Raw genomic sequence first — 120275 nt, forward strand, 5'->3', positions numbered from 1 at the left:
GCCCCTGAAATCACGTACATGGTCAACTAGAAAGGTGATTTGTGAGGTGCAAGGCACCAGGTGTTACAGAACACAAGGAGGTGTGGCTGATGATGGGTCAGGGAAGAAGAAAATGGTAAAATACTACATGGAAGATGGAAATCTTCTTTGGACCACTACATGTTTCTTTTTTGCATGTGTCATTTTCCCACTAATAATTTTTTGTAATTAGTGTATAGTCTGATGAAAGGATGAGGATGAATTGTAGATTTTCTAGATGCATGCTGAAAGTCGGAGGTGGGAAATGGTAGCTGTTTTGTTCTTGAAGCAGACTTAGCAGGCTTCCTGTGGACGTTCCATTTTGGGCTTCCTGTTCAAGCAGGGGAGCAAGGTAAGAAGCTGGTAGACAGGAGCTAATAAGGACTTGGTGAATAATTCTAGGATGTACTTAAATAAAAAGCTTAATTGGTGATTACCTCAATGAATAATCTACCTGTCAAAACCATAGTCTAAAAACTACATAGTGGATCTTGGTTACTTTGGAAAATAGGGAGGGTGGAAAACTTTCCATTTGAACTTAATGTGAAAAGTGAAGGTTTTGGAAAAGTGAGTTGTCCTGTTCTGCTCTGGTAAAAGATTTATCTCAGCGTGATAACTGCTGTAATAGCTTCAGAACAGAAGGGTCAGCTCCATCCTAGAAGACTTGGATTAAAAAATTGATCTCTATTTTAATGACTTGTATTTGAGACCGAGTACAGAGAACAAAGTGTCAAGCCAAGACACTTAGATTTAACAGACATATAATGGGGAAAGAAACTAGAGTGTTGTTTCTGCAATAATTTTTTAAAGATTGCTGTGTTTAATTGGGGTTTGAATTTAACAACATGATTGCAGTCAGCTTGTTGAAATACCACTGGAAAAACCTTGAGTGGTTATAAGCACAAAAAATGGTCTTCTCAGGATGCAGGAAGACTTGCTTTGTACCATTGGCTAGAGATTTTCTTTCTTTTTCTGTCTTGTGATGCACACAGCATCTGTATTGGTTGAAAAATGAGTATACACACATTTTGCACTGTGCCATAGTTTTTATATCAAGATTACAGACGCTAATTTTTTTGGAAAAGGCTGGCTTTAGGCAGACTACAACAGCAAGCTTTGATTGCTGTGGAGGCATGGAACTACAGTCTGGCAAATGATTAAAGGTAACATTTACTAGATAGGTGTGCAGGCAAACAATAGCAGTCCTGTTAGCTCGGATAGTTGCTTATGCAAAAGGGAGTTTGCATTAATTAGCAGATAATGTGAGTGTTAAACATTCATAGCCAGAAATGTTCTAAATAACCCTTTATAGTATTATTTTTGGCAGCCTCCCCTCATTTTTTTCTCTAGCCATTTTATTTCAAGCCCTTCATTGCTATAAAAAATAGTGTTTCAACTGGCATTATCTGAAGCAGATACCTTAGGTCCATCAGATGTGGCTGGTGATTCAGACGTCTTCAGTCTGCACATCCATAGTAATACTTAAAAGCATAGTTGGAATTCAGCTGAAGGTTTCTTGCAGTGTTTAAAGATGTCCAGAAATAAAATGTTGTTTTTCCCTGATTCATTTGTAATTTCATACATGAAAATAGGGCTAAGGCAAACACCTCCATTAGTTAAACTACCACTAGAGCAATGGGATGAGATAATTCTTGATCAGTAAAGGATCTTAAGGTATAAAGGTTGTTTTACTAGAACACAGACTATACTAATTCCTTCAGATGTGAAAACAACAAAAAAAATGCTACTCATTGGATTTTTCTGCTTTATGGTCTTTGGTTCTTTATGTCATTGAATGGATGGTATTTTACTCCAGTGCCTTCAATATAAATAGGCATAAATTGAAGAACTCTTGGATTCAGATCCTGATAGGAAATTGTTGCATATTTTAAAAGGTAGATGGAATTATAGCTAAAATATTTTCAGTATCAGGCTGAGGACTTTTATACTGGCAATGGTGCAGGAGCAATGCAGAGAAAGCATGGGAACACAGGAAACAAAACTGGGTAAATATAGGTTATGTAAAGGGGAGGTACAGAAGGTAAACTGCCTGTATTACTGTGAAGTGAAAATGTGCTGCTGTCAATTCATGCAGTCTAGTATAAAACCAGCAGGTTTCAAAATAATCTGGAATACGATAGACACAATTTATCAACTGTCTTAGCCTGACAAATAGCAGGTCAGAATAACCCTTAACTGGAAAACCAGTTCAGAGTGCAGACAGAAAAGGTTTTGCAGGTGTGTGTAGAACAGTTCCTAATTTGGTACTGTTTGTGCTGGTTTAGCTGATGCCCATAAACTGACTTAGCATTCTTAGTTAATGCAGCAGTAAATTCTGCAGTAACTTCGCTCTCCAGTGCATTTAGAAGCAAGCACTCAGTCTTCTGCAGGGACAGTTCAAAGTTGTGTCTTTTTTCTCTCCTGCAGTGGTTGGTTTAATGTCAATCACCTGTGGGGCAAAGAGTTCAGTAGCTTCCAGATAAGCAGTAGTAAGGACTGTAACTATTTCTAGAGCAGCTGTCTGCCTCAGGTAGGTTAGAGGAGGTGACAGGCATAATCTTTACAGTGATACGTGCCAGAAGTGAAACGGTGAATTTGGTAGGACAGCTCCAGGTAAAATAATACTTCAAAATTTCTCTGGTAAACATCCTTGTTAGCCCAAAATAGCTTTTGTTTGTTTTGGTCTCTTTTTTTTGGTTGGTTATTTGGGGTTTTTTTGGTTTGTTTTGGTTTCTTTTTGCCTATGCCTTAGAAGTATTGCTGAGTCTTCAGTATCTTCTTAGAACAGTGAAGGTTTTTTGTTCGTGATGGGAGAAAGCTTTATCAGGAGACACTGTTGATCAGAATATGTTGGTTTTCAACAGCTTTTAATACTGATCTCTGGGGTTGTTCTTGTACTCGGGGAGAGTAGGTTTGTCTCTTTAAATGGCTGCTGATAAGATTGATTCCCCTTCAAGAGCTTCAAGCAGAAATCCTCAAGCTCTGTACATAAGAGTCCTAGGTTTGGCAAATTATCTAGGTAATTCTGGCTTTAGCCTAGACTTCATTTATCTTTGTATAAACTGCCTTGTCCCATCACAGACTTAACATGCAGAGTACAAACAGTTGCTTAGAAGATGAAGATAAAACATTACCTGTATGGGAGGAATGCTAGCTGTAGAGCTGGGCAGCTGGCATTGCTCCAGCTGCTTTGGCAGACTAGGTCTGTGGAGGCAGAATTTCAAAATGCCTTTACCTGTATCTGGGATGGGAATTTTGACTTGTTTGGTCTCAGATGTGATCTCACATTTCATCAGAGGGAATGCAAAAATCAAGGTGTTACCTTTGTTCTGAAGAGCTGCCTAATAGGTGATGTTCTTGTCTTAGCATTGGTAGACACTGACTATGGTAGTTTTGTCTATGCTGAGGAGAAGCCTGTTTCTAAATCAGCTGTTTTGGTTTTTTCTCCTCTGTCCAGGTAAGCTTCAGCACTTCTTACCTTACAGTCTTTGATGCAAGTCAAAAAAGAAACTGTTCAGTCATGAGTCCTGGGGTTTTTTGTTTGGTTGGGTTTGGTTCGGTTTTGTTTTGTGGGGTGTTGGGGTTTTTCAGGGAATGTTCTGGAACATAACTTCCTACTAAATGTGCAACTCTAATCCTCCTGAGATCTGAGGGAGGAACTGCAGTTTGTAACTTTACATACAGAACTTAAAGTGAGTCTGTAATCCCTTCTTCCTGACAAATTTGTGAAGGTAAATAGTGAAGATCTGTCATAGCTCTGGCAGAGATCACTGTGCATTGTGAAGCTGTTAATTCTTTGGGCAAGGATACTCTTGCTAAAACAAGGTTTGCAGATTACTTGCCATAGTATTAATCCTGCTGACAGTGAATGCTGAAAATTTAGTTAATTCACAGATATCTCATTAATTGAAGGATCTATTCAATATAACCATTTTTAAAATTCTTTTTCCTATCGCAAGGTTTGGAATGCTCTTTTTGGAGTAAGAAGTTCAGATCTCTTTATAAGGTACTAGATTTTTTGTGTGTATTCAGAAGAACATTGAGGAGGGGATCAGGAGTTCTCAGGTAACCGACTTACTGGAGAATAATACAATTTCTGGAACATGGCAGTGATACTTTTATAGAATGGATTGGTGCTGGCTGAAGAATTTAGTATTTGGGACTGGGTGGTGTTCAATCTGTGTCTGTGAAGAGTTAAAGTACTGCACCTCTCAAGCATATCTATCTGGTCTAAGCTCAGTAACAAGTTGCCAGAGCACAAGTGCAGATGATGAGTCCAACCAGCATAAGAGGTAGAACTTGTGTAAATTAATCGTGATTCCCCAGGTTCTATTGGCTGGCTCTACTAACTGTTCTTAATGCTTTTACAGTTTGAGTTGTATTTCATGAGGTTATCTGTTAAGCTCTTGTTTACAGCATCATTTATGTTTCCTGAGAATCCATTCTAAATCCATTGAAAGCAGCACTTCAAGGTATCACACAATCACAAACAATTGAAGTAGAGAGGAGGTAGGTAGATGGCTGCTACTTAACTTAGCTCTCTTTGTCCTCTCTTACTTCATATGTGCTGCACTTCACACTCAGAATTACTGTTTTGGTGCAAAGGATGTGAATTTTCATAGCCTTAACTATTTATTTATAAACTGAGAAGTAAAAAAGTTTTTTTTTGGACTAACTATAAATGATACGAGAAAACCCAAGGTTTGAGAAAATGGAAGTAATCCTAAATAATATTTTTGCATGTAATATTCTTTCCAATACTGATAAAACTTATGTAGAAAAGCATTCCAAATTTTCAGAATGAAAATATGAACAGATGAGTTTGTGAAAAAACACTGAGCAGTTACCTTGTAACTTTTGGATGTAAAACGTGACTTGACACAGCCTTTTTTTTTTCAGGTTTTTGTTTTTTTTTTAAACCTGACGTGGCATCTTACTGTCTTACACATGCATTATGCTGTGTTTTGAGAGTGGTGGGAGGGGAGAAAAAAAGGAAGATGAAAAGAGAAGTTGCCTTTTGCTATTTAACTGAAACCGCATCTCTGGTTCCCAGGGCAGGGGACCAGATACAGAACTAGGTTATAGTTGACCAATCAGCCCTCCTACCCTTGTTTTCCTTCCCACAGCCACCTTGCCATGTTTGTCTCCATCCTTTAGAGACCTGAACTCTTTTTTGCCACATTCACTTACCCTGCTAGACAAGGCTTCTCTTTGCTGTCTTCCCTGATCTGATGGGGAATGTCTTTCATGTAACTTAGCTGGGCAGTGCCTGGAGACTCTTTGAGTCTTCCAGTTTATGAGCCAGTATTTTATAGAATTGCTAGGGCAAGTAATGCTTCTTGAGGTGCAAAGCATGAAGAACGGGGGAAGGGGTAGCAAAACCTTTTACTCTATCAATGCAGTTGTTCTAACTGCCTGTAAAAATACTGAAAAATGGATTAAGAAACTTCTTTAAGTTTTTAGGTCACATGAGTACAGGTAAAACAAAGGTCATGTGTTAGGAATCTAGAGTGCAGATATGCAGAGACAAAGAGTGAAGGGGGAAAGCTCAATGTTGTAAGTCTCAGTGAGTTTTTTAAAGAGAAGTTCCCATGAACCATATGCTGACACATACATCATGAATAATACAGGGTGTGGACAGAGGAGAGGGCAGCCAGCTGTACCTTCTGAGCCAGCTGCAGCAAACTGATAAGCTTTTCTCGAAGAGTTCTGCTAGAAGGAAGTAGCAGTAATCATAGTTGGTGGTTACAAGATCGTGGGTCATTGCCGGGAAGCTGGACGGATCAGCATTTTTGGTAATGAGAGAACACAGCAAAAAAGGTCTTGAAAAACCTCAGTTGAAGCTACCACCAAGATGTTCAGTAAACAATGAGTGACTTTCTAGTCTTGCAGTGGCTTTCTTATGTCAGCATTAAGCTGTGCACTGCTAACTGTACAAGCAGGAGGTGGCAGAAGCAGCTTAGTTGTCCCCCTCTGTCCTCCAAGAAAACCTTGTCTCTGATCAGGTATGGAGGACTCCAAAGGGATTATTGTGGAAAAATCATTACTTGTCAACTTGCTAGGCATATTGAAGCACTTCACTAGACTGAATTGCCTAAAACATCTTTTTTTTAATAGTTCTAAGTATCTTTTTGGGGTGATTGAAATTCCTCAGGGCAGTTCCAGGCCTTTGAAACTGTATTTGTCAATATGATCACAGTTGATAAACAGTATTGAAAATACGCTGAGAGAATCGACGTAATAGAACCTTTATTGACAGATGAGTACTCAAGATAATCTTGCATCTTGAACCCTCGAAGTGCTTAATAACATCCTGGAGTCATGACAGCTTCTTTTGATGAAGAAACCCTTTTATCAGAAAGCCTTCTCTTTGGAAATGATTGTGTGCTGAATGCTGTTTATTTTGCTAGTATGTAAAAAGTGCCAAAAGCTTAGGTGGCTGTACACTCTTCAACTGACTAATTAAAACTTTAAATACCTTCAGGATATTGTGGGATTTCTGTGAAATGTTCTGTAGACATCAAAATATACACTATTTTATACAAAGATTTAATTGAAGTTATAGTGTATCTTTTGTCCTTTCATTAGATCTACACATGTTTAGACTAGCTGAAGATGTTTGCTCTTGCTGAAACAATCTCAGAGGAGATTGATTCCAGGTAGTGACCTCCTGTGGTTTTTAGAACCTCTCCACAGGCTCCTGTTGCCTTTGTGCTTATCTATAGTCCTAGTGGTGAGAAAAAGAAGAATTCTTCCATGGAACTTGTAACTGCTACACTTGTAGCAGTAGCCAAAGATGTAGGGACTAATTTGAGCACCAGATTATTTGGATCCACTGGGCTGAGAATTTTGCTGTAAACAAAATGTGTGTCAGTAGTATTTTAGTATGGCCACTCCCTGAAAGGTCTTTCTTTCACTAAGGACTGAGCTGAAGAGACAAGGTTCTTTTCAAATCCCTAAGGCTCTTTTTTATGTTTCTAGCCATAAAACTGTCTGCCTTCCCTTCTTCCGGTGTAAATATCAGAATATTAAAATTCTGACTAGTACCAAAACAAGAAATCTAGTCAGTATGAGAGAACACAAGGAAATGGAATGAAGGTGTGTCAGGGAAGTTCAGGCTGGACATTAGGAAAAGATTCTTCACTGAGAGGGTGGTCAGCCACTGGAACTGACTCCCAGGGAAGTGGTCGAAGCACCAAGCCTGACAGAGTTCAGAGGACATCTGGGTGTTACTCTTAGTCACATGGTTTCATTTTATTTACTGCTGCAAGGAGAAGGGAGTTGGACTTCTGGTGATCCTTATGGGTCCTTTCCAATTTGAGATATTCTCTGATCCTTCCAGTACTCTTTGTATACTGCAGTAGTCTTTTCCTTTTTGTTGCCATGAGAATCAAGCACTTAATGCTTTTTTTACAGATGGGTGTATGTACAAAGTAGTATTTTTAGTGCTCTTTATGTATGAAGTAATTTGGAAGAAAAATAGAGCCCATATTAAAGTATGCCTCTTTCATGAACGTGCATGAGTCAATTTCTGTAACTGTTACTCCTGAGACATTTGTACCAGTGCAACAAGTGACAGGGCATGTAGCATCCTGGACTGCATGAGGATGTAGCTCTGTTATGTAAAAGGGTTTTATTGGAATCATTCAGATTAGTGAGTGTTTTTTTCCTGTGTAGCCATGCTTTTGGCTTATGCTTTTGTCTAAGTGGGGCTTGAGTTGATTCAGTGAAAATTTCATAGGTTAAAAATTCTGAAATTCTAATAGGTGATGAAATAATCATTAATCTTTCAAGAGGGAAAAAAGTGTCTTTTGAGTACCCACAGTTTTCAGTAAAGTTACTTTGAATATTCCCTGGTGCTTGCAAATTAGAGTAATTTTGGTAGAAATGAAGGGACAGAGTTTGTCCTACTGCTGAAGCCAGGTACATTACCCACACTGAAGCTCTAAGAAACAGAGGTCCTGACCTGTCCCAGTGGTTTGTCTGGAGTCACTTGAGTTAGAAAAAGTGATGCAGCTCCCAGCTTTTTCAGCAACTCCAAATTTATTTACATTTACTCATCCAATTTATCAGCTACAAGCCTTTGTTGACATTCTCTTAATGCTCACCTGCACAGAAAACATTCATTAAAACAGTAGGCTGGATGTATGCTTGATACATTGTGTGATCTATTTGGTACGTCCTACTCTCAGCTGGTAAAGTGCCTCAGTGAAGCCTCTCAAGCTTGTGGCATAGGAGAAGCAGTTTGCTACCTCTGATGTCCATGTTTTGAGGGATTTCATTTTAGGCATTCAGGGGTGAGTTGTACATTGTACTGTGGTCACAATGACTGTCTAGTTTTAGACCTGTAAGAAAAGCTAAGCAGCCTGTTTCGTAATGTCTCCATATGCACCACTTGTTTCCTGTAAGTGTCAGAGAATCAGTATGTTTTAAGTAAATTTTAATGAGAGTTGAAGGGGAGCTTGGACAGTACCATACAATACATTGACTTTGCTGCTTATGAAGCAAAGGGTAAATGGCAATGATCAGTGTTACGTGATTTTATAAATAGATTAGGATTGTTTGAAAATTGTTTATAAAATGAAGAGAATAAAAGCTGTGGGAATTCCACCTTCTAAAGAACCTGACTTTAAAAATCTGGCTATGCTGGCTTTAAAGATCCTTGGGCTTTTTTCTGTCTGCACTGTGGAAGGTGATGATCTGACACCTAAATCCTTTGGTGTAAGTGCATCTCAAAGCAAGATGTTACGTAGAGATACAAATACAGGCTTTTGCCTCAGCATACCTGATGAAGTTGAAGGTTCTATTCAAGGCATCACCTGTCTTTCTGCTTATGAAATTTTGAATTCTTATTATGTATTTTTTGCTTTTCCCCTTCCATTACAGCATTTGCCTGGAGCAGTAGCTTCCCTTCTATATACTTATTTTTAATTACTTTTGATTGTTAGTGTTGAGTAATGTTATTTGCTAAGGAAATCCCCTTGCAATGGCCTACTGACTTTGCCGTAATTACGAAAAAACTTTAGGCCTGCTACTTAAGAGTGTCACTTTGTGTTTTGCTCATGATAACTTTGTACAGCATTCTCTTCTAGTTATTCTAGAATAGTATCCTCATCTGAAAGCAATCTTAATATATTTTCTCATTTTATTTTTAACCTTCTTTTGAATGGAGTCAAGATAAGTACAGAATAATGTCCTTTACAAATCTGTAGCTGTAGAGCTCCCTGCATAGTATTGTCTTTACTCCAGCCCAGAGAGTAACTATTTTGCACAGTGATTCTGTTCTGCAGATACAGTCAGGAAGCAGCGGTCAGGTGTTAATGCTGAGGAGCTGTGGGGCTTTCATATGGATATGCTGTGCTGTCTGAAGATGCTTACAGTCATACAAACATGTCTGCATTGATATTGCTGCATCTGTACAAAACTCCCCAAGGTAGATGATCCTTTAGTTGCTTTGCATCTTTGACAAATAGTCTGTGGTGGTGGTATCCACAGCAGCACATGGTTACCAAAAGAGAGAGCATGCATGAGATGGGCTGGTGTGAACACAAGTCCTGTTTGGCTTCAGAGGTGTTTACATGCAGCAGAAGAATGGTACAGGGTGGACAGGTGGGAGCAGTAATATCTTGAGGTATTGCATCCAAATCTGTGAGAACCTGTTTGTTTAAAACCTTTGCAAGAACTCATTGAACATGAATTTGAAAGAATAAACAGCAGCAGCCTGTTGTGATGATAGAGATTGCATAGCAATTGGAAACAAAGGACTTCTGGATTAACATGGCAAAATTTGGGCAGCTTCAGTGGAAATACTCTGAATTTATTCTAATATAGACAAAGGCATGGTTTTGTCTTCAGCTTTTTGTCTTAGTTGATAAAGAATATCTGCTTGCAGTATCATAAAGAATTGTAATAACCCTCTAAATTTGTGGTAATTCGGAAAGAGTGTTAATATGATACCCAGTAAAAGAAAGTACACAGTATATCTTGCTTTGTGTCTTAAGATTTGAAAAGATTAAACCACAGCCTTTAAAACTCTCATATCTTGAAACAGCAAAAATGTCATTTGTTTAAAAATACCCTCAAACAAACAAAAAACAAACCCTAAAACTGGGACATGAAAATGAGACATGATTTAACTTAATTATAAGCCTTGAACAAGGAAACAGCATGTTCTCAGAATACTTAATTACAGCATTGTTTTTAGGTTGAGTTTTTTTTGGTGTGTGTGTTGTTCCAGTCAGTCTTAAGCAGAAAGAATAAAAGGCAAAGAAAACATAGAAGCACAGGAAACATCTCGAAATGCAGTCTCCCTCTTACCGGGAAGCAATCATGTGACTTGCTGAAAAAGATTTATTAACAAAAAAAGACTTGCAGTTGTTCTTTGGTTGCTGTAAATCTGCTTCTTGAGATACTGATTTTGACTGAATTCTACAGCATGCAAAGCCTGTTGGGGTAACTCAGTCTAGGATGATAGCTTTTTTTGGCAATCTCACTAAAAGACAACTGGGAGTTGAACTGAAATGGGACCAGCGTTTTGGTTAGTCAGTATCTTGAATGTGGCTTACTTTGATTTAAAATTACACACATAGTAGCTGTTCTAACAACTAAGTTTCTGCACGGCCTTCTGCTGCCCAACAGTGTGGGTCCCAGCTATCCCTTTTGGAAGTTGGCAGCAGAATTTTTTTAAAAGAAAAAAGGATCATCTACTGTCTTTTTTTTTGAACCAGTATTTCTCAGAACTGCACACCCCCACCCTTGTGCTCTCACAGGTGAAAAAATCACCTGTGGTTGGATTGTGGACCTTTTTATGGTAGGTGAATGGAAGCACTGTCATTTTTATGTTGTATTGAAACGAAGGGTTGTCAGCTCAAAAGGATTTGTATCAAAAATATATAGGCATGTTGACCATGTTCAGTCATGCCTTAAAGACAAATTTAGGGTGGATTCTTACGGTATGCTGAAATAGGTGTGTGAAAGCCAGGAGCTAAAACAAAACTCTGGTGTCCCTGTTCTTGTCTTGCACAGCTTCAGCTGGGGGGGCTGGTGTGAAATATTCCCACTTCGTGGAGGTGAGCTAGAACCCTCTGCACCCCCTGATGCAGTGGGAACAGAGCATGAAACAGGGTGGGTATTACACCTGGAGAGTATCGCTAAGGCCTTCCTCTGAGCTATTTAAAAACTTGTTGCTTTAATTCCTGGGTTTGGGCTGTCAACGGAAGGGATTAAGCTAGCAAGGGCACACAGGAGAGCCAGTGTGATTTGGAAACCGTACTTGGGGTTCTTTCTTGGGAGCCGGCGCTTCTGTCCCTTTGCAGATGAACATACTGAATTTTTCTAAACAAAATCCACAGTACTTTGAGAGGTTCATGACGTTTGCTACGGTTTTATATGCCTCTGTAATTTTAAGGGAAAAAAGGAGGTGGAAGTCTGAGGCCATAAAACAGCCTCATGACTCGAGGGAGCCAATACTGAGAGAACCCACAGCGCTCTTGTCACAGCTTTTCCTCATCCCTTCCCGCTTCCCTGTCGTTTTCTAGAGCTCCGAGTACTTTTGCTGCATCCGAGAGATTCGTAACCGTATTACAGCTCCTCTAATCACTGTTCCGCCGCGCCTCTTGGAGGGAAAAAGCAAACCGAGCCGCCCCTCCGCCGCCTTGCCCGGGCAGTGCTGTTCGCCGGGAGCCGCAGCCGGGCGGGGAGCGCGGCCTGCACCCCTGGCGGGCCAGAGCCGCCCGCCGGCCCCGCGCAGCCGCGCTGCATCGCCCGCAGCAGCGCCGGCCTCCTGCCAAGCGCCGCCCCGGCTCGCCGCTCCCGCCGCCCGTCGCCATGGGCCCCGCGGCTCTGCTGCTGCTGCCCGCGCTGCTGTGGCCGCTGGCGCTGGCCGCGGGCGGCCCGGAGGTGCACAGCCTGCGGGGGGGATGGCAGCTCCGCAGCGGGAACGGCTCGGTGTCGCTCCGAGCGGAGGTGCCGGGCTGCGTTCACACGGCGCTGCTCCGCCGGGGCCTCATCCAGGTACGCTACTCCGAGAGCCGGGCCGGCGAGCAGCCCCGCCCGCCGTGGGCAGCCTGCCTCGGAGGGGACAGCGCTGAGCTGCCCGGCGCTGCAGGGCTGTTGGCATGGCTGGTGCAGCAGCCAGGCGCCGTTTGGTGGCTGCAGTGCACTCAGTCCCCAGTGAGGCCCAGGGTACAGATGGAAGCTTTGCGGTGTGAGGCTGTGGTTTTGACTGCTGACACCAGATGCCTGCAGTGCCCTCACAGCGTGTCAGTCACGCTTACCTGCCATAATGCCTCAAAATAATGAAAAGCTAAACCCACCTTCCTAGAGTTTGACTTGTTGATGCAAGAAGTCATCAGTTAGGGATTTCAGGCCATTAAAAAGCCCTTTTGAAACTTGCAGAGCGTATCAGAGCAGTGGAGATTATGTACACCCATACTGCCTAAGGGAAGTATATTCTGAAACACAAGAACAAAAGTTAAATTTAAAAGATTAGCTCCTCTCTTAACACTTTGAAGAAACTTTTCTACTTCTGTTTATGCTTGTCCTTTTTTAAAATTTATAAAAACACAGCAACCACTTTCTCGGACAGATTTTCAAAACTGCAGTTGGAGATTAGTAGCAAAGTATTCTGATACCAGCATAAGGTGCTTGTGACTCAGACCTGACAAGAAACGTGGCATAACTGGGTCATTGTTGAAATAAGAAACCTTTTAAAAAGGAAACAAGGAAAATGAAACGTATACCTGGAAAAAGGGAAAGCAGTAAAACACAGTGACGTTAACAAAGGTCATAAATACAGTTCCATGCTGGAAAATGTAAAGTACTGTTGTATGCTGTGCGTATATCTTATTATCATTCCTTTGTTGTGGGCCCAATGGTGCAGTTCTTGTGCATAATTTATTTTAAAAACACATTCTGGTTGCATGCATTTTGTATTTTCTGTTCCTCAGCTGTTATTCTTCAGCTCATTACACTCTGATTAAAGTTAAAAAGATAAAAGGAGAAAGTGACACCCCTTTGGGCAGGATAATTTTAGCATTTTCTGTGTTGGCATAGGCTGGGAATCCCAGCACTAATAATAGATTGCAAAGAGTGTCATTGCCAGATCCAAAGATTCAACATTGGAAAAAGAAATACACTATGAAGGGATAGAGCCACGATAAACTGTTCTTTCAGCATCTGTGTGCTAAATGATGTGATATTTTGGACACAGAGAATTAAGGTTTCAAAAGGGCTTTTCTAAAGTTTTCAAGTGTGCAGTGGGCAGGTAGACTGTTTGTGGAGGATGGATGAAGGGAATTGTGCCAGGCTCTCTGATGCAAAAGTGCTCAAGGTAAACAACGTCTGGAATGTTTGGTTCTGCTGGGAGGTGTTGCTGCAAGAAGTGTGAATAATCATCCAGGAGAAACTGTGAGCAATGCACTGACTCAGGCACACAGGACAGTGATGTAATGAAAGACTCACATTTAACTGCTCACACTAAGTATGCTTATGAAGTGAGAAGATGTGATTACTAATTTAGCTGCATTGCTGCAAACTCACTTGTAATGTAGCAGTATATTTGGAAGTGAGGATCGTGAACTCTCATGTGCCTGGGCAGAACCCCAAGCTGCACAGAGGCATGACAGCTTAGTCAGCCAGCTGGGCAGCAGTGTGTGCTTGGCTAATTAAATCGATGATGGCTGGCTGTGGTCACTTAGAACATGCTTACACGAATACAAGTAAGAACTTGCTCCAAACACGTGCTGGTACAGCTGGGTGGGAACCTGCTGTGGACTGGAAGCTGTTGCTGGGTTGGTGGTGATACTGTCGAGGTGCTGAGTTAACCAAAATAGTTCACTAGTGTGGTTGCTTGACCTCTGGACTGGACCCAGCTGGTGTCTGGCTAGTTCCAAGCTCGAATGAGATAACCTGTTTCTATATATAGATGTGTACAGGTAAGTCAAGGCCAGCTTAAACGTATTCTTACTCAGTTTAGCAAAGCTCAGCTTACAGAAAGAAGCATTCACACAAATTTGTGCCAGGATAACTAAATTGTTTTAAAATCACATTTTTGTTTAAAAGATGGAATGCAGACCATACTGAAACACAGAAGCAACCTCAGCAGATTTGAAATCTATCACAGATGGTGTTAAATGTACTCAGTCATTGTCACCACAGTTGTAGCATTGTGCAAAGCAGCAAACCTGGGTTGTTTGGAGGGAGTCAGTGACATCATTCCTTATTGCACTACGAGGCTTCGAGCTGTGAAGGGGGGCTCAGCTCTTTGTACTGAGGTTTCTTCACTGCAGTGAATGTGGCCAAAGGTTTTCAAGTGCAGCTGCCTAAAATCGTATTCCTATATTCTTATTTATACAAAAGCATGCACACTGCCTTACTTGTAGAGGCATAGAGCACTGGTTGCTCCGTTTTTTCAGAGTTCATTATCTCTGGAAATAAGCCCTTTTTGGTGTTGTGTCAAGAGTAGAATTAGGAGTTTTATTATAGATGCCTAAATACAAGTTTTGGTCTTAAGTATTTTTTTCATTTGCTCCTTTTGCTCTTTGCAATGGAATATTGAATCTTAAATCATCTTACAGAAGATATCACTGGACCCAGTAACCCAGCTTGTAATCAAAAGTGGAGATTGGTCTGAAAAGCTGTACCAGGAAATAGGAGAATAAAGCTAGTAGGAACAAAATAATTCTGGATAGCAGGACCCGTATGTTCAGGACCCTGGTGAAATCTACATACTGGTTTTCTGTGTGACTTGCAAAGTGCCAAATAGCACTTCAACTTTTGCTCTTGTATCTGAGGGATTTTCAGTGGGTTAGCACCCAAACCAGAAATTTAAAGCAAAATTTGGAAGGGCCTACTCCAGCGATGTAGCTTAGTGGGCATCTCACAAACGAGGGGAAGGAGGGCAGCTGGGGTAAGCTGAGGAAAATTAAGCCTTCAGAATGTGGCTTAGATTGCAGGAGTAGGCTGCAAGCAATTTATTTATCACTGTGTGGTTCATTTCAAATTTAGGTCGACACACAAACTGTTTTTGTACAGGGATGCTCTAGCTGATTCTGCGTCTGTAGCCTTACTTTAATCTGCTGTGCAGGCCATGCACTTGAATTGAAAAACATCTCTCTGACGCTGGGGGTTCATTACTCATCTCTCTGGATCCTCTTAGCGTTTGTTCTAGAGATATCTTTACTCTGGCTCATAAAATATGCATTGGAGGAACACATTTTTCTGAATGCACCAAATGCACGTGTCTCAAAAAAAGGGAAGGGGAAGATACTTGAGTTTCCTTGCTCTTGGGGAAGACACTTGAGTCTCCTACCAAAGTATTATTTTCTCTCATGTTCAATCAATGTAGTTCAAAATGCTGGATTAACTACGATAAAAGCTCCAGGGCCAGGAGATTGCATCAGAGTATGTGTTTGGCTTGATTGTTTTAATAACATTTCATTAAGACATTGTAGGTCTTACTGCTATTTACATGTAAAATTAAAAAAAAACACATGAGAAGTGCACACGAAGGGCAATAGTCACTTGAATAGAGTTAGTTCAAAGCTTGGTTTTGAATGCAGACGTTTTACAGACTTGCAGTGAATCTGTTGTTAACCCTACAGCTCTGGGAAAAAAGATTTGCCAAATTTTTTTCTAAAGATTTTGCTTTTGACCACTGTCCATGTAGCATTTTCTTTCAGGCACTGTTCTGGTAAGCAATATGTATCCACAGGTAACTTGCATATTAAGTCTGTGTGCTGGAAATAGGCATCCTCTACCATTTGTTGTCTAAGTTCTGCATGATGCCATTTCTTGCTGGCAGGTGACTCCTGTAAATTCTCAGTTCTGATGAATATGGCTGTTTAGCTGGATTTTCTTATATTCTAGCTGTTTGCACTCATACATAAGACTGTGTTGTCTTGTTAGTTGTCACTTAGATTAGTCTAGACTATTATGAGAGGTCTGCAGGGGGGCTGGGTAACATAGAGACTGGGTAACGCTGCATTTTCTGGCCTGTTAGACAAGGACATGCACTTGAAGCTAACAGTGATCTTGGTCATACTTGGATATTCAAATTTATTAGAAGAGAAAGGCGTTTATGTACCCCAACTGACAGTTCTGCGTTTCTGCAAAGTCATGTGTTTTATTGTAGCTTATTCTGCATTTGTATAAAATATACCGTTGTGTATTTTCTGACGCTTCATCACAATGTAGTTTTTTTAGAGCAAGCCAAGTAACAATTCCGTCGGGTATCCTGTGGTTCTATTCAGGTTAAATGGCATTCATTGATGGAATAGTTGATCATTACATTATTTTCCACTGAAATATAGATGCTCTGCTGAACTGTGAGAACAAATGTGGAAACATTCAAAAGCCTTAGTAAAACTTAGTATAAATATTAAAGGACACTTAAGTTTTTCTTTCAAAAGCTTGTGATGTTAAAAGAGAGAAAAGTTATAGTGGTCTGTTCAATACATCAGAGTATTCAAATAATATTAAGCAGTGGGTATTAATATCTTAACTCTTCAGTCATATTTGGCCTAATGTTCAGCTGTGACACATCTTGAACATTGGCAGTGACATTTAGTTTACTGCTTTCTGAGAGCAGCTACTGAAAATTTGTTACTTTAGGATGAACTTCCAAAATGCATGTTCCGAGAATATGATCCATTCATCACTACTGCTACTTCAGCCTGACTTCAAGCTGTGAAATACATGAAACTGGGCTTGCTGGAAATTGTATAAGTGTCCTGACTGTTACCACTTGTGATGTCAAGGGGCAGATGGGTATAGATAAGCATATATTGACTATTTAGCTTCCAGTCTGAAGTTGGGCACAGCAGAATCATGAAACTGTAAATCATGAAACATCATTTGTAAGGTTTTTTTTGATTATCTGTTACACCATCAGGATTTTCTTACAGTGTACATTATAAAATATCAGCAGAGTTAATTCATGAGAGAAGAGCATGCAAGGTGACTTCAAATTAGACCATAACAAAAGCAGGGTAAGGTAAAGTAATCTGGTTTTTGTTCTCATTATAACATTTCATTTTATTACATGCAGATCTTCCACCTGGGTACAGCTGACTCCATCTGGTGTCACTGAGGTGTTTGTGCCATATCCCTCAGAACTCCTGGATTGTAGGGGCCTGGAGGTGTCCCTTCCTTGTGCCAGGGTGTGCCTGGCACCACTCACTTGCTTACTTGGGCTTGGAGCCTCACTTCTCATGTGTTCATGTCTCATCCATTTCCTGCTTATCAGGAGAAGCTCTTAGCTTATATCACTGTAGCTCTTCAATCTCACCTTAAAATCATTGCAAGGAGAAGCTTCCATCTGGGCACTGGCAGTGCCTTCATTTTAGTGCTGCCAGTGCTTTTGAAGTCCTGCTGATGTCCTGTTTTCTGACCTGGAAATTGCTGCCTTTTGATGATCTGTAGCAGGGCTTTTCAGCTCATCGTAGCAGGTGATTTGCTGTGTGCTTACAGCGTTGAAGTTGGGAGCAGGGAACAAACAGGCAGGCAGCTTGAGTGCTTCAGATATTTTCCCCAAATTGCAGGGAGCAGGAAAATGCAAGGCTGTTATGTTTGGTGGGATCTAAAAATAGCTATAGTTGACTCCACCCCTGTATGAATTGCTTCCAGGAACACATTGAGCTGTTGTGCTATTGAATGTGAAGAACATTTAATAGATGAGCAGCTTATTTCCTACCAATTTCCAATTTCTGCCTATGCCTTTAAGTGCTTTAAATTTGTCTTTTTTTGCATCCACTTTTCTGAACTAAAGCTTTAAGTTTGATGTGAAATGATTTAATGTGGGATGAAATTCCATTTCAGAGAAATCCAAACCATTTGACTTACATGGATACATCTTCCAGCACTCAGAACAGTTGTATTTAATAATGAAAAAGTCAATAATCTCACAAGTGTATTGGAGAAGTAATTCTGCTTTCTTAGAGGAATTTGCTATGGTCATGCATTTCTCCTGAACCTTGAGAATTATCTTAAAAGCATTGCTTGAACATTTCCATGGATTATTTTACAACAATCAACATTTGTAATGGTTAGGACCACTGACTAGTTATTAGCATTTAACAGCTTTTCTGTGTGATACATGAGCTGTTTTACTGGTTATGTAGCAATGATATCAGTAACCTGTTAAGTTTTACATAAAGGTACACAGAACTGTGAGCTTTCCATCTACAAGAGTGGATGCCTGTGAGTCAGAAGGCCTAATTAGCACCTTCTATGACACATATTTTAGTAGTCAGTGCATTTCTTGAAGTTTGAAGGCTCTAGACTAGTAAAGAAAAAAGCTCCTTCAGGAAAAAGGATCTTTAGTACATCTTGAGATTTAAACATGCCACTCTGTAAATTCCTGAGAGAGCCCATCTGCCTCTTATAAAATATTCCTACATTTCTGCTGCTAGACAACCAGTTTTGTGTTTTCCAGAAGTCAGGACTTCGTTCATTAACATCTTGGTACCTGTGCTTTTGTGGGAGAAATGGTGCAGGTTTCTTTTGTGCATCTTTGCTGGGGCACTGATGGTGAGTGTTTGACCATTTACCAAATGGCTTTACAGTCTGCTGTTGATAGTGCATTTGCAACTTTCATCTCGCACCTTTTGTTAAAAATTTCACACATACAAGTGGCAATGTTTGAAACTTAACATGCACATTTTTCAAATCATAACCTGAAATAAAATAGTATGTAATGTTAAATATGAATATGTATCCATATGTAAATATACATGAGATGGTATATAATGTTAAAGCAAGACCATTGTTAAAAATGTGGGTTTTAAGTACATATTGTAGGGTTCCATGGTCTCTGACATTCGACACTTGTCTTCCATTATCTCAGTGCAATGATCTCAGTGGAGTTTCTTTTATGAGCCTAAATTTTGCATATTAATACACATTTCTTAGCCTTATTTTGCATCTTAATAAAAGTGTGAGATACATTCCCCAGAAGTAATGGTATGAATGTCTTAAAATTCAGTAATAGCTCTGGTAAGGTCATGATGATGTAACTTTTAGAGAATACATGGTACTGTCATTACAGAGGTTACAGTTTTACTGATGTGACAAGACTTTTCCTTTGACTCTTTCTGGGTATTAAGAAATTTGATGGATAAAGCATAGCATGTAGAGGCAAGGTGACACCTTTCCCTCTGTATGAGCCCAAGGAATGATGTTTGTATTGCTGTAGAACTCCAGAAGGGACTGTGCTGCTGAGGAGAGCCATTTAGATGTTATGATTTTCCTCTGCTATGTAAGTAGGTTTATGTTTATATTATAGAGCCTGACCCTATTAGTTGTAAAACAAATACGAGATATGAGACAATTATTTTCAGGAGACTTCAAATCCAAAATGCCATTATTATCTGTACTGACTCCTGTTTGAAATGGGGAGAAAAATTAAGTTTCAGCAAGTAGGAAAAAAAAAAAAAAGCTGGGCAGATTTTGTTCAGTGTGAGTTTGGATATTCAGGATGGGTAGTTAAGTGTGTTGGTACTGTTAGAACACTCCTCTCAAAGCAAACCTTAACGTAGCTACCCTCTCTCTGAGCCAGGGTTGAGTCATGCAGTCCAGAAGAGATTGGCCTTTGTTTCGAGGCAGCAGCTCAGCCGTGCAGCTGCTGCAGAGGCTTGAACGGGGCTGTCAGTCAGGGACCTGGGTACCTGCACTCTGACACGGGGTGGATGGGACACTGTGCCCTTCTGCACTCTGACACGGGGTGGATGGGACACTGTGCCCTTCTGCACTCTGACACGGGGTGGATGGTACACTGTGCCTTTCTGCATGCTGACATGGGATGGGACACTGCCTGCCTCCGCTCTGACATGGGATGGATGGGACACTGTGCCCTCTGCACTCTGACACGGGGTGGATGGGACACTGTGCCCTTCTGCACGCTGACATGGGGTGGATGGGACACTGAGCCTCTCTGCTGCCTTTGTACGAGGTGTGAGGCTGTGGGGTGTCAGGCCCTTTAACCTGGCTGAGGGACATTCTACCCACCATAAAGTAATAAATACAACATGAAGCCAGAAAGGCCGAGGATGTAGCTTAGACTAGCTGTGCCTTCTGTTCTTCCTAGGTAGGTGTAGTTAAAGGGAGAAGGGCACATTTGGTGTAAATGCAGTACTACTCTCAAAAGTAGTCATTTAGTTTTATACCAAAACCAAAATTGTATTGCTTCTCCTTCTTATCTTTCTCTGTCCCTCCACATAAAATAATATTATTTATCCTTACTGCAGCAAGACTAGCTGACAAGAAACAACTGGAGTATTTGCAACTACTTTCAACTAGAGATTTTTTCACTACTGTCCCTAGAGGCCTAAAATGCTGTTTCTTTGCCTCTTAAAATCCTTAGTCTTACTTTCTCCATAATTATGAGGATGATCATGTTTCTGTTCCTCTCATTAAGTCACAAGCTCTCTTGATTTTTTGGTTAATTTCCAGACCAGTAATTTCATCTATAAAAACAAATCCTACTACTTCTAGTTTGAGTGATTTTAGCAGACAGGGTTTTGACCTATATAAATTAATTCAAATATTACTAAAGCTTTGCTTTCATGTAATATTTCAAAGGTGAAAAGGAATATCAGGACTAACTAACTAAGGTGGATTTTCCATTTGCAGACTAACATAATAAGTGTTCATCTAATGGATTTTATATTATGATGCTTTTCATGTAGTAATAATAAATAAATATTGTCATGTTCTTTTTGTTGGTCTGTTACTAGGATCCATACTATAGATTTAATGATGTGATGTACAGATGGATCTCACTAGATAACTGGACTTACAGCAGGACATTCAAAACTCCTTTTGACATCAGGTATGCAGTAAAGATACGTCTAAAATAGTTCCATGTCATCTTTCATGCACAACTACGAGATAATCCATCAGCTCAAAATTGGCTAAATACTTTTTTATCTGATAAATTATGCAATAATGTGCAACTGCAAAGCTGTTGCTACAGAACACTTCAGTTGTTGCTTTTTCCTTTTTTAAAAAAATTGATTGTTAAATATTACTTATGAATTGTCAACTGAGGAAATACAAAACTTAATGCTAATTGAAAATTATCCCATCTAATATTTCATGGGTATGTGAACGTGCTGTGTGTTTGAACATGCTGACTTGATCTACTTCAACTGTCATCCTAATTTGACTATTTAAAGATACAGTGTAGCTACACTGAGTCAAATGTTTTTGCAGGTAGCTGAGGCAGCTGCTTGTTTAATGGTGTTACACATTTCTGTATTATCTGTCTCCTGTGTGTTCTTAACTCTAGGAATTCTGACAGTTTTTTCAGACATATGTTTTCTTCTGTAGGAAGTGGCAGAAAGTGAATTTGGTTTTTGAGGGAGTAGATACAGTAGCACAGATCCTGCTCAACAATGTCACTCTGGGGAGAACAGACAACATGTTCAACAGATATGTAAGTAGTCTGTTTATTTCTGAAGGTGCTTCTGTTTTTTCTTCAAAGCTCTTTTTTTTTTTTTGAGCACTTTCAGTGCATTCAAGTACCCACAGAAGTAGGTGCTTCGATGCAGAAGGTGTTGACCTGAGGGCTGCATGTGTAATCAGATAAATGTTAGAAAGAGAAGTGTACTTACCTTTTCGCTAGCAACAGGGGTCATATCTAGAGGTGAATGTGCCTTGTCCTAAATGAGAGGACCAATGCAAGAGGATCAATTCAGCTAATAATATGTCTTGCTTCTTGGGATCTGTCCCAGCTCCAAGAAAACATAAGCTTAAATCTGTTTTATTAGCTGTAAATCTGCTTACTAATTGGTATTAGAATGGTTTACATGTGAATACTGCAATGAAAATGCACGTGTTGTAAAGCCTTTGTAAGTGTTTTCATGCTTTTGTTTTTTAAAGAGGGTGGTTTATTTTTAATATTGCATTTTTGGTAACATTGTCTTTGGCCTTAGCTTATGTCAGCATGAGAGTATTCATTACAGAATGACCCTGAGAGTGGCAAAAGCATGAAAACTAATTTTTTAGCTTAAAAAATTATCCTGATATTAACATAAGGAGCAATGCTTGCTTTTATCTTAAAAGAATCAAAAAACCCAAAGAGTTAAAGGAAGAATAATAGTGGACTAACTAAATTACAGATGAAATCTGGTGTCTCCAGATCTCAGCATTTTCATGGCAGGTTTCATTGCAGAGGCACTGGAGTGAGATATAAGAGCTAGATTGTGCGACCTGTGTCTGTGTGACCTAGGACAAACCACTTAGTTTTCTTTGACTTAATTTTACCATCAGTGAAATAAGAAATTTCATGGAGCTTTTATGAAATTGTAATTATTTATTATTTGAGGAGTATCTAAGGTTTGTCAGTAGCAGCCTCTGTAAAGTTATTATTTTTTCCATATTTCTGCAGCTTCATTTTGTATCAGATTGTAACAATTCATGAAATGGCCTTCACTCTAAAACCAGAATGTACTGCATTAAATTGAATCCGGGGTTACTGTGACCCAGACTGCTGCCTTGTTCACCTGTTCCACATGGCAACAGTGTCTATAGGAAGGACTCTCTGAAGGCTCTGGATTGGGGAGTGCTATTTGCTTTATAATTTTCTGCTACAGACATAAGTGATGCTAGCTGGGCTGCTCCCAGATTAGAAAAAATTGCAAAGACTTGGCTTTTCACAAATGAGCACACTGAGGAATAAATGGGTATTGGCCATTGGAGCCATATTGTCTTGATAGCACAGGATAATTCTGAAATGGAACATTTCTCCTTTTATCCTGCCACACTAAAGGGGATTTTGTGACCTGGTGAGGAAGCACTGAAATGGTTAATTTTGTTCTGGTACAGAATATGTGTCAGTACATTTGGGGGATGAGAATGCAGCTCCTTTCATTTTGGGGAATGAAATACAGCTTTGCAGCATTCATAGACAAGGCAGCTCAGTGCCTTGTGGTAGATGAGCTGGCAGCACAATGTGAGCTGGAAGCACTCCTGTATGGAGCAGCTTTCTGAGTTGGAATAAGAAGTCTTCCCAAAGACGCAGGTGAGTTCTGGATGAGTAAGGAGAATAAAGGTTCTCTTGCTGTCCTTGTCTTTCAAGCACTTCTGTGTGCAAGAAGAGTGCTGCAGCCTGCAGTGAGGGCTTGATGTGAGGAAAGTGGTTTGCCCAAAAACCTCTCCTTGTATCTAGACCATTCCTGTGTATTTTCTTTTTTTCAGTTTATGAAGTAGCTTTTCCTTCCTTCAAAACCGGAGCACACTGAGACTGTATTTCAAAAACCTTTGAATAATAAATGTATGGTATTAAAATTCCAGTGGAATAGTGTTTATAAATCTCATGTGTTAACGTAAATTCTGTAGTGGTTTTGTTCTGTGTTTTGTCCTAGAGCTTTGATATTACCAGTGTGATCCAGGAGGTCAATTTTGTTGAAGTCCGTTTCTCGTCAGCCATTTCATACGCAGCAGAGCAGAGCAGATGTCACAAAGCACACAGCATCCCCCCAGCGTGCCCTCCACCTGTGCAGAAAGGAGAGTGCCATGTTAATTTCATCAGAAAGGTAGGGGCAGAATTGTCTGTCTCTGGCTTCAGGCTGGGAAAGAGGAATGCACCACAAGCTGTCCTTACTGTTGTATTCTGAAACCTGCAATGTCATTTTATAAGTAGGGCATATTTTTCATTGCAGCTTCCTTCTCCTGTACCTCCTAGAAACCTGTAATCTTGTATGTTGACAATACAAGAGGCGTAAGAAGGCCAGGCTTCATATCTAAGTGATAAGAATGTTTAAAAGGCTATTTTCATCAAAGAGTCAGCAAGGAGACTCGCTGTTTAGAGAGCAGGATAGCACTGGGAAATGTGTGATCATTACATTTTGATCCACTGGGTGGGTTTAGCAATGTATGCTGACAATGGAGTTCACTGTTGAAAATACCAGTGTGTATACCAAGGCTGTAAAAATCTCATCCAAGCAGCTTTGTGAGTGTTTGCTGTTGCTCATGTGCTGTGCTATTTATATGGGGCAGCTCTGGCATGTCCCAAGAAGTGTTATCTAACAGGGGACCTGTTCTCATCTTATTAATGTTGCAAACTGTGACTTAGGGAGTTTCACATATTCAGTGAAAACAACAATGTAATATAAATGAATGAAGCTCAGAAACTTTGATTTAAAGATATGGCTTCTTTGCTGTTGAAACTTAAGTCAAACTATCATTTGAGTAGCATCTCATGTAGTTCTGATAGCTTTGCAGCAGATAGGGGCAATGTCTAGATGATCTTATTTTCTAATTTCTCTTTTTTGGTGTTTTAGCACATTTGTCTTCAATGCCTTTCTTGTGAATTATTTTCAAACTTTGTAATAAAGACTTTCTAGAGTCTCCTCAGAAAATTACTAGCATTATACTAATTTAACTTTCCTTTAAAATTTGTTAATGTAAACATGGACTCCATGTTGTCCTGGAAAGCAATCCTTTAGGATTAAGATGCTGTCTTTATTTCTACTTGCTGCTACTTTTATCGTCTTTATATTTAGAAAGTTTATTAATTATTCTGAATCCACTGTGTTTCTTAGAAATCAGTGCAAGGAGAGGCTTGGAAGAAATAAGGCACTTACACAGCTGTAGTCTTATTTATAGAGCAAAAGCAGCCTGGAATGAGTTTATGCTTCACTGAACTATACCTTTACATTTGTAAGAAAATACACTAGTGCTTTTTCCTCCAATGAGTTGTTTGACTGTACTTGGAAGCTGCTCCAGAAATTTCCAGAAACATTTTGAGTTCCAAGTATATGGCACCACCAGCAGCTATGCCACATTTAAAAGCAAACAAACATACTAGGACATAGCTAAAGTAAGCTGGCTCCTTCCCATCTGAAAGTGATGGAGAGCTGTTTACACCTTTCAGGTGCAGTAATAAGTGCAGTAAACTTATCTGAGTAGGAGTTTGTGGCAGAACACAAACCTGTCACTGCTAATGTACTCCAGTGATACAGGCATATTGTTCTTATGACATGCTGTTTCTGATAGCAGTCTCTGCAGTATTTTTAGTGAAACCTGCCAATCTGTCAGTGATTCATTTGTTTATTTTTTATAAAGGGAAAATGACTTTCAATCGGACATGTTTTCTAAGAATATGCTATCCCTGGTTTTCCGTTTGAAAGAGCTGCAGTGTTTGCTTCCTGGAAGGCACTTTTGCAATTTGATAGACAGGGAGGCTGACTGGCAACGCAAGGGATAGGCCAGGCTTGTGCAATGTGGTTTGCCCAAATTAGTATGCCTCGGCTGTAAGTTATTAGTCTCTAAATTTAGAACTGTGTGTCACTGTACAAGACTTTGGGAGATCTATTGTATTTGCTTTGGGGGCTGGGGCTGTGTGAAACTTGGAGGGCAGCTGAATAGATGTTGTCAAGGGATTTGTTAAGTAGAGGTCTGACCAGGTTTGAAAACAGCTAAATGGAAATTAGTGTACGTACTTCTCTGCCTGACCAGCATTTTATAATTCTGACAGTTACTCTGATGTTAGTACCAGAACTAAGCTACTTCTCAACCATGTTTTTGTTCCCTTTGTTTTTGTATAAGAGAACCATAAAAAGGGGAGAAACAGTGAACATGACTGAACTACACAAACACACCAGACATACCCATTTCTTTGCTTGTATTACTCTGTGGTGTTAAAACTAAAAATAGGAGATAAACTATTTCATATATGATTTTTATTTGATACTCTTCTTCTAGAGTACTAACATTTCTAACTGTCAGTTCTCTGATTAGTTTGTCTTTTAGGTATACAATTAAATACTGACATTACAAACTAAGATAATTCATAGCTGCATTGAGAGTAATCTCCTGGATTGTTTTTTTGATCTTTACGGTTTGGGGTTTTGTTGGCATTTTTTTAAAAGGTATGCTAACTGTTGTTTTGCTCTTTCAGCAATGCAATTTCTCTGTACATGGATGTTTAATACAAAATTAATTTTTTTCTATAATACAGGTGGTAGCAGCAGAGTTCTGGAAGAGAAATGAGAAAAAAATACTATAGGCTCTTCTGGGTTTATGGAAACTGGAAAAATTCTTTCAGTGCATATTTTATTCCTAGATAGCAAATCTCTTTTATTTCTGGCACAGCATCAATGTCTGTGTGAAAATTAGGCAATTGTAACATAATCATTCTGTTTTCCAGGAGCAGTGTTCATTTAGTTGGGATTGGGGCCCTTCTTTTCCCACTCAAGGAATCTGGAAAGATGTTAGGATTGAGGCCTATAACCTTTATCACCTGATTTACTTTTCTTCAACTCCTTTCTTTGGTAAGTCTCTTTTGTTTCTTCTTTTGATTGTTGTTTCACCTTTGGAATACAAACCATTTTATTGTTAAGCCCAATTCTGTCAGTTTAGGAAATGTTTTGTGGGGTTTTTTATGACTCTGTGTAGTTCTTTCCACAGCACACCTTTTTTTTACATATTGAAACAATACTTCAGTACAAACAATAGCTATTAAAAGTGTTTGAAATCAGAATCTTTTTTTGCTTAAAATCCCTGAATAACTGCAGAAATAAATGTAATATAGTTGAGATTAGCACCTCTTCTCTGGTTTTGAAAAAATTCTTTTATATTGGCATGTGTTTTCACCTAGACTCCCCATAAATATGCCTCACTTTGGTCTCACTTTCATTTAAAACAAAGGCAAAGCTGCTACGGGAATTTGGTTTTGTGTTGGAAGGACAAATGCCCAGTGAGCAGAGTTTGAAGAGTGCTGAGTTTTCAGGACACAACATGAAGTCTGAGAGAGAAATGCAGTTGTGCTATGCAAGGATAATTGTTAAAGCTGCAATTGGAGAGGATAGCCTACTGCATTCCTGCAACCTAACTTACCAAACCGGTTTCCTCTCCTGCAGTGGTCTCTGATCTTCCTCTCCTTTGTCCTGAAGATCACTGCAGCTGAGCAAAAGTGGTTAATTTCCCCTTTTAACTTTCTGCAAACGGTGATATGCCCCATTGCAGACCACCCACATGCTTTTTTTCACTGCCTCTTGAGCCCAGTCTTCAGTGGAGTAAAGGCTAGCACGTGGGCTCTCTGCACTGGGGTGAATGTCGGCCCTTGGGAATAGATTTGTTTTGTATGAATAAAAGAGGAAGACATCACTCCATGGCTGCTTTTAAAGAGTCCTGAAATAGCTGAAGGTCTTAGCTAGAATTAACGTGACTGGAATTTCCATGGAAAGCCCCAGCATTGCCTGTGTACTTTCTAAAATTTAGTTACAGTAAAAATCTTTTCTGGTCCCTCCCACATTCCCACAACTCCACCTTCTGGTAGGTAAAATCTTGCTCTGTGGGTAAGTGGAGAGAGCAAACCTTTCATTCAGCAGAGTGGCTTGGAACCAGAGTAAGAGCTTATTAGTATTCAAACATACAACACAACCTGAATTTAAGCTGCATATGTACTTTTGTTGTTCATCCGATTTAGCCTTTTAACCACTGAGTCTGTAAAAGATTCATTGTTCTTGGTTTTTGTGCCCAGACCCCACAGTTCATGCAGTCAAAAATGGGCTGGAATTTCTATATGCCTTTGTAGGGGAGGGAAAATGCACTGTAATGTCTGATCCCCTAGGGTGGGTATTTTTTTAACCTTTTCCACATTTCAGAAAATTGGTCTTCACTGGGTAATGCTGGGTGTAATATAAACTTGGGAACTCAATCATTGCTCTTCATTCTATGAAAGATGGTGAAAAACACACCAGGACTGAAGGCAATTGTTTTTTTGGCGTGAGCTCTCTTTCTCTTGTGGAGGAAGGAGAGCTAAGAGTATATAGATGAAAAGAGAAAGTAAGTTATTAGTGGTTTGGGTATAGAAAATGTCTTAATTATGGTTTTCACTGTTTTCTGTTTTATTTGCTTTTGTTTATATGTTAATCCATAATATTTGAAGTATAGGATTAGCCAGTCTATGTAAGCAGCCAGGCAATACAATTGCTGAAGTTAGTGGAAAATTTGCACATAGATCTTGAATACCCTTGACCCTGGCTCTCCTTATTCAGTAAGTTCTGTAAAAGAGAGCACGCTCTGAGGTAACTTCAGAGGGATCTCAGAGAAGTCATTAACTTGTTTCCTCCACCACACATTGGTGGGAGAAGGGACATAAAGATATAGCTCGTCAAGTCTAGACACAGTGGGCCCAATTCATCCACAGCATAGCCCCATTCATTTTGTCCAGTGACTCTGGGATGAATTCAGCTCGTTTTCTGTTAATACTGTTTTTGTTTCATTGACAAAAGTGATTGTACTGGCTTGTGATTACAATCTTTCCCAAAGAGTGCCATGTTCATATGAGTGCTGACTAAAAGCAAATACAATGTCTATGGGAGTTGGTGGGAAAAAATTCCTTCCTAATGAAGTGACTGGTGTCAAGGTCTCTGACTTTTGTACAGAACTCTGAAAAAAAAAAGCCTGGGTGGCTTAAAAGAGTTAAGAAACATAAATCGTATTGCACTGGTCTCTTGCATTTGACACAGATGTCAAATGCACTAAATAAGCAGATTAACCATGTAGGTCTGGTTCAAACACAGCCCGAAAATTATTAAATTTAATCTTAGGTGTTTGAATTTTTTCTTTAATGAGAGATCACATTAACTAATGAGTATATAAACATAATTCTTAAATTCCCTTTTTTTTCTTCCCCTTCACTTAGAAAAGAGTGCTCAGCAGTGGCATCTTGAAGTTGAGTCTACTTTTGATGTAGTCAGCTCCAAGCCAGTTGCAGGTCTTGTGACTGTGAACATTCCCAAATTACAAACACAGCAAACATTCGTTGTGAAGCTTCAACCTGGAGAAGGCAGCATTGTGCTGCTTGTAAACATCAACAAGGTGAGGAGGTGTGTATGTAAAGCTAGTTCAGCTGCAAAACGTTTCCCCTGCTTTCCAATGTGACTTTCTGTCTCCATGCCAATTTTAGGCCTCCCTCCCATTCCTTACTGTGTTTCTGACTTTTAACAACAGTTCTGTACCCCTTTCAGGGTGGGAGGACAATTCTTTTCCTTTCAAAAATCTGATGTTTGTGGAGCTATATAGCTCAGTGCCAAAAAGATGAAAAAGCCTTAAAAAAAAAGTCACATAATCACTGTCCACTGTTAAATGAGCTATTTTGAATTATTTAGGTAGATAATCTTTGGTTACCCTTTGTCACTTCATTTCACTGGCAGCAGATATCTCACATGCTACTGTTTACTGGACTGATTTGGACTAGAATATACTACAGTATGTATGCTTCTCCCAGGAGAGACAGGAAACATTCCTGAAACCTCTCAGTCGATACTTTTTCAGGTGAATAAAAGCAAAAGAAAATTTTGTGGAATAACACTGCTTACATTTGTTTGTAGCCTTTTGGATAGGCAAATTTCAGGAGGAATTTTTGCCTGGTAAAGGTGCTTCAATGAGGAGTGAACTCAGTTAAAACTTAGGCCAGTGGGCAGAGTGGGAGCCCTGGCAGGTGCAGCAGGAGCCACATGTGATGGAGTTCTCCACAGGAGCTTCACTGCTGCAGGACACACATTTGTGGAGGGTGCTGTGCTGTGAGCAGGAACTTGGGGCTTCTGACAATACTGGCAGTTAATAGCGTTTGAGGGTCTGCCTTCAAGGCTTTCCGTATTTCACTGGCTCTGCTGATTTTCTCTATTGCTGTGTAAATCTGCGTATGTTTCCCCAGTTTGACTGCATTGTGTGTGTGTTCTTGAGTTCACTTGTCAGTTGTTTGAGTGGAGAGAAAGCAAGCAGGGTGTTTATGTTCTAGTATGCACACTTTGTGACTTGTGTACTTATGTGCTGTGTTTTATTTTGACACAGAAGCACAGAAACATACAATTTTTGTTACTGTTGTCTTATGACCTCCAAGTTACATGAGCAGTTACCAATACCCAGTTTCATTTAAAACAGCCATTAGTCTCTGCTTAGCCTTTTAATTGATTACATTAAGCAGGCACTGCAAAGTGAAACTTCAGAAATTATTTTTGCTTATTTAGTGTCCCATCCTCTATCTCAGAAGAGATTTGTTAGTATAGTGCAGCTGCAAGTTTGGGAGGAAGTACTTCCTTCAGAGCAGAGGCAGCAGTGTTTCATTATTCTTTGTGTACAAAAGGCTTTGCTGCATGAATTCACATCAGCTGATACTATGAGAAACCCTGAAATGTGTTCTCATGTATTGACGAGGCTAGCAGAGCTCTTACTCTGTACACAGACTTGTGTGGTGTGCATTAAATACTGAGACCTGACCAGATACTGATTTCTAGTTGAGAGCTTATTGCAGATTGTGTTGTAGTCAGTTGGTGCATATCGCAGAGATGTGTAGCAGTCTTCCTGCAGTTGCCACGCGAAGTGCTGTGTTGCCAACATGACAGCATTTTGCTTATCAGTTAGTGGTGAGCAGAGGGGTGACATCATTAGTGGCCAATGAGACACTGCAGTCGATCCAGGCAGCTGCGAACACTCCCTTGTTGTTGAGGCACACGCTGAGTCTGTGCTTCCGTTTGCATCCATGCAGCGCAGAGATCAGTGCTTCCTCACTAGCAGTTATGATAGTTCTGTATCAGGGAAGCTGAAAGATATATTCATGATACATGCATGGCTGTGTCCAAGTACAGCAACAGCAAAACATATTGTTGTGCTTCTCTCCGGCCTCAGTTTGTTTGAAAAGATTGAGGCACTCTTGGCGTGACTCTATTCAGTGCTGATCCCTCCATTGTTCGGTTGCATGCATTATTGCTTTCTTGCCACAATTTTGGTGTTGTGCACTCAACAGGCAAATGCTGGCAGCAGGATTGAGCAACAGAAGTAGGCTGCTAGAGTGAAGATAAATATTCTGGCATCTTAGAGATTGTATTTTATGTTTGTAAAAATTATGGAGTACTAATAATGTGATTAGGAAGCATAGAGAGAAAAAGCAGAAAACCACCAGAAGAATGAAAGAATTTGACTTAAAAGCTTGACATAAGTGAGGCAGTTGGTAGGGTCACGTATAACTAAAGTCACGGTTGAAAAGTGTCACTGCTGTATATTGAATGTTGCATGGGATAGTTAAAAGGATCATTGAGAGGAGGTGTGTGATATAGAGCTCAGTGAACGATGGCTGCTCCTGACACAGATATTTGGGGTTTGGAGGAATAGTGTGTCAGTGTACCTCAGCTGAGGAGCAGCAGCTAGATGTGTACATGTATGTCCAGGTGTGCTCATGGCCTGTTGTGACAGGACACAAAATGAAGTGGTAGCCTGGACTTCAGTGGAAGAAATCATACTTCTTTCTTTACATGATTTTCACCTGAGAGCTGCAGCTGGAGAGATCCCAGTTAATGTATCTCAGCTGACGCACAAAACCTCATTAGATTTGTGGTAATTCACTCAAAGGTATTTGAGCCCCCAGGTGCATTTCATACCTCTTTTTATACATGTCTCTGACTTTTTCCCTTGCATGCTCAAGAGTTCTGCAGTGGAGGCTTGGTGGCCAAATGGACATGGAAAGCAAACTGGATACAACATGACAACAACTTTTATCATGGAGGCAGGATGCCAGATTGAGAGATTTTCAAAGGTGAGAACTCCATCTTAATTACATCTGGCATTGCACTGTTACTATTAGGACATCTGCTCTGCAAAGCAGGTGTCTAGAGCTCTTAAATATTTTGCTGGATTGTAATATGCATGTGAAAATGCTAATGAGAAACAAGCTTTTTTTAATGTCACAATGTATGGCCACCTGTTTTCTGGTTGTCTTAGCTTGTATGGATGCCTTTACTTATATTCAGGCTGCAAGATGACTTACAGTTAACTGGAAACCTCAGAAGAGAAAAGGTGTTTACTTCTTAAGTTTTCTAGCTTGTGAAAAGAAAAAAGCACTTCTAAACTTGATGTACCATGCTCTTGGTTTTGTATCATGCACTGAAAACCCTTTTTAGGTTTATATAGATTATGCAAAGGTTAATTACTGAGATTTTTCTTGCTAATTCAGTTTGTAAAAAATTTGTAGGATAGGCACATTCCTAAAAACCTAACATACATTTATTTATTAGAATGTGGTAGATGTGCTTCAGGCTTAAGAAGTGGTGACATCTTAAATATGACCATAAAAGTAATATTTGGGGATTTTTGCATAAGGGTTCCTCTAACACACTGGCTGTTTAAGTATCAGTTTGGTTTTACTAAGAAGCCTGAAAGAGATAATTTCCAATTGTCCATTAAAAAGAAAACTCATTGAGATTAGACTGGGCTCCTTATGACATCAACATGTGGAAACAACTGCATAAATGTATGCATTTTTTAGATGTTTCTGGTGTGTATTGCTTCACTACAAACTAATCTGGTCACCAGGCATCTAAACTGATATTTGCTGCAACATTTGTTCATGTGAAAAAACCCTATGAAAAAGCAGTAGCTTCTGGTGTTCTAGTCTTTATAGGACTAGCCCTCTAATTTGATTATGAAGTAATAATAATAATTCTTTGCTATTATTAGTCTTCTAATTTTGAAACAATTAAAAAACCCACACCAACTAAACACAGCATATTGTGCTTGAAGAAACTGGTTGTAGGAAATATGGCTACAAAGCCTGTAAAAAGGAAAATTCTGTTGTTACTCTGTGAAAACTGCACAATGATAGGAAAGCTAATCAGTTCCATTTGCATGCTTGTGTCAGAATATTTTGTAGATTTTGTGGCATATGATCATAGGGACTTCATGAACAACAGAAGCCTCTTATTTTTTTTTCTGCTTAAGGGGAAAGAGGGGAAAAAAAACCACAAATGCACCACATAGTGGACAATGTAAATTAACGAGCATATGAAGCATTTAAAGCTTATAGTGTGAAGTCTGGTCATCCTTAATGTGTTTGGTGAATCTCTGTCTTGGATTTCGACAGACACATGCACACCATCACCCTCCACCCCGAGCTGTATGAGTGGAAAAAGGCTCTGTATGCAGTTTTTTCATGCTGTAGCTTAATTTTTTGTCATGTCAGCAGACTGCATAGCAACATTCATATAGCTTAATAAGAACTTTGAGTAGTTAAGGAGATACAATCAGGGATTAATGCTCCTGAAAGTTGTTTTGTTGTCAGTTCTGTTGTCTGTGTTGTACTTACTGTATTCAGGAGGAATAAATTTCCTGCTTCTGCCTTCCCCCCCCCCCCTGAAAAAAAATAGTGGTGAGACATTTCACAAGTGGTTTGTGTCCGTATGAGTAACTACTTAACTTTGGACAGGAGAAATCTGAAGGGTGAGAACTGTACATGTGAGAAAACACAGCTTGATCTTATGTCAGATTTGGCTACTCCTAGCTTGAACTACTTTCTGGATTCTGACGTGTTAGAGTAGTCTTCAAAACGTTAACTAATCCTTTGGGAATATTTCTGGGTGGCCTTCCAGTATGTACTTGCAGGAGTTCTACAGAGCTCTAGCCAGCTGTGATGGGAATCTCTTTGGCTGAGAGAAGTACTTACTCATTCCTGTTCAGAGTAACAGAAAACCAAAGCAGAATGAAAGCCTATATCCAGGATGGGATGTGGTTTGGTTTTGGTTTGGTTTTCCATTTCAGTGTTTTGTTTTAGAGTTTGTTTCTCAGGATAATGTGAGACAAAGTTGTATCTCAGAGTGAAATTGGTTTTCTTGACGGAGGGTCCTGTTTGCTATTGATAAGTTGCTTTTCTTCTTGCCATCCGTACATCAACATCAAGGAATTTATTACCTCTTTCATTGCCCCATGAGGCATTTGTTTGCCTTTCAGTTCTATTTCCCCATTTTTCTGTGTGCTTATTTCTCCAGCACTGTACTCAGAGTTTTTTGTTTTGTAAAGCTGTTTTGGTACTTTAAGATCTCGGCCTCTAGCTGTCTTTCCTTCCATCCCTTTGCACACTCTTATTCCCCCAAACATTTTAGCATGACTTCTAGAAGTCTTTCCTTCTGTCTTTGTGGTTTTCACACCACTTTCATGCTGCATGCTAATTTGTTAGGTCTCTGGGTTGCTCCGTGATCTTATTTCAGCTCTAGGCATCTTCATCCTTAATACTTTTCCTACCGCTATATATGGGAATGCTAAATGTGAACCACAGGTCACTTAACTGTGTACAAATCCTTTGTATGTGCCTTAAAAAGACAGGTATCTGTTTCATAATTATGCCCAGAGCCAACTGATTGGTCTGTGGTGGCTAGAGAGCCTCTTGTGCGTGCTCTGAGACTGGGAGAAATGTTCAGCACTCAGGCAGCAAGCTCTATCAGACAGCTTTCAAAGTGGCCAGGGTCTTGGTAGCCAGAAATGCCAGATGCTGGTTGTCTCCCATTGCCCTTTTATTGCCCACAGGGCAGAAGGAAGCTGAAGTAGGAGCAAGATGTGCTGTTACTGGATGGCCCCGGGGGAACAATGGAGTAGCATCAAACCTTGAAGACCTAGGAATGTGAGCTGAGGCTAAGGAGCTTTTCCTCTTGCTCCTGCTGTCTGGGTGGTCCTGGCTGAGTATTTCACCCTCTCAGATTGCCTTGGATTTGCCAGTTGCACGAGCTCCACTTGAGCATGAATAAAGCAATATCACATTACTTCTGTTAGTAATACAAATACTCCGTCACAAATGCACTCTGAGACAGTCCCAGCCTGCCTGATGACATCCATTCAATGACATCCAAATACTTCGGCAGCCCCAACTGCAAATCTCATTCCATTTTGTGCCATAAAAAAAGAGCCACAATGGAGACTGAGGAGTTTTTCTCCAAGTAATTGAATTCACTGTAGGAAGGTCAGAACTTTTTTGCTATTGTGGTACTCATACTGTAGTTTTTCTTTCATAGCCTTCAGGAGTTAGGGTAACTGTGACAGTTGTATGAAACATTGTTTATTTATTTTTTTTTAATTCAACTTCTCATGTTAAAATAAGTCTGCAAAATTCTGGGAATGGTCACTGCCATGATGCAGAGAGGTTTAAGCTGAGGTCAGTGGTCTGCAAGCTCCACTATTGCATCTAGTTTGTCACATGCATTGTATCTATGTGGGCATTTGGTTAATAATTGTCCAGTCTACTTAGAAGCACCAAAGAGGAAGCAAAAAGTGATTTGCTTTTTCTTCCCTACCGCTAGAAATAGTTTTCCGTCTATATGTGTGATTTTTGATAAGCTGAAAATTTAGAAAATGCAGTCCATAGTGGGATTAGTAATTTCCCTTTTGAACTCCAGCCATGTCTGGTGCGTGAAATAAAGAATTGCATTTTGTCTTAAAGACAAGTGTATCATTTGCACTTAACGAGGTTAATTTTAGCCTGATTTACTGACAGATACTTGCCTCAACTGAAGCTTGTGGCAGAGAGAACAGGCTGTACTCGACCAGCTGACCTTTTGAAAAGGTAAAGCAAATAGTCATCTGAGGGAGGAGTGGTTGCTATCTTAGGAGTAGTCTAGAAAAAATTAGGTTACTGCCCTCCTGACCCAAACCTGTTTTGGCTGAAATTTACTATTAGATTTCCTTCACTTCATTTAATTTTCCAGTTATCTCCCTAAGATAATGAGCAACAGGTACAAGAAAGAAAAAATGTTTTCTTTCTGGCTTAGACAAGTTGAACTGGAACAAGGATGCAGGAGAAAAAGTTTCACCATGGCAGGTGAGGAAGGCACCTGTACAAATAAGGGGTCAGTTCAAAGTGCTGTTGCAGTGAACTAACTGCTCCCTCATGGCTGGTTATGTCAGTGCAACCAGGATACCCCTCAGAGCAGCATCATTGCTTGTAGTAAAGCCCCAGAAAACATCTGGAACGATTTCCTGAATACTTGAATTCCACCTGCAACATGTAGAAGGAATATTTTCTTGTTTCAGGATCTGCGGTACACAATGCCATGTATTAGGCTAAAGGAGCAGCTGTAAAAGTTCAGCTTCTGCTTGAGATATGCTTTTGTCTGGAATGGTCTTTAATACTTTACACTGAGTTAGTGGTTATTTAGCTGAACTGGTGTCTCTGAAACATAATTGCTGACCATGCTGTTCCAACACAGCTGTGATCGTCAGAGGGCCCTTCACTTGCAAACTGGCATTTGTGTTTGCATGTGTATTTTTTCTCTTAAAGTGCTACACCTATTAAAAGGTATCATTTCACAGCAGTAAAAGGAAAAGCTTTTGCTTGTACTACAATAATCTGATACTGGGCATTCAGGGACAAGGTTTACAGCTGAGCTGCTGCAGTCTTCTGCGGGGAGAAAACTGCAGATTAAATGGTGTCTCTGATCTGGTGCAACCACTGTATTCTTCTTTCTGGTCTTCAGCTGGACTTTTGACTTAATTCTGCAACAACCAAACTGCATCTGTCTCTTCCTTACATACTTGTGTGCTCGTGCACAGTTGTTTGCTCATGCTTTCTCTTGCTCTCTCTGAATATTTCTCTTCCTCTCTCTTAATATGATAGCAACTTTAAAGAGTGAACAGGCTTATTGAAAGAGTTCTTTCTAGTCCTGTTACAGTGTGTTTTAAGCAAGCAGGAGTTTAGAGATGAGACCATGTCTTTTGACTCCTTGGCAAATTCTAAGCTGTTATTGTTCAGTTCAATCCCTTTTGTAATGGTTTTCTTTATTTATTTCATTTTTATTCATTTTTGTCAGCTTTAAATCTAAGTTTCATGTCTTCACAGGTTTATTTTCGGACAGTAGAACTTGTTCAGGAGCCTATTCCTGGCTCACCAGGTCTGAGTTTCTACTTCAGAATCAATGGCCGACCCATTTTTATTAAGGGCTCAAACTGGATTCCAGCGGATTCTTTCCAGGACAGAGTGACCTATGACACGTAAGCCACATTTGATGTTCTCTAAGGATAAAAGGTGATGTTTTCCTCCTCCTGAGTCTCTCTGCACCCTTTATCAAAGGTTGGCTTTAGTAGGTAAAAGTCCTTTCAAGGCAGGACGCTAATTGTTGTGGGTTGGAGGCTTCAGAACAAGGGCTTAATTAACACAAACAGATTTGAATGATGTTTGAGGCATGTAGATGCAATTACTGGTGGCAAGGTGGTTGACTGCAGTTCATAGGTTACTGGCCTTTCAGGTATTTTTAGGGACAATCCTCAGGCTGTTTGACCCAATTACCTGGACACGTCCATTGGTACTTGGAGGACCTGCACTTCATCCATGTCCTAACCCATGTCATGCAGGGTTACAGAAGTGCATAGTAGACTCTCTGCCCTTTTCCCAGTCTCATCTGGGCTACTTGGATTTCAATGGCACAGCACACCACAGATGCAGGTAGAATGGGGGCTGTTCTGTACTTGGACCAGGCTTTGCTCTGAGTAACTGGGGAGCCAGGACAACAGGGCTTGCTGCAGTGTGCATTCATATGCAATTTAGAGGCTGCCAGTACGATTTAAGGGAAAATGACTGGAGCCTGAAACCCTTAAAATGAGATTCCAAGTCTCAGTCTTTCTCCTCACCTGCTCACTCCCCCATTCTCACTATGCATTCTCTCTATTCGCTATTCTCTCTCTCATTCTTCTGAGTTGTGAAACTCAGGAAGAGAATATATGTTTCTGACACTGTTTGAAAGAGATTTCAATACAAGTGATTGTCATACAAAGCAAGTATTACCAGAGAAGAAAAGAAAAACATGATTAATAAAATATAGTATTTCTAAATCTGGTTCTGCCAATACTTCTGTAAAAGCACTTACATGTGTCACTCTATCTGTTTCATAAGTGTTAACAGGACCAAGCCAATTTTCTGCACAAAAAAATTGCTTTTTGGGAGCTCTGTTCAGACATGCAGGTTTAGAAACCCAAAGTATTTTGATACTTTCTGTTAGAGTTCTAAGTCTTAGATTGCCTGCTAATGATTAGGTTTGGGTTGTTTGGTTTTTTTTTGGTAGGGGCATTCATTTCTTTGTTTTTTGTATAACTTTAGAAACTCTTAAGTGATACAACTTCACAAAACTTGTATATCTCCTTTTTGTATTTGACAGACTAAGGCTACTCTTGAAGTCTGCAGCAGATGCTAACATGAATGCCCTTCGGGTTTGGGGAGGAGGAGTATATGAACGAGATGAATTTTACGATATTTGTGATGAAATAGGAATAATGGTAAAAATAATAAACACAGAACACTTATTTAAAAACTGACAAGAACTTGTAAATGGATGAAATAAGAGAATTAATACATAAGTTCTAACCATCTTCTTAAAGGACATGGTAGAGTATCAACGCTGAGAGGTCAGATCAACCTGATTTTTTCATTGGTTGGGGTTTTTAATTTATTTTTAATTTGAATAGTTTCCAATTACAGAGGCTGTGTGTTGAATCTGGAAGTGATATTTTAGAGACTTTATAGTAGAAGGTAGCCATGCCTTTCTCAGTAGTGGAAATGGATTTTATTTCTTTTAAAAGTATTTTCTTCTTTTCAGCAATAACAGAAAAGGTTTGGGCATTTTTGGTTCAAACTTTTCTTTGGGCCCACAGTCAAACATGGAAGGCTTTATCCAAAGGGCCGTTTTGAACAAGCTGTAATTGAATGTAAATGTAGCTGTAAGGTGAACACCTGCTGCAGTCACTAATCCTAGATGAGTAGCTTTGATTATGTGAGCTTGGAGGCACATTTTAATAAGTTCTGATGAAGTCGTGACTAGATGAATGAAGGCCAGGTTGCATCTGGTATTCAAAATCCCAAAAAGTCTGTTTGGTCTTAATCTACACCACAAAAAACAGGGAAACGGAATTCATACCTTGCTGCCTTCAGATATGTGTGGTTTCAAAAGAAGAAGTTACATCTATTTTAGTCATCTGAACATGTGTCCTGATTTTCAAGGCTTCTGAGCACTTATAGTTCTTTAATTCTTGACACTAGGCACCTTAAGTAGGCCACTTAGATCTGTGCCTGTGCAGTGCTCAGTGCAAGATTTAGATCCTATTTAACAGCCAAAATAGCAAGTAAATGCAGAAAATCAGACCTGTATTCTGGAGGGGGCAGTGGTGGAGGTTTTTGGTTTTGTTTCTTCTGATGGACTTTCAAAGGCTTAAAAGTGCATTGGAGTCAAACTGTGCTTAAGGAAAACCAGTGATAGCTCACTGAGGGAAAATAGTGAGAGAAAGTTTCTTTCAATAGAATTTTGACTCCACACAGTCCCTAAAGGATTATGAGTGGTTTTGCAGCAATAGCTTTGCTTTTTTTGTACAGTGATTGTAACAATTGTTAATGGCTCCATTATCCCCCACTGTCCTATGCTCTGTCTTCAGTTTCCTTAGGGAATGTATGCTGAAAAGAGCCATGGAAAAGCATATTCTCACTGCAGTGAAAATACAATTGTGTGAAGAGATGATCTGTCTCTCTCAAAATAGCATGGTGTTTAGAAAAGTGGAGTCTCCTACAGACTCCTTTGGGTTAATGTGCTCCTTCTAGAGGTCTTTCCATTAACATTTGACATAGACTAGAAGGAGCCTCAAAGTTACAGCAATTTGAAAAACAGAAGAGGTAAACAAGCATTCTTATCCATCTTATTTGGCTTCCCTTCCCATTCTTTGTAATTCTCCTTCAAGGTACAAATGGAGTTTATTGTTGTTGAATTGAAAGTCTTGCTGTTCTCTACTAGTAGTATCTACTTGATCTTTCTTTGAAAAGATCACTGTGTTTTTAGAGGATCTAGTTTGTTTCTTCCCCTCTTACTGGGCAAGATTTGCTGGTTTTAAGGTCATTTTATATGGATTCTTTATATGTTTTCTTAATGAGTGCACTTCAACATCTGTTAAGTGTATTCAATACCACATCAGAAGAATTATTGTCTCTTCTCATTAAGTAATGGGGATTTGGTGTTACACCTGCAAAACTGTAAATAAATTTGAAATTGTTCTGTTCAGCTGCAAACTTGCCCCATGTTCATGTTTCTGATTATTCCACTGAAACTCACAGAACTTCATCTACTGAGCAGTATTCCACTCCTCAATGCAGGCTGTCAGGATCTGATTCCTAAGGGTAAATATTTCGTAACCCTGATATCGAGGATAACCACAGTGGAGTATGTACATACTGAACCCCATGGTGAATGTTATTTGTTTTCTGTCTGAGCTAAGGATTGTGCATCACAATAGCCATATATTTTTCAAGTATGTAAAATAATTTGCTGACCGGTTTTTTTTTTATTTTTCTTTTTCCCTGTAGGTTTGGCAGGATTTTATGTTTGCATGTGCGCTATATCCAGCTGACCAGAATTATTTAGAATCTGTGAGAGCAGAAGTTTCTCATCAGGTATTTTGCCCATGTGTCAAAGCTCTATTTCCCATTATCTCTTTTAGATTGACTGACTGTATAAGTTAGCTTTCCAAAAATTGTTGTCAGGAAGTGTTTGTTAGTGTATCTTTATGTGGCAGACATAAAACATAACCTTGCTAAATCTTCTTTAACTCCTCTGACTACTTGCAGGAGTAATCAGTCAAGCAGACTGCACAGAATTTACCCTTCACACGTGGCTGGGTAGATGTGGATGGTGCATATGTGCGTAAGGCAGATATATGTCAGCATATTAGAAGTTTGCCCTTTTGAATTCATATATTAAAGAACTTGGAGCCTGGTGGCAAGCTGAGGGAATAGTGAACTGTGTGGCGAAAAATGGGAATTGTAGGCTTAGCATATGTAATATGCATGTGGACTTGTAATTCAAGTAGTGATAAAGTGATTTAAAAAAAAATTAAGATTAGTAATTTTGCCTGACTTCTGAAGCTATAAGTTGTATTTCAGGTACGACGTTTAAAGTCTCATCCATCAATTATTCTGTGGAGTGGTAACAATGAAAATGAAGCAGCAATTGCAAGCAACTGGTTCTCCATACCTTATGGTGACATAGGAATTTACATCCAAGACTACGTGACGCTTTATGTGAAGAACATACGCAAAATAGTTCTTAGCGTAAGTGATCTCAAGAAACTGCAGGGGGATATGGCTTGACAAAAGGTTTTAATGTTGGAGCAAGTTAGGATTTCCTTTTTTTTCTTCTAATCCTTTTGAGACGTGAAAAAGAGCATGCTGAGAAGTGACCCTTTCCAAGCTCTTCTAAACAACTCTTTAAACTCAAGAGTTATTCTCAAAGTAAAAAAAATTTAAAAATTAGTTGTCTTTAACATTTTGTGATGTATATACAGGAAGACCTGAAATTGTAGTGGGTCCTGTTTCTTTTTCTTTCCTATTTTAGTATGTCCACAAGTGTCTTCACTTCCAGTGGATGAAAATCAACTTGCCCGTTAATTAATTAATCTAGATGATCAGGTTTCCTTTATCCTGATTTTGTTGAAGAATACTGTGAAAAGCATTTAACAACCCTCAGGTCTTTTAATAGCAGTTAAATTAATCTGTAAAGATGTTATTTCTTCAGTATGTGACTGAATATTTTTTGTTCTAAGCAGGTAATGCAAAAGTGATGCTAAACATTGAACTCACGCTGTGTAGTCATTGTATCGATTGTTTTTGAAAAAACAAAATACTGGTATTCCGCAGTATATGAAGGCAAAATAAAATATTTTGATATAAAATTTAAACTGTGAATATACAGTCCACAAGCACCTGGAATCCTTGATGAAGTCTACTGTGATTTGGCACTACCCATTTTGCACAGCTTTTGTAGTTTTATTTTTCCTCTTAGAAGAGGAGATTCTAGATTACTGAGCTCTCTTATGCTGCGTTGTTTTTGTGATTAGCTACATGAGTTGGATGGCCAGTGTGTGTGTGCAACAAAGTGAGGTGTTCTGGCTTGAAACTGTGTTTTAGTTGTAGTTCACTTGTGCACCATTGCCACCCAAGACGGACTCAATTTTATTTTAAATCCATAGAATTTTAATTTAATTTAATTTAAATCCATAGAATTTTCAGTGCAAAAAGGAGCCATACAGGGAAATAACTTCAGGTCCTGTGTGATTCAGGCCAGCCGAGGAAACATGTAATTACTAGTAGTACTGGACTGCATAACTTCTAAAGACTTCTAAATTTGAGCTAAAGACTTCAGGGAATCCAGGATATCCTGTAGTAAATTGTTTCAGTTAATTATTAATTACTCATGTAAAAAAAAAATAGAAAGAAGAAGATGGGGAAACTGGACTATTTTTTAAAATTAAGCAAATGTGTGAGTGCTCTGTGTTGGAGCCAATTGCTATAACTTGTGACTGGTAACTAACTCAGACCTCTACCTTACTACATGTAACGTATTAAATTAATTATACCTGCAAAAGGACTACTTCAGTACTCTGTAGGGTACTGTTAAAAGATTTAGTATTCTAAGTCTACTGAGGCTATAAATAAAGGCAGCTCTGGACAATTTGAAATGTAACCCTTCTTGTAGTCTCATCTATCTTAGCACGCAGAGCCAGCTAAAATGACAATAACCTGTAATGATACCATACAAGCATTAAAAGCAGAACACCTTGGATTTGTTAGGACTAAATTTAGGTGACTTTTTAATAAGAAAGGAGAAATCATGGCCTTATTCCTGCAAAAACACTGCAAAAGTAATAATTTTCCATAAAGAAGTCACAGTACTCAAATATTAATGTTCCTTGAGTATATATTTCACGAGGCACACTTTAAATAGCTTTCATTAAGAATTTAGAGGCATATAAAGATAGAAAATCTCTTGATGTGAGGAGAGAATCCCTCAGAACAGCAAAGCAAGCAGAATCATGCCCAGCTGTCCTCCAAGAACATAAGTAAGAAGCTAATTAAGCAAGTAAAGATGATGAATGTTAGGACATAAAAGGGAATGTTTCCTAGGTGGTGACTCAGAAATTTGGAAAAAGCATGTTCTCCCTGTCCTTCACCCTGCCTTTTCAAAGAATAGTCTATGTATTCAGATGATAAAAGCCAATCACTTTGTAAGGGGGTTGTATTTTTGTCTTATGTTTTTTTTAAATCCCAGGAAGATAAGAGTCGTCCTTTTGTTGCATCCAGTCCCACCAATGGTTTAGAGTCAGTTAAAGAAGGTTGGCTCTCCCGGGATCCTTATGACACCCACTATGGTGACACACACTTCTATGACTACAACAATGACTGCTGGAACTGGACAATGTATCCTAAAACTCGTTTTGCTTCGGAATATGGATTTCAGTCCTGGCCTTCCTTCAGTACAATTGAAAAGGTAAGGCTGGGCTTCCATACCTTACTGTCCCCTTCGCTCTCATTTAGTGAGGGCAGTGAGTCTCTTTCCAACAAACTTCTGCTTCCAAACTGTAGTAACGTGCTGTTAGGTGTAGGACGGCACAAGTGGGATAGAGGTGTGTGCTGGTGTAGAGGGAGGGGATGAAACTGTTCTGTTTCCCTCCTCAGTGTTCACTATACTTACCCTGATGTTGCAAGAGGAACCTGGTTTGGATGAGAGACTATTATGAAACTGTCATTTCTACAAGTAATTCTCCTTAATGTATAGCTCAGTAATGATTGACTAACATCTGTTTGCTTTCATGATGTCTAGGGACATGTATTTGACAAAGAGAAGGAGCATGACAAAAACTGAATTGTGCTGGATTTTAAAATTTGATTTTTATAAATTTTACCTATTTCTTTCATATAAATAATTTGTTTCTCAATGTATTGCATATAAGAGGATTTGGTTGTGTCTCCTGTTAAATTTAGATATTATATATTCTATCTTATCTATCAAATTGGAGCAGAGACATATCATGCTATTTGTCCATTTGTCCAGGGAGAGATGTTGATATTCATGTGTGCAACCAAAAGGCATTCAGAATTTTGCTTTCAATTTGCTGGGCAAAGTATATTATCTCAGGCGTAACCAGAACATACATCCATATTAATAACAATAAAAATTATTCAGTCCAGCCTAAAATGAAACAACTTGAAATAAAAAGATTGTTTTGAGAGTGTAATTATAATGAAAGCTTGGCAATAATAACTTAATGAATGAAGTTGTTATCTTTAGTTGAAAAAAAGCTGGTTGAAGATCATTTGTTACCAGAGGCAGGTTTTGAAAAAATATATATACACATTATTAGAATTTATAGCCCCACTAACTTATGTAACTTTTATACCTAAGTGTGTTTGACTAGAGTACATTGTTCTACATTAATCTAAGTTGTTTCTGATTTACTATGAGTGCAAGCAAAACTCTGAGGTTCCTTGGCTAACCCAAACCTTAGGACAAATAAATTAAATGTCACTGAGCCAGAAGTTGCTCTTTTGGGTTCAACAGCAATGTCTCTTTTCATTTATTTGTACAAGGAGTGTAAGCAAAAGGTGTTAGTGATTCAAACTCCTTGCATGACTACATGAGGCACTGTAGAAATATACTATTAATTTTAAGGTTTTGGATGATGTCAGTAGGCTGTAATGGATATCCTTTCCTCAATCTCCTGACAGTCATTAACTGTACATTTTACCTTTTCATTGGGATACTTTGCTTTTGTGTTTTTTAAAAGGTTTCTTCCCCTGAGGACTGGTCCTACACAAGCAATTTTTCTCTCCATCGGCAACACCATGATGGTGGCAATATGCAGATGCTGCAAGAGATTGGGCGTCATTTCAAGCTTCCCCAGAGCCCAGATGCTGTAAAGCAGTTCAAAGATATGATATACCTCACTCAGGTAACAGTCATGTGTTCCACAGAAGTAGCTGTCTGTTGCATTAGACTCAGTCAGCCATTAGAACTGGACCTGGTCCTTTATTCTGTCCCTGGTCCCTGCTTCCATCATACAAAAAGTTTCCGCACTGAAGTATTGGAGAGTGCAGTTTAATTTGGAACTAGCTTGTCTCACTTTTATTGTAGAGAGACTTCCATTTGCATCATAGAAGGACTGGAATACTCAGGGAATTAGTCAGAAACTTGCTCAACTGGGGGAAAGTCTGTCAGTATGTGCTACCTTGGTCCTTCTCCTCAGCTGGGCTCATGTAGCTGGTGGAGGGTGCAGGGATGTGCTGGGCTTCCATGGTACAAGTTATTCCCAGTGCTACTCCCTGTTCCAGGGTGGGTATGTTTTGTTCTTTACGTGGCCCCTGTAGGCTCACTGCTTTGATTTTTGCCACGTGGAACACACAAGCTTTTGAAACAACATTTTGTCCAAAGAATGTAGTTCTCTATTAATTAGATTAGTAGTAGCTTTTATTTTGTTATGGACTCAAATATTGATATTTTAGAGAATATATTTTGGGGTTTTTTTATCAGAAAAATTTATTTTGCTCTTCATCCACAGTAGTTCTACTTTGTGCTTGTTTTTTTATTTGTGATTTCTGTGCAACTTTTAAAAGATGCTAGATAACTTTTTAATGCTGTTAGGTGAATTGAAAGTGGTGTTAATTTTTGTTGTGTTTCAAGAGTTTCAGAAACACTCTTGATGGAAATAACTGCACACTCACTAAATTTTTAGTATTTGAGAGCTACTGTCAGCAAGTTTTATATAAAAGCGAAATAGCTTGTGAATTTTCATCACTCTTGACAAGAGAACAAGGATAGATGATTCTGTGAAATTGAAAACGGGTAAAACTTGAACAGTGAGGTCCTGACTCAAAAAGCTGTGAGAGTTTCTGTAAGGCTGTCTGTCAGGGCCTTATTAACAGGTTAAACAATTTAATACCAAGATAAGGATAGCAAAAAGGATAAAGAGAGCAAACTTGCTTTAATGGTTAACTAGAAGAAATATCTTTACCTTTTGGGCTGTCCTAAAGACTTTTACCTTTATTTTAAGAAATTCTTTATATTTCCCCAGCCTATTAATAAACTGTGTGAAGAACATAGCAGTCTGCTTAGCATCCATTGAGAATTTGGCCAATGAATTCTGAAAAGTGTTTCTTAGATAAGGCATAGAAGAGAAAAGGAGTGGGAGTGCAGCTGAAAAAAGGTTGCTCTTCTGATGAGCAGTTTTGACTGCATAGTGAGAATGTGTGTTGTAAGTTCAGAGTGTAGGGGTTTAGACACCAGAGTTATGTATAGTGAAGGTAATGCAGCTTAATGTCATTTTGCAGCTCTGGAGAGGGTTGTTTAAACGCAAAAAAAAAATAAATTAAATTTCATTTTATTTTCCTTGGCTTCCATTTGCCTTTCAAAGACCATCTTCACTGTATGGAAGGCAGGAAGTAGCCCCGTATGAGTTTCTTGGAGGATACTGCTTGCAAAGCTGTTGGGAGCTGCTAGGAGTAGATTTCCTTCCAGCAGAGACCCACTGCACTGCAGGTGGATACCCCTCAGGTCTCAGGTTTAAAGTTCTGTGATGTTGCTGTGAAGTCTGTGTTGTATATCAATATATTCACACGTCTTTTGAGAAAAAGTAAAATCCAATATACCAAAACTATTTTTTTATCTCTTTGTTGACTAAGGTGATGCAGGCTCAATGTATAAAGACAGAAACTGAATTCTATCGTTTTAGTCAAAGTGAAATAATCAAGGGAGAAGGACACACAATGGGAGCTCTGTACTGGCAACTCAATGACATTTGGCAAGCTCCTTCATGGGCCTCCTTGGGTAAGTTTTGTGACAGTCTGGTAAAAAGCACCAGCCAGCAGTTATGTTTTCCTCACCTGGAAGTGTCAGAATAAGAAATATGGCTCTGCTCTTTGTGCAACTTTACAAACTTTGAACATATTTCTGTCCCTCCTTTAGAAATGCTTTTCCAGGATGGGATTTACGATGTAAAGGCTGAACATCTAGTTTCCTTCTGTAGTCAGGTGGGGGAGAGATGGTTATCTCCAAATGTGATTAATTGTGTCCTTAGTTGTCTCAGAACTGGATGAATTATCTTCTCCATGATGAATTTGATTTTCATAGAACTTCATAAAATATCTCTCACACAGTGTAGCTTCTGAGAAGCTCTTTATAGGAGATGACTGGCTGAGATTTGATGTCTAACATGGTGTCAGATGAGGTGAATCACTCCTTGTGACTAAATTATTCTGCTATTTACACACATGGTATCTCCTTATATATAATTTTTTTTTCCCCTCTTGGAACACAAAAATAATCAGACATATAAAGAAATAAGTCACTTAGGCAGTAAGTAAAAAGTAGGGGAGGAATGAAGAATGCACGGCATGAGGGAAGTGGTTGTGTTTCATGTTCCAAACATTTTGACTAGAAGTCGTTTTGAAATGGAGACGCTGTCCTACAGCAGCTGTATAGGACTTGGGTACATTCTCTTCTGATTTTAGTTATTTCTCACATATTCTGGTTTTGAAAATCTTTATTTAAGCATTTCATGTGTGAAAAAATGAGCAAACTCAAAAAAGCTAAGAGTATTGAGCCCTTGATCTGTCCTTAGAACAGAATGCCATTTGGCCTGGTTTGGAGAAAGAATTAGCCCATGCTGTCCTCCCCCTCTTTCTCAGGGAGATGTCTGTCCCTCTCCCTTTTTGTTCTTTTTTTTCTTTTTTTTTTTTTTTTAATCAAGCAAAGTAACTGCAACAACAAAGGAAAACAAATGAGTAGAATAAAGAGTCTAATTTATTTAAACATTAAGGCAGTGGTCCAGCTAGCTACAATGCTCATCTTTTTGGACTTTCTAGATTTGTATTAAGAAATGGAGTATCACAATGTTCATTTTTATGATTCTAGCAATGAGTGATGCTCTTAGGCCTTAAGTGCCTCAAGAGAAGAAGATGCTTGGAAAAGTGTCCCTTTGTAAAGACAGGTGTATTGATAGATGTAATGGTCGTGGAGACCATAAATGTCTTTTTGAGTACAGAGCTGACATCACTGTAGAAAATTTATCAGATACTTGAATTATTCATGTGTTGTTGAAGTTGGTTTAGAGAAAAGAAGCTCAGCAGAGATACAGCTGTCCCTTTGTTTTGTTGTATTCCCTCAGTGAGATGAGGAAAGGTTTAATATTCATTTAATTAGGCAGTGTGGTGGAGGGATTTTGAAATGCTAATGGCTGAAATTATGCAAGACTTCGGAGAAATTAGTTTTATTTGCACTTCAAAAACACGTTTCTGCATCTTGTTAGATGGCACAGTAGTATCACCAATGAGTGCTTTTATTTAAATCTGTTACTTTGCAGAAAGCCATGGAGGGGTTTACATAATTTCCGGTACAAAGCAGGAATGTTTCCACATGGTGGGGAGGGAAGAAAGTAGCAAATGTTTCTCCTTTTAACTTCTACGTTTAAACTTTTACGTTTAAGGTGTTTGCTCGGGGTTGAATAAAAACACAGCACGGCACACTTGTGTACTTTTGCCTTCAGCTCAGAAGCAAACAGCTTTTATCACAACTGGATTCTGACTGTTAGCACTTAGTTGTGGAGCCGATTGTGCTATGTTGGATGCTTTAGCATCTCTGCAGTATGTTTTGGTGGAGTCCTGTGACACTTCCAGACAAGTGACACCTTGAGGTACCAACTGGTTTGTCCTGAGATTCCCTTGAACAGATAACTGGCTTTTACTGCAGGTTCAATATTTAGAAGTCCTGGTGTGCCCTGGTATGGGATATTATGGAGAATAATTGATCTGAATTCATGAGACTGAGGTAAGGAAAGAGCTAGCAGCATGTTTAATGGTGTGAAGTGATTAATTTAAAATCGTTTCAGGGAGATCTGTTTATTTTCACTGCCACCATCAGTGTAGAAGGCTTCAGGGAAGAGTCAGAGAAAAGGTTACTGGGGTCTCATTACAAACATAATTTTAGTTTCCTGTTCTGAAGTTTAATACCATGGAGAGTGCAAACCCTTTGTTATTGTCAGGAAAGAACTGGGGAACTTGGATTTCTGTAAGAATTCGTTTAAAGGTGGTGGGAGGAGGAGAAAACCACCCCAGGGCTGTTTTAAATAACTTTTGACTGTTGCCTTTGGGCATGCATGTCTGTAACAGGAAAGTGTGAACCCAGAGGTTTCTCATGATGACTTCCTGATCTCTAGATATTTTACATCCAGTTTTTGGGGGGCAGGGGGGTGTATTTGATATGCAACTTGCCTGTTTTTAAATCAAGAAATTTAGCTCTGGTCTTATGGAAATCAAGAAAACTGAAGAATATGGGTTTTTTAATTAGTTAGGTTCAGTTTTTCCTTTCTATCTGAAGTTACTTTGACAATTGTATTATCAAGATCTGTTGCTGAAAAAGTTGTCTTTGGAAGACACTTCCTGTGTGAAACTGCTACACATTTAAGTTTTGGTTCTTTAAAATCTCTTGTTTTTTTGGGGAAAGGAAATACCAATCTTAAAAGCTGATCTGAGGTAAGCAGACAAATAATGTTTCAAACATTCCAAAACAATGGGTGTCAGAGTAGTAGAATGGGTTTTGAAATGGTGCAAACTTTTAAGTGTGTGGTTTATTTGCTTTTGTTTGTTGGTTAAGGTGTTTGTTTGTGTTTCCCCATGAAATTTTAATGCCATGTTCACTCTGAGTTGTTGTCTCTCCACTGCACAGGGTTTTTGAGGATATCTGCTGCCTAGGTAGCAAACCTCGTCTCTTTCCCTCCAATAACCACTGCAGTGTGGCAATGTAATCCAGTTGGAAGTCAAGGCACAGCAGAGATTGAGAGAGGGACCCATTGAAAAAGAAACAGGATTTTATATTACACTAAGCAACAGAAACTGCTCTACATCAATTGCATTGTTCATTTCCATATATAAGACAGTTGAAACCTAGATTTTCATTATGTGAATAAAGCTCCGGAAAAAAGTTCAAGTCAGCAGACACTGAAACCTCAGACCATGCTGGGTAACTTGTCTGAGCTTGTGGTGGGCTCTGTCTGGTGGGCTGCAGTGAGCAATTTATTGCATTGGCAATTTAATTAATTGACAATTGAAATTCCCTGAAGTCCTGTAGCAGTCCTGAGGGCTTTAGAGATTTCAGCCCCTCCCAGACTCTCCCTGCCCATTTCTCATACAAGGCCCCTAGCTTTTGTTTGTTAGATCAGATACTCCACCACAGTTTATTCTGTTTCAGATAATCCATCCTCAGTCCAAATCTCCCATCTTCTCAAGTTTAATGACTCTGAAGAATAATTTGTTAGTGCTCCCTGGTTTTGGTAGATTTGTCCTGTAAACCACCAGTGTTTTCTGTGAGGAAGTGTCCTTGGAATGCCAGAACATGGCTTTGTTCATATCACCAGGCAATCAGACCCAGCCAGCACAGGTTTATGAAAGGCAAGTCCTGCTTGACCAACCTGATCTCCTTCTATGACAAGGTAACCCAGTTGGTGGATGAGGGAAGGGCTGTGGATATTGTCTGCCTAAACTTTAGCAAAGCCTTAATAACCATTTCCCACAACATTCTCCCACAGAAACTGGCTGCTCATGGTGTGGATGGGTGCACTGTTCACTGTGAAAGCAAACTGGCTGGATGGCCAGGCCCAGAGTGTGGTGGTGAATGGATTCACATCCAGCAGGCAGCAGATCACTGCTGGGATTTCCCAGGGCTCAGTACTGGGGCCAGCCCTGTTTAATATCTTTAGCAAGGATATGAACAGGTGGTTCAAGTGCACCCTCAGCCAGTTTGCAAACAACACCAGGTTGGGTGGGTCTGGTAGTAAAGCTCTGCAAAAAGATCTGGACAGGCTGGATTGATGGACTGAGGCCAATTTTATGAGGTTCAAGGCCAAGTGCTGAGTCCTGCACTTCAGCCACAGCAACCCCAGGCTGTGCCACAGGCTGGGGACAGAGTGGCTGGGAAGCAGCTGAGTCGAAAAGGACCTGGGGATGCTGGTGACAGCAGCTGAACATGAGCCAGCTGTGCCCAGGTGGCCAAGAAGGTCAATGGCATCCTGGCCTGGATCAGCAATAGTGTGGCCAGCAGGACCAGGGCAGGGATTGTCCCCATGTACTCAGCACTGCTGAGGCCACTCCTCAAATTCTGTGTTCAATTCTGAGCCCCTCACTACAAGGAGGTACTGTAGTGTGTCCGGAGAAGGGGCATGGAAAGAAGGGAAGGGTCTGGAGCACAAGGCTTATGGGAAGTGGCTGAGGGAGCTGGGGGTGTTTAGCTTGGAGGAAAGGAGACTGGGGGGGACCTTACCACTCTCTACAACTGCCTGAATGGAGGTCACAGCAAGGTGGGGGTCTGCCCCTTTTCTCCATTAACAAGTGACAGGACAAGAGAATATGGCATGAAGTTGTGCCAGGGGAGATTTCAAGTGGATCTTAGGAAAAAAATCTTCACTGAAGGTGTTGTCAAGCATTGGAGCAGGCTGCCCAGGGAAGTGGTGGAATCACCATCCCCAGAGGTATTACAAGATGTACAGCTGTGGCATGGGACACTTGGGGACATTGTTTAGTGGTGCACTTGGCAGGTGAACAGGTGAATTCGATCGTAGAGGTCTTTTCCAACATGAATGGTTCTACAGTTCTATACTGAGAAGCACCAACGTACCGAGTGTGTTCATCAGTTTGTCAGCTGTTTGTTTTGAAGAAACTCAGCAGCTTCTCCTGAAGTTTTCCTTCAGCCTTATCTCTTCGGTTTGCTTCAGTGCAATTGAACGCCAGTGGCGTTTTGCTGGCAACGGACTGATCTCATAGCACAGTTCAATCTTGTGTGGGTTTTCCAGGCAGATACGACTTTTCTTGTTGATCTTCAAGCTAGGTGGTTGTGAATGTGCTGAGAAGAAGGTGATGTGTAAGGTGCTAAGCTGGAGCTAATGCAGTTACTCTTCACAGAGTTAATTTGTGTCTATGTGGAGTTCTGACAAAGTATGTTCGAGTAGTCCCAGGAAAGGCACAGTAACTCTTTAAAGACTACATCTTTCTGGATAAGGCTTTAAATATGGGATGTTTGAAAGTGCTAAGAGCTTTGTACAAGAACCAAAACTAAGAGAGTAATTAATAAGAGAGTTACAACAAAAACATATCACGTAAATTACTTAACAGCATACGTCAACTTTCAACTTGTTGTATAAAACAAAGTGCCAGAAACAAGAATGAAACTGGTATCCAACTTTTCTTTCCTTGTGAGATGGTGCAGCTGACTTGCTACTTCTTTCTAGTGCTGTTTCAATGACTAGATAATGGTTGAGCAAAGACAAACATAAAGTGCAGACAGTGGGTGCTAGATGGAATGTAAATAGAGGAAGAAATGTGTGCAGCTTCTCTTTCAAAATGATCATGTGGCAGTGTTGCGAAGCCAAAAAGCAAAGTTGCTTTTTTTGGAGAGGATGCAGAGTTTGATGGCTTTTCCAGTTAATTGGCAGACTTTCACAGTATTAGAAGTAAAGAGGTACAGCTTTCCATTAAAGAGCAACATAAACTGTTTGTCACGTGTCTGTCACGGATACTAATTCCCATGGAGTTAGTCCCATTGTGCTGTCTCTGGATCTTGGCAAATTCATTTTGCCAAGCTCAGAGTTGTCTTTGGTTTAAGAACTTATTTTTGTCTTTATTGCTATTGATATTCCTCTAAGGAAGAACTGAAAGGAGGACTGAAAAAGGGGAAGAGAGCACTTTGTATAAGTACTTTCTCTCTTTATAAAGTAGTGGTAGTTTGTAGCAATGCCAGCATGTTTGTCTGGATTCTCAAGAGCACAGATGATCCTGCTGTTTGGTTTATGTGTGGTACACTGTGTCAGTCTTGTCACTTATGTTTAAGGCTTCCTTTAACTGAATGACAGTGTAGCAATTATGGACAGAGAGGTAGGAAAAACAGAAAGGTAGAGCTAACCTTTTGGTGAAGCTCAAAGTAAGGCTTGAAAGAATATCAGCTATTTTCTAGAGCAGAGCCTTGCCTGGAAGCAAGCAAGAGTACCTTCAGTCATTCTTTGCACTTGATAGAGGTGAAAAAGGGTGCAGGGGGATGTTGAATTGCCATAGTGGGACCAGAAAGCACATACAGGAATTGTGTGCCGAGGCAATCTTGAATTCAGTTTCAATCTTTCTTCTTTTTAACTGTTTTTAGAGTATGGTGGTAAGTGGAAACTGCTCCATTATTTTGCCCAGAACTTCTTTGCCCCACTGCTGCCTGTAGCCTATGAAGACAAGGGGATGTTGCACATTTATGGTGTCTCAGATCTTCATGTGGACCACAAGCTGACTTTGAAGGTAAGTGACACCTCCCTCACCACTCTTGTGTGCCTCCTGCAAAAATGTGAGAAGCTGAAATGAGCACATCTTTGTACAGACAAGTTTCAGTAAGGCCATGCTCAAGCACCATGAGGTGCAACTCTAGTCTTTAATCTTCTTAGGGGCAGCACTATCCTTTATTATAGTAGTGTGTAGTGCTTCACAGAAGAAGGAATTGCTTTGCTTACAGCCTGTAGGTGTAAGGCTGAAATTCACTATTCTGTTGAAATCTTAAACGGATTGATGGTTAAATAGAACAAAGTGTGAAAAATGGTACCTCACAACTTAACAAAACTGTTTCTTGAGTGTTAGAACTAGATGAACCAGGGGGTGGAAAAGGGATTGTATCATTGCTTCTCAGTACTCAAACTATATGGCTTTGGGAAAAAGGACTGGATCATTTTCTGAAATATGAACAGCACATCTTTGACTGGAAGGTCACTTGTGCATGTCACCATTTTACAACTGATGCCTTAACTGTTTTCTGATAATGCTGTCGGAACTGATAGGATTTTTAAGGCAGTATTTGGGCTGCTGAGTTTTCTTGTAGACAACAGTCTTTCTTTTCAGCTTGTTACATTTTGTTGCTGTTGATCATATGGCAACCAGATCCCAAATGAGTTTGGGGACCCTTGAGCACTGTGGGATACAACTCCTGACATAAAGTGTTTCTCATGTGAAAGATGGAAAAACATTCCTCGAGACCTGGAATGACTCACTAGTCATTTTGGAACTAGTAGTATGAATATGTCAGTTCCTAGATCACTGCTCTGTCTGGTGGGCTTCCATGAATTTTCAGATTTCTAAGGTTGCTTATATGTAGTAATATATGGTACCAAAAATGGTTGCAACTTCTGGATAGTCAGTTCTTGGAGTAGGACTGCACAAAATGAAATCATTCTTTTGTGGTGTGAGTTATTCTAAAAGACATAAATTCTGATTTTCTGATAGCATCAGAGAAGTGTTGACAGTAGGGTAGTTCTGATGAATACTGTATATTGCACTTCAAGAAAATTTAGAACTTAACTCTTGAAAGGAGTTAAGATCTATTCTGGACTGCAGACTCCTGTTAAGGTAAAAAATAACCTAAAATTTATGAAATACAATGTTGTAATTCTTGTGCTTCAAGTGCTTGTTTTCCAAATTATGCCTTTTTTAACAGAGTATATTCATAATGCATGGATGATGTCTGGGAATGTATTTTGCTGTATTAATATGACTTTCATAATCCCTTTTAAGATGATGCTGCTTGGTTCTGTTTGATGGTGATTATGCAGAAGCTCAAGCATACCCAGTTGGGTTTCATCAGATAACACTGAGCAATCTCAAGAAAATCCTTTGTTTGACTTTTTTTGATCAAGGAAGGGAGGAAAAAGAGTCAACAAATTAGTCACTCAATTCTTCCATTTCGCAGCACTCCCTTGGCAGGAATTGTCAGTCCCCTCCTCTCAAGAAGCCCAGAGAAATCAAAAAGTCTTGCACATCAAGAGCAACTGCAGACAGTTTGAAATGGACTTCTTGCTAGGTTTTTAGAACAATCTAATTATTACGCCTTATCTATTGTTTAAATCTTTGTGTAGTTTCTTGCTAGGTGGAAATCAGCTGGTGCTGTCAGGAAAACATCTGTTGTAATGAGCAATCTGAAATCTAGGATGCTGCATTGTTTTCACAGATGTAGCATTTCCTATAAGCTGTGTGCTCTCTCCATATGCTTGATAGGTTGTTGTGCACGCCTGGAGCTCTTTGGAGCCTGTATGCACCCTTGCCAAAGAAGGTGTGACTGTTAAGGCACAAAGTGCTGTCCCCATCTACAAGGAGTCCATAAGTGACCTTCTGGGAAGATGCAGAAATTGTACCAGGAAAAGCTGTGTTATTACTTTCTGTCTCGTGGGAGAAGATGGGCTCCGGAGTCCTACAAACTATTACTTCCTTTCATCACTAAAGGATGCTATAGGATTAGAAAAGACCCAGCTTACTGTAAGCATCAATCATGCTAAATTACTGTATTTGATTTTGTTAATCTTACTGTTTTGAGTTGTTTGCCAGCTATGCAGTGTCTGATTCCACTGAATGTTCTTTCTCCTTAGTTGTTGCTATTCTGGCTTCCATGTTGAGTTCAAAATCAGATTTTTTTTCCTGTGTCACTATATGTGTATCTAGATGAGACGGGTGGGGTTTGTTTATTTGTGTGTGTTTTTTGTCTGGGCGTTGGTTTGTTTTAAATAATGAAGTCTCCCTTTCATTTGTTTAGACTGTCTTTCACCTTGGCAGCATTGCTGCTTTCTTTTTATCCCTAGATAGCAAATAGCATCATGGCAAGTGTTCTGGCTTGCAGACAGCACTGTATGTCAGTATTAGGTGATCCTAGTTCAGTTGAGTGTGGAGTGCATTATTGTCAGCAATATTTTCTCTGGAAGTGCTCATGATCTCAGATCAGTGTAACATTGCTAACATGCAGCATTGCATGCTCCTTTCCTCCTCCTTCAAATCCCTGCCCTCCAGTAAGGTTCTGATTTGCATAGTAGTGATTATTTCTTAATAGCTGGCAAGTGTCTGTCTCCTGAACAGGCACAGAAAGCATCAGTGTTGTATAACACTGTCATTTAGTCAGTTTGCTGCTTTTTCCTAGATTTCTTCTGCTCCTAGCAAGCTTGTTGTATATATATAGAGAGAGCATGCATGCCCTGTGTGTGTACACACACATTTTGTTAAGCCTCACTTCTTAGCATGTACATCTTATTGCAAAATTCTTTATCATCAGATGGGCAGGATGGGGACCTTTGCATTCTCACATTTGGCTTTCACACTGCAGCTTTGCTCTTTAGAGCTAAACTAAACAAGGGGGGCATACAGGTCTAATCTCTTTGAATCTGGACCAGCATAATTGCTTTACAAAAAGGAAATGGGCCAGATTTTCCCTTCTTATCTCTTTCATGGCAGCACAGCCTGCCTCCTGAATATACAAAGGAAAGAAATCAGCCTGGTTTTTTTTTTTTTTCATCTGGCAGCACAATCTGGAGTCTGAGTCATGTTGTGAGGGAGTTTTTTGGTTGGTTTCTTGTTTTGTTAGTGTGGGGGTTTTTTGTTGTTATTTTTGTTTTGTTTGCATTTTTTTGTTATTGTTTTGGTTTGTTTGGTTTCTTTTTGTTTGGTTTGGTTTTTTTGTTTGTGGATGATATCAATAATAAAAGCTCTGCAACTGGAGCACTGTTGGAAAATTTAATTTCTTTATCTTGTAGCTGTGTTGTCTTTGCAATTCTAACTAATAAGGGTAGCTAGCAAGGATACATGCAAAGTGGTCATTTTAAGAAATGCAGCTGTGATTAAAAAATTACTTTGTTTTGCAAGAGGCTGGTACTTCTGTACTTAGTTACTAATAAACTAACTAGACTTCCAAATACATTGCTAATCCAAAAGCTACTGTTCGTAGCATAGCTTTTAAAAAACATGAAGGCATTAGTATTCCTTCAGGAAACAAAATATGTAGAGGATGTGTGCTTTTTCTCAAAAATGAATAGTGTTGCTTTTCTTGTAACCAGAACATGATGTCTACACTGACTGTAATTTGTCCTCTTTCTATATGGTTAATTGGTATTTGAAAGTTATGTAGCATCATCTTTTATTATGGTGAATGGGGAGTGCTGCATGAAAATGCATCCTGGAGGGGATTTGAGGTCTCTCTGAGATTAACTACTGATAGAACTTAATATAAAACATTATATCTGGACTTGATATTTTGCAACTATTTCTTTTAATTTTAGTAAATGTAGTATAAGGGCTTCACTGCCATGATGCATTAAGATGAGATGACTTTCTGTCTTACTGGGATTTTTACTATCTTTTGCTTTTGTGTATTTCTATTGTGGACGAAATTGGAAAGGCAAGCTCTTTTAGTGGTTGTGAATGGATAAATCGAATGAGGTGTTGGTGAAAGGACAAATCTCTTTCACTGTAGTAAGCATGGGATATTAATATTATGTACAAGTCAGATTACCATTTTTTCAGTTATTTTCCTAAGAAGAAAACAAGATTTTCTTCAGAGTGATAATAATTCTTGGCATTTTTCCACAATCTGTAGCATTTTGTAGGAAGGCTCTAGTAACATTTGCAGTTTTTGCATGATTCTTACATATGAAGAATAATAATTTTGATCAAATGTGGTTGTTCAGTCTGTTTTACTGACATGCATGTCTTTCCCTGTTTGGGAGTAACTGGGATCTTCTTTAACTTTTTTTTTTTTTAATAATATATTTTTTTATTTCTCTTTCAGGCCTCTATATCCCAACAAGATGACATTTATATATTTGTTCTTCAGACGACTGCAATTGCTCCTTTTGTTTCTCTGGATGTAGGGAGCATAAAAGGCAGATTTAGTGATAATGGTTTCCTCATGACTGAAAAGAAGAAAATAGTTGTGTTTTATCCTTGGGAACCTACCTCTGCTGAGGAACTAGAAAGTTCACTAATATTGACCTCTCTGCTGGACGTTGTCTGAGAATACTTCATTTCCTTCTAGATAAAGAATGAACCAGGAGGAGAAAAAAGAATTAGAAGAATTTGACTGAAGTGACGTACACTTTGAGCTGGTTGAAGAACATACTGTCTATTCCTGTCATGTGAATTTTAACTGCTGATTCAATATAAAGATACCAACAGCAAAGCTTACATATAATATATGTGGTATATTGAAAGCACATCCATATTTTTTTCTAGTTTCACTATGCTGTAAGTGGAAATTAATTTTAGGATAACAGCAAGGTATGCTGGGGACAAGGGAGGAGGGCAGGGAGTGAAGCTGGAACTACCTTCAGTTGGCCACCAAGCCACTGTGTGGGCAGGTTGCTAAACATTGGGCTTGTCTGTCAGACATGGTTTGAAATGCTGCTGGGATCTTGCTGGGGTTCCACAAGGATCCTCTCTCCACCCAAGCAAATATTAATTTTCTTGCAAAGCAGAATCAGCACCACAATAGGTGGCGTTTGAATGAACTCTACTGTGGATGTCCATTGTTGTCGCAAAAGCACCACGTGGGTGACACTTGCTGGTGCTGTGGGGGGAGCAGCTCAGCCTGGGAGTTGATTTCTTGCAGTGATCATGGTTTTAATGGGCAGAGAGATGAGCATATTGACTGATACTTTGGTGTTAACCAAAACTGGTGTACTCCTGAGCAAGAGGAAGAGCTTAAAGATGAAAGGGAAATGATAAATGAAAGCTTCTTGCAAATACTTTATTAGGTCACCAAAACAACTAACTGCAGTTGCATTGGAGAGCTTTTCTGATTCAAAACTTGTCCTAGTTAAAAGAAGACATGAAAACAATCAAAATAAGGATGTGTATGGGCCAACATTTATAGATTTTGTAAAGTAAAGAGGGAAGATGACAGTCATGAGTAAAACTTAACAGTTAAAAAATGCAGGCTTTGACAAAGGAAGTTAAAAGTTTTTCTGAGAGGTATCATGGGCTAACAGTATCAGAAAAATTCTTCCATTTGTTTGGTATCTTGGAATCAAAGTGGAATCAAAGCAGCAATACACTTAATATAAGGTAAGGATGACAAAATGTGGAGAAAATATGATTAATATTTACTGTTGCAGTGTATTAGGAAAAGGGTGAGTTTGTTGATGTCTTTATCTTAAGTTGATGGGACAAATGTCTTTTCCAGCAACATCTAGATTAGATGTTAGATGCCACTAGATTCAAAGTGGCACTTATTAGTGTTGCATAAATAAAACTTTGGAGGAATCACTTGTTTAAAGACAATCAAGAGGCCTACCTGGAGGTCAGTGATGTTTGTTCATCTCAGCATATGAGTGAAGTTTGAGATATGTAGAAAGGAGCTTTTGGATTGCTAAAAGCAAAACCCGTGGATTGGGATACCTGTCACAGCTTTTAGGCAAAATAAGAGAAGTCATGTGGTGCATGATAAATAAGTGATGAAGTGGCTATGCAACTAATGTGTACCAGCACCGTTACATAGAACAGCATTTTTTTTCCTGTTGCTTTCTGCAATTACCAGATTGACACAGGAAAGTTTGGGTAATTTTTGAATTATTGCTATTTTTGAAGGTCACAAGCTCCCTAAGCAGTAGGTCCGTTCTTTCTCACTGGAAAGCATTAATTCAACAACTAGATGCTGTTACGAAAGATTCACTATTGCTTCAGCCAAATGCTTGAACTCAAACCAGAATTTAAAGGGGAAGGTTGACTTCCATTATTGTCTTAATATCCTTAATATGTTCTTTTGGTTTCCTGGTGTTGTAGCAGGTATATATTTATAGAAGGTGTTCTCTCCCCATGCAGCAGTGGCTGTAACATGTGCTTCGGTTAACCACTTCCGCTTGGTACTTTTGCAGTTGCATCCTGTGCTATACTTGGTAACATTTTTCTGCCTTTGTCTCAGATCAGGGCAGAGATAGGAAGGCAGCACTTGTGCCCAGCACTCCTATCAACACATCCATCTTGCTAGCTGAGTGTTGTTGCAGCTATGGCAGCACCTGTATTGCCAGTTCTGTCTGCTGGGGGTTTGGCAGCAGGAGCATTAGGAGGAGCATTGGTAAGTGCCATGGTGCCTGTCCTCAGTGTCATTGTATTATTGGTGGCCTGATCAGTGTTCTTTCAGGGTGCTGCCTTGCAATGTCTCATTCAAGGACCCGTGAGTTTGCTTGTGCTGATGGCCTTGCTTGCTCCCAGGCCTCTCTGGGCTGTTCTCTGCTGATGGCAAAAGCAGCAGCCAGAGAGCATCACAGCCATGCCAAAAGCCCTTCCAGAACATTGAAAATGGGTTTGAGAAGAACTCTGTATGGTGTTGGCTAGTCTGTTGTCCTAAAACCATTTTTGGTTTGGCTGACATTTGGCTCTGAACCCATTCTGGGCTTGCAGAGACCATTCTGAGCTTTAGAGGGCACCTGTTTGCTAGTACTTTCTACCACACAAGGAAGGCTCATTTTGCTACAGTTTACTGGAGTATGTGCTTGGAAGCTTTTTCAAGTTTCTTTGCATCTGCTCCAGGAAAGAAGCGTGCAAATGTATCTAAAGTTCCTCTCTAAGTAAGTGTTCACAGTTCTCTGTCAGTCTTTCTTGTTACCTGCTATTTGCATACGTTCTGGCCTGGACAAATTTTCTGCCTTAGAGGAACATCTTTCTTCAGTACTTTTACTTCTGTTTGTTTCCTTTTGGTTTTGGTGATGTGTAGCAGAAATCATTTCAGTGACTTGTAGCAGTGTCAGGAGCAGAGAAATGGGCCACTGAGTTTCTTATTTTCAGTACAGGAGAGCTGGGGTTTGAAGCTTACAAATCAGCCTTTATGTCATCAGAATCACTGTTTTCTTTCTTACCCACTTAGGGAAGCAGGTGGTCATCGTTTGAAATTTTTGGACATGTTTCAGTCCAAGAGTTGTGTTTACATAACTTTTTTCCAGTCAGATGTTACAAGGTAGCAAAATGAACCCCAAGTTTAGTTTAATTAGTTTGGAAACCCAAAACTCATATGAAGAAAGGCCATCTCTGTAAGAAGCAGAGTCAGTCAGTAGAGAGCTGTAAGTACCTGGTTTGATCATTAGAGTGATGCTGCTCTGTGCATGTGCAAGTGTGTGCTGACTCAGCTGGAATGCTGACCAGTGCCTCAGGTTAACAGGTGTAAAGTCTGTCACAAATGTTTCCCCTTGCAGTGTGTCATGAAGGCCACTGCTTTGTGCTCTTCTGCACTGTGCATATGGCAAGGGTGACTGGATGGCTGAAAAGTCTCTACAGCAGCTGGGTTTAAATGAGGCCATGGAGAAACCTCTGCAGGCTTGGAATAACACATTCCAGCCTGGCTCTAAGTGAGACATCAGGCTGCTTCATAATGCTGAATGGAGAAAATCAACTCCTTGGTGATTAACTTGTTGTCTTTTGCTGTAGCTGTAGGAATCTTATTGAAGCCAGCAAAAGTTTGGACTGTGTCTTTGGCCATTACTCTAGAACTGCTCTATTTCAAGAGATGATCATCCAGAAGAGCCAGAAGCTGTGGATGATGGGTGAGTATTGACCACTGCACTCTGAACTAACAAATGGGCACCACCATTCCTATCACTTTACTTGGAGGAAGCAAGGAGAGTGGCTCTTTTTTCTTAAACGCGTGAAAAATGCATTTTACTTTCCCAGACAAGGGAGAAAAGACAGTTCATACACCACTACATGTAGGTAAGATTCTAATCTTTCCTGCAGTCCACAGAATCTTAAGAGTGCTGCTTAGAACTTCCCACTACCACAGTGGCTTCCCAGTTTGTAAATACATCCCAAGATGATGCCAAGAAACTGCTGTGGCAGCCAATCCAGTTCTGTATGTTATATTCATCCTTCATACCTGCAAGGAGCCTGACCTTCTCCCAGGTGTCATCAGTGCAAGAATCAGTGTCCTGTGGAGGATGACCACTGCTACTGAGAAAAAGGTCAAGCAAAAAGAGTGAAGTTGTGTATTTTAGCATTTTCTTCTAACTGAGCTGCTTGCAGTAAACAGGTTTGCTCTGCCAAATGGAACTGCATGAGATACATATGTCTCCAAGTAGATGTCTTGCCACTTTCTGTAGTGTGTCCCACACTTGGTGTGTTCTAACTCCTACTCTTGCCTAGCTCTGACCCACTGTGTGGCTTGCCTGCAACACATATGCAGGCAAGATACAGAAGGTTAATGCAGGTAGGAAAAGTTGTCCTGTTATGACTCAGCTGTAAGAATTCAGTGTTCCACTTTGAATGACTGAGAATACTTTTAAAATTAGTACTTTTCTATCTCTAAACAGAGGGAGAAAACCTAAAAAGACTAAAGTCTCTTTTATTAATATACTGAAAGGGAGAAGCTGCCAGACTGCCATTTAAATCACTTCAATACACAGGGCCTAGGGGACCTGCAGGATCACTAACCTGATGAACAGCTATTACGCAGCATTTGGTCATGAAGTGCTTTAAGGAAATACAGATCCAGGTGTCTTCTGCTGGCTTAAAAGCAGAGCTGATCAGAACTAAGGCTAAAAGGTGTGAATAAACAGCCAGGGCACCCCAGTGACCTGCAGGATTGTAGAAACCTCACTAAAAATCTCTGCCAGCTTGCTGAGCTGTGCTGGAAATTCTGCAGAAGCAGGTGTGTTTTACTTGGACAGCAGCTCTGTTAGGGCTCAAAAAGGCCCTCCATCCCTAGAATATGAGAACCTTTGCCTGTTCCTATCACAGCTGGAATACAAAAAGAACACTGGACAAGTACATTAATTGAACAAAAATCTATATGCCTTAGACACTGCCTATAAATGAATTATACATACAAGAACTGAAAGAATGGCATTTTTACTATTACTCTTCTCTGGAAGTAATTAACATTCTCAGTAATGCACCTAGATATAACATTAGTTCACAAGTTTTTTCATTGCTCATAGTTTAATTCATTACAGCAACTAGTGCTCTATACATAACCATCCTCAAGGTTTATCTTGATTCATTTTCTCAGGAGTGACACCCGGGTTACTGAAGACTGAGCTGAACCAAGACCACCCTGTTAGCTCTCCATGTTTGTGCCACAAGAACTGGCTACAAGTGAGTGGCAAAGGTACAGTGCTGCTCTTTGCCTTTTTATCATGAAACCTGATGCCTGTTCTGTTTGGCTGGGCCAACATCAGTAACAGTTTCACTCACCATCTCAGAACTGATGTCAAACAAGAAGAAACACTACTCATGAGCACAGTTACTACAGGAGTTTCTAGACAGCCCAAAGAACTGTCTCATCAGAGATTTGCTGAGATGAACTAAACCACCACTAAATCGTTGTTTTCAGTGTGAATGATTCTCTGCTGCCATAATGATGAGAACTAAAATAAGGCAGAGGCTTTAATCCCAAAGCACAAAGCACGGATGGTCCTTCTCTCTCAGCTTCAAGACAGGTGGCTTGCAACCCTTCATTTATTTTAGTGCTTGGAAACCAGCATGATCTTGTATCAGTGCCTAAAACTGAGATGCTAAATATTGAATAACTCTACTTGAAAGGTAGTGTAAAAATCACAGCAAGCACAGACAGGAGAATTAATTTTAGGGTTTTATTATAAAAGTAAAATAAAAATAAGCATTTAAAAAGCACGCTTTTTCAAAAAGGAACCGATATTAAAAAAACTATTTACAAGTAGGAAAATGCCAAACTTGAAAAAATTTTGAATAAAAGGCAACAAAGTTAAGTTTAAATACATTATTTGAAATATACAAAAGATTATTTCAGGATTCTTTTTTCTCTTGAGTTGTTACTGTTGTGGTTAAAGTAATGATTTTTCTTTGCCAGCTATTTTATGAGCTGTTTTCATGCAACTGTGCTGCAAAAATTATGAAGAGAGCAGCTAAAAGCTGTATCCTCTGATTATTCTGAGTGCCTAACCTGTTTATTAAGTAAGTTCATATTATGCATTAACAATCTCCTTTTCATCTGTAAAAGAAAATCCTCATAGACCAGGAAAGCTCAGTCAGTCTTTCACAGTGTCCAGTCCCATGTATTAATGCAGCAGTGGAACCCTGATTATTGTAAATGGCTTGTAAATGAATAAAATTAAATGTACTTGAGGAAGGAAGCAATGGCTACGAGTCAGATGCTGGAGCTGCCATTGGTTCAGGTGGGATTCTTCCAGTGCACTTTTGGTTGTGAGTTCACTTCTGTCCTGGCCAGGATGACACTGATGTAATCTGAAATGTCCCATTTGTTCCTGTAACTGCATATTGCTGACTGAGCATTGCTAGTCAGCTATACAATTGCTTTGCCCTGAACTTTCATGTCCATAGCCCAGGGCCATTTTACCAAGTGTTAGTGAGTACTTGCTGTTGAGAGAGTCTGAATAAGTGAAACTCAGCTTGCGGAAGGAGGTCTCCACACCACTGTCACACGTACCTTCAGTGTCTTGAAATCTGCTGTTATAGGGCTCACCTGAGGGACAGAGTAAAGGGAAGTGTTATTTGTGTGGTTTGAGCAAGGTTGCTTTAAGAAAAACATAAGGAATACAAACCAACAGGGGTAAATCTTCTATAGGAAAATAACTCTAACATGAGGTATTATAATAGGAAAAGCTGTGCTGAATGTTTCCAGGCTACCAAAGCATGTGATCTGATGTACTGCTGGCAGAGATCAACTTGCAGTTGGAGCTTGGATGGGATGAGAAGCCTGGTGCTCTGCTGACACTAATGCTGTCACTGCACTCCCATCAGGACTCTGCCTGACTGTGGCAGTCACAGGGCAAAAGGTTCTCTGGGTCTCAGCTTCATACTCTGCTCCTAAAACCTTTAATTCATGTTATTTCAACTTACAGATTTCTTTTTGAGACAAATACTTGAACAGCATTAATCTAGAAAGTGAACCCAAAACAAGAAAAAAGTCAGCAGCATTTATCACCTGTGCAGGATCCACAGAAGGAGTGCCTGACGGCAAGAGGTCAGTATCTGAGCTGAAGGTGTGATGTGGGATCAGTGCAACTAAAGCAGTGGTGGCATCTTAAGAGTTCAGCCTTGTTTTTCTAAACAAGCATTGTAAAATAAACAATGCAACGCACTCCATTCATGTTGCAAAGGAGCAGAACCCCTCTTACCCTTTAAGATTGATCTAGAGTGGCAATATGTGTACAAGCATATTTTTGGGTGTGTGAAAGTTCATTCCATGACTAACCAAACAGTTTTCTATAGAGAATAAACTGGCAACATTAGACCAGAATGGAGTAACTGTGGTGTTTCTTTTTTCTTTCCAGAACTACCTACAACAGTATTTTTACACAGGCTGTGAGTAAATTTGCCCATTAGGGTGCAGGCAGTGCTACCGATGTTTGAACAGGAAAAAATGAAGGTTTTTGTAATGAAACATGGCCAGGCAATGACTAGGGAACATCCCTGATGACTAACTTCTCACAACCTCTCTTCTTCTGCCCAAAGACACTGTAGGACCGCCATCATTGAAGATGCTCAGAACTCAACTGGATGTAACATGGGCATCCTCATGCAATGTTACACTGGCTCTGCTCTGAGCAGGACTGCTTGAGGTCCTGCGTAACCTAAGCCATCCCCAGTTTCTCTGCCTACAGAACACTGGGCTGTTTTTGGAGTGCTACACATTGTGGAAGGAGATACTTAATACTATTTAATATTAAGGCATGCTGACTCAAGTGATCCATTTTTCCTGTCTCTTTTAGGCCTAGCAAATACCTATGACAAGAAGGTGATGCTGCATTAAAATATTTCTGAAACCAGTAAGCAGGTGAAGGTGTGCAATCTATCAGCAGTCCTAGATGGGGTGGGGAGAGAGAATTAAAAAGAACATCTTAAATAAAGCTCTTTATAATTTTGCTGTCAATTTTACCTGTTGCTCCATTTGCAAAGGTGAGTGGTGACGATGGAAGAGCTTTTGCTGTACTGTCCTCCAGGTGAGACGGTCTGCGTGAGATGGATAGTGCTTCCTGGATTATTTCTATGGCTTCTGTGTGATCCATCTGTCTCAAAGCAGCAATCAGCTCTTGAACTGTACCACCAGAAACCTGAAAGAGAAGACATCAGATGCTCAGCATCATCCAGCCTGGCTAGAACTGCAGGGCTGCACTGTCTTACTGTGCAGGAGAAGAAGGTTCTCTGCATGTCTGAATGTTCTTTATAGCTTGTTACAGCCACATTACCTCATAGTTATCCAGCAGAGTTTTCGATGGCGAAGGGCTCAACCTGAAGGCATTATTAAGTATGCCAAGACCCAGTTTTTGTGCTAAGGTAGACCAGTTTTTGGTTGGATTGGGCAATTCCAATAGTTTGTAAAGCTGCATCTTGGAACTCTCATTCAGCTCTCTCAAATGTCCTGAGGAACAAAGAAACATGTTAGTTTATTATTTATACAAATCATACACCAGGTAATTTTTAAGCAGAAACAAAGGTAAGTTGAAGACTTTTTGAGAGTCCAGTCCCAGCATTTACAAATGTATTGCTGTAATACTGAAAATGCACTCCTTGTCTTTGTGGCCTCTTAAAGGAATCGTGCTCATTATTGTGAGTGAAGGGGTGGGACAGCACCTCTTCTCCCTCACCAACTTAGTTCCAAGCTGTTGCCACTGCAGTTTCAGTACTCAGTTACTAGAGGAATATTGTCAAGTCTTTATAGGTGTTACCTTGTGTCAGTAAGTCCTCCAAAACTTCTGCTGACTGGTAGGGTTTGCCATTTAATATGTCATACACCTAAGGGAATACATTAAAGTCAGTATTTAGCAGAAACCTGGTTAGTGTCCATTAAGTCTCAGCAGTGTTGTATAAAGCCTTAATTCTATCTGTAAACCAGACTTTTTTCCTCTCCCAGCCTCAGTATGACTAAAGATACTGTAGAAAACCTGTGCTAAACTTGAGGGAGGAATCTTGAGAAGTTAATCTCCCTTTACTTTAAGCTGTGTCATTTGGCAACTGTTTTCAAGACACAGAAGAAGTCTTGGCAGTAAATAAATGGCAGTAGCAGCGGCTAAGCAAGGAGTTGCTGCCTGTCTGCAACTAGTCATTTAAAACAAAGCCTAGGTTACATTTTTACCTAAGGTTCGTAAAAACTCCCCAGCTCCAGATGACTAGAGATGCTCACTGCTTGTCCTTTACACTCACACCAAACCAAATGCACAATAATCAGCTTAATCACTGTTTGGGTAGAGCACAGGAGTACATTTTCCCATCACACAGAGGCTGCAATTCTGAAGAACACTAAGCAAAGAAACCCACTGGAAAGTGTCCTTCAAACACAAGCTGCCCACCCAACTGAATACTTTTCTACACTGAAGACTGTAATGCAACTACTTCAAGAACTGTCTGGTCATTTCTGTTCAGCAGCATTTTTCTGTTCAGTGGAGCTGTCTTCCAAAGCTGTTTCATCAGGGGAGTTTTGTGGCTGAATTAGCTTAATTTTGGATGGCAAATTAGTTGAATTAATTGAAATAATTGTGGATGCAGTGAAAGGAGGTGGCTGAGAGAGCTAACTATTCTTTATAATTAGGAAAAAAGCCCAACAAAAAACTAAAAGAAAAAGCAGACCACATACCTCACAGTTGGCCGCCATATCCAGTGGTGTGGTTCCAGGCACAATCCCTTCATCATCATCTTCACAATCTTTCAGATCGTCTAGATCAAACAATGGCTCAAAGTTCTCAATGTGAGGATTTGCACCTGAACAACAAGTGTGTGTGTGTGAAATCAAAGAAAGGGCTTCAAGCTGCCTCTGAACAATATTTAAAACATGCATTCTATGTACCAAGTGGCAAATCAGCTGATTTAGCTGCTCCAGGTAAATTATATTAAGCCAGCAAGTAGCTCTTTTTATCAATTACATTTAAGTGCTGTCACATCTCTGTACAACTCTCCATTATAAAGAGGGGGGGGAAATGACAAGCAGAGCATTAGGGCCCAAAGAAAGAGCTCTGGTATCAACTGACTTCCAGTCCCATCTTGGCTCACACAGCACAGCATGCGTGTTTGCTTTTTAGAGTGTCAGAGAAAGTGGGGGTATTTTAAACAGACCAAGCAGACAGCCTCAGCAATGGGAGGCTTGTGTTTCTGTTTCAAATGAGAAAAATCAGGTTTGGATACAATTGACAAAATGTTCCAATAAATACTCAAACCTAATTCTTCCAAAGTGGCAGGAAATAGGACACCCTAACAAGCTCATGCTTGAGTGATGGGAGTTTTTTTGTTTCTAAAGCAGTCCAACACTTATCCCAGATACATAAAAAGGTCTCTTCTCCACTTCTTCAGCTAAAAAAGCTACAAAAGATACTCAAAAGACTTCCCAGAGTGCTGAAGAGATTTTTTTTTGACCAACATAATGTGCCTTTCTAGCCGTTAGATGGTGCTGAAGAGTGCTTAGTGTAGCACCTCAGAGCAGGACTGTCTGAAGAAATTCAGACCTTTATGCTTTTAGTATCTGACTTCCTCCACCCATTAAACAAGTTCACTGGCACATTCTTTTCTGCTTGCAGCCTTCTAACTTGAATTGTCACTGTGAAAGAAAACTCCAGCAAAGATCTATTTCCATACCTGCTGCCTTGAGAACTGCTGCCAATTTTGTCGAGCCCCTTCCAGCTGCTATGTGAAGTGGAGTTGTCCCATCATATGTAGTGCTGTCCACATCTACATCACCCTAAGTTTTTATTGAATGACAAAAAGGAAAGAAATCTGTACAATGCAGCTGCAGAGGCACATGTCAGCATAAACACTGGTACTGTGCAAGTAAGCACCATTCCATGCCTGTTTGCATAAAACCTGTAATTGTTGCCTGAAAAGAAGGAATTAGAAAGTAATTACAACTGTCTGCGTGCAGAGCTTGTGTGCTCCAGTGTTAGAGCAGGAGGCACAGTGTATATATCCAAATAGGTCAGCTAGATAAAAGCCACTTTGCATCCCATGTAAAAGTTGTGCCATCTGGTTACCTGTGGCCTTTGGAGTCTGAGTGGTGTGCACAGAATTCCTGCTGCTCATCAGAAGAGCAGCCAGGCTGGTGGCACATCCATGCATGAACACCAGGGAAAACTACTGCAGCCAGCTGGGGTGTGTAGAATTAAGGATACCAGGATCCAGATGTTAGAGATGAGACAAATATTTCAAGATTACACAACTACATCTCCATGCATGTCTCCATACATACTCCACACAGAAGAAGGGATGAACTCGTTCATGAGTAACTTCAATGCCTGCCACGATTACTCAGTGCAAATTAAACATGGCATATGCAGTCAGGTCATAGTCATTACATTCCTAAACTTGAGCAAAAGCTTCAGCAGCAGTGCTGAACAAAACAGTGAGTAACATTACCAATAATTTTGCCATTAAACCAGTTCAAGTAATGTAGTCAATAAACTGGAACCCTCCCCCTTACTGTTTTTCTGAAGGATTGTCAACAGCCTTTAAATATACAATTGAAAAGACCTTGAAGAAAGAAATTCTGCCTTTACCTCAAGCAAAAGGCAGCCTGCCAAAGGGATGTTCTCTTGTTCAACAGCCAAATGCAATGCAGTTCGTCCAGATTTTTGTTCCTGAGCATTGACGTTAACTCCAGCAGCAATCAGCTGTTTGAGGCAGGATATGCTATTTGCCATCACCACCATGTGAATTGCACTGAGACCTACACAAAACAAAACCCATCCATCATCTATCATGTGTATTAATATTTGAAAAATTCAGAAATGTCAGAGTAATGCGTTTTGAAGTGAGAGAACTGTAAAATGAGACAGTTACTGTAGTTACCTGAGCAGAAGTAACATATTTTGCCTGCTTATACACTAAAAGAACATAGAATTTTTTGGGTTGGAAAGGACCTCAAAGTTCATCTAGTTCCACCCCACTCCTGCTGTGGGCAGGGACAAAACCCCATCCAACCTGGCCTTGAACCTACTTTCAGGAATGGGGCATCCACAACTTCTATGGGCAACCTGGTCCAGTGTCTCATCATCCTCACAGTTTCACCCTCACAGGGAAGGATTTCTTCCTTGTATCTGATCTAAACCTCCCCTCTGTCAATTTAAAGCCATTCTCCTATGTCCCATCCCTACATGTCCTCATAAAACAAGTCTCTCCAGCCTTCTTGAATGCAACTCTTTAGGTGCTGTAAGGTCTCCCTGGAGCCTTTTCTTCTCCAGGCTGAACAATCCCAGCTCTCCCAGCCTGTCTGCAGAGGTATCCCAACCCTATAGGCATCTTCCTGACCTCCTCTGGTCCTGCTCCAACAAGCCCATTTCTGTCTTATTTATGCTGGGGGCCCCAGACCCTAAGAGAGTACCCCAGGATGAAGGTAATGGTGTTAATAAATACATTCTTCGTGCATAAAGTGGAACTTGGCGAGTCAAAACCGTGCAAGAAAAAAACAATCAGATTACAAGGTGGAACAGAAGGCAGGAATTATAGAGCTCACCTAGAGCATCTCTTTGCCCCAAGAGAGAAGCCTTAAAAAGAAAATCTGCATCTTGGTACTAAACAAGTAGGTACCTCACACTGGCCCCTCTGCTACTGAACATCTCTTCTAGAAAATGGTCTGGGGAATAACTGGTTTATTAATATCATCCTTTACAGGCTCTAATTCTGTATGGTCACAAAGTATCAGATATGAAACTCAATACTAGTCCAGGAACTATTTTTAAGGGGATTTAATTCACTAGACAGGAGGAAACATTTTCTTCTGGTGGGATTTTTTTTCAAAACCAGCGGTGGTGGTGTAAAATACAGCCTTTATCTTTACATACCTTCACCATTGGGGAGGTTGACCATTGGAGAAATCTTCTCATGCTTGAGGAGTAGACTCAAAATCTTGTCATCTCCTTCAGTAGCAGCTAAATGTAAGACAGAATTGCCATGGCGATCCAGAAGGCTGACATCTGCTCCAGCCTTCAGCAAGTCTTCTACCACCTTTGCCTGTTTAGTGATTACTGCTAGGTGCAGAGGAGTCTGCAAGTGACAGAAGCAAGCCGTGAGAAGATAAGCAAGAGCTACGTCACTTCTAGAGAAATCTCACAAATGCATAAAAGCTCCTGGTGTGAGAAGATGTTACACAACTCCAAAGCCAGCAGAAACTAAAAGCTTGCATATGTGTACATTCTTTTCTACTGAATACTACAAATAGGGTTTCTACTTACTGGAAATAAAAGCTGCCTTGCCAATGTCAGCAGTTGGACTTTGGGATGAACAAAGATGCTGCCTACTGTATAAGCCAGGGCACTGACCTGGCTATTTGAGCATTGCAGTGCAAGGGACTTGGGAAATGAGATAATCCCTGTGCCCCCACACACTGTAACCCTGCTTCCAGCTGCCCCATCGCCAAGTTCATGCCATGCTGGGAGCACACACGCTTTCCAGGCCCTGCTCAGATCTGCCTTTAGGACTTGACCATGCTCTCATTTTACTCCTGAATCAGAGGTTTGCAGCCATGGGCACAGGAGTTCCTTATCCCTCAAAATGGCTGCACAGAAAAGAAGAAAATCCTGCAGTTCTGTGCACTTGTCAAACTGCAGAACAACTGTGCATTTATGCAGTGTGTTGAAGTAGCTGATCCCATTTGCACATTCCCCATTTTTTGTGCACCTGCAGCTCTGAGCAGCTCTCAGGCCAAGCGGTTTTGGGACCTTGCAAAGGTTGGTTGCATACTGCATTCTTGTCAGCCTTGCTTCTGAGCAGCACCACACTGAACATACTCAGAAATGCATGTATTTATACAGGAAACATTCTAGTGAGGTCTGGGAAATTGTATTTCCAATACTAAAATAATGAAAAAATGTGTAAGAGTTCATTTCTTGATCATTATATTAATGAAGGACTTAAAAAATTCCACACAATAAAAAAAACACAATACGTTTGTGTTTGTCAATACGTCTGTCAACACATTTGCAATTAATTACTGCATCTATAAGGTATATGTCAGCTTTCAGAATATCTGTAGAGAAGGAAAATTCTAGCAAAGCCTACATTATCTCCCATCACTGGCTTAAGGCTTAAGTTGAACACCGGAAGAGCTGAAGAGGTTCTGATAGTCAGGGATTTATTTCCTGTATGGAGCACAGCTTTGCTTCCTGCTTCTGTTAAACACAGAGCACAAAATTCAATTCAGAATTTTCTGCTTACTTTCAGCAGCCTCCACATTTCAAACTTGCTTTATATGAACGTAAAAATGAAATGTGAAAGAAAACAAGTCAAAATAAACCTTCTGGGTCTACCTGTACAGAATTAAAACTTGCCTTTACTGATCACAGCAAAGCAAATGACACAAGTGTCTCAGTGCTGTCGAATGGTGTGCACAATCTCTTTAAAAGATATTCTCTTCCATGCAGGTTCCCACAGCTCTTTTTAAAACCTGACTTATAATACAAACAGGCCAGACTGAAGTTGAGGAGACAGAATTGTGCCTGGCAGTTCTTCTCCCCCTAGTTAAAAGTGAAGGGGATGGGCTTTTCTCGGTTACTGTAGGGATCTTAGTGCTCATGTGATGGGCACACACACAATCTGGGCTGCAGGAAGGGCATAGGTTGTTATGGCTTCCACATGTGCCTACAGGTGTGTGCCTAGAGATAACTGATGATGCAGGAACTGACTCATGATCACAAGTTAACCAGTGTCAGAAAGGTCAGAAGAGCCCAGAGTTGGCACACTGTAATCCATACCTCTGGTTTAGTAACAGAGAAGCCAACTACTGAAGACATGAACTGAAGAATTCACTTTTTGGCCTGTTCCACAGTTAAGCCATGGAGACACTTCTGTTAACATCAAGGAGAGTTATGGACTAAATCAGTAAAAACGTGCTCTCTTTCCTCCACTACCTTCCAATATATCCTTGTTTCTAAACTTGTTTGCATCAGTCTGATCTCTTCCCACAGACAACAGATTTCTTTTTTGTTGGCTGAACAATCAGCAACACTTACACCCCCACAACTGCATACCTGATAGAGGTCATTTCTCATGTTAATGATGTCGTTGTAATTCAAATCGGGCATCACTTGCAAGAGGTTTTTCACCAGCTCAGTATGAAGGTGGATAATTGCTAAATGAAGGACACTGAAACAAACAAAAACCAGATTGACACACTGATACTGTTTTTGAATTGATTACAAAAATTTCAAGGCTTTGCTGTAGATCTGACTGCATTCTGATTTAAACCCTTCACTATTAGAGGTAATGATTACAGCACTATGTACCAACACCTAAAATGACCCCAAACATTAAAAAAAGCAGGTCAGAAGGTAAGTGTTTACCCCTTCAATCACAAAAGCAAACTCAGGATGGCTTTTGCTGGCACTCAGCATAACTTTACTACTAGGCTAATGTACAAAATGTGTAGCATGAAACAATTGTTTCATGAATCCTCAGATTCTCTGCTGGTTTGGTTTTTTTCATATTTTGAATTATGCAGCAGATAAACACTTCTTACTGTCAAAACCTTTCTGCAGAATTTCCACAGGCCTCCCTGCCACCAAAGCAGATTTTCCCTTGGGGGTTTCCCCAGATCTATGGGTTTTTCTTTATTTCATTTTCAAACAGAAAAATGACTAAGGACTCAGGCCTGGTGACTAACAACCACAGGATATGCAGCAGTGACCAGAGTCATCATGCCAAAAAACCACCTGTTTTGAGACATGACTGACTGCAAGACACTTCTCTTCTACTGAGTTAATGCAATGGTCCTTTCTGTGCTCGCCTCCAGAGGCAGGTGCCTCACCACCAGAGCACTCAAAGCCAGAAGGTATTTTAAAAAAGGAAAAAATATAATTTACAAACTAAACTCATCCTCGAAGGGCATTTTTTTATTGATTCTATACACTGACACTGGCAATACCATGGCACCTTCCCTCCTTCAACTCTTGTGTGCTGTTCAAACAATCCCACCATAACTGGAAAAGAGCTGTTCATCTGCTCTCTGACAGATGCTTCTTATTATGCTCTGTATCATGCTGACATTTTATTTCCAAATCTCACTTCAGAAACACATTTGTTCTTCTACTGCTTTTAGTTATCTTTTCAGCAGCAAATATTTTAATTTTACTCCACCGTTATATGTGATGCTGCTGACTAGACCATGAAAGGTCAGTCAGTTCCATTTCTTAAACATTCCTACATGAAAAAATGCATTTGAGCACCACTGTAGTGCTATCAGATAACTACAGAGTGGTGGTATTGGTATAGATGCAGTCACACTCAGTGTTACTGAGTGTCCACTGTAAATATACACTCATCACAGATTGCTGGGTTCTTTCTCAAAGCCGTAAATTGTTCACAGCAACGTTTTTTTTAAAGGCTTAAGCAAAAACTTTCTAGTTGCCATATAATTTTAATGATTAAAGTGAAAATCAGAGCAATTTATTAATTAATCTTGACCTTTTCCTTCACCCCCAAGAGAGAGCTGGAAGACAATCACCAAAAGTTCTCTTTGTTAAAAAGTTGTGAAGTAATATAGATGCATGACATGGTCACAGAATAAATCAACCTCCAAGAGAAAGGCAATGTGAACTTGAGCCTCACATACTTGCAGGTACTTCCTGATTCAGCAAAAACCCAACTATTTCTCATCATTCTAAAATGTATTTTGACAGTTAAAATGCCATGTAAGTCTAAATCTGAGGAGCACCTTATTGTCCCACTTACTCAATACTCCTCTAACCCCCTCCTTTTTTTTTAAACACACAAGCTGTACTGTCCATAGTGCTTGCAGATTTTGCTGCTAGCTCCCACCTCGTTCATATGCTTGCTTACCTCAAAGCAGACATTAGGTTTCCAGTTGGAAAGCAAAGCTAATAAAGTAGCTCTCTCTGATTGTGCAGTCCTCTATGTGTAATCTGAGGCCTATTTTCACTGAAAATGGAGTGAAAGCAGTGACCTCTCACAGAGTAATTGAACAGTGTGATACAGGTCTCAGTCACTTGAAATTTTCCTTCTAGCTGGACAGTTTGAGGCTTATACAGCTACTACTTTTCAAAACACTACAGTTTAAGAAAATGTAGGTGATTGCACAGGGCCTGCCAGCTAAAAAGTGGGGATGTGATAGCGTCAATTGCTTATTCAAGAGATTATCTTTGCATACATTTAGAGCTGCTTCTGCTGAATTTCATTTTAAATAACTACTGATCTTTAGTTCCTCACAGTACTTCACTCTGAGTTCCAGAGAATCTGCATGGCTGTAGAGGAACAAAGTGGACTTCCACTCCAGCTCAGATTATTGAAGGACTGATATGCAAATATTAGCAGCCAAATCTGCCATGAACATCTGTGCAACCCCTTGGAAGACAACAGTACAGTACAGATGTAAGCAAGAACAACATAATGTCCTTTGGGAAGAACTTGGTGTCAGTGGGAGAAATGCAATATGGATCCTCCAGCTATTGTTTCCATATCTCCTGCTGAATCTCTTACTTGAAGAATCCCATGAAGACTTAAGGACTTGCATGGAAAAAGCAGGGCAGTCTCCTTCAACACCAAGCTGAGAATCCCCATTCACTGTGTATTGTGATGCAAGCACAGCAATTCATGCTCAGTCAAGATTTTTAGTAAGAAAGGGCAAAGAAACTCAAACAACATGCTCAGCATACCCTCAATGACCAGATTACTTTCTGGCAGCCACTGGATCAACAAACTTTACCATGTATGCGACTTCTTTGCAAATGAAAAAAAGTCTAAATCACAGCTACACCTCTCCCAAACAGCATGAGGAGAATGATAATTATTTGATTAGAGCAGTGGTGCCACTGGTGATTGGCACCTGCGAGGGACAGAACAAACTGACCCCACCATTCTACCCTCAAACCCATCACTTTCAGCCCAGTAAGTGCAGTGGGGTCAACTCACTTGTCTCCATTATCATCCTGGACAGCAGTGAGATGGCGCTGAGCTGCCAACAGCATCTTCACATCTCCAGTTACTGCGTAATCAAAGAGAGCATTGCAGTGACGCTTGGCAAGCTGCAAGGCCTTCTCCAGGAACAGAGCATCTGCAACACAAAGTTTTGTCTTCATCAGCTCGGTTGTCTTCCTTGGAACACCACCTCCTTTTGACAGGCATTAGTGCTGTCACAGAAATACGAAGTGCAGACCACCAAGCATTATTCACTGCTTCACTGAGATGGTTGCTAATTATTTTTCAGAGATAAGGACACAGGGAATGAATCCCTTGAAAGAAAAACTAGGTACACATTGAGCATTCAGGCAGCAGGAACCCTGAGAACAGTCAAATCTGGAAGCTCCCTATGGTTTGACTGGCACTAAATTAACAGCACTGATGTGCAGTTGTGCATAATGAGACATAAGAAGCAGAACTGGGATCTGGAACTTGCAGTTCCAAGTAGTTTTGCCTTGAGGAAGCCTAAGTGACCCATCAAATATTGCAGAGAAGCTCCCAGAAAAGCTGTGGAATAAATGCAGTGCTTTGCACACCTTCTCCGACACAAGTCATGCAGTCTAGCCTGCTTTATAGCAGCAGCACAGAGAGTCTGTTCTCCAGTTTAAAACATTTCACTTTTTACAATGCTTAGTATTTGTATCCTGATTTTAGAATTATAAAATGTACAGCCACTGAGATTTCAAAAAAGCAGAAGTTGTCATGGTGGGGAGGCAAAAGGGAGAAAGGGGAAAAAGGAACTCAATTGCAGAAAAAAGTAACTCTAGCTGCTCTGTCAATACTTTTGTGGTTCTATATCAGCAAGAAAAGAGTGAAAATGAAACAGATGAACTCTGAAACTATAGCATCATTCTGTGAAGCAGTATCATCTGAAACCAGCCTGTTTCATGTTTCTGTAAAACCTTGTAAGGCTGGGAATTACTAAGAGCAAACAAGTACAACAGACTGTGTCATTTAAAGCACACGTGGGGAGACAATACCCAAGATTTACAGCTACACAGAACCAGGCATTTAGACTGGGTCAGAAGTGTATTTCTGATGAACATGACCACATCATTTCTGTAAGGCAAAGACTTACTCAGCTATCCATAAAGCTTATTCTTCTAGCCAATACATTCCTGTGGCTGCTGTAGTTTATGCCCAGGCTGATAGATTTATATTTGCTATTTACCTCTTAACACTGAACATGTTACATTCAGGATATATATTCAGCATAAAGGATGTTAAGCAATTCAAGTCTCTTCTCGTTGTACACATTTCCAAAGACCCAAGAAGTTTATGTTAAACTCCCTGGTTTTCCATACTAAACACACAGCAAAGATTCTTTAAAATATCACATGCATCTTTTAGTCTAATACCCAGAAGATCTAGCCTGCAGTTGCTATTTTATGGAGCCTGTTCTTCTGCACCAATTCTTTGTATAATCTGGAGCTAGAAATTGCCTCCTTTCACACCATTACAATAGATAAAAAAAGAAACAGTCAACTTCCTGCCTACAGTGTTCATTGCTTGAAAAACAGGTAAACAATTCAGACGCCTCCTTCATGACAACTAAATGGATATTATTATTTCTTCATATTAGCACAAGACTTTGTTCTCTGAACATCCTCACAGGACGTATTACAACCAAAACTGCATACAGCAGGTTGCTTCAGCTCTTCTCAAGAGCACCATCTGTTCTCAGATCACAAGCAGCTACACTTTGGTGGTTTTTACAACTACAGCCCATCTCCTGTGCCTCTTTGGATCCCCAAGTCACAGTTTCTAGTGCTGGTAATAGCAAGTGTCAGACAGGGCTGACACACACAAGGTAGTGTGCCCTCCCCCTGATCCAGGGAACAAATAAAGTGGTCTAGATCATGTTGTACTTGGTAAAAACCAAACCAAAAAGAATCCTTCCTGCTTAATTCCTACCACTATCATGTCTCTCTAGTCCAACTACTGTTTTTTTCATTTTATGATAAGCATGATTACTCAAATCCTTTAAAAAAGTGTCCATCAACTGTTCTCAAAAAGCAATCCAGGAAATGCATGTCTTGCTCTCTGAGAAAGGGTGATTTGTAATCTTTGTGTATTTTAGAAGTCTGCTGGTAAACCAGTTCTATTGACTACCCTGCCCTTCCTCCTCCTTTTGTTTGATGCACAACTTTGCTACCCAACAGTTATTTTACTGTGTATTTGCCAAATGGAAACAGGCAACTTTACATTTTAAATTCAAACCTATAATGCTACTTTGCACACAATTCAACTGCACTGCAGGGAAAACTATTGCAACAATCATACTAACATCCATTAACTCAACCACTAAAGTCTCTCAAATATCAAAAGCCAAGTCAACTACTGAGCTGTATTCCATGTGCCTTCACTGCTTGCAGATGTTCCTTGCTCACACAAGATTATTAAAAGGCAGTGTTAAACACACCCAGCAGGCAAAGCTGTCTCATCTCCTTGCATGACAAGCAGAAGCTCAAGTGCCCAGTGGCAGTACAAAGGTGGAATGTTATCTACAGATATGGGTCTCTACAGTTATCTACAGGTATGGGGAGGGACCTTAGAGTTGGGGAAATGGAATCCCTCCATTTACCCATGGCATCACCAAGGAGGCATCACCATGTTCTGAAAATAGCAACAGACACTTTTGGAATTTCCAGACCTTTAATACTAGCTTTGCTCCTACTGCAGTTTGATCTACTGTAAATAGATTTATTTGTTCACTTACCCTGCCACCTGCAATCTGCTTCGCTTGCTTCAGTTTTACAGGACAAAGTAGAATCCTTCTCCTCATTAAAAGCAGACATTCTGCACTCAGTCCTCTCCACAGTTTCCACCTTCACGTCATGTTTCATGTCCCATTTGTCATTTCGTTTATCAGAGCTCTTCTTGTCTTGTTCAGCTGTGCTATTTGATAGAGCTTCTAATGAAAATTAGAATCATTAGTGTCCAGCACTGTTGCTTTTTCTAATGCAAGTGATAAAACACAACTAGACAAAACCAAACCCTGAAAAGTCAATACAAAAATTTACTTCAAGATAAAATTTATCACTAATGAATCTTAATAGTCCAGATGTCAACACACACAGACAGACATAATGATGTAACCTGTTCTAAAGTGACAGCTTCTACTTTAAAAATTAACTTCTATATATTACAACAGATTTACCTCTCTTTTAATGGTACAAGAATATAAGTCTGAAGTATTCACACAAAATCTGGTAGAATTATTCAGAGACTTTTTTTCCTAAGAACAAATTCATCCCTGAGACTCTGGAAATATCTACAGAGTATTCAACATGTACATATGAAATTGTTCCTATTTTAGGAAGCCAAGAGTGTCCTTATTATTAACTTAATCTTTTCCGTTGATTTCTCTGGGCTACTGGGTAGTACCAGACTGTAGCAACAAGGGAAGATATATTTTCTGTGGTGCAGTCCTTGGGTCATCTGTACTGAGCACATTCAAGCAAGCAAAAGGGCTGTTGCTTGAAACAATACCCTGAATACAGAAGCATTGGAGGAGTTTTGGTGGCTGCTTCTCAGGACTGCACATTAAAAAGGAACTACTGTTGGAGAGGAATATGGATAAGCAGGGCAGTATAATCTACACAAACCCCTCTGCTGCCAGAGGTTTGAGAAGAGGCTGATTGTAGAGGGAAAAAAAATAACCTTCCCCAGCAGGCTTAGCTAGACCTGCCTGACACTTTGGCTCCTACTGTAGAAACAAATACAGATCAAACTTAATTCAGCTGTTGGAAGAAAGACACTTTTGCTGTTACCATGTTTCATGCCAGCATTGGACTTTGTTGTGCCAGGGTGGAAATGCATCCCTCCAAAAGCAGAGTATCCATATGAAGGAAAACTGAACCCTAAAGAAAAGAAAAAAATAATAGAATTACCTACTAAAGCAATGAGAACACCATCTAGAAGAACACTGAACCTAAAGAAGTGAGTTTTTGTTTTCTGCATACCTTCTGCTATATTCCATCCAATTACACTAAAATTTTCAGGCTAAAGGTGAACTCTCCCCTACCCCTTCAAAAATCCAAAGAAATTCTAGGTGGTTGGCTAGTGACATTCTCTATCCCAACATCCATAAGAGCACACAAATGAGTATCACTTTCCTCTAAAATTCAACTGAGACATCACAAGCTGCCTCTGTCCTTTTGAATCTTTGTGATTAAAACAGATTTGTATTCTGGTGTTATGCTGTAGATATGCTGGAAGCAACACGTAACAATTTGAAAACTGCTGCTCTAAAAGTAAGGTTGTGGTTCAGATGACATTTGCTGGGCTATAGGTTTTAAATGCTCTGCTGCAAGAAGCAAAGCAATGCTCTTATGATCCTGAATATCAGATATACACTGACTTTAACAGATAAGAGCACAGTAGAAAACTTACTAAGTAATATCTCCAATTTTTTTAATAGTTCTTTGCACTAACAGGGTTAATTTGCCAAATTCCACTCGTGGTCCAAGAAATAATTCTGTTTAATTTTAGGCACCCAAAATGGTAGTTAACTGAATTGTCTCATAAAATTCAGTGCCTCCAAGGCCCTAGAAGTCGCAAAGCTTCTGAAGTGGGAAGGCAAAGTGTTTAGAATAAGGAGATGCTTGATTAAATTGAGTAACACTAGAAATAAAGGCAACAAAGTCAGCTCTTATCTGCCCAGGAGGAGACAAAATCCTCTTTACATCTTAAAAATCAGAATAAACATCTGTCCTGCTCTCAAAGTAGAACATTTTTCCCTCTTGGCCAAGCCTGCTGCCTTACCAGAGCCAGCACCACCACCTGTGCCTCCATACATGCCACCACCTCCGGCACCACTGCCTCCACCATAGCCATCAGAGAAGTTTGGCATGAGCTTCTGTCGTTTCCTTTGCACTTCTTCTTTATCTGGGATAGAAGGAACAGAGAGAATAGGGAGTCAGTTCTACTGGTGGCCAGGCACAGCACAGGATGTACATACAGACAGCATTACTACAGTTACTAGTTTATAAAGCAAAGTGCCAAGTGTGGTAGAAGAATCAACTTTCCTCAGGCTCCAAATTGCAGAAAATCTTTGTATGTAATGCAGCAGTGAGAATTCCTCTGAGAAACAAGCTAGTGCCAAGTCCCCAGTCAGACCAGCAACATCACTTGGGCCTGCATGGTCTCCTCAGTTGTGTCAGTGCCTTGTGCTCAGGCTCAGTGCAGACACAAGCAGAGATGTCTTGGGGGGCTCAGGGCTCCCTGCAAAAGTGTCTTGTGTACTTGGAGCCCTGGAGATCAGTGGTTCCAAAATTCTTCAATGTCTAAGCCAAGTTATAAATCAGCACAAGTGTTCCAAACCACAAATTTGTTCAAGAAAATGTGCCTTTGCAGAATATAAGCACAGGCTCTTTTTCCAGGCAAATCTACTGCAGAAATGGAGCTGTATCAGAGGATCACAAGGCACTTTGAGTTTCAACAGTGCAGACTACTTGCAGTGCCCTTTGAACTTTTGTTTAAGGGATGGCAAGAAATGGTGAAAACCATGCTTGCTTGAAATGATTTACTTAAAATATCATAACAGCCACTAGAACAAAGACAATTTATTTTCAGGCAAGGACATACTACTGTCAAACCATGCTGAGTAGAAGTAGAAAAAAGAAGCCTAAATGTATTTTATAGTGTAAGTACAAAATAAGACTTAGGCCCCCTGGAAAGCAAAACTCAAAGATTTTAAAGGACTATCTCAGTGACTGGGGAGAGTGAGAATGTCACTATGAGAGCTACAAAAATAGGGATACAAACATTACATGGGTTAAAATCCAGTAGAACTGCTGAGGAAAGAACGAAATATCATTTGTTTACTCAACCATCTAGTAGTTTTCAACAGCCATACCACAAAAAGAAATTTCATGCACAGGCACATCAGTCAGTGCATCAGATGAGACAGCTGAATACATGAGACAGTACACTGACAAGTCCACGTGCATTGTTTCCAGGCACACATGATCTGTAAGTATGTATGCATGCACGCATCAGGCATACTCACACTGACGAGGAGAGAAAACTCTAGAGACCAATCTAGTCAGAGAAACACAAAAAAATCCACATACATGTGTCTAAGTTTGTGGGAGCATTTGCAACAAGGGAAAAAATATAGTTCCTAAATGGTAATTTCATGATTAGGTTGTATAATGGATCTGAAAATGCACGTAAAAACGTTGACCTAATTTTACTTGATTAAGAGGCACATAAGAGAGGTTTGCTTCAAATCTGGCAACTTTGCTTTGCAGTTGTACACTTCACTTCCCTAAACACTTGTGCAAAGGGTTTGTGAAATCATTACCAAGAAGAAATCCTCTGGCAGCTCTGAAAGCTTTTGTGAATCCATGCTTTCAGCTATTTTATTCTAACAGTTGTGAAGTAAACTCACTTGGACCAACACCACTCCCTCCTCAGCTGTCCTGAGTCTCTCACCACTGATGCACAAGCATTTTAGAGATTTTGACAGGGAACTGATTTCAACATGCCTCTACCTTAGGCAGAGAAAACATTCAAGATTAGAACTCAGTAGCGTAACATGCAGGCAGGTAAACTGCTAAGCAGAAAGATAATCTTAATACAATGAAACACCAATTATGATGTGGGCCTCAAGGCATTTCCATATCATCAAGATTATTGGTATTTAAAATTATGACTGCCAATGCAATTCCCACCAAACATTTCAAGTGCAGACTTCAAAGGGCACAGATCTGCTGGTTAAATTTCTTTTCACTAATAATTTTCCTAATTATTGCAGGTCCAATACTGACTATTCTACTTCTGCTAAGCAACGAAAATTTTAAATGCAAGAGATTGAAACAGCACTTTCCCTGCTCCCACAAGAAATCTCCTGGGCTTACTTAACTAGTACAGGCAATTGGAAAATTCAGAAACATCAGTGACACTGGTGTGATTGTAAAAGCTGAAAACTGCAAAATATGTACCTTTCCCACCAGGCACCAAACAGGCTTTGGTTTAGGGCTATATCTGAAAGTACTGGCAGTAAAATCTCAGGTATTATTTGGCAGAAACTCAGAGGAAGAGAGTGCCATCTACTGTATGGAGGCATGTGTGCATATAGGGAACCTGCAAGGAACAAGCCTCACTGGGAAAATATGCATGGATTTATTGCCTACCAGTCCAACAAAAACATCTACAAAACCCATTATAAAGCTTCCACACTGCATATTGACTCTGCCCAAAACAAGGAGGAAAATATGTTTTCTAAAAATAACAGCTAAAACTAAAAATTCTTCATCCAACAAGTCCTATCTTATTAAAAACATTCCTAGGGACCCTACAGTTTCCGTTTCTAGTCTATAAAATGGGTTTAATGAATTACCTTTGATTTCCGGATAGTAGAGAAAAGGCTTTGGTTCGCTTGTTTCTAGATCAGATTTCCTCCGCAGTTGTACAAACACAGATGCTGGCTTTGTGATATTGACATCTCGGTACTTGGGTGTTTTGAACACAATAGCAAACTGTCACGGAAACAAAGATAAGCATATCTATCACAGAGCATGGGTTTTGACAACTTGGCTTTTACATTTGTGCTATTTTGTAGGCATTGTTTTATGGCTTGGGAGGCAAAAGTTCATAGCAAAGGGCTGTTACAACAACAAACTTCTATTTTAGTTTTCAGTTTCACTTCTGAGGCTGATTCCTAAAGCCTTTTGGGAAAGACAGAACTGCTATGCAAAGAGCCACCGCTGTTACTACTGCACTGTTTGTCCCCTCATCCTTCAGCATCTCTTCTGTGGCTTTCCCAGTGTGCTCACAGGAGCTCTCAGTCCTGTTTGTAAATGCTATCCCAATCTACAGTGGTACATGTTAAAGCAATGAGGCTTTCTCCCAATTTCCTTGTACTGTATTCCTAATTACCTAACTTATGTCTTTAAAGAACTGTTAAGTTTTTATTATTAGGAAGAAACCAACCAAAAAAGAGGTCAGTATGGGATATGGATGCTTTTACCTAATTTGCTAACTATAATATAATCCTAGCTTACAGAGACAGGAGAATCATTAACAAATGGGAAATGCTTTGTTACTTACCTGTCTATGTACATCCGTAGGAGAAAAATCTCCAAAACCTTCCCACATCCCACCATTCTCATCCTCCTCATAGAAACGGATTTGAATATCATCTGCAAAGAATGAAAGAAACACTCTGAGATGCTTGTGCATTTGTTTAACCTTTGGCTATGGTTATTTCAGATAAAACCCAACATGGTTACTTTTTGGCTGGATGACAGCATTACACTGTCAGAGAATGGAAGAAAAAACCCATTTTCGAGATCAAGCTTAGATCAGCCTAATCCTAATGACTTCACTGAAGTTGCTATTTACTGAGCTGTAAAAAGAGAACTAGGTTCACATCATCTTCCTATTCTGGGGTTATAAAACATTCCAGGGGAGCCTCATTTGGAACAAACATGTAAGGAGGAGAGAACTTGAAGCGTGAAATGTAGAAACCACCCTCTCCCCTCCAACAGTTTCAGTTCAAAAAAGTGTAGCAAAACCTGAAGTGCCACAGTTCAAGTTCCGCTTGCTGCTGGCAGAGTGCCACAGTGGAGCTACAGCTCAGAGACAGAGCTGGTGAGCAAGCTGCCAGTCAGCAGTGATCCATCATCCTCCAAACAGCACAGGCCAGAAACATGGCATTTGGCTTCTGCTCCTCTAAACCAGTTTCTTTTCATTCTCTTTGTATTTATTCACCTATATTTTTAGGAAAAGCATCACACTAATAAATTCCATCCGCAGCACTCCCAGTGAGAAAAAGCTAGAAAAAGCCTATTTTCTCTTAGGGTGACTGATGCAGAGCAGGCTTCTGTAGCAGACAGACTGCTTCCCCTGATCCACCACCTGCTAGTCTCAAGACTGTGAACCACCACTTCCACTGCTGTCCTGCATGCTCAAGTTCCTTCAAGCAGGAGGCTTCTGAAGGCAGTGAGGTCAGGGGAAACCCCAATCAGGCTGAGGGGAAACCCCACCTCAGGGCTTCCACTGAGTCAGACTATTATTTATTTATTTTGTGCGTAAGAGTTATGCTTTATCTCAGTCCTTCTGATGGCAGAGGGCAGATGCACTATTGAAGGAAAATAGTTCTTTCAAAGTCCCTACAAGCCCCCAAAGCTTTTTGTCTTCCTTAAGTGGTAAAAGGGCATTTACAAGAAAGAAAGATGGAAAAGGACAGCCTGCATCAACAGAAAATGTCACTGTGGTTTTCACAACATGTGCAGGGACAAATTCCAAACAGATCAGAACAGGGCACCCACTCTACCACGTAATCTACACCAGGGTGTCTCAAATACTACCTATAGCTGAAAAATACAAAGGATGTCCCTCACTCTCATCTTTTTAATTTTTAGCTTAGCCCAAATATAACCAACCACATTTAACCATTATCTTCCAATACAAAAACAAGCATCCTAATTCATACTGCCAAATTCTGACACATTCAAAGCCATGAACAGGGATTGAAAAAAAAACCTACGAGAAGTTTACACTGAACAACCTCTACCATTAGCATATACATAAAAATGAAATTATTAGCAGCAGTGCTGAACACATTAAGTTCCCATCCATGGTTAACAGAGAATGCTCATACTTATGCTTTACAATCAGGAACTTGATAATAAATCAGAAACTTCATAATAATTCAGAGCAGATGTTAGTTAATAGAGTCATACATCACCCAGTACCATCCCCACCACTTCCCCCCCAATTCCAGAACATGGGCAAGGGCAGAAACTTGAGAACAACAAAGATGATCACATGGTCTCTGTGGAGGCAAGACAAGCTGAATTTGCTTTGCAACAGACCATTTTGATCTATTAATTATCTGGACTGCTGGCTTGACTTCCAGAAAGGCTGAGTGCTTACAAATGCTGCTGCACTATAAGAGTGGGAGAACATTAAGACAGCACAGCAGGCTTTGTGTGTATTCCAGATGAACATGCTGGTGTGCCTTACTCATGACTTGTGACTCTTACCTTTCTGAACCTTGTCACAGAGCAGGTAAATCTCTTCCCCTCCTGTCACACACCCTGCTGTTCTGTCCATTCTTACAATTTTTAGGTTGGAGGCATTGGGAGCTTCTATTGAAAGGAAAGATGAAATAAAAAACCACATTACCTTTGTAGCAGCTTTAGATTTTAAGAAAAACAACCAAGCACAACACACAGAAATGCAATAGAAAGATAAGCCTCCAATATGACCTACCTGAATTTGTCTGTGTTTTTTTAAACATGACTAAATCAAGGGCTTCTCATAGGAAAGACAATCTTATATTTTCTCAGCTTTGACTGAACTATGAGTGACAAAATAAGGTCTTGGCCATCCCAGCACAATCACTGCACTAGCAAAGTAACCCAGCGGTGAACTGCACTAGTACTCATTTTATGACAACAGGGCCATACAAGAGAATTTAATTTTTTCTTCCCTGGTTTCTGACAGAATGACACTCTTGAGAGTTGTTTCCTGTTTCTCACTATCTACAGTGCTTTGTTTTACACTGTGGCTTACTTGAAAGCATGTCAGTTTTTGGCCAGTAGACTGGACAGTGATAAAAAAGCCACCTCCACAGATGCTAGTAGAGCCATCAATAGACAACCATTGGTCCTCAAGACAGAACTATCATCTGATAAGTAAAAGCAGCTGTGACAGGCAAGTTATGCTACCACAAGTTATGTCTGCTCTGCAAAGGAGGCTTGAACGGTGCCAATGAAGAGTATTTGAAAATAAAATCCCAAACAAAACCCAAGAAAAATCTTCTGAAATTAGCAATCAAGAATTCACCTTGGGAGATCAGAAACTAGTAACTGACATCTGTGTAGCAACTTTCAACAGCAGAAACATGCATACAAAATGTCCCCTTCGTTTGTCTCCTTAGTTTAGGACAAAATTTTTGACATCACTACATTTCCCACTTAACAGCAAGGAGCAGACTACAGTAGGACAGTTGCATTTAATACCTTTTGATCTAGACTTTGTCCTTAAAAAGCAATGATATAGACACCACTGCTGCACAAAGGAAAAAAAAAAGGTACTTTTTCTGAGTCATTACAGAATGACTATCAAGAACATGGGAATCCACAGCCTCAGGAAAGAAAAGTCAGGCAACCTGAAGGGTTCAAGTAAGATGAGTCAGTATTTAAACGCACAGGGAAAAACATGAAGTGAAAAAATTCACTTTAAAAAAAGACAAGTAGAGGGATGTTCTAAAAAATACTGACAGATGTAAGGGAAATGGATTGAGAGCTCTGGTTGTGTTATCTTTTAAAATACAGACAAGCAGATGGTCACAGACTGAAAGGTGTCAAATTTTCAACAAAGATAGAAACAAAGTAATGTTTTTCCTCACATCTCGTGTGACAACGCTTTGTCACAGAAAGCAACTAAAAACTGCAAAATTCAAGCCTTTCTTATGGATATAACAAGAATTTACAAAATCCTCATAATAAAAGTGGCAGGATAAAGCATGCTAACAGTAAAATAAAATCTTCCTCTATAGGTTAGATCACAGTCTATTAAACCCCAGAATGATACTGTATGTACTTGGACAGACATGGGGCTAATTATCCATGGGCTACTTACTTGTTACTCATCAAACAAGGCTAGATGAGTCTGTATACAGCCATATCCACCTGTCATTTCTGTGTGTACAAAAGCTTGCCCCTTATTAAGAAAAGAATTAAAGCCAAGTATACTTACTGCTGTCATAGATTGCATCAGATATAACAGGATCAAGTTTCCGTGTGAAGCTGCCGTTGCTGTCAGGAAGAAAGGCTGTGAACATGAGACGCACCACGCTGAGATCCATTTCCTTGGTCTGCTGGATGGCTGCCTGGCGGATGATTTCTCTTTCCCGTTCTGGAATTGACAGACAGAGGAATTAACACAAGGGGTAGGGCATCCCTAACAAAACAGAACAAGCAAACCTCCAAATGCATGGACAATGAGGAAATGTCTACTTTTACATTTGGCATCCATTGGGTTTTCCCTTTCTAAGCAGAGAAGAGCAGATATTCAAATATACTGCATTCATCCCGCAGTTTGTGCATCAGATCTTACTAAAAGTAAGTTATTTAATTAAAAGACAGACAGAAAATTATTACTTTCTGCTCTCAATTTCTGAAGGTTGTGAAAAGGACAAAGACCAGCACTAAGGACACTGGAATTCCTGGTGTAAAGAGTGATAAAAAGAAAGCTGCCCCCTCTGTGCAGTACCTGAAAGCAATGCAGACCACAGGTTTTACAGCAAGGCAGGTGACATGCACCTGAATGAAACAGCGTTCTCAAAAGGAGGTTCCTAAGTTAATTAAGGATATCATGTCTTGCTGCAATAATGCAAAATAATCCTATTTAACAGCTCATTAAACAGCCTAAGAGCAATGGACTATAGATGCAGAGGTGGGTACTGGCAGCTGTGGAAGAAAATTGCTTCATTCTCATGTATGTGTTGACAGCAGACTCTTTCTTTCAGATTCCCTAAAACATGGCAATACTCCACCTCTTAAAAGCACATAGACATTGGCTGTTGTTCTACACAAGGTCTTTTTCTGGCTAGGAACCTGTGTTTTGAGAAGCTCAACCTGTTTTTAAAGGACCAATTAAAATCAGGCCATCATTTCTACATACCAGTCAGCTGCCTGTCTCCACATCCTTCTGCCTGCATGTAGCTGAGTTCAGGATGCACCAGGAGTCCCGGGTTGTATCCCTTCTTGCAAGCATCTATCATGCGTGTTTCCAGAGTTTCAAACACTTTCTTCTTCGTGACATGAAGTATTCCAAGATTTGCAAACCTGCCAAATATTGATTGAGTGAAGTATTTTCTTAATGCTTTAGGCCAAACCTGCAGCAGGCAGCCTTTCTCCTACCAGAGGCAGCTACACAACCAAAGCCTACAGAAGGACTGTATAGGCTTACTTAGGCACTATTAGTGTTTGAGGGAAAATCTTCCATCAAGACAAATTCAGCCAAGATCACAAAATGTGTAAAACGTGCAGTGTTACATGGCAGCGATTGTATGGCTGCACAACATTAACCTATGGCCTAAGTAGTAATCTGTCAGGTTTCAGACTTCCACTGTGAAAGTAACTTACAAAACATTGGACTATCTGCTAGTCACACTTTGTTTGCTCTGTCTTGACAATGACATTAATATGTCATTCCGTACTTCTGTTAAGCAGAGCAACTGTTTAGAGTAAGCTCCATCTGTTCAAAATAGTTTGGAGAGTAAGCTAAGAAGCTGAGAACAGTGCAGTATTTTCCAAGGAAACAAGGAAAATGTTTTAAGCAAGGCTCTGGTCATTCTGCAAGACACTTCGGGTATTTATTTGAATGAAAAATTCCACAATAAAAGGTGTGCTTTTGTAAAAATCTCCTGGCACATTTAAAAATCAATTAGATCTGGAAGAACGAAAACAAGACAATAACTCAATTTTCATGTGGGTCAAGTGAGGACAGGAAAGCTGTTTCTAAACATCTGATGAAAAACAAGACAAGTTAGAAAATGAGCCAAACTTTTCAAGATGAAAAGGAGCATTTGAAATAAAGCTATTTAAATTGTTGTGCGCGGTAAAGTCAGTGCACTGGGCTTGGACATCAAAAGTTACAGTTTAAAAGAATCTCTCTCTCCCAACCTTCTCAGCTTTTTAAACTTCATCATCTTCACCAACAAAGACATTCTTGAGATCACAGAACTGAAACTCACAGCCAGCATGAAATCTGATCTAAGCCTGGAATCATAGTTGGGAGCTTCAGCTCCATTTACCGATATAAACAATTATTCTTTCAAATTAAACAAGAACAGACCAACTACAATTTCACTACAATGTTACTGCTTTAAACTTTAGAAGTTTGAATCATGTAGTATTTTCATGTTTATACATGTCTTGCATTAATTTCAAATTTACCAATCCTGCTTTATTAATACTTTTCATTACATTTCTGTTGACAGATTTCAATACAAGTAAAATATTGATCAAAATGGTAACAGAATGGTAACACTAACTGTCCCTTCTCTGATCAAAACTACTTACATTTTTATAAATGGACTTACAATACAAGTTTGGACTGCACACCAAGTGACTAAAACTCTACTAATCCCCAGACTTACCCTACAACCATGTCCTTGGGTCCTGCGTTAACTGTGCACACTCCGTCTTCGCAGAATTTCCCCACCAAGCTATGAGCATGTAAGTGGACGTATTTCCCATTAGTTACTAACTGGACAATTACTTTTGCAGGTCCAACATAATTGCAGATCTGTAAATAAATATTTAAAAAGTAGGATAGTTTGCTTACTATTTTCTTTTAATGGAACACGTAATGATTCCAGTTGAGTATTTTCTGTCAGCTAAGTACAATCAAGCTTCCATAGGAGAAATGTGTATGCATTTCTTAATGAAATACAAATGGCAAACTAACTGTACCAGATCATCACTTCCTTTTGCAATTAAACTTGACTTACAAATGGCAGAAGTACTGACTAAAAAAGCTAAACGAACTGTCTCCTAGAACATGAGTCTCAGTTTTACATTCTGGCCATTTACTCCACACTGCTCTCCTTAAGTTTCAATCAGTACACTGAATTCATAATAAACATTTTTACCAATCAAGAAGCATAGAGAAAATGGATGTATTAAACTGAAAACCCTGCATTGTTTTGTCCAGTTCAAAAAGACTTTGAAAACTATTTTTAAACATTATGATTGTTTTAAAACATTTTGGCCTCATTACAATGACTCTTCAGGTGGAGAGTTTACAGTGAATGAATTCTGTATTAATAGGCATTTTGTTAGTTCAATATGCTTCAACACATACTCCCCAGTCCAGTAACTATCTCCCTTAAGTGTACACAAGAATATATAATAAATTCCCACCCAGGATTTTGCTGTTTTGCTGTAATTTCTGCAATTTTCTGGACTAGAACGATGATAAATCATGCGCTTTCTTTCATATACCCAACTCTGAAAGCCTACAAAGCTTTTTTTCCCCTTGCCATGGTTTCTAATCACCACACATTTTTTAACAGCTTTTAATAAAACCATAATGTCAAACAATGCCTCAAAAACCCATCTAAAATTACTAATAACATACCATACTGGTAAGTTATTTGCTTTACATATATTATTTAGAACTTTATTTTCTTTCCTCACAAATAATACTCCAAGGCAGTTATAGGTTATGCACCACTTTCAAATTATGCTGAACATAAGATTACCCCACTTTTCAAAAAGCAAACATTCATTACCTTCCCTTCCAATTCACTTAATTAACCCTTTTATCAATGTTGGGCTTTTCCCCCTCCTACTCTAATTTTTCTTCTAATTTGCCTTGGGCAAAGTTCTTTGTATTACGGCAGCTTATAGATCTAATCAACCAAGGTATTAAAGGATCACGATAAACATTAAAGTGATGAATCAGTGATGAACTGAATATTTAAGGTTATATTGTTGATAAAATGCTGATAGTGAGGGATTGCCTCGATTTCACCACATTACTGAGTCCTGCTAGCTTCCTTCACTGCAGTTAACCCCTCACTTGAACCCAATCCATCACAGCTGAAACACTTTGCATATGTACAATGTGTGACCTCCCTGCCTTCCTATTCACCGCTGAAAGCAAAAAAAATCCCACCTATGAAAAAGTTGTTCCAGGAGGAGCAGGTGTGCAAAAGCCTTCTCATTATGCACTGCCCGCTAGTTAACTGTACAATACTGCAGCAATGTGTATTTCACAAGTTTCTAAGATACAAGACATAGGGTATTGTACTTCCCTCCTGTTTCCAAACTGAAATCTCTTCTGGACTGAAACAATACAGAGATGCAGAATAATCACTGCTGGACTATTTCTGTCATTTACCAGCAGGAAGAACATTCCTATGTACTTTTCACAAAGTCATCTGAAAAAAAAAAAATTACTGCATTTGGTGCTACACTATGTCAACACCACTGCTACAATTAACTTTTCAAAAAGGTAGCTTAAAAAAAATTCTTTCCATTTTACCCTCACTACACAAGCCCTTCCCTACTATAAAGCTCCCAGCACATCTGTAGCACTATATTCACTATGAGTACCATCGATGTTACAGTATCACATCAGAAAGGTTCAAGACAATCCTTCATCAGCTGTAGAAACCACAGTGAAACTCGTGTAGGACTGCTGCACGTCAAGGACTTTCCAGCCCCTGAAAGCAGAACACAGAACTGCAGTGGTAACCAGATTGTGATCTCCCCCTGTTACTCAGCTCAATGTGATCTTTGCAGTCTCCTCTCTCAGGGGAAAAAACAAAAGGGCTCTTAAAATGTAATACCTTATGTAGGTCATAAGGCAAGAAAGGACTATTTTTGCCATCCAGTCTGATGTCCTGTGCTGCAAAGGGGACAGGATGTCTCTCTGAACCATCTTCTACCCTAATTTCTTATAGACAGACTTTCCTACTTGATTTTGAGTCATTCAGGGTAACTTGGTGCCCAGCAAAACAGTCTGAGTGGTTAAATATCTTTATGTACCATAAATTAAGTATGAAATAATTTTTCAATATCCTTGAATCCTGCCACAATTTCAGAGTGATTTTAATTCTGGCACTAAGGTATACAAGTAGCTATCACCTTTTGTGTAGGAATTTAAGAAACACTGTCAAAGGCCTGAAAAGTAGAAGGTATGTTACAATGCTGAATATCTACAGAAACCCAGGCCATTATGGTTTTGACACAAAAACATAGACAGCATGAGGGGGGATAGCATGTGGGTGCTTATGGCTCAAAATCAGAGTTGTGATTAAAAAAACAGCTACTGAACTTCAAATTAATGGTGAAGGGAAAAAAGAAAATAAGGAGTTCCTGGGCAGAGTACTGTAATACTTGATTACATCCTGTACTGAAGCAGCACTCAATTGATCTGATAAAGTTAAAAGGCTACAGGCTTACATTTATCTGTTGTTTCTGTTTGAGAGATTTGTCTGAAAGACTAAAAGGACCCTGTGAACTCGAAATTAAGTCAATTTCAAAACAAGAGTAGAAAGTTTCTTCAGTTATTTCATGTCCTACCAGACCCCAGTCGATTTTTATAGCTTCCACAACTTTACAAAAATTTTATAAGAACATTTTCATAACTCAAAGATGTTTTTTCCAGTTACTCTTACAAGCAAGAAATGAAACTAAATCTTCAACAACAGGAGCAAATAATGGAAAAGACCATGTCAAACCTACAAAGCCACCAGTTACAAAAGCACCTATTTCTCTTTCCAATCCCTTTGTAATAGCAACTGCAGCCTAACCTTCTGAGTGACTACTGCTGTCCTCAAAACACATGCAATAAGAATCATCCACAGATGAGGCACCACTCACTCTTTCTAAACAGACTGTTTTTACACAGCAGTATCACACTTTTTTTCAGTTGCCAATTAAAGACAAAATATTTCAGATGTGGTATGAATTGTGTAGGCAATTGAATACTTATTTAACAGACTTCAGAAAAAGTGATGTAAAGTAACTTAAACCAATGGGAGCTGAAGATCTTCTGATCCTCTGTGAGGTCAGTCTAACACCAAAAACATGGAGCTAGGTGCTCTGCTTTACAAGCCCAGTTTAAGAGACTCAGTGCCTTCTATTCAGCCAAATCAACCATACCAGTAAAAAGCTCAAATCTCATTGAATTTAGCTTTGGCTGAATTTGGTTCAGTACAGATTTTTAAGAGGGTAAAGATTTATAACAAAAAGTCTGCTTATTCTTGTCTCATTTATTCCTTAATTCAGCTGTTAAGTGATTCTTTAACTTGTAATCAGCAATCTATATCACTCTACAATTTAATTCCTGGAAGGGGGGGGAAGCAAATAAATATGCTCCTTTTGTCACCAAGGCTCATCAACAAAGTAACTTCACTAATTTTCCATGATTTCTCCTCCTGAACTCGAAGTAAATGTGCTGAAATCCCTGATTTCAATAAGAAGTCTTATCTCCAAACTGAGGTATAATTTGGGATAGCCCCAGGACCCGACTGGGTGGGCAGTTCTGACAGTGTGCCTGGGTTCAGGGCTGCCTAACTGGTGTGCAGCTTTGATTCACAAGCCCAAGTGCACCATGCCCAAACTCTTCTGCAGAGAGATGGTGCTCTTTAGCTCAGGCACTCCTCTGAATTCAGGGCTGGAGCTCATTTACATCCAGCTCACAGAGAACATTCAACTAGAGACTGCAGCCACCCACGTAGATTTTCCCCCAGGGAGATGAAAATTCAGGACATTTCCTTCACTCCACTATTTTCAGCGTATTTTGTCACACCTAAAACTGGATCAAGCACTTCAGTGTAAAACATGGGTCTGCCCACTCTAACAGCAGTGTGAAAGATCATGGTAAATGTGTGAGGCCAGGGGAAATTTTCTATGCAAGTTTTCTCACATTTTTTCAAATATATAAAAACCAAGAAAACTATAAATAAAAAAAAAATGATAGTTAAGTATGCTGGTGATAGTATTAGACTTTCTTGTTTTATCCTTTCTTTTTACATTACTGGTTGCTTTTTACCGACAAAAAGGTAATGATGAATAAGCTGTTCAGAAGCTTTGATTTCAACTGTTATAGACAGTAAAATTTTCCAGTCCTGTGTTACTTACACTAAGTGGATGAAAATGAAATTTAAATGAAGAATTTTAGGTTGCAATCATGAAATGTAACTTCATTGTAGCATATTCATTTTCTACAACTTCTCTGATCTCCATAACAGCATGCAAAGTTACATAGAATCCTCTGAATATGAAAGATGTTTTCTACATTTTAGGATTACTATTAGCAAAGACATTATATTCCTAAACAAAGGAATATAAATCTATAAATAATTATGACAAATTAATCCCATTTTTGATATTATAGAAAAATATTCACTGTTATCTCAACTCCATTTGTCAGGACGTCCATTAAACAAGAGGTCTGACATCAGTTCCACCTTGCTGGCCACTGCAGATTTGTTTCAAGTGCAAAGATTGGCATTGCAGAACTGCTACACTAACTCCTGACCTACACCATCTACTAATATACTACACAGGAAGAGGTTAATCATGCAATTAAATACCAAAATATCATTCTCAGTGACATAGCAAAGCCTTCAACACTCCAGCCTTTACATGAGAGATATGTCTTGCTGTGTTCCAGTTTAGTTACATGTTAGTGATGATGCAGCAAGATTAAAAAAAAGGCTGTAATTGGACAATCCACATTATGCAAGAGGTCACATCACATAAATGTGTTTTCTTTTGGTCCCCAATCCATAATCCTATGAAAACAGAGAAGGGAGACTGCAATGATTTTTTTTGTGCATTGAAGATGTCTATTTTCAGGACATCCCATGGTAGGTATTGGTAAATTTTGAGAGAGTTGGCTAAGCAGAAAGCAGATCCCAATGTGAGCTGCACTGACCACGGCTGAGGTTTAAAGACCTGTCGGAAAACTTCCTTTTTTACAGTACAGCCAAAGCTCATGCTACTGTCCTTTCACTGTACTGTGATCAGTTGGTGTAGGTTTTATGATGAAAACACTGGCAAAAGAGTAAAAAAACCAAACCAAACAACAAAAAAAAATCAAAACAAAAAAAAGACCCCAGCACAACAAAAAATTACAATCTTCAATTGTGCTCCCTTCAGTTATGACAAGGTGAGCACATTCTGACAAAACACAGAAGAGACTTACAGGAAAAGGTGTGAAACACTTCTGTCTTTCCTGGCAGCACTTGAATCAAGAACAGGCACTAACAAGCAATGGCCTTGAGGAATTTACTTGTGTTCCCTTGCCAGCCTCTCCCAGCAGGTGTTGCCATGTGGGGATTTGTACTAGAAAAAAACCCCAGATGCACTCAGTAGGATGGGGGGGGGAAGGGTTGTGTGTGTAAGCTCTAGATGAAATTAAAAAGTGATGATCAATGAAATTAGAAGGTTTGATGGAAAGCCAAAGAACATTCTGCTTTCTAGTTTACTTGAGGAGAAATTCCATTTCCTTATAATTCCTTGTCATGCTATTGTGTGACCTATCATACCTTTATATAGTCAGATCTTTACATTTGCCTGGGAAACAAGTTCTTCACATGAAAAGGCTTTAGTGAAAAGGTTATTGTTAGATAATAATACAGTATCACTTGTATTATTATCATTACAAACTGGATTGGAATCCAAAGATCTGGGTCAATTGAAGTAGATGATTTTACATCTGAAGATACCAGTGAAATTGCATTCACTGGTTCATCATTACTGTCAAAACAGGAAAGAGAAAAGCAAATAAATAATTTGCCTGGGCTAGTAAGTTTTCATAGGAATTCTGCAAGGCTATATGAAATCAGCTTTCCCAGCTTTTTCTCAATTCACAAGACTAACAGCCTAGGCTACCTCGGCCAATGCTGATTATTTTCCATTACTTTATGCTTATACTGATTCATTAAGAGATACAACTGTTCCAAACTCCAGCCCTTCCCAAGAACTGCAGACATGATACACACCCACTGAGGAGAATGACGAGGAGTGGCACACGCCAAGGCAGAGGTTATTGCTTGCCACTCTTCCCTCCCCTTCTTTCCCCATAAAGGAGTAAGAAAACACCAGAATTAGAATACATTACGAAATAACACCAGAATTAGAAACATTAACCCTGCTCCTCATGAGAATCTGTAGTGCAACAGTTCAAAGATGTAATGCAATAACAGGACCAAGGTTTGCATTTCAGTTAAAAAAATACTGAAAAGACACAGTGTAGCTTTTCCAGACTTCCACGGAAAAGGAATTGCTGCAAGAACCATAGGCAATGACAGCTCTCCAATCCCAGAATGATTAATCACTTTTAAAATCTTCAAACTGTGCCTCCATAGAACATTTTTTTGATTAACTTATTTGAATTCTTTTCCAGGGGAAAAAAAAAAACAACTCAAAAAGGTCAGTGAACACCTGAACATAACACTATTCCTATTAAAATGAGAAGTTCTACATTGATTTTAAAGGAATTAAGTTCTTAAGAATGGAGTGCCCTAGAGATATTGAATATGGAGTAATATGAACAGGAAAAAAAGGAAAACGTGGTAAATAGCATCCTAGAGTGAAGTGGAATAACAGCAGACTCATGCTTTGCAATAGAAATGGAGCAATTGAGCAGCTCAGGCCTTGCTCAAACTGCACCTTAAGGAAGAGCTCTATTAGTCTCCATAACAGTAGCGAGGAGGTAAGTGCAAGTAAGTTACTGCTCAACTGCTGGCAGATGAAAATGGTGCCAAAACAAACCCACACATCTGAAGACAACTTTATTTTCAAAATCAATTACGCTTCGAAAGTTGGGATTGAAATGCAGTCTGTCTTGAGCAACTACATACAGATTTATGTTGCCATGCAGTAAGGTCCTAAACACATAATATGATGACACTTGCACTGACTTCCCAAAATTAATGCTTTCTGTCCTTACTTTGACCTGAGGGTATGATTTTTTGTTCTTTTCACTAGAAGCACCAGGCAGTCCACCGTGTGAAGGCCCTTCGCATACGTATCGGAAACGAAATCCCCTCTGTGGAAATAAAGGAAAAGAAACTTGAAAGCTGTTCAGAAACAAAACCAAAAGAGAAATAGCACACATAAGCATGAACACACACAAACGAGATTTGCCCAAATGGAAATGTTACAATTGCTCATCCCGGAAATGATGAGTGCTGGTTAGCAAAGCACCACTGAACTGTAGCCCTGGAGAAATTGCTCTATTCTCACTTTAATACACAGCAGCAACATCATTTTTTACTTTCAGTTAAGTGAAGATATTTTGAAACAGAGATCTATTTATACTCTTGAAACAGGGAAAAAAAAAACCCATGTAAAAAATGCAAGAGCAGATACTCTCTCCCAAGATTGCTGCTAGGTAGACAAAATTGAAGCAAATAATAAGGAAGTTCAAAGCATCATAAAGGGAAGAACAAGGGTGAAACAGAAACATTCCTCCCTTCTGGAAAAACCTTATGAAAACTGTATCTCCAAGCGAAATCCAGACACAGCACAAAAGCTTCAGGGGACTCTGGCTGCTTTTCATCTCAGCTACATAAATAGACATCTGAACATATTTCAGAGAACTACAAGACATTGACAACCAGTCGAGAGCACAGCTCTCCATTGATTCCATTGATGAACATCCCCTTTATTTTACACAGTAATCTATAAGGCATGAAAAATACAACTCTTAAGCAAAGGTATCTGGTAGCTTTAACTCTACTTAACAATGTATTTCAGGTGGTCCCCAATTTTGCTTTCAGATCTACTTTCCAGTCCTGCAATTTCTGGCAAAATCCCCATCTTATATAGGGCTCTCAGTGTCTTTCCAAATAGCACTAGTTAGTGTTGTAGCTTTTTTCAAGAACCATTCAGTTTCTTTCCAGTGTAGACAACTCTGAATTAGAAGTCTGTATTAGCTGAAAGTGAACAACATGCCTTAAAATTACTCTGTAAGCAGTAGCTTCAATACCTATCTCCCTAAAGCCTTTTCATGCTAAGAACTTATTTCCCAGGCAAATGGAAAGATCTGACTTTTACTGAGATACTGACCAACTGCCCTCCATGGAAACAATGGTTTCTCCTTACAGACTGTGCACTGCAGGCCCCAAAGACATGGCCTGATTCAGGATGAACTAAAACAATGAGGAAGAGGCAGCATATTCTTCCAAGAGTTTACAGTACACTGCAGTTTCACTTAGGGCTGTAATGAAGAGTCTTATTCCTGGAGGGATGCTCAAGCACAAAAATGTCTTTGGTGTGTGACTGAAACCAGTGCTGTCCACTGTCTCCTGCCAGGAAGACTGGGCTGCAGCATGCTTCTGCAGAAGACCAAGAGGAGGATGGGACTGCTTTTAGCCACTGTCCAACGAACAGCTCTATAAGGTAGGATTTTATGCAATTTAAGACAGGAAAAGCACCTCCATACTGTAATGCAGCTTGAGGAGAAATCCCTGTAATTGCTGGAGCCACCAGCTAAAGCGGAACAATACCCAGGCACACTCCAGGGCAATCTTTACCCAACAATTACTTTGTACATCACTTGCATGAAAACTAAGCAGTGCATTGCAATGACTTCTCTGCTGTCAGAGAAGCATATGTCAGTGTTTGATACATAGCAGAAAACATAGCAGAAAAAAGTTACATTCAAATACTTATCTTCATTTTTCTCGGATTATTTAAAACAGACAACCCTAACAAAAGGAATCTCAAAGGACAACTGCATTTCTTTACAAGAAAACACAAGTCAAAAGTTCCTGTAACTTGGGAATTAAGTGCTTTTATTTTTAACTTCTTGTGTTTCAAAAACCATGAAACAAATCCCAAAAATCTGCCACGTTTGATCTACTAGTTTATATTTCCAAATACTGGGGTACTGTAACAGTGACTTTTAAGATGAAGAGTCTACACTTAACAAGACATATTTTTAAAACCCTTAGGGTTTTTTGCCTTATGACACTTCCAGAGAAAGACAAAGATGAAAACAGAATAAAACATGAGAGTTAAAACTGCTCATGTTCAAGTGCCACATTTGTTCCGGGAGCTCAGCCTTTTCTGTACTCTTTTATATAAGTCATAAGTTTATTCAAAGCTGAATGTAGTAATATAGCTACCTTAGACATTTTCAAAATGTAGTCTTGTTCTTACCTGTTTTGGTTGTTCTATGATTTGAAGATATGGTCCATCCGCTAACATAAGAGAAAGAAAGAAAGAAAGAAAAGTATTAATAGAAATTGTATTTCTATTACTATAACATGTAAGTTGTAGCGGTAAGATTATGTCCTTGAATGACTTGAGATAAAATTTTTGAAAGCATCTAAGTCTCTTCAGAACTTATATTCCAATAAATTATTTAACCACTTGACAGTCTATCATTTCCAACTGAAGACCAGTGGAATAAGAAAAGGAGGATTAACTCAAAAAAGTTAGCTCAGAGGGCCTAAACGGGCAACTGATCACTCAGTTAAAACTTGAAATGGTGAATAAGAACAGGATCCTTCCCATGCCACTGACAAGCAGTCTGACTTCTTGAGCTAAAGTTGCCTTTTGTATTCAAACCCCCTAGGCTCTACAGACTATACTCACCAGCTTTTGGCCCTAGGGCTTCCTACAGAATGGGCCCTTTTGAAAGTCAGGAGACAGCCAATGGAAAGCTCTGAGGCATGGGAATACAGGAGGAATTCAAGCTGTCTCAACTGTCCCAACAGTCAGAACTGCTTAAAAAAATCCTGGCATTGAGAAGACTAAACAATTTACATTCTTTTAATAATTTCAGATACACTTTTAAATATAGTGTTCTGCTGGGCCTCTAAAAACACTGAATACACTCAATTTGACTACAAATACAGATACTATATCAAGATCCATCTTGAGCATGGTGCCAAGACACAGGATTATGTTCTACTAAAATTCTACTTGTGTCTTTTATTGTGTCTTGTGTCTTGATTAAACAACTTTCAGTCTTGTACCGTGGCTAACTTCATGCTATAAACCTCAGACAAAATTCACCAGTTTAAATTGATTTTGAGTAAACCCTAAATCCAACGAGAACTCAATGCCACTAGAGTTAAGGATTCATCACCTCTGATCAAAGCTTAGATCCCACTCTGATCATTTAGATTATTTACATCAAGAAGGCAAGCTCTCTTGGTGGATGGCTGTGAAATACCTCTTAAAATGCAAGCCACTCTTGAGTCTCAAAACAATAGTTCCAAGAGCTATGATTCCTTCCCTGTCTCTTGCCAAGATGATTTGTATTTCAGTGCTAAAAGATCAGTTGCTTTCAAAGTAGACCCCAAATTACAGCTTCACTGGGAATACCTACATAGTATATTTCCAGCCATATTCCTGTTGGAATTCTGTATCATCACTTCTACTCTGTTAAAGGCATTAATGCTAAGGAATCAAGCAAGCTCACTGGGACATGAAACCTGCAAAGCAGAAGAGCCAGAGCCGTGTGGCAGAGCCAGTGAGCACCCCCAGCCCGCTGTGCCCTGCCACATCCAAGTGGGATCTGCTGCCAAACCACCGCAGTGCCTGCAAGCACCACACCATCCAGCTACCTTAGCTACACAGCAGCAGCTGGCTCCAGCACAGAACTACATACTTGCATCAGCTTTAATCTGCCAGTAAGCCTACTGTTCAATGATAATTAAAAATAGCACAGAATTCACTAACCTATGGTTTGCGGTATGATTACATGCATCCTCTGCTCCTCAGTACAATTTCATTTTAATAAAATGTCTTTGGTCAGCACACGTCTTAAATGAACAACCTCCTCTCAACATGGAATTTTTAATAAATGCACAATAGATGAAATTAGTATTAGTATTCTGCTGCTGCAGTTATCTGACTCAGCAACTGAACTAACTTCATGCCAAAGTTATATTGCAAACGTCACAACAATTTCACATTTAAAGAGAATTTATTTCCCAAGTCCATCAATTGCACTTTCCTTTGAAAAAGTAAACAGTGCTACTTGAAGTCATGAAAAACTATTGCCTCAAGAACATATACTCATCATCTTACATTACAAAGCATGAAGAACATTTTGGACTTCATAAACATTAAAAGACGTAGAGTAATATTTAGCTTTGGCTTATGTTTCAATTTTTGTCTGTAACATATAGAGTCAAGATGAGCTGAGCTGGGTTTAAGCAATACATCAGCACCTTAAATTTAAGACCTCTTTACAGACCTCTAACCCTCCTCACAATTTAGGCACCTGAATATTTATACTTTAGCAATCCAGAAGCCATGTGTTTTCTGGGCATTGGCAGAAATAATGCACCTAAAATACAACTGTGTGTAGTTCAACTTTCAACCAAGCCTCCAGGGCATGATTTGCCAAGAAATTGTTCTTTGGCTGTTCTCCTCTTAGGATTTCATTTTCAAGGCATACCTGTTGGGTTAGCACAAAATACCATTGCCTTCTCTCAAACGTTAGCTAGAAAAGGAAGTGTTCTTATCCAATGGCTAAGTGGCTGCAGAAGTCCCCCAGAATGCAGCAGACCCAAGTTTCAACTTTTCCTCAGCCTAAGGACATTCAAACTCCTAAGAAGAGGGATATACACTGTCTTGGCACATTGGAAAAATAAAGGAAAATGCTTCATACCACTGAAATGCTTTGACCTTGCATGGCACTTGTGAAAACTCGGGAAAATTGAAAACTTAGGACTGCGGTTATTCTGCCACTTGGGGAAAAAGCTTATAAAAAGCATACAAATATGCTGATAAAAAATCCCAATGTCTTACACACTCACGCTAGAAAAGTGCCAAAAAGATGCAGCATAAATGTACAAAGCCAAATTAGATGTTTGTTATCGTTAACCCACATTATATGAATCATACAACAGTGTATTTAAAACATAACTTTTTCAGGTCTTATCTTAACCTTTGGGTTCTATGACTAATTTTTTTTTTTTTTACTAAGTAATTGTCTGGTATAGCAAACATCCAGGCATAAACGGCTTATTATTTTGCTTATGAAAAGATTTTACTTTGTGAAAGGTCTCATATAGCTGTTTTCACTGAACTCTGAATACTTCCCAGAGGCACAACCTACCACTGGCTATGTGTGGTTCCTTCTTTCTCTCATCCTTTCCCACGGGGAAAAGAAAATACCTTTAGTGTTTTGCACATGGAAGTTTTTAATATTTTGTTTCTATTAGAAGGCATGTCTGGTCTAAGCAGACAAAGAGCAGGAACCTGAAGATGAACACCTTGTAAGAGGAACTAATAATAATGAGATTTGTGATGATCCTTTGTTCCAGCCTGGAAGGTGCTTGCTTCAAGTTCTTGTTTAAAGAGCAACCCCCTTTTAAACGTTGAACAGCCACAAGAAGGAACAGTATTTAATGCATAGCTTATGTTCTACTTTTGCCCTGTGGAGAGGCTCAAGGGCACAGCCATGGAGCTGCCTCTACACAGGGATGGTTCTCATGGCTGCCAAGAGCAAAGTTTTGACAGGAGCTCTCCTCGTGCTTTGCCTGGCACTGCTACAGCTGGAAGGCCAAGAACTGCAACTACAACTACAACATGCCATCCTCCAGCCTGGGGGGCTTTGGTGCAGACTGCCACATCCTGGCCATGCTTCAGGGCTTCTTCTCCTCTCTTCTCACCTCAGTTGCCACAGACCAACTCGCATCCCGCTCCAGGGTGAGTCACAGTCCCACTTCCCCACGTCTTCAACTGCCAAGTTTCTTCATTTTCCTTCCTGCCTGAGTCAGAGGCCCTCCTGCCTCTTGACACTCCCACCACTTACATTCTTTTTTCCTCTTGACAGGCCTCACCCTCCACGCACACACTTCCAAAGGAGCACCCATCTTAGGTTCTCTCTTGATTCCTTCTTCCCACGACACCAAAGTCAAGGAAAAAGGGGTCTCTGAGGTTAGTGGGATATCCCTGCAAGCCTGGCAACTCTTATTTAACAGCTTTCCCTGTACCTAAGACTATTCAATTTAACCTGCAATGACCTGTGCACAACCTGTCTCCTCCCTGATGTCCTCACTGTTGGTGGGTCACCCTGAACAGGCATCTCACCCTTGTAATTGCTGTTTTGCTCTGTGGACATGGATGGGAAAGCTCGTAGCCTCTAGGATTTGATTGTTAAATCCCACATGGACTCTCCTGTGTCCATCCTGGCAGTGGTACCTTGCTGCTAAAAGCTCAGACTGCAGATCTAGCGCCTTAACCTTCCTGAAGGGCTGCTGCAGCATTTGCATGTCTTCCCCCTCAGGGATTCATCTGCACAGCAATACCCTCTCGAACCCCAGATCTTCAGTGTTCAAAGCATGATGTTTTAAAGCCAACAGCACACGAGGCTTTGCTTAACTTCTTCGCTCAGTTCACTCTTCAAAACACAAGCAGGAAAGATCTAGAAGAACACCAGAAACAGTATCCAAGTCTGCCTAAGCTTGTGTGAGGATTAGGGCCACTACTATGGAACTGGGAAAATGAACACTCATCTCATTTTTGGTGATGATCTGGCTTCCTTCAATCTCTAACATTATCTCTTTCTGAAAAAAAAAAAAAAAACCAACTTTTTAAAGTGCCTTCTTTTTCCCTCTATGTCCTTCCCATTTCTTCATAGCAAATGTCACACAGGGTAGGACAGAGGAGGTTAAAGAAATAACAGAAAATCAGTTTTAGCAGCCTCCAGGCAATACAGTTCAGCTCCTGATGGCCCTGCTTCAACTTCAAAGTTTTAAAAACACAAACCTCTTAATGCCAAGAGCTAGTTAGACCAAAGCCTCTAGAGGCCTAACCAGCTATGCAGTTCCCAAACCAACCTCTAACTGGCACATGTTACATGGTTGTAGATGGCCTTGTATCAACAGGAGGGGTAAGAAACATCCAACATTATAAACTGCTTTGCTCAGAGCTCTGCCTATTTCCTCTCCAACATAAGGCATCACTTGGTTTCTCCACTACACAGTGGACATGCCACTGATGTGTATCTGCTTTTGCTCTGCCTAAATGCATGCTGTGGATAACGTTTGCTCCATTCCTAATGCCACCGAGGATCAGTACCTAACCTGCCTAAGCAAAGGCAGGATACTTCCCAGGAAGCCAAAGAAGAGGCTGACTTGGGGAGGTACTGTCTTTGCTGCTGGTAGAACTTGAACCACATAACTACCTACTACAGCTTTAGAGCCAAAATAATAATAAAGCCTAATTTTTATTTAAAACTGACATATTTGAGAGAGAAAAAGGAGCAAACAAAGACACTTCAGTGCTGACAACGATGTTGAGAAAATCCTTGTCCCAACATCTCAAAGGTTTTTTACTATTACTGTAAATGTTAATGTAACAGCAGAACATCTATCACCAGAAAGTCCCCAAATTCCCCAGCTATTTGTTGAATCAGCTATGCTGGCACGACATGGCAATCCATGGTTATACATTAAACCTGTCTGCCAGTGTAACAGGTCTGACATTGGACATTTATGAATGCACAGACTGAAAGATATATGCACCACAACCAAATAATGGGGAACAATTAATGTCCTTGGTTCTTTCTGCTTTAATCATCCAACTTTCCGAGAAAAATCCTTTTAAGAACATTTATTTCAGTCTCTCCATATCTCAGCTGGAAGTACTTTTGGAAAATCCCACATGAATTTTTTAGCTGACCTTGCTGTGTAGAAAGAAATCATTAGTCCCTGCTTGAAAACCACTAAAGTAGAATATTGAAATTATTATATTACCTTATAATTGAAGAACTAGTCCACAGTAACAATGCAGTACAGCTCCAAGCAGGGGAGGAAGTAAGCATTATTGGGATACTGTTCAAGAAACAAACCACCTGCAGCACCATCAGAGGCTGTTGAAATAATCAACTTTTTTTCTAGATCTTATGATTAACTTTTTGTTTGCAATAATCTGACATCTGGGATCCTTCATGAAAACCCATTTTCTGCACAAGGAACTTGTCACCTACAGTGCAGTAGTAGACAAGAGCAGTGGCACTTAAACAGGCCTTTTTCTAAGCAATTTTGCAAATAGAGGACAGAGCTAGACTTAACTCAGTAAGAGTTTTCTGTGGCTGCAGAACTCAGTGAATTCTTAACTCCTTGACATGGCTTTGAAAACAGTTGTTTTATGCTTTAAACAGGACACAGTCATCTGAAAATTAGTTTTATATAACTGAATAATTTGTATGGAATGAGTTTGGCTTGAAGAGTACAGGGTAAGCTCAAAAGGTACATGTAAAAGAGCTCATTACAGGGAAATTTCAAAACCTTGTTTGTTGAACAGAAACTGGGAGAAAAAAAACCCTTGGTCTACAATGCACAAGCCCTTTAATCCTACACTGACGAATCTTACTTATCTGCCTTAATAAGATTACACTGTAAACAAATGATTGCAACATTAATTTGCTGCATGTTTTTCCATATTTGTCAAGAGCTTTGCTCATCAGAGCATTTTATCTTGAAACAAAATTATCTGTACCATGTGTTTTTTCATCTTTTCTTGCTACTACTCTTTCAAAAAAACAAGAATGGTTTAAACAAGGAAACACTAAAATGGTAAGCACACTTTAATTTTTATTTTAAAACCAGCATTTATTGTTACTTTAGGGTGGAATTTTACCTACAAAGGGAAATGCTAAATGCTTATTTCATTTTACCCCTTACCCCTTCACTGCTGTCAAGTGAATCAAATATTGCAATCAGAAGTGGTTTGCACTTTCAGCCAAAGAGAGTAGTTTGCAATACATAAAATACCAGCTACATCCTGGTACAACAGAGTCAAAAAGATAACAAGAGAAAGCTGCCATGGTAAAAGACAGGAATAGCTATATTGGAGCTATATATTGAAAACAACCTCCTAAGCTTAAGTAAAATTTTATTTCCTTCTTCCTTTTGTGTCAGCTATTCTAATAGATCAAGCAGGAGAAGAGAGTTTTCCAAATTCATGCCAGAAGCAATATTTATAAAGAACTTTAATAAGCAAAACCAGACCAAGGCTGATCAAGTAGCTAATACTGACTGAGCTGTAACAGACTTGTATTTGTTCTTACTGCTCTGGAAGCATACTGTAAGAAATGCTTATCAGACCTTTGCAGAATACTACTTGCTTATTTTCAGTGGTTTGTTGCAAAATTTGTCTGAACTTTCAAACTAGTGTTATTCAGGAAATTGTCAGGTGCTTCTAATACCACACTGCCACTTCACAGGAAACAGAGAAGACACTGAGAAGGAAAAACAGATTCGAATGGTACAGGAAGTTAATATTCTCTACATTTTATTAGTGAGAAACAAGCACCTCAAGAACTACTACAACAAGTGAAACGGCATTCAAAAGGAAAAACAGTACACATTACAGTCTGCAACTGGCAATACAAACATGTAACTCACTGAAGGTGCAAATTTAGAAAAAAGCCCCAAGAAAATAATTTATAAAATCGGGTCACTCAAAGATCTTTGGTCACTGTCCTGGTTTCACCTGGGAAACTGTTGAAACTTTCAGTTTCTGTACAAGCCACGAGAAAATCAGATGTGCCTCACTGCTAAAAGTTTCATGAGGGTAAGAAGAAAGATATGCAAAAAGATGTAATAAAAAATCTAGCTGACAACTTTGCAATCTAGTATAACAAAATAAAAGTCAGTAAACAAGAAAAGCCTCTGCAAAGAACTTTTCAAAAGAAAACAAACAGGAAGAATCAGCAGAACAATAGCACCATGAAACAGTAAGGGTTCCTACCTGTTCGTAGTGGTAAGTCTGAAGTGATGTAATTGGTACTATTGAATAATGCATTCATTCCCATAAACTGATCCACTGCAAACATCTATGTTGAAAGAAAATACACTCTTCACTATTACATATATACATCGTTGCATAAAACATCTATCAGCAAAGAACTTCAAAGTTTTCTGTAAATATTGAGACTGCAAACACCTTGTTGAATTACATAAACATTTTATAGCTTTTTTAATTTTGCTGGCAGAAGCAGTGCAAGCAGAGCTGACAGCACTTACCCAAGTTTCACCAAACTCATGAGACCACACCAACCTCAGCACAGTTTCTAAACACCCATTTTGCTTACATGCACTAACAGCTACAAATTCTAAAGAGCTTATGCAGTAAACTCTGAAAATCTGACCCAAGTCTTGCCCAAGGCCTTGCCACGAACCTGTGAGTTTTCATTTGCACTTCTCTGATTAAACCCCACCAGACTACATTCCTTATGTAAATATATTTACAAGCTCTAATGCAAGAAAACAGTACATCGAGGTTAAAGTTAAATTTTTAGATTTTTTTTAAAACAGTGGCATGTCTTAATTTACTGTAATTTCTGTCAGGTATAAATCTATCTTCTTCCAAAGTGGAGCAAGCATAAAGGAGAAAATACTGCTTTTTGAAAATTAAGGTGAGTAGAAATTACCTGTCTTTCACTTAAACTTTTCACCCAAGCACCATTCTCTCAGTTCAAATAATTTATTAAATTAACTAAGAAAATCAGAAAGAGCTCCTGAAGAGCTAGGCCTATGGATCTGTGTGACTGAAGAAACATTTTAGTCTTCAATGTCAATGCAAACATCACCAAAAATTACACAAAAAGGCCTTTTAGGGCATAAGGGACTTTATTTTCAGAAAGAGTCCAATGTCCACCACAGAAGAAATTTCAGAGCAAGTGTCACAGGCATGCAGGGCATAAAAGTAAGTCTTGTTTCAACTGCTAAATTCAGCAGGCCTAGCCTTCCCTCTCATTTCAGCCATTTAATCAGTGGCAAGGCACCTTACAGGTCACGTAAAAACCACCTTAGGGGAAAAAAGCCCTGATTTCTGCCAATGCAGAATGCTTTTCTATGTCCATGTTAAGCCTAGGAAATGACAGGACAGTCTGAGAGAAAGCCTAAACAGAGAGCTAGGAGAGGATAGAGGGATACTGAAAACACAGAAGCTCACTCACCTGGGGATCAGATACTCCCATAATATAGGAATCTTCTCCCGCCATTTTAAGTCCTGAAACACAAAAACATGGTTAGAACTCCCCCTTTTCTTTTGTCCAATGTACAGCAATAAAGCAGCATGGAAAATGTTCATTTAAAAGCCCCAACTCTGACACTTTTTATTTTACTCATAACATTAATGATTTCTAAAATACTTTTAAAATTCCTCTGTATTTGGAGAGGACAATGTAAGAACAAGACAGGCTACAGTAAGGATTTTCCATTGCCTACTGCCAAGAAATTAAAAATTACAGTCAAAGTCCGGAAGTCGAAATTTCTTAAAATCAGGAATTGTTTCTGTCTTTACTCTGACTATTCTGCTATTAGAGTTTAAGCAAAATCATTATCATAGAAATAGCAGAACTCTTCACTTTCATACAATAAAAAGAACATTGTGGGCATTCATGAAGGAACCCTAACAGTTTTCTTGTGTTGTATTACTAAATGCAAATAAAGATGCCGAAGAAAGAACAGACAGTATTTAAAAAAATTTTAAAATAAAACCAGGAGTCAATTACTGACTAATTTTGGACACCTTTATTTCCAGGGGTTCAGAAGTGCTCAGCACTCACAACAACTCTGTGCTGACAATGATAATTATGGATGCACTTCATATGTAACTCTTTCCCACAGGTCTACACGTAAATGTTGGACACTGGCAAAGTTTAGCTTGGCTTAGTTTTACAAGGACCAGTAGGAGACCCAGTGAATTTTCTTAGGAATGTATTAGGTCTATTAGAAAATATTAGTGTTATTTCCTCTCATGTAGATGTTACTGAAAACTACAATTTCCCCTATGCAGATCTCACTAAATAAGGCTCCCCAAGGGAATATCTGAAAATAACAGTATGAATATTTCAAGAGACTCATGTTTGCGTGCAACAGACACTGAATAATGTTAATAACTAACAAAAGACAGAAACATGTCACTGGCCCTCATATTCCACCACAATGAACATGAGCCATGTTTTCCAGCAAAGCAGAGAGAACTGTGCAAACCTACTGCACTGTCAAAGAGAAGTGCAAGAGATCAGTAAATCATTAAAGAAAAACTGAGTCACCATGTACCTTCTACAGGAACTAGAAAGGCAAATATCAAAAGGAAAATTGGAATACTTTGGTACTTCACCTAGATGGAGGCCCAACTCTGCTTGTTAACAAGCTCTAAAGGCAGCACATAGTCAGCCACTCTCCACAAAGCAGAAAATATAACAAAAATTAAAATGGAGAAATAGGAAGACACTTAATACAGAGATGACTTCAATGAAAAAAAGGTTCATGTGGATACAACTGGTTTTTAACCTAGAAAAAGAAGTACACACTTGACTGTAAATCGATTTTAGAAATATTTACTGGGCAATGTTTATTTGTAATATTTGTGCAAATATCAAATAACTGGTCATAAGAATTCAGCCAAAAGTTAAAACAGATATAACAAGCAGCCAATGTCACTGATTTTGCATTTCATCACCTAATACAACAGGATGTCAGCAAGACAAAAATACCACTCAATCACACCGTCTCACAGACACATTCTGCAAAGCATTATTTTCATCAACCATTTGCCATTCTTACTATTAATCTTTATGGAAAAGCCAACATACAAAGTAGGATAAAACCCTCAGGATACAACAAACTTTACTAAGATGTCTTCATTTGACTTCTGTTTCATAGAAAGAATAAAAATAACATTATCTCCAACTGACCAGTTACTTAAATCACTGAAATAACTTGTAACATTTTTGTCAAACACTTCTTAGTGAAAGGGGTAGCTACTATAGAAAACAATCTGAAAACATCAATAGCCAACTTTTTTTACAAAGTGTCAGAAAATACCCACCCTTTTGTTACACCCTGATTAGGTAACTGTGAGTGCAAATGCCAGGTTTCTTCCACATAAACAGAATAAAAACTGCTCTTAAAAGTCTTATTTTGTGATCTCTCATACTTAAACACTTACTATTCCATGAGTCACATATGCAAAATTGTGTTCCAAAATCCTGAAGCTTCCAGATGACATGGTAAACATGCTTGTTCATAAAAATAAAATATTCTGAGGAGGTAATATGAATGTCATCTGCCGACTTGCCTTTTTGCTAAACGTGTATTTTGCCAAACTTTCAAGCAAAGCACCTCACAGCTTATTCTGTAAGCCCCACAGAATAAATGTTACAGTACATTCTACTGTCTCTGTTCTAGTTCCTCAGACTGCACCCCTCTCTCTCCAGCAGAGTTCTGCAGAAGAAAGGCAGTGTTCTGGATGTTCCAGGTGCTTCTGGAAGCACCTGCTGTGCTTCCTGGTCACATCCACACTTCTACAATAAGTGACTTTCCAACCAAGTGGTAAAACAGCACAGAGGCATTACTTCTGAAAACTTTTCATTTAAAGCACTTTGACGTAAAACTTAAAACCCATACAGAAGCAAAACCCTATGTGGATCTGAATCAGTCCTTCAGTTTCACATTTGCAAAACAGTAATTTCTGGCTTTTTGGCTGATGCAGTGAACAGTGTCATGACAGCAAAACAGCAGCCTTTAAAGATGCTCCCCCTGCAGTGGGAGCATTTTTAAAGCTCAGAACCTCCCCAGGTCAGTTCTGGGCTCCTCAGCACACGCAGCTCATGGACCTGCTGCAGTAGGTCCAGAGGAGGTCAGGAAGATGCCCACAGGGTTGGGATATCTCTTCTCTGCAGACAGGCTGGAAGGGCTGGGATTGTTCAGCCTGGAGAAGAAAAAGCTCCAGGGAGACCTTACAGCACCTTCCAGTACCTCAAGGGGGCCTACAGGAAGGCTGGAGAGGGACTTTTCACAAGGACATGTAGGGATAGGACAAGGGGGAATGGCTTTGAACTGACAGAGGGTGGGTTTAGATCAGATATAAGGAAGAAATCATCCTTCACTGTGAGGGTGGTGAAACACTGGAACAGGTTGCCCAAAGAAGCTGTGGATGCCCCATCCCTGGAAGCATTCAAGGCCAGGCTGGATGGGGCTTTGAGCAATTTGGACAATTCATGGCAGTGGAATGCATCTTCACCCAGGGTACCTGGTGGAGTTGGGACTAGATGATCTTTGAGCTCCCTTCCAAACCAAACTATTCCATTGTTCTAGGAACAGCACACTTGGAAGCAGCAAGGTAACTACCCACATAGTACCTGGCTGGCTGTAGGTAGGTATTAATGAATGTCTAACCAGGCAATAAACACAATCTCTCTCACACCAGAAGTACAGATGCCTCTTGAGATCTTTTGTGTTGAAATCAGCTGCAGTGCTTGGGGGAGAGGTTAAAGACATTCTCTCTGGCCTGAATGCTAAGCCAGTTTATTATAAACAGATTATAATTAAGATGTGCAAACGTACACCTTTGTGTATTTAAACTCACACTTGATTGCTTTATCAGGGCCTAGACAAAGATTAACCCAGATGTTTAACATGACCCTTCTAAATGACTGAAAACACTCTCAGTTTCACTATGTTTTGTCCTCTTCAAATCCAAACAAGTAACAAAAATGTTCAGGGAGCCCTACCTTTAAATTACAGTTTGTTTCCTTAAGATTTATCCAGTTAACAAATCCCTACACTTCCTCTTACATGAAAACTGGTGCAAATCCACAGAGTTGGTAACAGGATTAAAACCCCAAAAAGACACTTACAGAAAAATTGATCCTAGCGTTAACTATGTAACCTTCCCTTACTGCTCCAGTTTTTAAGTACCTTTCCCATATGCATCAAGTGGTAAGATTAGCATCTACCTTGAGTAGCTTTGCTCATTCTCTCATTACATGAACTGTATTATGGATCAGAGATTGCCACCTCTCTCATTTGAGGACAACTGGATTAAAATAGTTTTGTGGGAGTTCATGTTATTAGATATGCCTACCTCCTGCATAACCTCCAATTCCCACATTGTACTGCAAGGTAAAAGCTACAATTAAAAAAATACCCCAACACCTGCAGACCACAATCAACCACAGTAGTCTCCACCCTGGAGATCGTCAAGTCTTTCAGATAATGGGGCACAGGAAACTAGACATTTCAATTCACAGTATTTATAAGTGTGAAAATTCAAAGGTGGGTGAAAAAACTTTGTTTAGCTCCTAGTGCAACAGGAAAACATAAAATCCAGCTAAACTTGCCCAAAACCACACAACTGTACCTTCTGAGGGTAAGTGTGTATGCCTGTGCATATGCATACATATTCCTTTCTCCTCACAGCAGGTCAATCACCATTGTGAAAAAGGTTTTAAAAGGGAGAAAAAGTGAAAAAAACTAGGAAGACATATATACATATACAGGAGATTACTGTGTTCCACCAAACCACTGAGCAAACCTAACAGCAGGTACTTTGCACCACTGCTCCTCCTCAATAACCAAATGATACAAGGCACAAGTAGGCACAGCTGGAAGAACATGACTTGATTTATTGTACTCTGAATATTTGCTTTAAAGCTTCAAAAGAAGCAGCCATTTAAAATGGAAACAACATAATTATTGTAGGAATGCTGTAATCCACAAACAAGAATTCTCATTTCTCTTTATCTCAATCATTTGATTTCAGAGCTCTTCCCTGTTGTTCTCCAAACTCCACTGTGCCTGTTTACCCTTTAAAAAGCAAGACAAATTTCCTTACCCAACTTTTTACAGCCCACTGATTTTTCACAGGTACAGATCCTTCCCTTTACTTCTCTCAACTTTCCAGCCTGAATTTTAAGCATGAGGTAAACCCTTGTTGTCTTTAACACAAGTATCCAATCTAATCCCTACAAACTTCTTCCTACTGCCTTTATACAATTATCCAGTTCATTGCACATGTAAACTGAAATTAGTCTGATGGATGTAATTCCATGAGGAAATTCATTTAAACCATCTCTTACTTTATGAGATGTTTTCCATCAGCCTGTTCTTACCTTTCACGGCTGGGATTCAGAAAGCAAGTCTTACAATGGGATACTCAACTACTACACTTCAACTGACTTGATACACTGAAAGAACAAGTCTTCCTGAAAAGTTTGCTAGCAGAGTGCTTTTTTCTTTAACTCGGGTTTTTCTGGAATTTACCTTTTAAAAATAAACTTCTTTAACAGGACACTGAATGAAAGCAATTAAATTCAGTGTGGTTATGCTCTTAGCCTGTTTATTTTGCTCACTAAAAATAGAAAGGAATAAGGATAAAAATGAAGGAAAGACCTGTGTGTTTCATATATGTATTTTTGCTACATCAGGGCTATAAAGCATGGCAGATGATCTCATTACAGAGAACTATGTTTTCAGGAGCAACACCAAATTCTCCACATTCCTGTAGCAGCTATGAATTACTGAGGTAGAAACAGTAACTGCTGTACTGTACAGACACCACGATGTGTCCCACCTGCTGCTGCTTTCTTAACTTTAAGTGGCAGCTATCCATCCTTGAGCCTCACTCTTCCACCCTTCGCAAAACATACTCTGTATCTGTACAGGGACAATCGTTTTAGAGATCAGCATTTCCCAAACAGAGATGCTGGGAAAAGGTCTTGTGCAATAGACACTTTGGGTTGCTGGCTCAGGGCTGGAAACAGGACTAGAGCTGCTGAGAAGATATTGGCTGGAGGCCAGACCACGATCTGCTCTGACAGAGCAGAGATACCAATCCAAGCTGCTCAGTCTCAACCCTTCACCACTGCAGTCCCTTCACAGTCAGGATGCTGCCCACTCCTTTCAACACACAGCATTTTCACTTTACTTCTGGCCACCTCTCAACTCCATTTCCCTTGCAACCCAGTTATTCTTCCCAGAATGTTAGAAGTACAGCTCCAGAGCACAAAACCTTTAATTCAAAGTAAGAGATGATAAACAGCTAAGGTATTCTGTAATATGCAAAGTAAATAGAACTAAAATATTAAGGGAACATCATGCACACTTTCACCCACAATACTGGCATAAATGTCTTTAGCACAAATAGGAAGGAAAAACATGTTAAAAAACACAAGAAGTGATTGCTAACTCACTCATGCTGACAATAAGCCCCACCAACTATGTTATTTCAAGGGATTTTAACTCAGTAATGAAACAGATTTGAAATTTGCCTTTAAATGTTGAAATGTTTGCTACCATTTCTTCTTCCAGCTATGGCTTCAATACCTGGGGGTGTACGGAGCTGTTTTGAGGAAACAACACTCCATTTCCACCAAAGTGACATGAGGAAGTTGTATTTTTCACAGTCCTTCAGGTACTGCAAAGACATGTAATCCCTCAATAAAGATTTTAGGGCAACTTCTCAGTATACAATGGTGAAAAAGTTTGTGCAGAGTGACATTTGGATCAAAGATTCTAATTTCCTCTACAGACTTTCTGTCATCCACTGTGCAGCTGCAATAACTCCACATTACCCTAAATGACACTGTTTGTTTTTCTAATATAACAACACAAATTGCCTCCTCTTGTGACTAATTAAGCTTGCTTATTATTTCCTGTTGGGTGAGACCTGGCAGTTGTGCCTGTGTATTTTTAAATTTTTTAAATTGCTGAAGTTAAAATTTTCAGGTATTTTCAGTCATGAGCAGAGGCATTACTTGACAACAGTATAAAAACTACAGAATATTTATGAAATTAAATCAATCTCAAGTATTCAAGATTTCACAAGCGTGATGCTCTAAATCAGAATGGTTGAGTGCAGAATTATTTTATGAAACCTAGAATCAAATTTATTATAGCAGATAACCACTAGATCTGAAGAAAAAAAAGCCATAGCATAAGAAAGTTCCCTTGGCAAAGAGTAACTGGACTACCTAAAAGATGTTCTATTAACTATGTTTGCAAACAGAGTTTTTGTTTTATTCCCTTCCCAAGTATCAAAGCAGTGAACTAATATATCAAGAGGAAATACTAAAATGCCATAAACATATAAACTGTTTTTCCATTATATTGTTGGAATAATGTTAGAATGTTTTTGCTAAAACACATTCAAAGCAACTTAAACCAAAGGAACAAACAGTATTCAAATATATGGCAAACATATTCTGGTACAAGTATAGTGCTAAGTAGATGTAAAAATACTGAGATTCAATACAGAAAAACAGCTCTAGTAACTACATTGTATTTTAGCCATGTGGAGTGCCAATGCTACTTGAACTAACATGAATATGACATTAAATTCCTGTTACTTTCTCCTCCAGATTAACAAGAGTCATTGAACGCTCTTTAAAAACATCTCTAGTTCATATAAAGCTGTCCATCAAAGTCAAATTTTAACTGAACATACCACACCCCCCCATTTAATAAGTCTGAAGTGAAATGAATCATTAATATTAAACTGCAAACTTTTTTTTTCCCCAGGGGTAGAGGGGGCACAGGGAGAACAGTGCTTCTGAGAAGCCCAGTAACATGTAAAACCAAGATTGCAGAAGTTCAGCTCACACAAGGTTTGCTGTATCACCAAGTACAGTCACAAAGGCTCTGGGCTCCTACTGAAGACAAAGTCCCCCATTTCATGAACAGCAGGGGCAAAAGTGGGCTCAGAAAATAGCAAGAGCTGTTACCAGTGCAATGGCAAAAGTGAACTAAGGGATTCTCGTCCTTTTGGTTTGGAACAACCACTAAAATCACAATGGGACAAAATCAGTTAAATACCACCAGTCAGAGGAGCTAAACAGGCAGAGCTGAGTCCAGCACCATAACAGTTATACCTGCTTTTCAAATCTACAATCCCAAAGTGTTCACCACGGTTTATTTTTTTTTGCCTTCTACGAAGAAACTGTAAAACTCCTGCAGTCTCAATGCTCTGCAGTAACCTATGATACAACAAAACTCACTTGCACTAAACTAATAAGACCAAAAACCCCACCTGCTTCCTTTGTTTATACTTCATCTGTGTGTTAAAATCTGCCTGAGTTTAAAGGGATGGAAATATGATCTTTAGAAGAAACAAAAAAACAAAGCCAAACCCAAGCAAAAAAACCCCAAATAAACCCAAACCACACAACTCAGACCTACTTTGCTCCTGACCTGTCAACAGTTTGCTTGGAGGACACGATGAAACACAGGGGCATTTCAGTTTAGTATTTTAAATGAAGGGGGGAAAAAGGTGTGTATCTATCTGTCACCACTTTTCAAAAGAACATAGAATTTAAAAGGGGTAAATAAGGCTAGCAACAGCAATAGTAGCTTCCTCCTCACACATGATCTGCCAGCTCCACCTAAATGCTAAAAAAAAGGTTTTACCTTGAGACTATAATAACTTGAAACATCTTTTAAGGCCTTACTTTTGAAACTGACAACAGTGCTTCAGCAAAATACACGTTTAAAAGAAAGCACTGAAGAAAACTTACTGATTTATTTCTATGCTCAAAGTGAGATGAAAACTTAGTGCCTGACTGACCTAAGGGCACAGTTAATGACAATCATAATTATGATCTTATCAACACAGAACTTCATGAAAGGTTCACAGCTTCTTTAAAGGACATCAAATTACAACTTCCACTTCTGAAATGCCTAAGTGAGAGCTAAAAGTGACCAAAACCAGGAACTGCTTTTTCATTACCTGCCTGAAACATTCATTATCTTCTCTCTGTTTTACAGTAGTTGTGTTATTTTGTCAGAGAACAAAAGGAAAGCTATCAACATGTTGAAAAAATGGCTTTTTAAGTGTATAGACTTTTGATTAGTTGCTTACATAAATGAGTAACAATTTTCTTTAAGACTAACACTTCTGAATTTAGAGTTGACAAACACAGCTCTGAAAGGTGAAAATATTTCAGCAAGTACAGTTTGAAGCAATCCATAAAAACACAGGAGAATTAACCAGAATCTCCGAAGACCACAAGCGAATTTTCTCCACACTAGCTACATCAGAAAGCCAACTACAAGTTAGTAAAAGATATAGTGTCTTTCACTGTATCTTTGCAACCTCAAAAACAACATCCACTTTGAATTACAAGCACCTTCGATGGTAAAGACTCACAGGCCTTCAAACTTAGTTCCTGTCCCTCCAGAGTCATCAAAATGCACAATAATATGAATTCCTAACTGAACATATTTCTGCAGTTTGCATGTATTCACAAAAAAGTGGCATTAGAAAAGTCTGGAAAAGGCAACAATGAAAAGAAAACTCAAAAATCTATTAATTAGCAAATATATGTCAGTGATATTTATTTGTAGGTATCTATTACTGAATTCATGCAATGCCACCTCAAGGAAAAAAGTAAATTTAAATTTATTATTGAGTTTCTCAAAGACAAAATTTTAAGTAAACTTAAATTTATATTTATTATTAAAATTAATTTTAAAAAGTAAAATACATAGTAACAGGGAAACAATCAGAACTGCTACTTTTCAACAAAGAAAGTAGGAATTTTTTCAAATGTGCACATAAATAAAACACCACTGTCTGCTTTCCACCCTCTTTCCTTCTTCCAAGATACTCTTGTTCTCTCTTCCAGCACAATTTTTATCCAGCAAACTTTTCTGATTTTGAAATAAATAGTACAAAAACATTACCAAAGTGTTGCCGGACCAAAGTGAGTACAAGTATGAAGTTTATCTGCTACAACACTGTTTTTTGAAAACACACAACACGATGCAAAGTGATATAAAGCTGTTCTGTTTTACAACCTTAACTCATAATGTATTCATTTCTTGTATGAGAAAATAACTGCATTTTTGGATGACTCTGTTGACTGACATTTCTTTCTTTACCAAGGGGACAAAGAGTGGAAAGAAAAAAGATTTTTCCTCTCTGTTTAGTGTTTCAAATTAAATTATTTAACAGTTCCTGCACAGATTTCAGCACTGAGATTCCTTGAAATCTGCGCACTCTGTGGCAGATCCTGACAATAAATATTTCCGCGTAACTGTTAATTAAATTCTTGGGAAGACTGCAGTACAGAGCATCTACTTCTGCATGGTTACAGGCTGCTTTTTTCTCTTTCATTTTCTCATAAACTGCAGTCATTTCTGCAGATTACAAAACATTGCAGACAGGATGCTATCTCAGAATGACGTCTTGGTTAACGCTTTCCTAGAACGGGCAGCTACTTTCTTTTATGAAAGAATAAAAATGCTCTGACTGAAACACTATTTCAGAAGTTGACACTACACAGTGCATAGCACAGAGACTCCGGATGTCAATAAAACCGAAGTGCTCTATTTTCAACCCTGTTCTGTAAACTTGACAGTGGTGGTGTAGCACCTTACAGGACAAGGTGATAGAGCAAAGAATTCATCTGCTTTTTTCTCTGAATGGAGTAAGAGAAAAGAGGACTTGTGAAGCACAAAATATATCAAATATAAGCAGCACTTTAAAAGCACTTTTAATAATAACCACAATAATAATTTGTATTTCCTTTAAAATGTTATTCTTAAGCAAGATTTTGAGCATTTTAAGATGGGAAGTTGCAATGCAGGAGATGATCCCTTGCCTCCAAAGTCTTACTCCCCCAAAAGCTCTCAGGCACTCACATTTAGTTATTTGAATGAAATTCCACAGCAGTACAACATGATGATAATGGCCCGGCAGCACACAGCTCATGTCACACAAACAACAGTCCGCTTTGCACTCACAGAAAATAAGGCAGTAGCACTTCTTCGCCAAAGTTACCATCAAAGCAGAAAGCATCAATAGTGGTAAGATGGTAAGAAGTTCGATATTCTTGGGTTTCAAGGTCAAATGTAACCGAGCAACCAGCGGCGGTAATACTCCTCGTCGCGCCGAGAACATTTCGGTTCCATCCCTCACCACTAAATCCCCTTTAAACCCCTCACTATGTGGTACCTTTCAACACCCGAGCCGAGCACACCCGGAGCTGCCGCGCCAGCCCCACGGTTTCGCGGCGACCACCTGCACGCCGAGCCCGGCCGTGTCCCAGGCTCAGCGTCACCTTCCAAACCAAAAGCGACAGAGGCAGCAGCACCTCCTTGCCTGCGAGCTGCCGCTGTGCGAGCGGCAGGACCTGGGCTGGCAGATTGTTTTCCCGTTACTGTGCAGCCTGTCGCGGACACCCTCCCCTCGCTGCGAAGAGCCCTGCTAACCCGGCGGCAGCCGAGCATCCCGCCCGCTGCCCGGCCGGCTGCACGCGAACCCGCGGCAATCCCTCACGGCAGCTCCGCGCCCGGGCCGAGGGCAGAGGCGCCGGGCACAGCTTCCCGCGGCCAACCTGCGCTCCGGGGGCTGCCGAGCTGCCCGAGCTAGGGACACGGGAGGGTCAGGGGCCGCCCGGGGCTCACCGTGGCAAGGCTGGCGGAGCCTCCTCCTCGTCGCGCTGCGCCGCCGGCGGTCTCTCAGCGCCGCGCCATGCACCCCGGCGTGCCGCCGCCCGCGGCCCGGCTCCCCGCGGACTTTCCCCCTCCTTCCCTCCCGCCCGCCCCACCGGCGAGGGCACCCGCCCGGCCCCGGCCCGCGCAGCCGCCGCCCCTAGCCCCGGCCCGCCGCACTTCCTGGCTGGAAATTCCCGCTGACGCTCCGGCAGCGCTGAGGCCGCGCGGGCGGGGCGGGCCGGCAGGAGGCGCGGCCGAGGCGCCCCGGGCCAGCTCCGCGGAGGCGGCGGGGAAGGAGCCGGGAAGCGCCCGCCACCAACCCAGCCGCTGGCCACGAAATCCCGGTGCCAGGAAGGGCTTCCCGCCCGGGTGAAACCGCGTGAAACCGCGAGCCCTTGCGCCCCAGGGGAGTTGCACCGCCGCGAGGATAACCCTGTCCTTGTCCGCCTTCCTTGGCGGCACTGGGACACCTCTGTGCAGACGGGCCCCGCCGGTGGCTGCCAGGGTTTGCTTGGTGGTTGCCTCTAAAAAGTTTGGAAGGAAGGATGAATTCACTCTATGCTCGGAGTTAATTTAACCTCGCTTACCCAGTGCCTGGCTGCTGGCTGGATTTCCCAGGCACTTTATTAAAGGAAGTTTACCTGCAAACATCCCTGAGCAGGGAGTACAGGCCTCACAGCACCATTTTTATGTGGGTTTCTAGCTGCTGACAGAGCAGGCTCCCGTTGAACAGTGCCAGTTATTGATATTATTAATATAATGCATTTCTTAATACTGAAATCCCGGTTTGCAGCACAGTATTGAGTCTCCCAGACACACTGAACCAAGGCTGAAGCCAGTCAGCTAGCGCTATGTTTAATTGGCACAAATGCTGCGTAAAACAATGAAGTTCAATTATCTTTATGCCGAATCCTAACTGTGTGGTTTGCTGAGGGTGAAGAGTGCCTCAAATGAGCAGCCAGCATAGCTCATGAATGTGTGTTAGCCCAGAAAGCCAGCAGTGCACCTCTGAAAGATTTTGTTACGCTGAGGCCTCATGCCATGGGACTTCACGAATGAGACTAACAAAAATCATAATTTAGAAGAAGGATTTAAAAAGCCCCAAACATATAAAGGAGCCAAGGTATGTGACTGGTGCTTTTTTTGTGGTGAAGCAAGGAACTGTAACCTAGAGCAAAAATGCATTCTAAAGAAACAAGGTCAAATCATAAGCCACCTGTTGACTTCAACAAAATTAAAGGGGTATTTTTACCAGAAAGGGAGTAGATTCAGATACTACATTTCCTTCCACATCTCTGG

General features: G+C 39.8%; 2 protein-coding genes across 8 annotated transcripts; one reads left to right on the forward strand and one right to left on the reverse strand.

The window, feature by feature from the left end:
* Nucleotides 1-11810: 11810 nt before the first annotated feature.
* MANBA (mannosidase beta) lies at nucleotides 11811-65262 on the forward strand. Of its 5 annotated transcripts, none has more exons than XM_085057926.1 (21): nucleotides 11811-12030; nucleotides 20751-20845; nucleotides 21346-21451; nucleotides 23382-23552; nucleotides 26168-26291; nucleotides 28670-28845; nucleotides 31448-31558; nucleotides 36620-36771; nucleotides 37932-38049; nucleotides 40118-40204; nucleotides 40694-40861; nucleotides 42858-43076; nucleotides 44374-44538; nucleotides 46265-46409; nucleotides 52764-52906; nucleotides 54647-54904; nucleotides 57198-58471; nucleotides 59328-60942; nucleotides 62403-62488; nucleotides 64234-64355; nucleotides 65104-65262. In XM_085057926.1, exons 1-17 carry the CDS (start codon nucleotides 11845-11847, stop codon nucleotides 57420-57422), a joined length of 2649 nt encoding a protein of 882 aa, XP_084914052.1. In that variant the 5' UTR covers nucleotides 11811-11844; the 3' UTR covers nucleotides 57423-58471; nucleotides 59328-60942; nucleotides 62403-62488; nucleotides 64234-64355; nucleotides 65104-65262. The 5 variants fall into 5 exon arrangements, with proteins under 5 accessions (XP_084914052.1, XP_084914050.1, XP_084914051.1 ...); XM_085057924.1 differs by lacking the exon at nucleotides 65104-65262 and adding an exon at nucleotides 61133-61356 and having other exon boundaries at nucleotides 64234-64631; XM_085057925.1 differs by lacking the exon at nucleotides 65104-65262 and having other exon boundaries at nucleotides 62403-62501; nucleotides 64234-64631.
* On the reverse strand, nucleotides 62974-119076 carry NFKB1 (nuclear factor kappa B subunit 1). Of its 3 annotated transcripts, none has more exons than XM_085057920.1 (24): nucleotides 118947-119076; nucleotides 107711-107763; nucleotides 106501-106585; nucleotides 98941-98978; nucleotides 96725-96823; nucleotides 89409-89557; nucleotides 87929-88092; nucleotides 87002-87160; nucleotides 85282-85386; nucleotides 83342-83433; nucleotides 82632-82770; nucleotides 80051-80173; nucleotides 79057-79146; nucleotides 78003-78197; nucleotides 75236-75377; nucleotides 72340-72454; nucleotides 70156-70357; nucleotides 68872-69041; nucleotides 67958-68060; nucleotides 66966-67090; nucleotides 66061-66127; nucleotides 65581-65753; nucleotides 65271-65445; nucleotides 62974-63854 (listed from the first exon to the last, which is right to left on the reverse strand). In XM_085057920.1, exons 2-24 carry the CDS (start codon nucleotides 107753-107755, stop codon nucleotides 63667-63669), a joined length of 2943 nt encoding a protein of 980 aa, XP_084914046.1. In that variant the 5' UTR covers nucleotides 107756-107763; nucleotides 118947-119076; the 3' UTR covers nucleotides 62974-63666. The 3 variants fall into 3 exon arrangements, with proteins under 3 accessions (XP_084914046.1, XP_084914047.1, XP_084914044.1); XM_085057921.1 differs by having other exon boundaries at nucleotides 78003-78194; nucleotides 98941-98981; XM_085057918.1 differs by having other exon boundaries at nucleotides 98941-98981.
* Nucleotides 119077-120275: the final 1199 nt, after the last annotated feature.

The sequence above is a fragment of the Lichenostomus cassidix genome, chromosome 4 (genome assembly GCF_008360975.1).
Source record: "Lichenostomus cassidix isolate B80296 chromosome 4, HeHo_3.0, whole genome shotgun sequence".
Lineage (NCBI taxonomy): Eukaryota > Metazoa > Chordata > Aves > Passeriformes > Meliphagidae > Lichenostomus > Lichenostomus cassidix.

Coding starts and splice junctions, on each gene's coding strand:
- MANBA (XM_085057926.1), top strand. CDS start 11,845: ATGGGCCCCGCGGCTCTGCTGCTGCTGCCCGCGCTGCTGTGGCCGCTG. Junction 12,031..20,750: donor TCCGCCGGGGCCTCATCCAG/GTACGCTACTCC, acceptor GTCTGTTACTAG/GATCCATACTATAGATTTAA. Junction 36,772..37,931: donor GACAGAGTGACCTATGACAC/GTAAGCCACATT, acceptor TGTATTTGACAG/ACTAAGGCTACTCTTGAAGT.
- NFKB1 (XM_085057918.1), bottom strand. CDS start 107,755: ATGGCGGGAGAAGATTCCTATATTATGGGAGTATCTGATCCCCAG. Junction 98,982..106,500: donor AGACTTACCACTACGAACAG/GTAGGAACCCTT, acceptor CTCTTATGTTAG/CGGATGGACCATATCTTCAA. Junction 63,855..65,270: donor CTTTGCAAATGGAGCAACAG/GTAAAATTGACA, acceptor TCTGTCCCTCAG/GTGAGCCCTATAACAGCAGA.